Here is a 127002-nt window from a genome sequence, read left to right on the forward strand (position 1 = left end):
CGCCCGCCTTGTGACTGTTCTTTACTTGTTATGTGGTCAAGAAGTTCTTGAATAAAAATCCAGGCGAAATGAGCATTTCAAACGTGACATAAGATCTAGCATGGAGATGGGATGCATCCGCCGACTTCTTCTGGTACCTCCCCCACAAAGGTCAAAATTTGGATTAATTATATTTCTCATAGAATGCAAAATAATTATCCATTTATCTTCAAATTTTATATATCCTAATATTTTTACTAACGGAAGGGGACCCTTCTGGTACCTCTCCCACAACGGATCTAAAGTTTAAATAATTATATTTCTCGTAAAATTCGAAATAATCATCCGTTTCTCTTCAACTTTGACATATAACTTAAGCAAATTTGAAGCTAAACCATTAATTTTACTTACGCAAATTCTGATGTGAAAATTATAGAGATCGCCCAACCGCTTCCTATACCTCCTCCACAATGGGTCACAATTTTATAAACTGATATTGGTTGAGGGTTTACATCTGTTGGCAAAAACGACTGATAACTTTAAACTTTTTTTGACAGAAAATTAATGCCTCTACGACCTCTATCAAAAAAATTACGAAAACTTTTACATTCGACGTTTGGGTCAAAATGTACAGTCTCTGCGATGAAATGGTATTTGTGAGGGGAAGGTACCAGAAAAACTAAAAAAAAATCTAGAAATATTGTGATATGTGAAGGTTTAAGAAAGTCAGTTAGTATTACCGACCTTTTGGGAAAAAGGTACTACAAGAAGTGTGGAGTTTTTGCTCAATCTCGACCTTGATCTAAGTTTGTATACAATATAACAAAAATACCAAGTTTGGACCACATCAGAAAATCTGAAGTTGTTCTATAAAAATGCGATGCACGCACGTATTACTCGTACTTTACTCTGCAACTACGCACAAATCTGAATATTACAATCAAATAATTTCATCTAACACACCCATCAAATGGCACTTTAAAATTTCATCATAATCCACTTACACGTCGGCAGGTATCCATTGATGTAATTACAAGCTATTCATTTTGCAGTTCGCACAAATCATTTAAACCAAATTTTGCTCATTCAAGTGATGCGAGCGTCTAACTTCTACTCAAGACAAATATGATTCGCAATCATTTCCACTTCTTACTCTTCAATCGCTACACGCTTCATTGCCAGCCGATACGCCAGTTCGCTAATTGAATATTGAGTTGGTGGATTTCACACTTCCATCGACACGTTCTCAAAAATTACTTAAATATTTAAATAATATAATTCTTTCCTCTTAAATACTTTAATTTTCGATTAAATTAACCACACAGCAGCGATCCGTATAGCCTTAAAATGCCCCAAGGTGTGGTGGGGGGAGCAGATGTATTAGAATGACCTTTATGGTCTACTAAGTGTTAACTGGCTGAGAAAGTTTCGACGTTGTCTTTCGTGCAGACAAAAATGACAGCCTACCAAATGTACGTGATGCAAAGTTGAAGGATAATTCTTCAACTAATTAACGCAGAGTGCCAAGTTTGTAGAATAGTGCGGGGTCATTGGAAAATGGATATCTTGTTAGAATTTCAATATGAATTTATCATGGCTAAGCGTGGAGAACAATCAAACCAAACAAAAATATGGGATGTCATTTGGATTACATAGTAGGGATATTAGGGTATTATTTATATTAATTGTCAATCTGCCAAAAATTATAAAAATAATAATCTATACAGGGTGAGATATAAAAACTGCAACAAAGTCAAACGCCATGTAAAAAATATGGCGTTTGACTTTGTTGCAGTCATTTAATTTCATTGAAAAAAAGCAAAAAAGTCGGAAATAGCATCAAATTTTGGAATAAGTTTAGATTTATTCGAATTGGTCACCTTTGGCACGAATTATGGCCTTCAAGCGGCCAGGGTATTATGTCTTTGTGCATTTGTTTGTAACAGGCAAAAGGAAACGAGATAGACCCATAGTTCCTTTTGATGAATAGAATCACATTCTGAGTCGATTTATGCATGTCCGTCTGTCCATGTATTTTTGTAAACAAAGTACAGTTCGCATTTATTGCCCCATCCAGATGAAATTTTACATAAATCATTTGTTTGGCCCAAGGGCGAACCCTATTGAAATTGGAGATAATCGCTAAAAATTTAGATATTGCTCCCATATATATCTTCGTCCGATTTGCCTTTTATTGTGCACCAAAGGTGTAATATCAGTCCGAATAGTACGGAATTTTGCACGTACGACCTTAAAATAAGTATGCCAAATTTAATCGAAATCGGTTCAAATATAGCTATAGCTCCCATATACATTTTTAATCCGATTTGTTATTTTTGTCCTTCGTCTAATATTTACCCAAATGGGATGGAATTTGGCACTTACGACCAAATTGAGTCTAGAAGCTAGTATGTCAAATTTAGGGAAGATCGGTTCAGATATAGCTATAGCTCCCATATATACTGTTCATCCGATTTGTTATATTTGTTACCCACAGCCGTAATATGCACTCCGTAACAACGATATTCAGGGAAATATATCAAATACAGCTCAGAAATATCTTTGCAAAGTTTTACCGAGATCAGTTCCGATTTGGATTTAGCTCCCATATATATCTTTATCCGATTTCAAATTAATTGTGCACCAAATGGGCAATACAAGTCCGAATTTAAAAGATACAAATGCTTCGGCATATTTAGTCCTTTGAACTTAAAATTATAATTATAATCATAGCGTGTATCATTGAATTCTCCCATAAAAACTTTTAATTGTTATGCGGAGCTATTAGCAAAGTGGTGTAGGGTATCATAATGTCGGTCCCGACCGACTTTAAGACTTTCTTTACTGGTTTTATTATGAAATTCGTTGAAATATGTCATTTTACTAATATCCTCCTCGAAAAACTTCAAAATGAAAGATTTTAAAGACTTTTTGGTGTAAATGGAAAACATATTCCTATTATTCTTTCCGAAAAAGGAAAAACTTGAATAATATATAAAACCTTGAAAGTCTGAAAATTTAGTACGATAATGAAATTTGTATTATTAAGAACGTTTCCAAACGGAACAAATTGAGCACTTTGAGTACTAAAAAAATCCTAACGCGAACTCTAGGAACGTATCTAAAATTTTAAGGTAGACTTTAAGCTGACGCAGTAGCGGGCACCTCTTAGTACCAATTTACATTTCATTAAAATATTACTCTAACCTCAATCAAACATTTCTGACCAAATTACAATTGAATATCGATACAAACATTCTCATATCATTATGTTTATCATAACTAATAATGTTGACATTTACATAGCTCAGAACATTATTTAAAATTCCATTATTTGACATTAAATTATCAAGTGACTGCATTCAAGCCACGCTATGGCATTGATGCGAAATTGTATGAATCTTATTGTCTGGAGACTTAAATTGATCTGAAGTGGACATTGCATAAATACGAACCAATAAACACAGGGGGTTTATTACACGCACACATCCTCACACTTACCGAAAGGACAACAAATGTTGATAATTGAATATTAAAACTCGGCATAACTGCTAGTCCACAATGGACGTGCCATCGTTTAATTAATTAGGATTATTCTCGTGTTCGAGTTCAAAATTCCTTTTGTTCGATTTTGTTGTAACTATGGTTAAATACCGAACCTAATTCCGGTGGTGAGGATTTTCTATTAACAACAAATGGATTAAAATACAATAGATAGAATTTTTAAATAATTCCAGCCAAACTAAATTTAACCAATAGTTATGACAAAGTAACAGTGGACATATGTATGTATGTAATTCGGGACCATGAGTAAAAGTGAATCTCCACTATGTTAATAAAATTAAAGCATACTTTCAAGCTAAACCATTCAATTTCTATGTATGTCAAGTCTGGAATTTGTTTGGGTGTATGCGGTGGTGTGTGTGTGTCTCTGTGCGTATTTGTTACACTTCGTCCCTTTTATTGAGATTTAATTTTATAGTTTTTGTTACGTGTCGCCATTAATGCTGTCGCTACTGCTGCTGCTACGGCTATTGCCAAAGTGTTAATAATTCCCATGAAAATCAAGTTGTACTCTAATGGTCGACAACGGATGTTAGTTGTGATACTTAAATTTTGCGTTTGCTGCACTGTGGTTTTGTTACCAAACACCACTAAAATCTGACAGTTTTATCATCATATTTGAATTGATATATTCAGTATTTAAAGTTTAAAACTGAAAAAAATAACAAATTGTCTGATAAATTGAAGGTATCGACCCATGATAATAGTATGATATAGGTTTAAATATATGTTCAGTGGAGGAAAAATAAATAAGAACGATTCATTGCATATTATATGGGAGATAAATTATTCAAAATTTAGATCCATTGTGGTGGAAGTACCGTAAAGAGTGAACTGATTGGACCGAATAAAAATATCGGGATGTGTGAAATTTAAAGAGAATCGTGCGATTATATCTCATTTCGTGAGAGACAGAATTATTTAAAAATTCAATCTATTATGTGAGAGGTACCGGAACGAATGCTCTCACATATTTCATCTTCATAGCAGATTTTGTGTTGGTAAATTTATTGAAAAGAGCGAAACTTGAAGACAATCGGACTCTTATTTCACATTTTATAAGAGTTATAATTATTTCAAATTCAGTGGGGGAGGTACTTGATGGAGTGGGCCCATATTGTCCATTTTATCACCGCACTTAGCACTGATAACAAATATGAGGATTTGCCAAGTTTGAACAGCATTGAATGATCCATTTTTGGTCTATGAGGTACATTATTTTATGTGAAAGTTAAAATGAGTGTGAGTTAGAAGATAGAGTTGATTAAAGTATTCATTTTCATACTTCATCTAATACAGATAAAAATAGTGGTATGGGAAAAATTACAAGAAAATCGAACATTTATATCCAATTTTATGTGAAATCATAAATTCCATATTCATCTCAGGTTTCTGCTTGAGAAAATATGGCTTTTAACCTAAATATGGCAAGTTATAAGACATCGCTGTGTTGTTTCGCCAGTTTTAATAAATAAAAGTATTGAAATTGTTTGTGGGGGAAGTACCTGAAGGGGATATCTATCATCTTCACAACAGATCTTGTGTTAGCAAAAATGATTGAGATCTTGTGTTGATAGAAATTATAGGATGTGTGAAATTTGAGAACAATCGGACTCTTACATCACATTTTATAACAGTTGTAATTATTCAAAATTTTGACCCTTTGTGGGGGAGGTACTTGATGGAGTGGACCGATATTGTCCATTTTCCCACCTAACCTACAACTGACGCAAATATTAGATTTTGCAAAGTTGGAGCAAACCCGGATTATTGCTTCTCTTTCTGTGTAGAAAAAAAAATTGTTTTTTGAAAATCTCGACCATTTGTGGGGGAGGTACCAGAAGGAGTGGACCGATATATTCCAACTTATCACCAGACCTTGGGTTAATATAAATATTGGGATGTGTGAAATTTGAAGACAATCGGACTCTTACATCATATTTTACGAAAGTTGTAATTATTCAAAATTTTGATAATTTGTGGGGGAGGTATTTGATGGAGTGGACAGATATTGTCCTTTTTCACACCTGACCTAGAACTGACGCAAACATTAGAATTCGTAAAGTTGGAGCAAAATTGGATTATCGTTTCGCTTTCTATGCAGAATGTAAATTGTTTGTACCAGAAAGAGTGGACCGATATTACCCGTCTCCGAACTCGATCTAAGTTTGACAAAAATATTACGATGTACCAAGTTTGGATCAAATTGGATACTCCCTTCCAAACGGAGCACAGCCAGACGACGGGCGGACGAACATCGCCGGATCGACTCCAAATGTCCTGAAACGGATTTGGTCCAAAGAGACCTAGGGTCTTAACTGTTATTTCGATTAGGCACGTTTTGCCCGTATCAAATGATATATACCCTCTGTAGCCATATGGCTGAGGGTATAATGACCACCAGTGATTATTTAGAGATAATTCAAAATAAAATGTCGAAGAGGAAAATGCAATTTGTGCAGGACAATGATCCAAAACGCCTCACTCAATTCCAAATGTTGTTCTTTTTAGTACTTTTCATACAATTTAAGTACATATTTCCAAAACCACCGCCAAATCTCAAACACAGATACCAACCGAGACCCCAATATCAAATTTCAGAATTGTATCTTTATTCCTTCAACAAAGAACCAATTTGATACCATTTAGTACTTTTTTATAATTTGTATATACTCTTCCAACATAACTCCCTGTCTGTCAACGCTACACATAAACGTCTAACTATATTTGAAATAGTCAACTCTATCTGTTCGCCCAATAACAAATGGTAACAAATTTAGTACCATTTAGTAAACTTCGAACACATATTCAAAACCTAGAGCGGTGTATCACCACAGTGATTCCAATACAAAATTGCTAAATTCCAGATTCATCCATCCACCCTTAATTAAATTGTTTCAAATTCAGTACCGTTTAGTGCAGGTCTCACCCTTAGTACGCATTTCATAATTTAATTTAGCTGTATCCGTTCACATAATACCAAATGGTTCCATTTTAGAACTTTGAGAACTTTTTGAAACATTAAAGTTACTATGGTACTCTATCTGTGACTCTCATTCCAAATACATTCTTGTTCATTTCGGGTGTCCAATACAAAGTATTAAATTTTTAGTATATTTTTGTACTTTTCGCATCCTTTGGGTACTAGTTTCCAAAACCCCTGCCTAATCACATGTCCAATTCTTATTTTTTCCTCTCGGTAAGTACTTACTTCGTATGACATGTCCATGCTAAAATTTGTGATTAGTAGACGTTAAGTTAGTGCCACTGCCATTGGACTGTAGTTTTGAAGTGCGTTTGTCACGTCTCCTTTTCTTACACTTTAACGTGAGCGTGCAATCGTTATTCTTTCTTTGTGGCCACTGAGGTTCTCATAAATGTGTGTGTGCATACTCGTATGTTCGTATATATCTATGTATAATATGTGCGATATAATGACGTCTGTAGCTGACAGTTTGCGGCGTATTTGCGTGTTTCGTGAAATGTACAATTTAATGTCTTCGTTTAGTTTCAAACTTCATTTACAATTACCAAAATGTTTTATATGTTCATGGAAACGATCTCTATGGTAATGTCAGACTTATAGCTGGAAAATCATACCAACATTAACCTTTTCTAAAATTTAGAGCAGTCATCATTTGGAATCAGAGGAACCTAATATATAGGAGGTATATCCAACTCGAATCTACACCCATCACATTTGACGGTGGCATTTGTACATGGGTTCATGATATGACTTCGAGAAGGATTATATAAAAAATATACATTAAAGCTATACAGGGTGAGATGAAAAAACTGCATCCAACTTCAGACTGCTGTCATTTTCAAGCCACTCGTCCGACAGCTGTTAAAATTATTCCAATGACAGCTCATTACATTATTTACAAGCGTATAAAAGTATTTTGGTGAGAATTTTGCAGAAAAAAAGTTATTCGTAATGGAATTCAAGCGTGATAGTGTGATTTCTTAATATTTTAGCTGGAAAACCACAAGTGGCTATCGTTAGAGCACTCCAGCATTTGAATGTGAATAAATTTTTTGTGTCTCGTACCATCGCTCGTTATCGTGATGCTGGTAGCGGAGCCCGACCTCAAGGAATTGGACGGAAGAAAACAATATCAGCAGAAATGGTTCGAAAAGTAAAGAAGCGACATGATCGAAACCCGCGTCGCAGTGGCCAAATATGGCTCGTGAGCTGAACATATCGCAATATTCCATTCGGCAAATGTTGAAAAATGAGCTCGGGGTACAGCCATTGAAACTCCCAAAGTGCATGAACTTACACCGCAAACGGAAAGAAAATAGACTCAAAATAGCTAAAGAGTTGCTTCTCTTGGCCGAAAGTGGTGAACTGCCGAATTTGGTTTTCTCCGATGAGAAAACATTCGTTGTTCAGCAGTTTGTAAACTAAGCAGTTTGTAAACTAGCCAAAGAGGTCAACTGAAAATGTGCACCTTTGGTTGGCCACCAGAACTCAAGCGCCGGCCATGGTGATGGTGTGGGCTGCCATAACAGCCGATGGTCGCTCTCCGCTCGTATTAATCGACCGTGGCCTTAAAGCCTTGGGCAAGCAAAAATTTTGGCAGCAGACCTTGGACATTCCAACAGGACTCAGCACCATCGCACTCAACGCGCGCCACCCAAGAATGGTTACAAAATGAGGTTTCTCGCTTCATTTCCAGTGCACAATGGCCACCAAAATCTTCGGATACCAATCCGTTGGACTATTGTGTCTGGAGTATTTTGAAAGCAAGGTTGGCACTAAAAAATACCAAAGTGTCGATCGCCTCAAACAAGCGCTTCGCTGGGAATGGGCCAAAATACCGCAGAGCAACATTCGAGCAGCGTGTGACGGTTTCTTTGGCCGTTTGAAGGCCATAACTCGTGCCAAATGTGACCAATTCGAAAAAATCCAAACTTATTCTAAAATTTGATGTTATTTTGGACTTTTTAGCTTTCATTCGATGATATTTAAAAAATATATAAAAATTATAGCGTTTGACTTTGTTACAATTTTTTATTTCACCCTGTAGATGGACAATATCGATCCACTTCTTCTGGTACCTGCCCACGAAAGGTTAAAATTCCAATATTTCCATCAACGGAAAATCTGGTGTGAAGATGGAAGATATCGGACCTTTTGGCAACTCCCACACAACGGGCCAACATTTAGAATAATTAGATCTCCCATAAAATGCGAAATAAGCATCCGATTCTCTCCATTATCCACACAACCCAATATGTCTATCCACACAAAATTTGGTGAGAAAATGGTATATGTCGGTCCACTCTTTGTTGTATCTTCCCCACAAATTGGGTCAAAATTTTGAATAGCATAACGCTCTTAAAACCCCAAATTCGAACCATATGCTTTCCTTCAAACTCGGCACATGTCAATATTTTACCAGATCTGGTGTAAAGATGGAATATATCAGACTACGCCTATTAGTACCTCACCCAAAACAAGTCAAAAATTTTGTATAATTGTATCTCTCATAAAATCCGTGGATAAATCGGTTTTTTTTTTCAAATATCGTATATCTCAATATCTTTATCAATGAAAGATCTGTTGTAAATAAAGGATATGTCGGTCCTATCTTTCTGGTAACTCCCCAAAAAAGTTCAGGCTATTTCACATGTCTCATGTAAAGTGAAGGAAGTAGTAGATGCAATCAAAAGCTAACACGTCGCAGTACTTATATCAGACTTAGGTCAATGGAAGATATTAGCGCACGGCTTTGGTACATCCGCTATAAAGGTCAACATTTTGAATAATTATAACGCGTACCAAAATATATTGTAATAAACGAATATAGGCTGATGGCATACATCTGTCGGCAAAACCCACGGATATTTTTAAACTTATTTTTGTACCCTACAACACAAGGTGGTCAGGGTATTATGTCGTTGTGTCTTTTTGTTTGTAACAGGCAAAAGGAGACGAGATAGACTCATAGTTCCTGTTGATGATCTGCGTAGAATCACATTCTGAGTCGATTTATGCATGTCCGTCCGTCTTTTGATCCAATGACGAACCCTATTGAAATTGGAGATAATCGGTCAAAATTTAGATATAGTTCCCATGCACCGAATGTGTAATATCAGTCCTAATAGTGCATATACGACCAAATTATGCCTAGAAATAAGTATGCCAAATTTGATTGAAATCGGTTCGGATATAGCTATATATCTCTCCATAGTCCTCCGCAGCCGTAATATGCACCCTGTAACAACGATATTTGGAGAAATGTATATATCAAATTTAGCACAGAAATATCTTTCCCAAATTTTATCGTGATCGGTTCAGATTTGGATATAACTCCCATACATACCCTCGTCCGATTTGCCTTTTATTGTGTACCAAACGTGTAATATTAACCCAAATGGGATGGCATTCGGCACTTACGACAAAATTGATTGTAAAAACAATTATATCAAATTGGGTATAGCTGTAGCTCCCATATACTGTTCATCCGATTTGTTAATTATTTTTACTTTTTATTTGTTATATGAAGCCCTACTAAATATACAAAGGATGTAGGGTATCAAAAAGTCGGACCCGCCCGATTATAGATTTTCTTTACTGGTTTTAATTTTTGCTTTGTTAGATAGTCAGTCACTTCAACATTGTGAAGTGGTGAGATTTTTCGAAATTTAAACTTTCCATGAAGAATACTAAATGTAGATGCCTTTTAGAATCTGTGCAAATAAAAATAAATTTCTGAAAATCCCACACTTTACACCGATAATGTCCCACAGCATAAATATTTCAGGTCCTATGCTCAACTGTTTACCCTTGTCATTATAAGATATCGATATCGAATACGATATTGTTAATTAAATAACATTAATTCGATGTATTTATGAAAATCTCCTCCAACTGCTTACGGCCATGACAACAATTAAGACATCTTAGCCTCAAAGTAGTTGTGAAAATATCAACCAAGCCAGTGCAAGGATAATATTGAAATTACATCAACTTTACCGGCAGTCGAAGGGCGATTGCAGAGACATGTAGCAGAAATGAAAAAGATTAACAATGGGCTTAAGACAAATAAACACACACACAAACACATACACACACAGTCACACACCTCAAAATACCTGTAATGTTACCCGAAGTACAACCGCACACCACAAGGTGTTACAATTTTGTAAGGATGTGTGGGCCAAGAGCCAACACTGTGTACCACACAGACATGTGACATATGTGTGAGTACCAGGTGAGGAAGGTGTTAATAACCCTATAAAATACAAGTTAATCCCATTGATTAAAGCCATGCACAAACGATGTTAAAGCAAAGATCCGCTTTACATGGGGAAATGCCATTTTACAAAGGAGATGGAGAGCAAGAGAGCGAGAGCACGACACAAAACAGCAGGAATGAATTGACGACACACCTCCATGGCCATAACTCGTATAATTTTGCAGTTTAAATACATACAACCCACACATCCTTACATACATATGCTGCTTGTGTTTTGGTTATTAAACAATTTGTTATGGTTTTAGCATTAAAGTCGATGGTCTGATGCCGGCGGTCCTTGTTGCCGTCACTGTTTTATTATGTTGAGTTTTTAATTAATTAATACGAGTAAATGTATTTACATTTATGTATGTGTTTTTATTTTTTTTATAAGAGAACACATGCTGAGATATATACACGCAAGTCAACCAAGCCAGTCATGCCAACCAGACCAAGAAAACCAACCAGACAGATAGCTAGATAAGTAGACCGACAGACGTATTGTTTGTTCAGCATTAAATTTTATTATCCATATCAAAATACAATATATGACAGTTGTTGTTAGTTAATGTGTTGTGTCTGGCACGATGGAATGTGTCAAATCATTGAAGGCGTTATCGTGGACGTATGATTAACATTGATTACAACATGTTATACGCAGTCATACGCAAGGGGGTCCGAATTATTCAAGTGGGTGGAAAATCATTTACATTATTAATACAATATTAATTGGCTATGGTGTAGTAAAATTTTTGATTGAAATATTGAAGGAATATTATATAAATTATACTCACAGTCTTATGGTAAATGACTACCAAATTGTTTTTATACCCTACAACACTATGTGTTGGGGGTATTATAAGTTTGATTGGGCCAAAAATTATGTAACACCTCGAAATATTGGTTTCCCATATAGTATATATGGATCTTCCTAGCTCGCCGAGCTGAGTCGATCTAGCTATGTATGTCCGTCCGTCCGTCCGTCCGTCCGTCTGTCCATGTTAATTTGTAATCACTCTACAGGTCGCAATTATGGTCCGATCTTCACGAAATTTAGAATGGAGGTGGGGTTTGGGCCAGAATAGAACCCTATTTCTTTTAGAGATAATCTCATAATATTTAGGGGTTGAAATGGACCAAATACTAAAAAAATTCCTGATTTTGCAGTTGCTCAACAGGTCGCAGTCATAGACCAATCGAAGCGGAAGTTCGCATGTGGCTAGAACTTAAGGCTGGGCAGAAGTCTTCCAATTTTGATAGTAATCTGGCAATATTTAGTGGGTGAAAAGGCCATGACACTTCTGGTTAATAAAATCAAATTTTCCATTAAATCGCAAATATTTTTAATCCCGGCGAAATCACAAATGGACAAACAGGTCAATCCTGACCGTTACGTAGATGCCGATAGTAAATATATCGGATATATATAGCGAGCTATGTACAACACATATATACAAAGGAAGGGGATGTTAGCTAAAATGCTTATATCTCAAGAATGGCTGGACCGATTTAGACAAATTTTGTCAATTCAGAATGCCCTCTTGGCATATGAGAATAAATCTACAAAAATCGCATAAAAATGTGCCAATAATGATGTTAATATAGATTTTGTAGTATTTTTTGATTATTTTTTTCATTTTTTCATATTTTTTATCGCATGCGATCTTTTCAATTTGACTTATAATATTGAAGTATACATTTTGTAAAATTGTTTCACCTTACGACACAGGTTGGGGTTATTATATGCAGATTACAATTATCGTCCGATTCTCAAGAAAATTTTTACAAGCGTAGGGTTTGGCTCAGAAGAGCTAAGCCTATTTGTTTCAAAGATGTCCACAATATATTTAGGTGTTGAAATTGACCATCAACTAAAAAATTTCCTGATTTTGCAGCCGTTATAAAGGTCACAATTAGAAACCAAAGGACACGGAATCTCGCATGAAGTTAGAGTTTAGGACAGCAGGTAGAATGGACCTCTATTTTTGTGTAAAAAATACCAATAGGTCCATTCTACCGAATTGATATATTCATCAATACAGGCGATATCCAAAATACACAAAAGCCGAAGTTCTGGCTTTTTATGCTGATTTCGTTGACAGATATAGCCAAATATTGTAGACAAACAATACATATAGATGAGTTAAAATTTATAAATACAGACGGGCCTCTTGCTTTTGGAGATGATCGCAAAATATTTAGGAGTTCAAATGAACCAAAAACAAAAAATATTTCCTGATCACACAATTGAAGCCAATCGACACGCCTGAGAAAAGATTTAAGGACAGGGAAGAATTCTAGCATCTGTGTGACCATTGGATTATATTTAGCTGTAACAACAATAACTAAAGCAGAGTCCGTAAATATTGGGCAAATGTCTCTGGTCAAAATGCTAAGGGTAATATCTGGGCAGTGCTCCGTGATATAATTTCAAAAACAAAATCTTCAAAAATGGATTTGGACATAAAAGGGCTTCTAACATTTTGTAGTGTTGTGGGGTATTACATGATCGGCCCCGCATGACTATAGCCTTTGCTTACTTGTTTAAGTGTTATAATTATTAAAAATTTTGACTCTTTGTGGGGAGTGGAACGATATTGTCCACCTTACCTAGCACTGATGCAAATATTAGGATTTGCAAAGTTGAAGCAAAATCAGATTATCCTTTCTCTTTTTCTGTGCTGTAAAATATATTTTTTTCCTTCAAAATTTCTAGCTTTTGTGAGGGATGTACCAGAAAGAAAGGACCAATATCGCCCATCTCCAAACTCAATCTAAGTCTGGCAATAATATTACGATGTACCAAGTTTGGACCAAATCGGATACTCCCTTCGAGAATTATCGTGCGCATCAGCCAGACAGAGGGACGAACGAACAGACATCGCTAGAAGAACTCTAAATGTCCTGAAACGGATTTGGTCCAAGGTCCTAGGATCTAAAACCGTAATTTCGATGAGGCATATTTTGCCGTATCAAATGATAAACACCCCCTCTAGCCATATGTCTGAGGGTATAATTGGAGTCGGAAAGTTCTGGAAAATGTCTAAATTCAGATATCAACATTTTTTTGTAAATTTTGTAAAAAACATATTTTTGAAAAAATCACGATCTCCAAAATTCATGATTTATATGACCGAAATGTTATTTGTTAAAAACCCACACTTATAAACAGACAAGAAGTTGTTCAAATTTTTTAAATATTTAAATTTTTTAAAATATTTATTAAACAATCTCCTCGCATTATACCTGATTCAGACAATTATCATTAATTTTATTTGTTATTATTATTTTTTTTTTTTTTTTGAAAACTCGATATTTTTGAAAGCAATTAAAGAAAGTCCTAAAGTCGGGCGGGGCCGATTTTATGATACCCTACACCACTTTGCTAATTTAGTTGAGCTCCACATAACAAGTAAAAGTTTTTTTTCGGGCTTGTATTGCCCATTTGATGCAAAATTAATTCTAAATCAGATAAAGATATATATGGGAGCTAAATCCAAATCTGAACCGATCTCGATAAAATTTGGCAAAGATATTTCTGAGCTGTATTTGATATATTTCCCTAAATATCGTTGTTACGGAGTGCATATTACGGCTGTTGGTAACAAATACAACAAATCGGATGAACAATATATATGGGAGCAATAGCTATATCTGAACCGATTTCTATCAAATTTGGCATGCTTATTTTTAGGCCTAATTTGGTTGCATGTGCAAAATTCCATACTATTCGGGCTTCTATTACACGTTTGGTGCACAATAAAAGGCAAATCGGACGAAGATATATATGGGAGCTATATCTAAATTTTTACCGATTATCTCCAATTTTAATAGGGTTCGTCCTTGGGCCAAACAAATGTAGTTTGGAAAATTTCATCCCAATCGGATAATAAATGCGACCTGCATTTTGTTCACAGAAATACATGGACAGACGGACGGACAGACGGACTGACATGCATAAATCAACTCAGAAAGTGATTCTATGCAGATCATCAAAAGGAACTATGGGTCTATCTCGTTTCCTTTTGCCTGTTACAAACAAATGCACAAAGACATAATACCCTGACCACCTTGTGGTGTAGGGTATAATAAGGTTTGTATCTTATTTCGGTATAAATATAGAGATGTGCCAATTTTGCTGGTATTTTTTTTTTTTTTTTTTTTTTTTTTTTTTTTTTTTTTTTTTTGTCAAGGTGTTGTCTGTTTCAGTATGAGGTACCTAAAATATCGATCTCTTGTTAGTAAAAATCTTGGGATGGGCAAATGGTTCTTCATATTTTATGACAGCTTTTTATATTTTAAAATTTTAAACATTTGTATTACTTCCTATGATTTCTACGGGATATTTTATATTATTTTAAAATGTTATCCACTTGTGGATAATTTTCACGTTTTTTACGTTTGTCAAGATTTTTTTGGCAATACAAAAAAATACATAAATTCCTTACCATGAAGACGACACAAAGACGGATGGTTATTGTAGTTCGAATCTATTTTAACAGATATGGGTCCCTGATGAGTAATATTTTTGACATTTCCAAATTGATGACATCGAATAAATAAATGAATAACTACGTTAATAAAAGGTATGGAGGATTTTCATTATTATAATGGAACAAAACCACTTTTAATTATTTAAAATTAATTAAAATATTGGTAGAAATATAAAAGAAACTATTAAGTAAATATTTATATTCGGAATTTTATTTTTTATCCACATTTAATATCTAGGCCATTAAAACTCGCTGTGGCTTTGCCATAATTTTAATTCAACAGAATATAAATTCAATACCAATTTAATGAATATTTTATTTTAACAAAACTTATCGCATTAATGGATCATAGCCATAGAACTTTATTATCTGTTAAAAAGGTTATTGCATGCGAATTTATCATGATTAATCGAGATAATCTTGTAATTAACCTTGATGCTGAAAATAAATGCAATCATTTTAAATTAATTTCTTTTATTGGCATTAAATGCACAGCTTTGCACTGATGCAGATGGGCAACGATGTTCAATAGAAGAGAAATTGTTAAATATTTAATCTTGTTATGACAGCAAATTCAATTTATTTGATGTATGGAGGAAATTCATTGCAGACTGCATTATTTTCAACAGTATACTGGTCGATACATTGACCCAAAATGAAATAAAATATGTATCGAGTTTTAAATGCTTTGGTAAAATCTTAATTCTTCACATTAAATTTTCATTATCGATGCTTTATTGATTTAATACACGAGTGTGTAAACGTTCGAAATCATTCGAAGTCATAATTTTCCTCTCCTTCAATTTGAAGAGCATCAGCTGTCTATCATTTTTTGCAGACAATACGCTTGTCATTGACACTGACAAGGAAATGTGCGAATAATGATGTGGTAATTGTGAGAGAAGCGGTACTGGAAATTTTACGAAATTTTAAACAAGTTTTTACCCTTAGCTTAAGAACTTAAGGCTCTTTTGGGGAAAATGAAAAACGCATTATCAGGTACGAAAAAGTAAAAATTTCGCAAAATTATCTATTTATACAAAAGAGAAGTGAAATAGCTGACTGACTGACTCAAAAACAACGCCCAGACGAAACGGCTGAACCTAGAACATTGATTTTGGTGTGTAAGCGTGATTAAAAAGGTACGAAAAGTACTAAAATGTACTAAAAAAAATTGAATTTGCCGACTGATATATACCCTCAGCCAATGTTCGATTCTTTAAATATATTTTGACTTCTGTTATAATTATCCAAATTGTTGACCCTCTATGACGTAGGTTCCGAAGGAATGGGCCAATATCGACCAGTTCGTATTGGACCTAAATAAATATGATATAAATATTCCGATATGCCAGGATTGGACTATATCTACTACTTCCTTCACTTTATGTGAGATATGTGATAATTTTTAGAAAATATTAAAATGTCCATGAGGTACCACATATAGTCGACCGAACTATTCCATTTTGAAATACTGATAAAAATATTGAAATGGACAAACTTACTAGAAAATCGAATATTTATATCCAATTTAATGTGAAACCATAAATTCCATATTCATCTTAGGTTGCTGGTTGAGAGAAATATTTAGGTATGGCAAGTTGTAAAAAATCGCTGACTTCTTTCGCAAGCTACGACAGATATAAGTATTAACAAGTAAGCAAAGGCTACAGTCGAGCGGGGCCGACCGTTGAATACCCTACAACACTATAATAAACGATACAGTTTATATAGGCGAGAAACGGGAAAGAATTACACAAGATATTGTGACAAATAATAAAAGAAAACCATCAGGTTTCAAATAATAGCAACTTAAACTAATTTGCTCATTTCCAATTTATTGGTAGATTTTGCACGTAAATGGTCTTCCTAGATCTGAAACCAATATTTCCCAAAGACCTATAATCTCTCAGAAGTGGCAAAAGATTAACATTTGTTATTGGTTTTTGACTGAAACGCATCTATATGAGATACAGACATTTGACTATATTCTTCAACGAAATAGTCAGAAGTGCGTCTTTCCTGTATTTGTGCGTCTTTCCTGTATTGGCAAACTGTTTCACACATTGAATATTTTTGGATGGCCATCCAAAACTGCTTGGCTTTTGCAATGTCCGGTAACCCCCATTCAAATGTGCGTGAGGATCGGGCGATAATTACGACCTGTTGACAATTTTGCAGTTTTTTTGGTCCATTTCAACCCCTAAATATATGGCGATCATCTCCAAAAAGAGTAGGCTTCTATTCTGACCCTCATCTTATCCCCATGCAAAATTTCGTAAGAATCGGGCCATAAATGCGATCTGTATATGATATCCTAATTTCCTAACTACTTAGTTTTGTTAGCTGTGAAAATATTACCGAATGTTTAATTCAAAATGAAAATATGCCAAAAATATGACAAAATTGAAAAAAATATGAGAAAATTTTACAAAATCAATATTTTCATCTTTAGAGAGATATTTTTATGCGATTTTTTAGACGTTGTTTCTTTCCTGCCAAGAGGCCATTCTGAATTAAAGAGAACTGTCGAAATCAGCTCAGCCGTTCTCGACATGTAAGAGATCTTTCAAGCATATCTCCTTTGATAGACATATATATCGCACATATTTTGCTATATATCCGATTTGTTGGATGTTAACGTCAATGTAAAGGTCAGAAGTAACCTTGTCATGGCTTTGTGATTTCGCCGGGATTTAAAATAATCGCGGTTTAATGAAAAATTTAGAATTTTTTCAACACAAAAGATATGGTCTATTTTACCCGCTAAATAATATCCGATGACCACCCAAATTGGTAGGCTTCTTCCCCGCTCTAAACTCTACCTACATGCGAAGTTCCGCGTCGATTGGTCTATTATTGCGACCTGTATAGCTACTGCAAAATCCGACATTTTTTCAGTTTTTGGTCCATTTCGACCCCTAAATATTATGCGATCATCTCCAAAAGAAATAGGGTTCTATTCTGACCCTAGCCCCCCTGAAGATCGGGCCATAATTGCGACCTGTAGAGTGATTACAAATTAACATGGACAGACGGACAGACGGACGGACGGACATACATAGCTAGATCGACTCAACTTTCCTATGTGGGAAATCAATATTTCGTGGTGTTACATAATTTTTGGCCCAATCAAACTTATAATACCCCCAACACATAGTGTTGTAGGGTATAAAAACTGCGACAGTTTGTGGGTGAGGTAACAGAAAAGATTCACAGATATACAGGGTGAGATGAAAAAACTGCAACCAACTTTAGACTGCTTTCATTTCTAAGCCACTCTTCCGACAGTTGTTAAAATTATTCCAGTGACATCCCATTATATTGTTTACAAGCGTATAAAAGTATTTTGGTGAGAATTTTCCGGAAAAAAGTTTTATTCATGATGGAATTTAAGCGTAGTACTGTGATTTCTTTATATTTGGCTCTAAAGCCACAAGTGGCTATCGTTAGAGCCCTCCAGCATTTAAATGTGAATAAATCTTTTGTGTATCGTACCATCGCTCGTTACCGCTATGTTGGTAGCGTGGCCCGAAGTCATGGAAGTGGACAAAAGAAAACAGAAACATTAGCAGAAATGGTTCGAAAAGTAAAAAAGCGACTTGATCGAAACACGCCTCGCAGTGGCCGAAAAATGGCTCGGGAGCTGAACATATCGCAATCTTCCATTGGTCAAATATTGAAAAATGAACTCGGGGTAAAGCCATTAAAATTGCAAAAAGTTCAAGATCTTACAAGGCAACAGGAAGAAAATAGACTCAAAAGAGCTAAAGAGTTGCTTCGCTTGGCCGAATATGGTGAACTGCCGAATTTGGTTTTTTTCCGATGAGAAAACATTCGTTGTCCAGCAGTTTGTAAACAACAACAACAAAATGATCGTGTTTACTTACCAAAGAGGTCAGCTGAAAATGTGCACCTTCAGTTGGCCACCAGAACTCAAGAGTCGGCCATGGTGATGGTGTGGGCTTCTATAACAGCCGATGGTCGCTCTCCGCTCGTATTAGTCGACCGTGGCATCAGAATAAATGCCGAATATTATCGCGAAAATGTTCATTTTGGCCGCAGACCTTGGACATTCCAACAGAACTCAGCACCATAGCACTGAGCACGCGTTACCCAAGAATGGTTACAAAATGAGGTTCCTCGCTTCATTTCCAGCTCACAAGGGTTACCAAAATCTCCGGGTACCAATCCCTTGGTCTATTGTGTCTGGAGTATTTTGGAAACAAAGGTTGGCACTAAAAAATACCAAAGTGTCGATCACCTCAAGCAAGCGCTTCGCCGGGAATGAGCCAAAATACCGCAGAGCAACATTCGGGCAGCGTATGACGGTTTCATTGGCCGTTTGAATTCGTGCCATAGGTGACCAATTCGAACAAATCTATACTTATTCTAAACTTTGATGCTATTTCCGACATTTTTTGCTTTAAAAAATGTAAAAATTATGACCTTTGACTTTGTTGCAGTTATTTTATCTCACCCTGTACAAAGTATTCAATTTTTAGTACATTTTATTACTATTTGTATCCTTTAAGTAGGGATTTAAAAAACAGCCTAATCACACGCTTAATCTTGCAAATTTTTAAGATTCTAGCTTCAGTCGTTTCCTCTGAGAGTGGGATTCTCAGTCAGTCAGTTTGTACAAGTTCCAATACCGTCGTATGGACTTGTTGTGGTTCAAATTCTACTGAGTAGATTTTGAGCCGAAATTTATTGTTGCACAAAGACGAACAACAATATTATTTAGTAAACTACAAACAAACACAAAAGTATTCTGACGATACTTACGTTTGTTGTCTGCACAAAAGAAAAAGCACTTTAATTTTTATTTCAAAATAAAAAATGACTCAGTCGGTCAACTTTTTTTATTTATAAAAAATTTACAATTTTGCTCTGGCGATCCACTTTTCTAAACTTCAAGAAGAAGAGTGGTCTCATGCATAGTTTTAATTATCGAGATCGATAAGGCCCATATCGATATCATCGTCTATGGGGTTGGATCTATTCCCAACACAGTTATTTCACTATTCTTTTTTATATATAGGTGGTCAAGGATCTCCTGAACGAAGATTGTGTATTTTTTTAATTTTGTTCCAAAGACTTTGTGACCACAGGTGGCAAATTACTATAGTTAATATATTTTGTGGATTTTCAAAAAAATTAAGGACCTCTTGACTAAAACTTGTGATTTTTAAGGAATAATTTTTCTTTAATTGCCTGGACAAACATTGTGGACTATTTATAAGAAGTCCTTCCTTGTCCTTCTTTTGAGTATTTCCCTGGTAAATGTTATAGTTTTATTTAATTATATTTTTAAGGCCATAATCCCAGGATTATTTGTTTTAATAAAATATCTTCCTTATCCAAATTAGTGCACTTCTTAAGAATAACTTCAAGATTTCGCGAATTTTATCACAAATTTCCTGAAAAATAAAACTTGTATGGCAACGGGATATAATTTAGTTTTCCTAACGGTGTAGGGTTTGTAATGAACATATCTCATTTGTACTTGTTTAAATTACTACAATTGCCAAACATCTTTCCTGGAAAATAAAATCCATTTTGGTATGATTAAAGATCACAAAAATAAATAACAAGTAAATGCAATACACATTTTCTTATTAAAATATTTTCTAAAAATCATAATTAATTTTTATAATATTTTAATTTTGTTTTTGGGAAATATATGATTTTTCAATGTAATTTTCCAAATACATTTATTTTGTATTTGTAACATTTTGATGGGATGTGGATCCGATAGAATGTGTGAGTGTATGTTTTCAAACGCACTTGCCTGCGTGTATTCTTTTATAGTTTCCTTAATGGATATTTGCAACATTTTATGTTTGTGTGCTGGTATGTGATGTGAAGGAATATGTATATGTATGTATGTGTTGGGAACGTCTCTTACCATCTTTGTGAGTTGTGTTAGTATATATTTTATAAATCACTCACGTAATGTTTCCTACTTATGATTATCATTATTGCAATGCTTATGATTTTTAACGCTTTTATGTGAATGTTGTATGTAGTTGCCACTCACTCACTCACACACACATACATGCATACGTGGCATATATATGTCATCTCACAATATTGTGAAGTGTTATATTCGGAAGGAGTGAAGATTTGAAAAGGCTGTTAGATTACTTTTTTTCAGCACCTACCATGACATCGGTACACCCTAATGTACAGTTTCCTTTCCTCATAATAAACCCACTTAGCTACAAACATCTTACATTCATACACACGCACACGAATGTTCAACAACAATATTGTTTTCAGAAATTCCTCTTTTTTCCACATTTCCTTTCATGGAAAATCATATGAATACTAAGGAATCGTTGTGCACGGTGTTGTAAGTCATAACTTTGTGAGTACAATTGTAAGAAGTGAATATGTTTTCTCTTCGTTGCACACATTTGTTTATTTATTTATGTTGTTGTTATTATTGTTTTCTTTTTTTTTTTTTTTGCAAAGAAAAAAACTTTAAATGTAACAATTCGTATAAAATAACAAGAAATCTATGATGGATTACATGGTGGAAATAAGAAGCTAATTTCATACATTCAAGTTTTGAAATGTATCGGGAATTGTTGGGTTTGAATGCGTTGCTGTTGGAAACCAAGGAAATTGCATTCATATCTTAGATCGTGGGTTCTTACAGAATATTTTTTCCAAGTATTGTCAGAGCTTAAATTAAAAAAAAAGGATGGATTTCTAAAGAATGTTTCTTCAAAGCCCAACAGATCCACTAACGTGGGGTTTTAAAGAACATTTTTCCAAGAATCCGCAGAACCACAAACACATTTTTTATAGAATATTTTTCAGGAGACCATCAGAGCCACAAACGTGGATTCTTCAAGAATATTTTTCAAGGATCAACGGAAGCATAAATTTGGATTTTTAAGGATCATGGAAAGCATAAAAATGAATATTTGAAGGATATTTTTTCAAAGATCAACGAAAACACTAATTTGGATTCTTAAAGGATACTTTACAAGGATATTTTTCAAGGATCAATGAAAGCATAAACGTGGATTTTTAAAAAATATTTTTCAAGGACCATTAAAGCCACAAACATGGACTTTTAAAGAATATTTTTTCAATATATATTTTTTTCATAAGGCGCAAACGTGGATGTTTAGAGACCTTTTTTCAAGGGACTAACAGTGCAACAAATGTGAATTTTTAACGAATATTTTTTTTTTATATATTTTTATTTTCAAGGACCATCAGAGGCACAAACGTAGATTTTTAAAGAATACTTTGTTTTAATAAACCATCAGAGCTACAAACGTATATTTTTAAAGAATGTTTTAGCAAGGGCTAATGGTCCCTCAAACATATATTTTCAAAACATTTTTTAAAAGAATTATCAGCGCTACAAACATGGATTTTTAAAGATTTTTTCCCAAGGGATTAAGTAATGTCAGAGCTACAAATTTTAGCAAACTTTTTAAAAGCCACAAACATAGATATTTAAAGGATATTTTTCAAGGCTCGACAAACCCAGAACTAAATTTTTAATGAATATTTTTTCAAGGGACCATCAGAGTCACAAACGAGGATTTTTAAAGAATATGTTTTCAAGGGATCATCAGAGCCAAAAACGTGGATTTTTAAAGAATATTTTTTAAGGACTAATTTTTTAAAAAATATATTTCTGAGGAACATGAATTTTTAACGAATATTTTTTTAGGAGACCATCAGATCTACAATCGTGAATTTTTAAAAAATATATTTTCTGGGGAACGTGGTTTTTTAAAGAATAGATTTTCTGATAAACGTGGATTTTCAAAGCATAGATTTTCTGGGGAACGTGTATTTTTAAAGAATGGATTTTTTGAGGTACGTGGATTTTTAAAGAATGGATTTTCTGAGGAACGTGGATCTTTAAAGAATGGATTTTCTGAGGAACGTGAATTTTTAAAGAATAGATTTTCTAGGGAACGTGAATTTTTGAATAATAGATTTTCTGAGGAACGTGGATTGTTAAAGAATGGATTTTCTGAGGAACGTGGATCTTTAAAGAATGGATTTTCTGAGGAACGTGAATTTTTAAAGAATAGATTTTCTGGGGAACGTGGATTTTTTTAAGAATATATTTCTAGATTTTTTAAAGAATATTTTATCAAGGACCAACGGAGCAATAATCGAGGATGTTTAAATAATGTTTTATCAAGGACCAACAAAGCAATAACCGAGGATTTTTAAAGAATATTTTATAAAGTACCAACAGAGCAATATTCGAGAACTTTTAAAGAATATTTTTTTCGAGGATTAAGGAGTTCCTTTTTATAACATTCTGAGCCGATTTATGTATGTCCGTCCGTCTATCCATGTATTTTTTTTAACAAGACACAAGTCTCGTTCATTGCCCGATTGAGATGAAACGTCTCCAAATGTGTGTTTCGGCATATCCGAACATATTCAGGTTAGAAGCAAGGACTTCAAATTCGGTGAAAATCGGTTCAGATATAGCTTTATCTCCCATGCATATGCCTCATCCGATTTGCTGTTTAAGCCCTTCATTTTTGTAATATACACTCCTAAAAATTGTATTTGATACGAGATATTTCATACAGCTCAGAAATATGAAATATTTGGTACCAGATATCTCTTATAGCTTAGAAATGTTAAATTTTATCGAGATCGAAACAGATTTGAATATAGCTCCCAAATATATCTTTATTCGATTTCACGGTTATTGAGTTCCAAATATATAATATCAGAAGACGTTGGGGAAAGCTTTTGTTCATAGGAAACACTGAAATCTTTTATTGTCCATAGAATAACTTAAGGTCTTCGATTGCCAACAGAAGGACTTCAGTTGCCCTTGGAGACTTTGAGGTCTTCTGTTGCCCTCAGGAGACTTTGAGGACTTTTACTGCCCATAGGAGACTTTGAGGTCTCCTATTGCCTATTGAAGTAATTAAGGCTTTCTTTGTCCGTAGGATACTCCAAGGATTTTATATTGTCCACAGGAGGGCTTAGGGTTCTATTATCCATAAGTGACCTTAAGATCGTCTATTGTCCATTGGACACTCCAAGGTCTTCTATTGTCCATAGGGGACCTCATGGTTCTACAGTCCATAGGAGACCATGATATATTTTTTTTTAGTCATAGGAGACCTTGATATCTTCTATTGATGTCCTCCATTGGCCATGAGGTCTTCTATTGCTTATAGGAGACAATAAGGTCTTCTGTTGCCTATAGGAGAACTTATATTGTCCATAGAATACCTTGATATCTTCTATCGTCCATATTAGAGCTTCAGGTCTTATATTCCAAACTGGAGACCTCAAGGTGTTCTAATGTCCACAGAAGGCCTTAAGGTCTTTTATTGTCCATAAGTGACCTTAAGGCCAATAACAGACCTTGACATCTTCTATTGCCCATAGGAGACCTTGAGTTCTTCTATTGCCCAAACGAGACTTTGAGGTCATCTATTGCCCATAGGAGACCTTGATTTCTTCTATTACTTACGGGAACCTTGAGGTCTTCTATTGTCCATAAGAGACCTTACGGTCTTCTACTGTCCATAGTAGACCTTACGGCGTTCTATAGTCTTTAAGAGACCTTGAGGTCTTCTATTGTCTCTAGGAGAGGTTGAGATCTTAACGTGTTCTATTGTCGATAGGGGACCTTGAAGTCTTCTATTCCCTCTAGGAGACCCTCCCTTTCAACCTTTGGATTTCCTATTACTTCTTCTTAACCACCTGTCAATTTGCCCTTTTCTATCCTTTCCAATATGTATATTTAAGTCTTCAGGATAATAAAATTGCGAAGGAGGTCTCGCAATGGAATATCTAAATCTAAATTTGAATTTAAAATAAAAAGAAAAACCATGCTGTCTGCATGTTTTTTTCTGTCATATAATTATTTTTTTTTAATACAATCTCAAAAAAATGATGTAATTTAAATTTAAAAATTTTCCAATTAACCACAACAATAATAAACGAGAACAAGGACTATGTTGGGCAACAACTACAATGACATCGAATGTATTGGCCAATAAACAAGTTTCGGATATTGTTTAACATTGTGATAAAACGGAACGCATGTGTTTGTCTACCTAAGTACTTGAACAAATGTTATAAACCGATAAAAATGTAAAACACATACATACTTACATTGAGTTGCAAAAAAAATGCTTACACACACATAGAAATCTATTCCAAATAGTGTTCATCGATATGCGTTCATGTGTAACAGAATTTTATAAAATTTATTAAGCGGTTAAATAAACGGAACTATTCTAAAAATAATGAAAAAAACAACACTAAATATACAAATAAATATTTAGGAAAATAAAGTGGGTCATGGTAAGCTACAAAATACACTTATTTTCAAAATATACACAAGGAGGCACTAGCACATTGGGAGTACGAACAAATTCTCTTCGGCCATTTGAAAATATATTTTATAAAAATATCCAATTTCAATATTTTGTCCTTGTTATCTTGTTTGGCAATTACGGCTTCAAAAGTTATCGTTTTTTTGCCACTCAGGTATCGTCGTCCGATAATTTCCACTTCCACAATCCAATGCAAATGCATTTGGAAACCATTTGTTTTTAATGTTAATTTAAATAAATTACGAATAGTTTTCTATTTTTGTAAATTATATTTCCAAATTATGTGGAAATATTCGAGGGCGAGTGTGTTTGTGTGAACATGGCTAAATAATTCTATATTTTACCAACTAATTGAAATTTATGTTAATAGAATGTTGGTGTTTTTGTGCCATGACTATTTAATGTACATTTGTGGCGATGTGAGTTGGTAGGATAATTCTAGCACACCTTAGAAGGTTTTGAGGTACTCTATAGAGAAAAGAAGACCTTAGACCCAAAGGTCTATTGTCCGTAGAGACCTCAAGGTCTTCTTTTGTCCTTTAGAGACTTCAAGGTCTTCTATTGTCCATAGGAGACCTTAAAGTCCTATATTGTCCATGGGAGACCCTAATATCTTGTATTGCCTATAGGAGTCCTTAATGTATTTTATTGCCTATAGGAGACTTTGAGGTCTTCTTTAGTCCATAGGAGACCTTGAGGTCTTCTATAGTCCATAGGAGACCTTGAGGTCTTCTATAGTCCTTAGGAGACCTTGAGATTTTCTATTGCCCATAGGAGACCTTGAGGTCTTCTATTACCCATAGGAGACCTTCAGGTCTTCTATTACCCATAGGAGATCTTCAGGTCTTCTATTGCTCATAGGGGACCTCTAGGTCTTATATTGCCCATAGGAGGCCTTGAGGTCTTCTATTGCCCATAGGAGACCTTGTGGTCTTCTACTGCCTATAGGAGACCTTGAGGTCTTCTACTGCCTATAGGAGACCTTGAGGTCTTCTATTGCCCATAGGAGACTTTGAGGTCTTCTATTGCCCATAGGAGACCTTGAGGTCTTCTATTGCCCATAGGAGACTTTGAGGTCTTCTATTGCCTCTGAAGTCCTTGAGGCTATCTATTGTCTATAGGAGACCTTGATGTTTTCTATTGTCAATAGGAGACCTTGAGGTCTTCTATAGTCCATAGGAGACCTTGAGGTCTTCTATAGCCCATAGGAGACCTTGAGGTCTTCTATAGCCCATAGGAGACCTTGAGGTCTTCTATTGCCTATAGGGGACCTTGAGGTCTTCTATTACCTATAGGAGACCTTGAGGTCTGCTATTACCTATTGGAGACCTTGAGGTCTTCTATTGCCTATTGGAGACCTTGAGGTCTTCTATTGCCTCTGGAGACCTAGAGGTCTTCTATTACCTATTGGAGACCTTGAGGTATACTATTGTCTCTAGGAGAGCTTATGGTCTTCTATAGCCTCTAAAAGAGGTTGAGGTCTTCTATTGTCTCCAGGAAACCTTGAGGTCTTCCATTGCTTATAGGAGAGGTCTTCTATTGCTTACAGGAGACATTGAGGTCTTCTATAGCCCATAGGAGAGCTTGTGGTCTTCTATAGCCTCTAGGAGAGGTTGAGGTCTTCAATTGTCCATAGAAAACCCTGAGAACTTTTATCAACCGTGGGTGACCTTAAGGTCTTCTTTTGAATATGGACCTTGAGGTCTTCTCTTGCTCATAGGTCTTCTGAGGTCTTCTGTTACCTTTAGAAGACCATGAGGTCTTGTGTTGCCTCTAGAGAACCTTGAGGGCTTACATTTTCTGTATATGACTTTGAGGTGTTCTATTGTCTATAGAAGTCTGGTATTGTTCTTAGATGGCCTTCAGGTCTTTTATAGTATCCAGAAGAACTTGAGGTTTTCCATAGTTCATGGAAAAACTACTGTTACCTCTAGAAGACCCTGAGGACTTGTGTTGTGTTGGCTCTAGAAAACCTTGATGTCTTAAACTTTCTGTATATGACCTTGAGGTGTTCTATTGTCTATAGAAGTCTCGTATTGTTCTTAGATGCCCTTAAGGTCTTTTATAGTATCCAGAAAAACTTGAGGTTTTTTATTGTCAATAGAATATCCTTATAGCCCATAAAAATTCTAGAGGTCTTGATTGCCGTTATAATTCTGCAATTTTCGCTATTTACTATGGGAGACCTTGATCACTTAAATCGTGACTATTTTTCCACACACAACTGTGCGATAGCTGTTGATATAATAGAACTATTTACATTAATGATAATTTTACTATTTCATTTAATTCTGAAGCATTTGTGTAGTACAAACTCATTAAGGGTAGACCACATTACAATTGTGTAAAAATATACACAACATTGTTTTGGAACTTCCCCCCACACACATACAGACGCATTCATACACGCACCCACCAACTTTCGAATGTGTGTCCGTGTGTGAGAACTATACTATTTAAATTATATAAATTAACAAATAAATACAAGAATAATAATTGCAATGACAAAAACAACCGCAACTTCCGCCGTTGCCAAAACACACGCACGCTCACACACACTCTCACACCTCTACAACCGCCGACAAGGTAAACATCCGGGCCAAATCCTCCCAAAAAACAACAGCAACAACGAAAAAAAAAACAAAACAGAAAACCTGAACAAAACTAACAACACGCTCATAAATATGGGTCACTTTCGGAATTGGGTTCTGTGTGTCATGGATCGACGGTTGTTCTGGCATTCGATGTTTATTCGGGTTGTGTTGTCGTTGACGTGGCTAATGCGGTTGGCGGTGACGTTTGTTTGCAGTGTTCCGTGTTGTTGGTTCTTGTTCGTGTTGCTGCTGCTGGTGGTGTAGTTGTTGTTGTCGTTGTTGGTGTTTTCTGTGGTATCATTCCGCTACAGTTTTATTTGTTAGTTTTGTTAATTTGTTTGTTAGCGGATTTTGTTTATGTTCACACAAAGCCGAATCCACCTGAAGCACACACACACACTGAGATGTGAAGGACTCTATATATGAATATTTGTAGAGAGGCCCACAATTATGCCTGAAGAGTCCAAGAAAAATGAGTTCGGCTATTTTCGAGTCTGACTTTTTATAGATCTGACAATTTGGGTAAAGATCACCCCAAGCAAGCCAGGAATGGGTCAAAAAATCGCAGAGCAACATTCGGGCAGCGTGTGACGGTTTCATTGGCCGTTTGAAGACCAATTCGAACAAATCCGAACTTTTAATAACCTCCACCTTAGGGTAATGGAAACATTAGAACCAATTATGACCCACAAATAGCAATTTTTAGACATATTCGTGGGAAAATGTGGCAAAAATCATCAAAATACCGAATATCGGGAGGTACCGCTATATAGAGCTATACAAAAACTTGGACCTATACATACAATTTTTCGCCAACGGAGCTAGAACCTATTATGACCAATTCCAATTTTTTGACAAATCCGTGAAAAAATGTGACAAAAACCATCAAAATACCGAATATCGGGAGATACCATTATATGGGGGCTATACCAAAACGTGGACCAATACATGCAATGTTTCGCCACCGGAGCTAAAATCCATTATGATCTGCAAATACCACTTCTCAGATAAATGCGTGAAAAATGTGGCTATCATCAAAATACCGAATATCGGGGGTACCGTTATATGGGGTCCTATACATACGATGTTTCGCCACACGAACTAGGACCCATTATGACCTACAAATACCAATTTTCAGACAAATCCGTGAAAAAATGTGGCAAAAATCATCAAAATACAAAATGGACCGGTATATCTCTTTTTCAACACCAACCATCCTAGACACAATACAAATTATTCTGCTTAATGTTGGTGCTCTGCGTCAGATAATGTAGCCTGTATCGTGATTTTAACAGACAGATGGACAGACAGACGGACGTGGTTAATTCGACTTTAAATTTTATGCTGATTATGAATATATATACATTATGAGGTCTACGACGAATATTTAGGGATATTACCAACGGAATGACAAAGTTAATATAGCCTCCTTTCCAAGGTGGAGGGTATAACAAATGTAAAATTTATGACGTTTGACTTTGTTACAGTTTTTTTATCTCACCCTGTAAGTAGGGTTTTTTTGCAAATGTGTACTAAGTGCAACAACTGGTACGAAATTCGGCAAAATTTGGTTTTTGTTGAAAGGTTAAATCTGGAAAATAAAAAAAATGGTATTGGGGTCTCCTCTGGTAGAAATGAGTTCAGCAAGCGAACGAAAGGTATTAAATGGTACTAAATACTGCTTGAAATCTGAAATCTATGTAGGGTCGCGATTGGGAGGTGGTTTTGGAAATACGTACGTAAAAGTACTAAATGGTACTAAATTAGGTATTTTGATAAGGGATTGATTTGGAGCCCAAAATTTGGCATTCTTGGAAATGAGATTGATGTAAGGAGGTGGTTTTGGAAATGTGTACGAAGTCCGTTTTGGTTGAACGGAAAAAGCTGGTCATTGAAGATAAAGAGTTGGGGTTGGAAATTCGTTCAGCAAGCGTACGAAAGGGTTGCCCAGATTCGACGGACCCATCTGGCAAAGCCATAACTTTTGACAGAGATGTCACATCGCTTAATGACATTCCGCGGTTGAAGCGTCAGTCCAAGCAGATTTTTACCATGAACCAATACACGCCACGCGAGCGCTCTGAAACTTACATTCAACAGAAGAAGTCAATTGTGAAAACTCAACGTGCTTTTAAAACATTAAAAAATGTGAGAAGTGCGCCTTCCAAGAACCCCATTAAGCGTTTATACGAACAATTTTCGACTGTTAAGGCTCTTTCTAATCCGAAGAGGCCATATAAAAGTCGACCAAGGCGATCGACCGAGAATATCGCTGCCGTACGAGCCGGTGGCTCGGTCCACTTTACAACGGATTATTCGCATTGATTTGCATTTGTTCCCGTACAAAATTCAATTGACGCAAAGAAAGTTGCCTGCGGACAAGCCTCGTCGATTGGAATGGGCCCAAAGAGTCATGGGTCAGTCGAATATAGGCAACCCTGTAAATGGTACGGATATTGCTTGAAATCGGAAATTTGGTATTAGGGCCAACGTTAGTGCATAGGATTGAGAAATATATGGTTTTTTGGAAAGTGTACTACAAGTGCACGAAAAGTACTAAATAGTACTATATTAGGTACAATTTGGTATTGAGTGAACAGATAGTGCTCTAAATCTGAAATTTGGTATTAGGGTCCATGTTCACGTATATCCTGGTCTTATGGAGATGGTTTCGGAAATATGTACTATAATTGTACGAAAAGTACAGATTGCTTATATACAGGGTGACATGAAAAAACTGCAACCAACTTCAGACTGCTGTCATTTCTAAGCCAGTCATCCAAAAGCTGTTAAAAATATTCCAGTGACAGCTCATTACATTGTTTATAGGCGTACAAAAGCATTTTGGTGAGAATTTTCCAGAAAAAAAGTAATTCGTGATGGAATTCAAGCGTGATTTCTTTATATTTGGCTGAAAAACCACAAGTGGCTATCGTTAGAGCACTTCAGCATTTAAATGTGAATAAATCTTTTGTGTCTCGAAGCACCGCTCGTGACCATGATATTGGTGGTGTAGCTCGACGTCAAGGAAGTGGATGGAAGAAAACAGCAAAATCAGCAGAAATGGTTCGAAAAGTAAAGAAGCGACTTGATCAAAACCCACGTCGCAGTGGCCGAAAAATGGCTCGTGAGCTGAACATATCGCAGTATTCCATTCGGCGAGTATTGAAAAATAAGCTAGGGGTAAAGCCATTGAAATTCCAAAAAGTGCAACACAACAGAAAGAAAATAGACTCAAAAGAGCTAAAGAATTGCTTCACTTGGCCGAATGTGGTGAACTGCCGAATTTCGTTTTCTCCAATGCGAAAACATTCGTTGTCCAGTAGTTTGTAAACAAACAAAATTATCGTGTTTACTTGCCAAAGAGGTCAGCTGAAAATGTGCACCTTCGGTTGGCCACCAGAACTCAAGCGCGGGCCATGGTGATGGTGTGGGCCGCCATAACAGCCGATGGTTGCTCACCGCTCGTATTAATCGACCGTGGCATCAGAATAAATGCCCAATATTATCGCGAAAATATTCTGGAGGGTGTATTAAAGCCTCGGGCACGTAAACATTTTGGCCACAGGACTCAGCGTCATCGCACTCAGCACGCGGCGCCCAAGAATGGCTACAAAATGAGGTTCCTCGCTTCGATTCCAGCGCACAATGGCCTCCGAAATCTCCGGATACCAATCCGTTGGACTATTGTGTCTGGAGTGATTTGGAAAGCAAGGTTGGCACTAAAAAATACCAAAGTGTCGATCACCTCAAGCGAGCGCTTAGCCGGGAATGGGTCAAAATACCGCAGACCAACATTCGGACAGCGTGTGACGGTTTCGTAGGCCGTTTGAAGGCATTAATACGTGCCAAAGTTGACCAATTCAAACGAATCTAAAGTTATTCTAAAATTTGATGCTATTTCCGACATTTTTTGCTTTAATTTAATAAAAATTAAAAAAAATATGGCGTTTGACTTTGCTGTAGTTTTTTTTTATCTCACCATGTATAATATAAGCCGCTGTAAAACCATAAAGCACATTCAATGACTATCATCGTTCGCATACTTTACTTCTGGCAAATTCCCTATAGAAACTAACATATATTTGTTACAGGTATCTCTATGTATCCGTCATTGTGGCTGTCCATTTTAAATGGTAATCAAACAACAAAATTGCAATTATGGTTAGATCTCTGGTACAATAAGGAGGTAGAACAGCTTTGAAAAACCACAAAAATATAGGCAGATTCCAGAATGAAATGTCTGGATTTTCTTTTAAAAATATGATCTATACAGTTCGATCTTCTAATGCCATGGCAAAACTACTTTAATACGCGTCCCACAATTTAAGCTTCTTTTTTCCACACGTTGATTTTGAAAAATTTTTGGTTTTACACAAACAAAATTGACAGAAGTCGGGCACACTTAGAAAAAAATTGGAATCAGGTGGTTGCTTTACCTTCCCCTTTTTTGTACCATGGTCAGATCCCAGGAGATCGCAGAGCTTTACATTATTAACGGAGATCGTAAAATAGTTTGTGCATTGCCGTGGTAGGATTATATAATTTACCCCTGTCCGACTTTTATCCTTCCTGTTGTTTTTAAATACTTTATCTTTTCAATCCGAACACTTCAGTCAAAATCGTCCCACTCGACACACTCACGCCACAAACACCTCGACAGATTTAAAACATCATACCTTGGCATTTAAACATGACAATGTTTACCTTTTGGCAACCATTCGAATTCAAATGGCCACAGTTTGTTGTTCTGGTTCAAATGTTGTTTGTCGTTCTTTTCGTTCATTCGTTTGGAATTTGGTTTTTGGATTAAAAATATTATTTTTTTTCCAGGGGGCGGGGATAATAAATGGACGTCGAGCATAGCCTAATTTGCTCAACCACGCATTATTTTGCTATTTAAACACTTTATAATTTATTTGAGTATTTAAAAAATTTTATACACAAAACACATGCATTCCTATAACATGGATAAGGATTAAATTCCCTAAAATAAACCAAGCGTGGAAATTTGAAATATTTGCGAATTTTACCATTTAATAAATTATAATTTAATATTATTTGAAGTAGAAAATGTTTGTTAAGTTTAAATACTCAGCATTTTGCGTATGCGATTGATGGGTGTATATTGGATATATATATAAAGAAAAAGGTATGCATACCAAGTCGTTGGACCCCAAATATTATTTGACTTCTGGAAAATATAAAAACGATACATGACAGATATTCGAGTTAACAACCGCATACTTCTGTCATTAAAAAATATAATTTCGGAATTTAATGTTCTTTGGCTAATTAGATTTATATAAAAAGACAAACTTATCCCATAGACTCTCATTAACTTAGAGTTAACGGAAAAACGTCTTTTAGTTTTTTTTTCAAAATCTTTAACCTTTGTGGGGGAGGTACAATAATAAGTGTGCCAATTTTGTTATTTTTATATAACAAATTTAAAAGTATCAATCGTTTTTTACGGCAGATGTTACCCTCAGTCAATATCCGTTTATTTAAATATATTTTGACTAACGTTAAGATAATTGAAACTGTGGACCCTTTACGGGAAGGTTCCGAAAGAGTGGGCCAATATTGTCCCTTTTCCTATACGAAATAATTCTGATGTAAATATTATGTGTCAGATTTGGACTATATCGGCTACTACTGAGAATTAACGTCCAGACGAAACGGCTGAAGCTAGAATCTTTAAATCTGCACGTAGGCGTGCGATAAGGCTGGATTTTTAAAAATGCGTACTAAAATGGTACGACAAGTAGTAAAATGTATTAAAAATTAAATACGTTGTATTGGATACACAAAATGAGCTGGAATTCTGGAAATTTGAATGCGTCGCTGGTGGAGTGCAGGATAGATGTACCAAAGGGGTTATGGAATTAGGAACTGTGGTTACAAAATGGTTGCCTTAATCCCTTTATTGTTGTTTTTATAAAAACAACGTTTGTTTATTGGTGGAGAACGATGGTAATGTTTACCAGGGGGTAAGGCAGGGAATACCCAGATTTCGGAAAAAGCGACCAATCCTCATCAGTTCCCTTGTTTTTTTGTCTGGGATATTCTCCCCAGAAGTTATTTTAAAAATAACTTCTTTGAAAAAAAAAAACTTTTTTGTACCCAAGTGAAGAGATCATAAGCTTCTAAAATGGTACTGAATTTCTAAAATTTGATAGAGCTCAAAACTTCAAATTCTGTATGAGAATAAAGGTTGGAAAGTAAGTTTTATGTGTGAAGGTGATTTGGGAAATGTCTACTAAGTGTGCGAACTGTACTAAATGGTACAAACTTTGAAACAGTTTGATTTTGGATGAACGAATGAGGCTGGTATTTTGAAATTTTGTATTGGGGTCCCTATTGGTGATAGGTTTGTATTAAAGAAGTGGTTTTCGACATTTGTACTACGAGTGCAAGAAAAGTACTAAATATTACTATATTTGAATGAACAGATGGTGCTTGATATGTAAAATTTGGTAATAGGGTGGCTGTAAATCCCCAGCATGTGGAGGTGCTTTCGGAAATGTCTACTAGAGTTGTACGAAAGTAGTGAATGGTACTATATTTGGTATTGGGAGAAGGGGTAGAGAAAACATGCTGAAATTAGATACTTAGATTGTTTATGGCGTATTGGCGGTGGTTTGGAAAAAGCGTCCTATCTTTGTAAAAAAGTACTAAATGGTACTAAATTTCATATTGGGAGAAGGGATCCTCTAATTTGATATTGAGGCCTCTGTTGGTTTCTGGAATGGATATCTGGAAGTGGTTTGGAAATGTGTGCTACAATTGAACGAACAGACCTAAGTCGTACTAAATTTGCTATTGGTTGAATAAATAGAGCTGAAGTCCTGATATTTGATATAAATGTCACTGCTGATGTCTGTGGTTAAAATATGGAGGCCAATTTGAAAATGTGTAATATAATTGTTCGAAAAGTACTAAATGGTAAAAAATCCAGAAATTTGATATGGATGTCACTGTTTGCGTCTGTTGTTGAGAGAAGAATGTCGTTTTGAAAATGCGTACTAACAACGTACGAAAAGTGCAAAATGCCACAAAATGTGGCGTTGGTTGTTGGGATAGAGATGGAATTCTAAAATTTGGTATCGAGGTCGCTGTTGATGTCTGTAGTAGAGATAAGGAGTTGATCTTTGACATGTGCGGTATATCTTTACGAAATTTGGCATTGGGTTTTAGGGTAGAGTTGGAATCTGAAATTTAATAGTCTGAGGTTGAGATTTGGAGGTAGATTTGGAAATGTGTACTATAATTGTATGAAAAGTACTAAATAGTACTAAACTTGGTATTGGATGAAGTAATAGAGCTGAAATCCAGAAATTCGATTTAGATGTCGCTGTTGGTGTAAGGAGATAGTTTTGGAAATGTGTAATATAATTATTGAAATAACTCAGGTATGTGTTGGTATCTAGTGGTGGTTTTACAATTTTTCGAAAATATACCAATTTTTTTAGTCACTGTTGGTGTCTAGGATTGAGACATGTATATTGTTTTGGATATTCGTACTAAATGTTGATATTGAGAGAAGGGATAAATTTGATATTAAAACCGTTTGATTCTAGGGTTTACATATTGACACGTTGAAATAGTTTTGAACAGAAAAGTTGGATGTGGGTCCATTGTGCAATGGGTTTACTAGCATCCTCCTGGGTAAACTTTAAAATGAAAGAATTTGAAGACTTTTTCGAAAACATTTTTATATTATTCTTTCTGTAAAAGGAAAAAACATAATAATACGTGTATCACTTGGTCCTTGTGGCCCCTTGTGAGGGAGGTACAAGGAGGAGTAGACCGATTTATCCCATTTTAACACCAGATCTTGTGTAGAAATATTGGACTGTTCCTGTTCATATGAGACTTAGAGTCGGGACTCATCTTTCAGATTTTATAGGCATTGGGAAAATTCAAAATTTTACTACTCTTTCAAGTCCCTCCCTAAATACTTGAAGGAGCAGGCCGGTGTAGTCCATGTTCGCACCTGACCTAGCACTAATTAAAATATTAGGATTTGCAAAGTTTTAAAATATGCGGACGATCCTTTCTATTTCTATGAGATAAATTACTTTTGCTGAAAATATTTTTATGGGAGAGGTACCAGAAGGAGGAGACCGATATTACCCATCTCCAAACTCTATATAAGATTAATAATAATTTTGACAAAATCGGATACTTCATTCGAAAGTTATCGTGCGCACCAACCAGACGGACACCACTAGATCGATACCAAAAGCCCTGAAATAGAGTTTGTCCAAAGAGTCAGGAGACCCTCTGTAGCCATACGGCGGACGTTATAAACATTTAGATGTTCCAAGTTTATTGGGAGTATCACCATATCATAAAGATATATTCTATAGTATGATATCAAACAATATCATAAATATATAGACCATGTTCCCACATAGTACTTATAAAAGTATTAGGACTTTCAAAGGAAATTGAGTTACATTTTTTAAACATATTTATTTTTCCGGGTATGGTAGAAGAATGGGTAAACTGATTTGGTCTTAATTTAATACATTGGTGTACTAACTACTGAAAAAATAGGATATTTTATTTGAGAGTTATCATCCGCTCCAGCCAGCCAGACATACAGCCCAGAAACGGATTTGGACCAATGAGACTAACCGTTATTTCGATGGACCCCCATGTGGATGTATCGAATGATACATGCCCGCTGTATCCATTTGACTGAATGCATAAAAATTCTGATGTTCCAGTTGATCCGAACTCGATCCAAGTTTCCTAAAAATATTTTCCTATTTTGGACCAAATAGGATACAGGGGATCCGGATTTAGTTCAAAGAGACCAAGGTTTTAAAACAATGTGGCACATGTTGGTTCGAATCAAAAATGATAAATATTTCCTGTAGCCATAAGGCTGAGAGTATAAAAACTCATAAAAATTCTACTTTCCAACTTGTCTATTGCCATTTTCCCATGTAGTACTTTATGTTTCTAATAACGCCAGGAATGTGCGGGTGTATATCATAATAATAGCTTAAAGTTTTTCCCTCACATTTTCAAATTGTTGCATACACTTTGGTGTGCAACGGAAAAACTGAAAAGTATCTTCAGGAAAAAAAAGAAACTTTTTCCTAGAAGATAAAGATAAAGAACACAACAATAAAGCTATCAACAGGAGTTCTATATTAGCTGTGCAGTCATTCGCTCATGTATTTAAGTTTGGCTTTTGTGTGTGTGTGTGAGAGTGCGTGTGTGCAGCAATTTCCTTCTTAGCTGCATTGTTTTAAATAGATATATTTTCCAGGATATAAGCAGCTGCATCTCGTGGAAAATCTTCTGTGTCTACCTACAGTTATGCACATAATGCAGGGAAAAAAGTTGTGGAGTTTTAACGTTGTAAAGAAAAAAGTTTCTCTCCTTCTACATCATAGAACATTGAGCACAAGATAGGGGGAAGGTAGGAGATGTGCAGACAATGTGAATGAACAATTTTGCATTTATGGAATGGTATTCGACGATTAGGTGTTATATATGGAATAGAGAATTTCGTAGGCGATCCAGAAACTTAAAATAAAACAGTAAGAAAAGCTCAAAAGTGGGGCGGGCAGGGACTATATAGTACCCTACACTTCTATGCCTATTTAGTAGAGCTCACGTAATAAAAAAGTTCTCATTGGGAATTTATGTGAAGTAGATCATGAACCTTATTTGAATGCGTATCATGACCTTAAAATATTCATAATTTGGGAACTACATCAAACTCTGAATCGATTTTCAACAAATTTGAAGGAGGCTTTTGTACTTCTAGTACCAAATAATATTGCTGTATAAAGCATGACTTCGATAAGAATTATATTAAAAAATATTTATTGGACCGAGTTCCTCCAAATGGAAAAATTCGGTCAAATTTGAATAAAATCTATTCAATTTGGGTTGATATTACGTATACGGTGAACAATTACCTTAAAATCGGATGAAGTATACATCATCAAAGTATATAAATAAATAAACCGATCTCGATAAATATTGGCAGATCTATTTTCGAGCTGGAGCGCACTTGAGTACCGAATACCACTGTTATTAACAAATTCAACAATTTGACTGACTTCTAGACTGAATTTGGTCGGATGTGCCAAAATTCAGGTCATGTGGACTGATATTGGCCATTTAGTGCGCAATTAACCCGAAATCGTTTGAAGATGTATATGAGAACTATATCCAAATCTGAACCGATCTTGATATAATTTGGCAGAGGTATTTCTGGGCTGTATCTGATATCTGATACCAAACATCATTCTTGTGGGGAGCATATTACGAATGTGGGGGACCTATAGCTATATCTGAACCGATTTTACACCAAAATTTGAAGTACTTGTTTTAGACTGAATTACGTCAAAATTGCCAAAATTCAGTTCATTTGGGCTGATATAAGCCACTTGGTGCACTATAAACCTGAAATCGGATAAATATATACAGGATGAGATAAAAAAACAGCAACTAAGTAAATCGCCATATTTTTTACATTTTTAAAAAAATTTTATTGAATGAAAACAAAAAATGTCGGAAATAGCATCAAATTTTAGAATAAGTTTAGATTTGTTCGAAATGGGTACCTTTGGCTTAAATTATGACCTTCAAATGGCCAATGAAGCCGTCACACGCTGCCCGAATGTTGCTCTTCGGGATGATGCTGAGTCCTGTTGAAATGTCCGATGTCTGCGGCTAAAATATTTAAGTGCCCAAGGCTTTAATACACCCTCCAGAATATTTTCGCGATAATATTGGGCATTTTTTCTGATGCCACGGTCGATTAATACGAGCGGTGAGCAACCAACGGCTGTTATGGCGGCCCACACCATCACCATGGCCCGCGCTTGAGTTCTGGTGGCCAACCGAAGGTGCACATTTTCAGCTGACCTCTTTGGCAAGTAAACACGATCATTTTGTTTGTTAACAAACTGCTGGACAACGAATGTTTTCTCATCGGAGAAAACGAAATTCGGCAGTTCACCACTTTCGGCCAAGCGAAGCAACTCTTGAGTCTATTTTCTTTCTGTTACGGTATAAGTTCTTGTATTTCTGGAATTTCAATGGTTTTACTCCGACCTTATTTTTCAATATTTGCCGAATGGAATATTGAGATATGTTCAGCTTACGAGCCATTTTTCGGCCACTGCGACTCGGGTTCCAATCAAGTCGCTTCTTTACTTTTCGAACCAATTCTGCTGATGTTGCTGTTTTCTTCCGTCCACTTCCTTTACATCGGGTTACGCTACTAGTATCACGGCAACAAGCGATGGTACGAGACACAAAAGATTTATTCACATTTAAATGCTGGAGTGTTCTAACGATAACCACTTGTGGTTTTCCAGCCAAATATAAATAAATCACACCATCACGCTTGAATTCCACAACGAATAATTTTTTTTCTGGAAAATTCTCACCAAAATCCTTTTTTACGCTTGTAAACAATATAATGAGCTGTCACTGGAATAATTTTAACAGCTGTCGGATGAGTGGTTTTAAAATGACAGCAGTCTGAAGTTGGTTGCAGTTTTTTTCATTTCACCGTGTATATGGAAGCTAAAGCTATATCTGAACCGATGTTCACCAAATTTGACGTATTTGCTTATTTGCTTTGTGGGATGTACCTAAATTCAGGTAATTTGCACTGATATTGACTATTTGGTGCAAAACTAAACCGAAATCGGTTGAAGATATATACTTTAACAGATACTCACCAATTTCAATAGGGTTCGTCTTTGGGCCAAACAAATATTGTTTGGATGCATTCAAAACAATATTGACATTGCATTGTCAATCGGATAATAAATGCGACCTGCATTTTGTTCACAGATATACATGATCAGACGGATTGACATGCATAAATCGACTCAGAAACTGATTCTATGAAGATCCTCAAAAGTAACTATGGGTCTATTTCGCTTTCTTCTCCATGTATGTGTTGTAGGGTATAAAAAATACAATTTTTATCAAAACAATCTTAATTTTTTTAATGGTAAGCTTTAATTCTGACCGTAATCCTACCCTCATACAAAATATCGTGAGGATCGGACGATAATTGCGACATGCATATGTAGAGATATGATTTTAGATAAAATTCAAATAGATTTATTTATAAAAATTTAATGTTGGAATGTAAAAAATAAAGTGAAAATACAAATTCAAAGAATATTTATTTGAGAGATGCGCGCACACGACCGGCTGGTTTAAGAGGTAGATGAAGACTGACTCACACAATTGAGTATGCGTGCCTAGGTGTTTTTTCTCTCTCCCACAATTCGGCCTTCCTGCATTGGATTCGCCTCGAATCCGTCATCTTCTTCTTCTGGCCAGGGCTTGATAAACTCGGCGCAAGTGGTCGTCTGTTTAGGGCCTTCCCCTTTGCTTATTTTCACAACATCGTATGTATTATGTGGCTTCACTTTGGCTATACGGTAGGGACCAAAATACTTCGGTCTAAGCTTAAGTCCTCCTCCAAGTTGTGTCCTTTTAATAGCAACTATGTCGCCGATTTTGTATTGACATGCTGGCTTACGTCTCAGGTTGTATGTTTTCTTATTTTCTTCTTGTAGTTTAGAAATGCTTAGCTTAGCTTCTCGTCTAGCTTCGGTACGTTGATGATCAAATTTAGAAACAACTTCTTGCTCTAACAGCTCTTTGATGCGGATGTCTTCTTTGCTATGCATTTTAGTACCAATTAATACTTCAAACGGCGTAGAATTGATACTGCGGTTGAAAGTCGAGTTTAGGATTTGTTGGACCTTTCCAACATACTTGTACCATTTGGTCGGATCTTCCATACTCATGTTGGCTAATACTGGAACAATGATACTATTCATCCTCTCAATTTGACCATTAGCCCTTGGCAAACCTGTTGTTATCTTCAAATGTAGAATACCTTCGTCTTCACAGTATTTTTGGAAATCAGTCGAAGTAAATGCTGCTCCTCGGTCGGAAATAATTTGAGTAGGATTCCCAAATGTGATGCTTTGTAGGCTTAATTTGGTTATGGCGTCTTTTGCTGTTGTGGACTTAGTAGGGTACAACCAACAAAATTTAGTAAACGAGTCTATAACAGCAAATACGTGATTATAGTTTTTGTTAGTAGACTCCAGTGGTCCGAGGAAATCGATGTGATATGTCTTGAGGGGGGATTCTTCTTTTGGCAACGGATTAAGTTCACCTTCTTGCTTGCCTTTCTTTCTATCTATCACAATACAAGGAACGCAGTTGGAAATATGGAACTTGATCTTCTCTTCAAGATTAGGAATGTAATAATCACGACATATTAAATCTTTGGTCTTTTTGACAGCAAAGTGTCCATTCTCGTGGGCTTGTCGAATCACTTCTCTTTGAATACCTTGAGGCACCACCAAAAGTTCGTTGTCGTTCACAATTTTGTAAAGTATCTCACCTTTGAGAAAGTAGTCTTTATAGCTTTTTGTTGTTTTTAATATTTCCATTACGGTTAAAAGGTTTTCATCTTGCATTTGAGAACGTTTAATTTTTTCGACAATTCCATGTTCTTTCGAAATAATCATGACAGGATAACGGGAAAGTGCATCTACATGTCTCATTTGTTTTCCTGGTCGATGCTCCACGGTGTAGTTATATTCTTGAAGAAAAAGTATCCAACGCGCGACACGAGTACATAGGTCTCTTTTCTCTAGCGTCTTTGTAAATGCGTTGCAATCGCTTACGATTTTAAAATGTGTCCCAAGCAAGTACACTCTGAATTTCTTCAACGCTTCGATAACGGCAAGGATTTCTAACTCATAACTTGAATATTTTTTCTCTTGATCGGTCGTCTTTTTACTCATGTAGTATACTGGGTGAAGCTGGTCGTCATCAGGAGACTTTTGTAATAGGACTGCGCCGTACCCTTCCATTGATGCATCGGTATGAACTTCGGTTTCATAGTTTTGTTGATAAATTTTTAATACTGGTTGCTGACTCATAATGGATTTTAGCTGATTAACTGCGACAATCTGTGCATCCTTCATCTCAAATTTGCAGTTTTGTTTCTTGAGGTCGGTTAGCGGTTTAGCAACAATTGAAAAATTAGGTATGAACTTACGGAAATAACTCGCTAAACCCAGAAAGCTTTCCAGTTGCTTTAAATTCTTCGGGACAGGAAATTTTACCAGAGCCTCGATCTTATCAGGAGAGGGTGCAATCTGTTTATTTTCAATTACATACCCAAGGAACTGTATTTTCCTCTTTAAAAAATGGCACTTCCTCAAATTAATCTCCAAACCATATTCTTCGCAAAGTTTTAAAACAAGTTGTAAATTTCTGACTGCTTCATTTTCATCTCTAGCAGTGATTATTATGTCATCTATGTACGGTAATGCTATGCCTTTTCTAGTCAGGTCACGAAATATTGCGTTGACATGGCGCTGGAACACTCCGGGTGAGTTGCATAAACCAAATGGGACTTTCAAAAATTGATATTGCCCACTATGTGTTACAAAAGAGGTATATTTCCTGCTTGATGCCTCAACAGCCACGTGAAAAAATCCATTCTTGAGATCAATCGTAGAAAATATGTTGGCGTCTTGGAGTCGATCAAGTTGGTCTTCTATCAACGGTAATGGATACCTATCTTTCACCATCATCTTATTTATCTTGCGGAAATCAATACAGAGTCTCGGTTCACCATTTTGTTTTTTGACTAAAACCACTGGACTGCAGTATTCAGATTCGGATGGTTCAATTATACCGTCTTGTAACCATTTTTCCACTTGGAGGTCAACAATATTTCTTTCAGAAATTGGCAAACGTCTTGGTGCACTGTGGACTGGTGTTTCGTCCTTAAGAATAATCTTCATTTCGACATTTGTAGTTTTTGATTTAGCTGGTTGATAGCGTTCTATCAATTTCTGTACTTCCAGCTTAGCCTTATCACTAGCGCTCTCTTCAGTGTCGATTTTGCTCACGTTACCATCCTCTAATGTGTTCAAAAGCATAATTTTGTGGATTTCTTCGTCGGCTTCACCTAGTAATTTCCGTATTTTCAAACCATCGGGTGAAATACTTATTTCAGCAAAATCACAAAATGCATTGCCCAAAATTAGGTCTACGTCAATTAAATTGGGTGGAACAACATGTAGAGTCAAAGCATAATTGTCGTCGTTGATTTTAATGTTTTGCTCAACATTTCCAAGCGGCTTAATTTTATTTTGGTTACCAAAACCAACAAGGTAAAAATCAGATTTGGCAAGTTTCGGTTCATTCAGCTTCTTGTAAGTATCATAAGATATTATATTAAATTTACTTCCCGTATCGAACAATGTTCTTGCAGTAAACGGTTGTTGACTTAAAAATTGTACATCAAACTCCATGGGATTTCGTTTTATTGTTACTAGCTGGCGAACGTTTGCTATTTCTTGTTTAGCTGGACAGTCTTTAGATATGTGGCCAAATTTGTTGCAGCCAAAACATTTCACGCCTTTATCTTTGTCCTTACAGTTTCTAGACTCATGACCATTTTTGCCACAATTAAAACAAGGTTTCCCCTTAACGTCGTTCTTTGGTTTATTTGATGCAAATCCTGCATGTTTTTGCGTAGTCGTTTTCTTTACCATAGTCTCATAACACTTCAATTTCATTTTAAAATTGTCTAAATTTGTAGCGCCGTATAAAATGGATTTGTTTATAGTTAAATCATTTATGCCGTCGATAACATATTCCATCAGGGTACTTTCATCAATATTTCCACGTGAGGCTAATTTTTTCATATTAAAAAAATATTCATGAACAGATTCGCCTCTGTTCATTTTGCGCTCTATCATCATTTTATGCAATTGTGCACTATTCACAGTTGCGCCAAATTCGTTCCTCAACGCTCTCGTCAATTTTGCATACGATGTGATACCTCGCTCACTTGTTATGAATAATCTGGCTATCCCTTTTAACGACTTTTTAGCAAAAATAAACTTCTGAAATTCATCAAAACCCATGATAGTTGAAGTTTCATCAAACTCCTCTATCCATGATTCAATCGGCATATTACCATCGCCGTCAAACGAGGGAATAGATTCTTCAATGTCTCTGTAGTTTATTGCAAATCGTTGCATGCTCAAAGAATTTGCTTTTCCTTCTTTAACTAACTGTTGTTTAACGTTCCTATGTTCATAAGTATTGGTGCATTTTGAGTAACTCGTGGTTTTGTTTTTGTTTTGATTTCTTACTACTCTGTCTCTGCCGGCGTTAGAATTGTGTTTCTCCTTTGCAACGTCGTCACCTCTGAGAGTATTGTTTTCTACGTCTTTAAATACAATGGTTTCATCATTTTCGTCGTTAACATCATCATCGTCGTCGTCATCATCATCATTATCATAATTACCGTCGTTGCGCTTGTTATAATCTTCGCTGCACTCGTCATTATCGTCGTTCTCGGCATTGCTTTCAACATCATCGTCGTTCTCTTGACAACATAACAATTGTCCCTTCTTCAAGTTGATAAATATGTGTTGAAACAGATCGGCGTAGTTGTAACTCAAACCTAAAACATTACACACAGCAACCAAATCTCCGTCGTTTAGGTTCTCTTCGACGTATTTTCTTTTAAGTACATAAACGTCGTCGTCCACATCGAAGACAAACCCTTGGAACTGGCGTAGACGTTTTCGGTTATCGCGGTCTCCTTCTTCCTCAAAAACGAATTTGTGCAGTGCAGTAATCGTCGTTTTCTTTGCTCTCAAAATATTGTTCCTTACGTCCAGAAAATCACCTAAAGCACTCATATTTCTGTCTCTTGCTTTTACTCGCTGCTTTTCAAAATAGTTTTTGTTTTTCTCGATTGCTTTTTCTGAGAAGTCGGCGTATCTCTTTTCGACACGAAATTTACTTTTAAACGTGCTCTCTTTACTATGAAACGACTTTGAACATTGATTCACTGGGGTTGTTTTTCAATGAATAAGTTTCTCTTTTTTTTTCACAACACTTTCAAATAAATTATCCTTGGTTGAGCCCCCAATTTTGTAGAGATATGATTTTAGATAAAATTCAAATAGATTTATTTATAAAAATTTAATGTTGGAATGTAAAAAATAAAGTGAAAATACAAATTCAAAGAATATTTATTTGAGAGATGCGCGCACACGACCGGCTGGTTTAAGAGGTAGATGAAGACTGACTCACACAATTGAGTATGCGTGCCTAGGTGTTTTTTCTCTCTCCCACACATATAACACCCCAAAACGTAGTGTTGCAGGGTGTAAAAATTTAAAAAATTTACAATTCACAAGTCAAATTGAAAACATCGCATGTGTTAAAAAAAAATTGACAAAAATTGAAAAAAAAAAGGAACAAAAGATATTCACTTTTTTATTGCTATGTTTTTCCGCGATTTTCTTAGATTTTATCCTAGTCTGGCAAAAGACCTTTACGAATTGATGAGAATTTTGAAAATCGGCCAAGCGGTTCTTGTCTTATAAGCACAATAAATAAGATCTATTTCTCTTACACATATATATTGTTCCCATTTTGTTATATATTCAATTTCTTGGCTATCAGCATCACTTAAATGGTCAGAAGTGACCTTTTAATGTATTTTTGATTTGGCTGGGATTCAAAATATTCATGGTTTATTGCAAATTTTCACATTTCTTTGCATAAAAGTTAGGGTCTTTTTTATCCGCTAAGTATTGTCCGATGGCCGCCTAAATTGGTAGGCTTCTGCACAGTCCTAAACTCTAACTCGATGTAAATTTCCGCGTCAATTTGTTCATAATTGTGGCTTATAGAGCAACTGAAATATCAAGAAATTTTTCAGTTTTTGGTCCATTTCAACTCCTAAATATTGTGCAAAAATGTCTAAAAACAATGGGGTTCTATTTTAAATTTCGCGAGGATCGGGCCATGATTGTGACCTGTAGAGTGATTACCAATTAAAATGGACCGGCGGACAGGCGGATAGACGGATATACATAGCTAGATCGACTCAGCTCGGCGAGATAGGAAGATCCATATATACTTTCCTATGTGGGAAACCAATATTTCGAGGTGTTACATAATTTTTGGCCCAATTATTAAGTTTTAAATACAATTATGAAATTTTTGTAAGAGATTGTAACATTTTCATACATTTTTTTCACATTATATGTATATACAAAAAAACGGATATCAGAACGTGGCGCCCAACATAATCTATCATTTTTGAAACAATGTACATTGGCTTTTTGTCGTACTTCATAATTTCTTTCTACTTCATATCTACGTTGATCATTTATAAAAAACGAAGAATTTTAATGAATTTCAATCTACAAATAAATATTCCGCCACTAATCCAATTAATTATCCATGTTCAGTCTTCCATTAAATGAAATATAGCAACATCAACGGCAAACGCAAACAAAAACCTACCCCGACTAATTGGCCTATTTATTTTAGTTGTTAACACTTGTCTTTTATATTCCACAGACACCATTAGTCTGTTGGCTCTGTCAAATAAAAACAAATCCACAATGACATTTGTGTTAATTATGATAGTGGACATGGACATCCATTCCATGGAATGTCCGGATGCATTAACAATTCTAGAATCCATTCATTTTTTTATTATTTGGGAAAATATTTGTTATGCGAAATGGGGGGATGAAAGCGAATGCATATTTAATTGAAATGTTATCCATTTGAATTCAAATCTTTAAAATAAAAAATAAGTTCGAAATTACATTTCTTCCATATATTTCCGAAAATATATGTATTTTTCGTTTTAATCTATCTTCTCATACAACAAAAATGTTTTTATCTATTTTAATTTATTGCATAGATATTGCAATGCAAATTTTTCTTTATATTTATTTCCCCAAAATTGTAATAAACATAGATTTTCGTTTATACTTCTATTAACATTTTGCAATAACTAAATTGTCTCAACACTCCCACAATCCATATTGTAGACAGAGGAACATCAATCAATGTTAGTTGCTTTACACAACAACATCTTATATTTGTGTGTGTGTATGTGGTTAACAATTTACATAGCAGATCGTCTGAACGATACTCCAGCAACCACTCATCCATCCTTTCAAGAGATTTTAGTTAGAATTTTAATTACAAGTGTCGGATTAAATAAAGTAAATTTGTAAATATGACCAATTTGAATGTTTAATAGTCCAGTGCATGGAGAGATCACACAGACGATTACATGTGAAAATATTCAAGTAAATGTCGTCGTTATAATCTACTGTCAATGCTACAGGCCGGTGCAAACTTTGTGGCAGAAATATGGAGAAGTGAAAATGTGGTCAAGTAACGAAAAATTGTCATTCGTCCATCAAAGAGTTCAGATGGTATTGCAAAGCATGAGCCATAAAAACTTTGAAAAACATTCGCCAAACAGTGGGAGAATGACATAAAATATAATTATATGAATAAAAATTGAGCAGTATTAGAGGATGAGATGAAAAAAGTGCAACCAACTTCAGACTGCTCACATTTTTAAGTCACTCGTCCGACAGCATGTTGGTGAGAGTTTTCCAAAAATAAAGTAACTTTAAATTTGGCTGGAAAACCACGAGTGGCTATCGTTAGAGCACTCCAGCATTTAAATGTGAATAAATCTCTTGTGTCTCGTGATACTAGTAGCGTACGAAAACAGCAACATCAGCAGAAATGGTTCTAAAAGTAAAGAAGCGACTTGATCGAAACCCGCGTCGCAGGGGTCGAAAATGGCTCGTGAGCTGAACATATCGCAATATTCCATTCGGCAAAAATTGAAAAAAGAGCTCGAGGTAAAACCATTGAAATTCCAAAAAGTGCAAGAAATTACACCGCAACGGAAAGAAAATAGATTCAAAAGCCTGAAGAGTTGCTTCGTTTTGCCGAAAGTGGGGAACAGCCGTATTTGGTTTTCTCCGATGAAAAAACATTCGTTGTCCAGTAGCTTGTAAACAAAGAAATGGGCCGCATAGCAACATTCGGGCAGTGTGTGACGGTTTCAGTGACCGTTTGAAGGCCATAATTCGTGCCAAAGGTGACCAATTCGAACAAATCTAAACTTATTCTGGAATTTGATGCTATTTCCGACATTTTTTGCTTTCATTCAATAAAATTTCAAAAAATATATATAAAAATTATGGCGTTTGACTTTGTTGTAGTTTTTCTATCTCACCTTTATGTTCTATAATCGCACGAAAAGTACTGAATGGTTTTATATTTGGTATTAAGTGAAGGGGTAGAGATAAAATTCTGAACTTTGACATTTAAATTACAGATGGTATCTGTGTTTGATATTTAACGGTGGTTTGGATATGTGTCCTATATTTGCACAAAAAGTGCAAATTGGTACTAGATTTGGCATTGGGTGATGTGATGGGGTGGAATTTTCTAATTAGGTATTGCGGTCTGTGTTGGTATCTGGAATTGAGATATGGATATAGTTTTGGAAATGCGTACTATAATTGTACGAAAAATACTAAATAGTATTGGGTGAAGTAATGGAGTTGAAAGTCTGAAATTTGATTTAGATGTCACTGTTGGAGTGTATGGTTAAGATATGGAGGTGGTTTTGGAAATGTACCCTATGATTGTTCGAAAAATACTAATTGCTGCTAAATTAGGTAATGAGCGAAGGGATAGGTCTGGAATCCTATGGATATGGATGTATTGTTATTGATTTGAAAATGCGCACTTCAACTGTACGACAAGTACGAGATGGTACTAAATTAGGTATTGTTATTGAACTTGAATCCCAAAATTTGATATTGAGGTCTCTGTTGATATCTGGGATTGAGATATGGAGGTAGTTTCAGAAATGTGTACTATAATTGTACGAAAAGTTCTGAATGGTAATATAATGATATTGAAAGAAGGGATATAAAGTTCTGAAATTTATGATATAGACTAAAAAGTTGTCTCATCTGTTATCTTCGAAAAAAGTGCTCAATAGATGTCGTTCATGCTGTGAGAGAGCAAAATCTATTCACTGAATTCTCTTAAAATACAAAATATTGAATATTTTTATGATTAATTATTAGTTATCAATTGAAAACAAGGCACTGGCATTGTTTGCATCTACATTGCCCAACTATGCCGTGATATATAAAAATATACAACTTTAATAGCAGCAAAATGAATAAATTACTTTCGGAGTCCAGTGACTTTATTAGCCCTGAGTGACTTTAGTGTCCCAATGAATAACAGTGGTAGTCTCTGCGAAAAGGGTTAAACATTAAAACTTTTTAGCCTATACCTTTATTTGTCTATGGTATAGTTATGAATTGCCAAAATTTTCTCTCAGCTTAATTCTCCGCATGGAGCATGACCCCCATGCCGATATCAAAATTTCCAGATACTTGTTTTCACGGTTTCGCCTAGACGGGTCAGCCAATCTATCAATTCCCTTTCATTAATACCTAAACTTAAATAACTATAAACTAACTTACCTATGTTCAAACGCTTCATTTTCTTGAGAAGGAAACATTGAATTTCATATTAACAGCCCTTTATTTTATAGGCACACTATCACACATAACTATCAACACAAAACATTTTTTTGCAAACTATTTTTTTCCAAACAAAGCTATGCAAAACTCTTAACATCCATATTTGAATTTCCTGCTTCTCTCTTTTTAACAATATGGGCATACACATCTTCCTTCTTGCTCTCACAACAAAAGGCACACACACACACCGTTTCGTTTCTTCGCGTATTCTACACAACGATTCGCGTACCGGTAACTACCACAAAATACCTTAAAATAATTAATATATCAACATTTAACGAACGAAAATTATGAAAATATGAAAACATAAAAACGAAGCACACTATTCTATTTGTTATTTAATTACAAAAACACTTTAAAATAATTATTTTGTAAATTACTTTAAACCCGATTGACCACGCGACTTTACGATTTGACATTGACCGAGAAACTGAAAGATGAGAAAAAAGCTGTTATGAATATTAAAGGGAGAGCAAACATTAAATCGAGATGCACTAATTCAGAAAAACGCGGGAATTGCACTGCTTTGTATAAATCTGTTGCATGGAAATTAGCAGCAAGGTAAGAATGTGTGTATGTGTGAAACCCCTTCATTCATATTCTCAAAATTCTAATAAGACATTATTATCTTTTGAACAATTTACTTCCAATTTGGTTGGAGAAATATCATTTTAGGTACTCTTATTAATTACTAATACCATAGACAAATGAAGGTATAGACTAAAAAGTTTTAAAATTTACCCCTTCCGGCAGATGTCACTATGGTCGATCTTGGGCCAGTTAAGTCACTCAGGGCTAGTGAAATCACTCGACTTCGAAAACAATTTATTCATTTTTCTGCTATTTAAGTTCTACATTTTTATATTTCACGACATATTTGGATAATGCAAAAGTTAACAAAGTCACTGTTTCGTTTTTAATTGATAAATAATGATGAATCATAAAAATATTCAATATTTTGTATTTTGAGAGAATTGAGTGAGTCTACTGAACCTCTCTTCCAACATGAACGACATCTATTGAAGCACTTTTTTCGAAGATAACAGATGAGAAAACTTTTTAGTCTATACCTAATTTGTCTATGCTAATACCATAAAAATTATCATCCGATTCCATTCAGACTAAATATTTCCATAAAACGTACCTTATCGAAGAGATGGCAGGGATCGGACCATTTCTCCTGGTACCTCCCCCACATAGAGTTGAAGATTTGGAAAAACAAAACGCTCAAAAAAGCGAAATAAGCATCCAACTCTCTTCAAATTTTACGCATGCAAACATTTTTGCTAACACAAGATCTGTTATCAAGGTGAACCCCTCACCCAATTTCCAATACTTATGTATATCTGTCATAACTTGCGAAACAAGTCGGCGATTCTTTACAACTTGCTATATCTAAATATTTCTCTTAACCAGAAATCTGATATGAATATCCAACTGCTTCGGAAGGGTCAACAGTTTAAATAATCATTTTTCAAGCCTGTCGACAAAACCGACTGATACTATTTCACTTGTTTTTTAAATAAATATTAGTACTCAATAATATGAAATATTAACTTTACTTAATGAAAATACAAAATGTCATGAAAAATACAAAAAATACAAAATTTCTGTCCAATGTGGATGGTATAAATTTTTTTATTTTTCTATGAAAATATTCTACCATTAAAATATGAATTTCCAAAAGTTTCTCATTATTTTACAAATTTACACCAATTTACACCATGTAAAAAATTTAACATCCTAGCATTAGTCGTTTCGCTTAGTCTGGTCAGTGAGTCAATCAATTCCCACACTCATTTATTTATGTATGTAAATAACTCTCAACTATCTTACCTTTGTTAAAAAGCTTCATTTTCTTGCATTTTCACATTCACAGCCCTCTTTTTTATAAGCACACATTCAAACATAACTATCACATCACATTTTTCTATAAAGATTTCTTTTCTAACAAAGAAATGCAATATTCTCAACTTCAACATTTTTATTTTCTCATTTTTTTCTTTTTCTAACAATATTGACACATCTTCCTTCTTGCTCTCATAAGGCTCACCAGACACACACACACACTCTTTTCTTCGCGTTTTTTACACAACGATTCGCGTACCGCTACTAGCACAAATTTAACTTAAAATAATTAATAAATAAATCAACGTTTAAAAAAGGAAAATTATGACAATATGAAAACATAAAAACGAAGCACACTATTTTATTTCTTATTAATTTATAAAAAAAAACACTTTTAAACATTTTTTTCTGTAAACTACAATACAAACGATTGACGACGCGTCTTTACGATTTGACATTGACCGATAAACTGAAAGATGAGTAAAAAAGCAGTTATGCAAATCAAAGTGAGTGCAAAAATTGAGTTGAGAGGAAATATTTTAGTAAAAAAACGCGGGAATTGCACTCTTTTGTAAAAATCTGTTGCATGGCAATTAGTATGTGCAGCAAGGTAGGAATGTGTGTATGTGTGAAACCCTTTCATTGGTACTCTCAAAATTCTAATGAGACCAATAAATCGTTTTATATCTCCCTCTAACATAATTATCATTTTCTTAATTTACTCCCAATCTGGTTGAAGAAATATCATTTTAGGTGCTCTTATTAATTACAAATACATTATCCTCTCAGAGAAAAATAACTTCTCTTAGATTTTCAGGAGTTTGTTTAAGAGATTGAAATTGTTTAAGAGACAATTAAAATTTCTCTTTTTACATCAATTTTTCAATTTATTTTAACTTTTTTTATTATGAATGCTGTCTAAAATTATTATTAAAGCAGATCAACATCATATATTAATTTTGGCATCCCGCTTGCAACACCAAGATCTAGATGGAGAACGTAAGATACTTTAATGAAATTTGGCACTGGCGTGTGTAGTACACCTTGGAAGATTGGTATTGAAAATCCGTTCACGTTTAGGTATAGCCCTCATTTAACTGTAACTCCTGATTTTCAGTGTTTGAAGTTTTGACCAAATCATCGATTATTGGATATTTCGGGTTCTTACTGGGTAGAATATCTTCTTTCAAAAATCGTCGGTATAGTCCACTAAATATAACATTATCTCTCGATATACGGTATTCTGATGATATTAGCCACAATTTCCAACGGAACTGTTTAACATTTTATTTTTATAAATGTTATGTAGCCTTCATCTGGCATAACATTTTTCATATAGGTCCCCGTTTTATATAAAAAAACCTTCGGAAATTCATTATTTTGAAGATTTCAGTCAAATTTTCCAATCGATTTGTTAAATATTTGATGTTTGCAGCTCGCAAAGAGTTTCACCTCTTGTAGCAGAATATAGTTTGTATTGGTACACGTTTCCGTATAGCCTCCATACAATTGTATCCGGAGGTTTATATTTCTACAAGCAAACCGACTGTTCGGTTTTTAGGTAATTTTTTATTATATGTTTAATAATTGTTTATTTTTATGGCGGACAAGTTTCTTGCTAGTTTTTGCAAAGATTTCGTCTTTTTTTACTTTTCATAGTTTGTTTTCAAAAGAGAATAACACTACCTTACTTTCTCAGAAAGAAGTAGCTTCACAAGTCCTAAAGTAAAAATAACCAGACGGTCTTAATATTGAAGCAGCGCTGCTCAAAAACGAGACCTCGCTCACTAGTCCAAATTATCTTTGTTTTTTATACCCTACACAACATAGAGGTAAGGGTATTATGTCCTTGTGCATTTGTTTGTAACATGGAGAAGGAAACGAGATAGACCCATAGTTACTTTTAAATCGATCGAATTCAGTCTAGAAGCAAGTAAATCAAATTTGGTGAAAATAGGTTCAGATATAGCTATAGCTCCTATACATATGTTTTATCCGATTTGATGTTTAAATCCCTCACTTTCCTTATATGCACTCGACAACAATGGTGTTCGGTGCCAGGTGTCTAATAGAGCTCAGAAATACCTATGCCAAATTATATCGAGATCGGTACAGATTTGGATATAGATATAGCTGGCTATTGCCACGTTTGATGTGCACCAAAAGCTCAAAGGGATAGATTTTTGGGGAAATCGGTTAAGATACAAATTCAATCTAAGGTTAATCAAATCGAGAGACACAAATTCCTGTGTCAAATTTTGTGGATATCGATTTAGAGTGGGATGTAACATATACAAATGTAGATGTCATAAAGTCGGCCATGTCCGACTTTTGAACTTTCTTAACTGGTCTTATTTTAGTAAACTACAATTATTTTTCCTGCATTGTTTCTTTTTCCAAACTGTTTCATTTTGGCAATTCAGCTGGTTGCTTGCAAGTTTTGACAGGGATCTTTCTATTTTACTTTTTACAATATTCTATCTTTCAGAAAGAAATTACTGGACAATTCCTTAAGGGAAATAACCAGTTGGACTTAATGATAATGATAATTGAATATGACCACTACAAAATCAATTTTTATGGATTATTTATGTATGTATTCCCTTTAATAGTTTGCTTTGTTAACAATTCCAAACAACATTCGTGTTTTTAAACGTTGAAATAAATTGTAAGATACAATAAAAAATGTAATGTTAATTCTCTTAAATAATCTCTTTTTACGATTGCTCTGAACTCTGCTCTAAAAGCTCATCAAAATCTAATAGAAATTCAAGTTGGTATCTTTCTCTGAGAGGCTGATGCATGGGTAATAATTACCTCAAACAAAATTGATGATGCCTCAACCCAATTGGGAGGAAATTTGGTCTCCTTAGAATTTAAGAGCGCATACATACATGCTTGAATTGTTACTTAAATTTAGCTTAGCATACTAATTGCCATAAGGAAATATTAAACAAAGGCGTGCATTTCCCGCCTTTTTTTGAAATTGTTATGCTCATTTCCTCTCAATTTTGTACTCCCTTTGATATTCACTACATTTTTTTCTCATCTTTTGCAGTTTCTCGGTCAATGTCAAATCGTAAAGACGCGTGGACAATCGGTTCTGTTGTATTTTACAAAATAATTGTTTAAAAGTGTTTTTGCAATTAAATAACAAATAAAATAGTGTTCTACGTTTTTATGTTTTCATATTAACATAATTTTCATTGGTTAAATGTTGATTTATTAATTATTTTAAGCTAATTTTGTGGTAGTTAACGGTACGCGATTCGTTGTGTAAAATACGCGAGCAAACAACTTTGTGTGTGTTAGGTGCCTTTCGTTGTGTCAGCAAGAAAGAAGATGTATTAATATTGTTATGAAAGGAAATAAGAAATGGAAAGATTGATGTTGATTTTAAGAATATTGTATTTCTTTGTTGGAAAAAAGTATTTGCAGAAAAATGTTTTGTTTTGATAGTGATGTGTAAAAGTGTACCAATAAAAGGAGGGTCGTAAATTCAATGTTCTCTGATCAAGAAAATTAAGCTTTTGAACAAAGGTAAGTAAGTTGACAGTTATTTACATATATAAATAAAAGAGTAAAGTGATTGATTAACCAAGCCAAGGCGAAACTGTTGAAGTGGAAGCTCATATGGCTGGAGCCCAGTCCCTTTAAGTTGGTCACTTTTGTGAATTTTTTGTATATTTTGCATGGAATAGTTATTTTATATAAGAAATATTTATACACCAAATCTAGGGAATGAACCCCGAGTTAGACTCTGATCAATTAAGCCGATATCTATATTTATAAAGTAGTACTGAAATATCTGACTGACTGACCGAAAATCAACGCCAAGACGAAGCGGCTGAATCTAGAATCTTGAAATTTTGCACTAGGGTAAGTCTTGGTGCGTAGACGTGTGATACGGCTAGGTTTTTGGAAATACGTACTAAAGGGGTACGATATGTACTAAAATGTAATAAAAGTTTATTACTTTGTATTGGACAAACGGCATAAGGATAGAATATGGAATGAGAGTCACTGATGGATTGCAGGATAGTTGAAAGGACGAACTTTGACATTTTGTATTGGGGTCACTATTAGTGGTAGGTTTGCTATAAAGAGTTTATTTTGGAAATGTGTACTACAAGTGCGCAAAAAGTACTAAATAGCAATATATTTGGTACAATTTGGTATTGGCTAAACAAATAGTACTTGAAATGTGAAATTTGGTATTAGGGTCGCTGTTCATGGAACGCTTGGACATATGGAGGTGGATTTAGAAATGTGTACTATAATTGTACTAGTAGTACACCCCTTGGTGAAGATATAGAGATAAAATTCTGAATTTTGATATTTAAATTACTAATGGTATCTGTGTTAGAGATTTGACTGTGGCTTGGAAATGCGTCCTACATTTGGAAATGCGTCCTACATTTGTACAAAAAGACTAAATTTGTCATTGGATAAAATAATAGAGATAAAATTCCGAAATTTGATACTTAGATTATTGATGGTATGTGTGTTTAAGGTTTCACTTGGTTCGAACATGCGTCCTATATTTGTATAAACAGTACTAAATTTGGTATTTGGTGAAGTAATTGAGCTGAAATCCTGAAATTAGATATTGAAGTCACTAAGTCACTGACACAGTTTAGAAAAGGAGCTGATGTTGGATATGCGTGCTAAATATTTCTAAATTTGGTATTGGTTGAAGGTATAGAGTACATAGGGATAACTTAGCCCTCCCAAATAGGTCAAATTTCTGGCATTTTTTGCGCATCATTTAATTTTGTTCTTATCAAACAGCTCTTGGTTAGTAACCATTTTTCGATTTTTCTTGATGTCTGTATTTCTACTCTATTTCTAGAAAAGTATTTTTTTCTTGAGTGAATGGACCTGTTAGTCTGGCCCATCGAAAAAATTGATCACATAATAAGGTTTATTTTAGAAATCGGAGAATTTTTACTAACATAGGTGTCTTAAGACTATCTTACAAATATTGGTATTGAAGATGATCCACACTGATTCATACGTAGGTATAGCCCCCACATAACCGGACATATATACTTTCACATCAATAATCCTTCGTGTTTTATTATTGTTTCTACCTATGTCATTCTCAAACTTACAGCCGTCTGTTTGTAGCCGGACATACACACTCTGTGTAATTATGAAAGTAAGTTAGCCAGTTAAAGGTAAACTGGTGAAGTGCCATATTATATAACGTGGTGATAATTTTTACCCCTTTAATGGCTTATTCGTCTCATACAGCTTCCAAGTCTTTCCTGGGAATTATTGACAAAATATGGCAATTATGTCAGAAATTCTCAAAAGTTGCTGGAAATTACGTTTTTTTCGCTAAACATTACTTTATATTTTAACCAGTGAAACTTTCAAAATTTTACTACAATATATATTTCGATTCGAGTATTGTCGCATGTGCCAAATGTGCACCTTACCTGCAGATATGACAGTAGTTATTATGTTGTAATGCTTGGCGATGCTTACATTTTACCCTGAATTAGTTTTAGTTAACAATGATTGATGTCAAAATGTTGACAACACTTCAATGTAGACAAATGTATGAGCATTGAACGAACATTTTGGTTGAGGGATAGCAGCCGTCATTTTATGTAAGAACATCAATATTCATGTTTACAATTTCACACATAAAATATCTGGGAGAAAATTATGGTGTGGTCAGATCCAATTTTTAATCCTAAAACCAAGACATATAAACCGAAAAGGGCGATGTGTATTTTTTATTTTGGACTCCGACTTTTGACTGCCAAATTATAGAACTATTACCTTTTTTAATTCGCTACCTTCAAAAAATTCATGCAACGGCAATTTCTTCATTTCAACCTGGCCACTACAGATAAAAGACTATGTACAACATACAAATGTACATGCATTTTATATGTTTTCATCTACCATAAATATATTTATAGTATTATGTATTTTAGAGATACTCTCACATTTATTTATATGACTGGACATAATACTACTAAAATGTGAGTGGTATGACCACCAGAATGACACTTTTAAACTCACAGACAGAGGCGACAACAATATATACATATCAGTACATATGCATGTATATCTGTTGTATTGTATGTGCCGATGAGTAAAAGATAACTATTATATATTATATCGCCACCAACACAACTGCTGTAGCTATAATATCACAAGGATATACAAATTGAAGGGAGACAATTCTGAAACATGCCTTTATGAGGGCCTTCTCAAATCATCCATATAATTTCTCGTGCCCTGCTATTGCTATTTGCTATACTATATTGGCACCTCGTGAAATCCGCCATATTAAGATTTCAGCCACAATTGCCAACAAAATCAGCTATATTTTAACATTTTAGGTTCTTATTAGAAAAAACATTTTAGCTTAGGAAAACAAATTATCATATCAGTCTATGTTTTGGCATGAGCTTCATATAGCGGTACCAATAGTTTTAAGCGTTTTTAAGGTCCTGGGTAAATTTCTTAACCGAAGTGGGTGTATTTGAGTATTTTTTTATATCTCGGTGCATTGAAAACATTATCTCGAGAATTTGGAGAAAACTTCAAATAATGTTTGGCTGCAAATAGGTATTTTAACAATCTCAATGCTTAATGCCATATTTATTTCTTTTTTTAGATTATTTTAATTCTTCATATTATTGCAATTCTTCTGTATCAGGAAATGTTAGGGCACCCCCATAGGTTTACGTTTTTCTGTAAAAATTTTTCTGTCATGATGAACACGCTGATTTTTAATTTTTCTTTGAAAACCCTACCTTTAAGGCCTGCATAACTTTATTTGCCCTCTATACACCCTTTACGCATTGTGTTGATGAACTTGGATTAATAAATGAGTGACAGACTCGAATATACTACTCGGAAGGAATGTTATTTGCCACTCATACCCTGAAATGATTTTTAACTTAATTGGATTCATGTAAATTACTGCGGTAAAATGGTTATGGTCGGGGATTATAACAAATGTATGTGTACATTCAATTGCACACACACATTTCTTTTTATACCCTTCACCATAATATATATATATATGGAATCTATTGCTATAACTGAACTGATTTTTACCAATATTGATGGTTCGAAAAACTACCAAGAATTTTTTTAAGTCATTAAGTTGAGGATTGTTCATGTCGGATACAATACTCCCGTTCAGAGATTTTTAGTGTATATTCATTATTCAGCATAGTTCTTAATACGGATCCATGTTGACCATAAACAAGATACAACGTGCTTACGAACGCAGATCGAAATTTCCCACAAATGTTTGAATGTATTGTAGGCGGATAAAATTCCCACGCTCTGTGTTCTATCCACGTGCCCCTTTGAAAATTGATACTCTTAATTTGATTCCAGAACCCATTAATGTTATTGTGACAGCGGCATCTCTTTGACTTTGAAGATACATGTCGTACACACTACTCTCATCCACTGCTAATAAATGACAAGATAAGATATGTTCATTAGATACATTTCAAGCTAGACAAACAAGGTAACCCTATCGCGGCAGACGGTATCAACTTGATATGGCAAATAAATTGTTGTGATTTCAATTCGCCTTACATTTACACAGAGCGAAATTTTTGATGACAATTTAATTTTGAAGATAGTGTATCAAAACAGTTGGTGTTTAGTTCAAGGTGGGTAAAACATTGGAGATAACGGAAACTGGGAGATTCTAATATTTCGGAGATAAATAAAAATCCGAAAATTAATATATACATATTTTTAAGGGTTCTGCCCAAGGTGAATTCAGGCGAGAGCGAGTGAAGAGAGAAATTTTGACATTTGAACTACTAATAGTATGAAACTCTTACTGGGAAATTTTTACATATTTTACATATTCAGGTGAAAAATGTCGCTAAAATCATAAAAAATACCTAATATAGGCAGGTACGGTAATATGGAGGCTTTATGAATACCTGGACCTGCATAGGCAATTTTCTGTCACAGTCTCTAGTACCTATTACGAATTTCAAATACAAATTTTGAAACAATTTCGGTGAATTATGGACTTGTATTACTATCCGGTAAACAATGTCGCTAGAGTCATCAAAACACAGAATATAGTAAGGTACAGTCATATAGGGGCCACACCTAAACGTGGGCATATATAGCAAAATTTCAATACCAAAAATCCTGAAGAGCAAACATAAATTTGAGTAAAATTTTCGCCCGGAGGCCACAGACGGACGGTCATCGTTAAATCGACATAGAGTTTTTTGCTGATCAAGAATATATACAGGGTGAGATAAAAAAACTGCAACAGAGTCAAATGCCATAATTTTTACATTTTTTTAATTTGATTGAATGAAAGCAAAAAATTCCGGAAATAGCATTAAATTTTAGAATAAGTTTAGGTTTGTTCGAATTGGTCACCTTTGGCACTAATTATGGCCTTCAAACGGCCAATGAAATCGTCACACGCTGCCCGAATGTTGCTCTGCGGTATTTTGGCCCATTCCCGGCGAAGCGCTTGCTTGAGGTGTTCGACACTTTGGTATTTTTTAGTGCCAACCTTGCTTTCCAAAATACACCAGACACACTAGTCCAACGGTTTGATATCCGGAGATTTTGGTGGCCATTGTGCGCTGGAAATGAAGCGAGGAACCTCATTTTGTAAACATTCTTGGGTGGCGCTTGTTGAATGCGATGGTGCTGGGTCCTGTTGGAATGTGCAACGTCTGCGGTCAAAATGTTGGCGTGCCCAAGGCTTTAATTCACCATCCAGAATATTTTCGCGATAATATTCGGGATTTATTCTGATGCCACGGTCGTTTAATACGAGCGGAGAGCGACTATCGGCTGTTATGGCGGCCCGCACCATCATCATGGCCGGCGCTTGAGTTCTGGTGGCCAACTGAAGGTGCACATTTTCAATTGACCTCTACGGCAAGATCATTTCGTTTGTTTACAAACTGCTGTACAACGTCTGCTGTTTTCTCATCGGAGAAAACCAAATTCGTCAGTTCACCACTTTCGGCCAAGCGAAGCAACACTTTAGCCCTTTTGAATTAATTTTCTTTCGGTTGCGGTGTAAGTGCTTGCACTTTTTGGAATTTCAATGGCTTTACCCCGAGGCCATTTTTCAATATTTGCCGAATGGAATATTGTGATATGTTCAGCTCAAGAGCCATTTTTCGGCCACTGCGACGTGGATTTCGATCAAGTCGCTTCTTTACTTTTCGAACCATTTCTGCTGATGTTGCTGTTTTCTTCCGTCGACTTCCTTGACGTCGGGCTACGCTACCAGTATCACGGTAACGAGCGATGGTACAAGACACAAACGATTTATTCACATTTAAATGCTGGAGTGCTCTAACGATAGCCACTTGTGGGTATAAAAATAGTAATTTCGATTTTCCTACAATTTAAAAGTGTATTTGTACGCAAGAGAGAAATTTTTCTCAGTCACTCAGGGCTAGTGAAGTCACTCGAAAACAATTTATTCATTTCTCTGCTATTCAAGTTCTATATTTTTATACTTCACGACATAGTTGGGTAATGTAAATGTAAACAAAGTCACTGTTTTGTTTTCAATATATAAATAGTATTAAATCATAAAAATTTCAATATTTTGCATGTTGAGAGAATTGAGTGAATAGACTTATGCTCTCTCATAGCATAACGACATATATTGAAGCACTTTTTCGAAGACAACAGATGAGACAACTTTTCGGTCTATACCTTTATTAGTTAATGGTACAAGTTTTACACACATAATATTATCGACTTCAAATCGGACCCTTAATGGCAATTTGTCTCAAATGTCATATCTGAAGTAAATTTGTCTCGATTTCATTGCTGACATATCAACTTCGAACATAAGTTACTTTGTTGTAATTTTCGCCAATGATACTACCTTATCTCTCCAACACCATACTTCTTCTATAAATAAACTATTTCTAAATGAATGGGCGAATAGTTTGAAGTGTCTTTTGGAAATATGAAGACTACGTTCAACAACCAATTTCCAATTGTCTTGCTAATCTTATCCATTACCGGAAGTAATCGATTGACATCAGCGGCCAGATGGTATACTGCCCTCGATAAACGTCAGTATTATATAGAAGGTTCTACCAAGGTATTACGTATGTTTAGCTTTGAAGTTTCGTAGAGTGGCCAGATAAAAATTATTATCTTCACTTCAGTATAATTGGCTTCAGGCCATGGATGAATGTTCCCGACTTGGTCTACAACTTGTTGTCATTGACAATCCATCGAAGAATGAAGCTTTGGTGAAACTTCTCAGATCCATATTTAGTAAGTGAAATATCTCTAAAGAAAATAACAATTGCATTTAATGACTGGACAACTCAGGAAAATCTCCCGATTTATGGATTGGTCATCACGATGAATTCAATAGAGCCAAGAATAAAAATCGAGCCTGGTATGCTGCATCTTCTGGACGTGTAATAAATTTCGGATACTGGCGTAAGGGAGAAGAAAGAAGAAAAATGAACACTGTACACAAATCTATCGCAAAGCCGATTTCAAATGGAATGACGAAACCTGTGACAACCATTATTTTGGTTATATCTGTGAAGAGCATTATTTGAAAGACAAATGCAAACAGGATATGACGACGAAACAGAACACAATGAAGCAAAGGAACAATGAACTTTTGTCGGCATTTAATGAAACACAAAATAGAGTCCAAGAAAATTTGGACCTTGAGGCCAAAAAAGACATATCCACGTTAACAACGGAAGCACGGCGATCAATCGAAGAAATCCAATTGAATTGTGAGAAAGCTGTGAATACTGAGAATTCCAAATTTGCTAATAAAATCATGGATATAATAAAAAACTAATTTAATAATAAAATTTAAAATTATATAAAAAAGAAGTGAAATAAGTCTACGAACTGTACTAAATGTACTACAAGTAAACGAAAAGTATAAATAGTACTATATTTGGTACAATTTGGTATTAGATGAACAGTTAGAGCTAGAAATCTGAAATTATGTTTTAGGGTCGCCTTTCATGTGCAGCCTGAAAATATGGAGATGGTTTTGGAAATGTGTACTATAATTGAACTTAAAGTATTGAATGGTACTATATAGGGTGAGATGAAAAAACTGCAACCAATTTCAGACTACTGTCATTTCTAAGCCACTCGTCAGACAGCTGTAAAAATTATTCCAGTGAAAGCTCATTATATTGTTTGCAAGCGTACAAAAGCATTTTGGTGAGAATTTTCCAGAAAAAAAGTTATTCGTGATCGAATTCAAGCGGGATAATGTGATTTCTTTATATTTGGCTGTAAAACCACAAGTGGCTATCGCTAGAGAACTCCAGCACTTAAATGTGAATAAATCGTTTGTGTCTCGTACCATCGCTCGTTACCGCGCTACTGGTAGCGAAGCCCGACGTCAATGAAGTGGACAGAAGAAAACAGCAAAATCAGCAAAAATGGTTCGAAAAGTAAAGAAGCCACTTTATCGAAACTCGCGTTAAATGGCCGAAAAATTGCTTGTGAGCTGAACATATCGTCGCAATATTCCATTCGGGAAATATTGAAAAATGAGCTCGGGGTAAATCCATTATAATTCCAAAAAGTGCAAGATCTTACACCGCAACAGAAAGAAAATAGACTCAAAAGAGCTAAAGAGTTGCTTTGCTTGGCCGAGAGCGCTGAACTGCCGAATTTGGTTTTCTCCGATGAGAAAACATTCGTTGTCCAGCAGTTTGTAAACAAACAAAATGATCGTGTTTACTTGCCAAAGAGGTCAGCTGAAAATGTGCACCTTCGGTTGGCCACCAGAACTCAAGCGCCGGCCATGGTGAGGGTGCGGACTTCCATAACACCCGATAGTCGCTCTCCGCTTGTATTATTCGACCGTGGCAACAAAATAAATGCCGAATATTATCGCGAAAATATTGTGGAGGGTGTATTAAAGCCTTGGACACGCAAACATTTTGGCCGCAGACTTTGGACATTCCAACCGGACTCAGAACCATCGCACTCAGCATGCGCCACTCAAGAATGGTTACAAAATGAGGCTCCTCGCTTCATTTCCAGCGCACAAGGGCCACCAAATCTCCGGATACCAATCCGTTGGACTATTGTGCCACTGGAAAATTTTGGAAAGCAAGATTGGCACTTAAAAATACAAAAGTGTCGATCACCTCAAGCAAGCGCTTCGCTGGGAATGGACCAAAATACCGCAGAGCAACATTCGGGCAGCGTGTGACGGTTTCATTGGCCGTTTGAAGGCCATAATTCGTGCCAAAGGTGACCAATTCGAACAAATCTAAACTTTTTCTAAAATTTGAGGCTTTTTCCGACATTTTTTGCTTTCATTCAAAATATAAAAATTATGATTTTTTTATCTGACCCCGTGTATCATTTGATATGGCCAAAACGTGCCTCATCAAATTACCGTTTTAGGCCCTAGGTCTCTTTGGACTAAATCCGTTCCAGGATATTTGGAATCGATCAAGCGACATCCATCCGTCTGTCTGTCAGTCTGGCTGGTGCACACGATATCTCGAAAGGAAGTATCCGATTTGGTCCAAACTTGGTTCATCGTAATATTATTATCAAACTTAGATCGAGTTCGCAGATGGGCAATATCGGTCCACTCTTTCTGGTACCTCATCCACAAAAAGTTGAAATGTAAAAAAAATTTACTGCACAGGGAGAGAAAGGATTATCCGAATTTGCTCCAACTTTGCAAATCCTAATATTTTCATCAGTGCCATGTCGAAAATGGATAATATTGGTCCAGTCCATCAGTTACCTCCCCCACATAGGGTAAAAATTTAGAATAATTATAACACTTATAAAATTGGAACTTAGAGCCTGATTGTCTTTAAATCACAATATTTTTATTAACCCAAGGTCTGCTGTGAAGATGTGATGAAGAACACTAAAGTAACATCCAATTTCATTCAGACTTGGCAAATCTCAATATTTCCATCGACTTAAGACCTGTTAAAAAGATAGTTGAGATCGGACCATTTCTGGTAGCTATATATGTCTATACTTTGGAACTTTCCGAATGTTAAATTATGAAAAAGTAAGCAAAGTCTATGTCCATGTTCAATGTCTTGTCTTTATCTCCAAATCCATTTTGGAAGATTTCGTGTTTGAAATATTACCCTTAGCTTTCTGACCAGGGACATTTGCCCAATATTTACGCACTCCGTCTTGCTGTTGTGATCCATTTTACAGCTAAATATAATCCAATGGTCATCCAAAATGCTAGAATTCTTTTTTAGTTCATTTGAACCCCTAAATATTTTGCGATTATCTCCAAAAGCAAAGTAGTGGTCCATTCTACCCGCTGTCCTAAACTCTAACTTCATGCGAGATTTCGTGTCCTTTGGTTTTTATTTGTGACCTTTATAACTGCTGGAACATTTTTAGTTTTTGGTCCATTTCAACCCCTAAATATATTGCGGACATATTTGAAAACAATAAGCCTAGCCCTTCTGAGCCTAACCATACCCTTGTGAACATTTTCGTGGGGATCGGGCGGTAATTGCAATCTGCATATAATAACCCCAACCTGTAAATATTACAAAATTTTTTCTTCAATATTATAAGTCAAATTGAAAAAATCGCATGCGATAAAAAATATGAAAAAATAAAAATATGTAACAAAATACTACAAAATCTATATTAACATCATTATAGGTATCTTTTTAAGCGATTTTATTCTTTTATGCCAAGAGGGCATTCTGAATTGACAAAATTTGTCAAAATCGGTTCAGCCATTCTTGAGATATAAGCATTCTAGCTAACATCAATTTGCTTTGTATATACACATTGTATATATTGCGCTATATATATCCGATGTATTTACTAACGGCATCTACGTAACGGTCAGTATTGACATTTTCGTCCAGATTAAAATATTCGCGGTTTTATGGAAATTTTGCCTTTTATTTAACACAAATGTAATTGCCTATTTCACCCACTAAATATTACCCGATGACCATCAAAATTGGAAGGCTTCTGCCCATTTCTAAGCTTTATCCCCATGCCAACCTCCCTTTCAATTGGTCTTTAATTGCGACCTGTAGAGCAACTGCAAAATCAGGACATTTTTCAGTTTTGGTCCATTTCAAATATTATGTGATCATCTCCAAAAGCAATAGGCTTCTATTCTGGCTCTAGCCCCACCTCCATTCTAAATTTCGTGAAGATCGAGCCATAATTGCGACCTGTAGAGTGATTACAAATTAACATGGACAGACGAAAAGACGGACGGACGGACATACATAGCTAGATCGACTCAGCTCGGCGAGATAGGAAGATCCATATATACTTTCCTATGTGGAAAACCAATATTTCGAGGTGTTATATAATTTTTGGCCCAATCAAACTTATAATACCCCCAACAGATAGTGTTGTAGGGTGATTTCAAAATTTTCAAACACTACCGGTCAATATCTTTTTATTCAGAATTGGACCTATCTACAGATTTTAGGTATATTTTAAGGGACGTTTTTGCATTTTCTTTCCTATCATATAAATTTTTTGTTTATGAACTTTCCCTTGAGCTAGACAATCATATTTTTTATGACGAATTCAATGACTTCGAAATTTTTCTTTCAATAAATCATTTTAGTAGAATATTCTTCCATGAATCACCTGCTCAAAAGTCATGCCATAATCGGCAGATTCACCCCCTTCTAGTGACGATAGTCATTAATTACAATTTAACTACAAATAAATTATTAAAGATATGCCGGCCACAAAGACACCGAATTGTTATTTTCCTTTCAATTATAAACCAAATACAAATATTTGTGGTATTATCTATTTACCACCAAAAAAAAATAAAATAATAATGACGATATCTCATTATGATATGATATGATTGAAAAATATGAAGATATTATTCATTGAATGTTATATTTAGATTTTGAAAAAAAAAATATGAATATAAATATAACGATTTGCCGTTGTGCGTAAATAGTTTAGAGGAAAGCCTTAACTAAGCCAGATGGCTGGGAAATTTACGGTTGTTATTTTTCTAACTTTCTTATTTGGACTCTGCCAATTGGCTGCGGCGGCCGATTGGGATACGGCCAGTGATGGACGTCAGTATTTAATTGAGACATCCGTTGGGGTAAGGATTATTACAGCAGCTTTTTGTGGAGTAAAAGATCTAACAAAAGGACTCAAATTTTATTTTAGTACAACTGGCTGCAGGCCGTGGATCAGTGTTCTCGACGCGGCCTCCAATTGGTGGTCATCGATAATGAGGTGAAGAACAATGCCATCATTGATTTGATCAAATCCAAATTTGGTAAGTTGATAAAATTTAAATTTCAAAGAAAACAAATTTAATTGTCCTCCCTTTTTATTAAAGGATCAGCAAAGGACTTATGGATTGGCCACCACGACGAATATAATACGAAAAAGGATAAAAATCGTCCATGGTACTCCATTGCAACGGGACAAGAGATCACCTTTAGCAATTGGTATATAAGTGAACCGAACAATTACAAGTCCCAGGAACACTGTGCCGAAATGAAAAGCTCGGCGAAATTCCAATGGTATGATGAATCATGTACAGACTCGTATTACGGCTACATTTGTGAGGAACACTACAAGACCACACAGTGTCACAATGATGTACAGGCCAAACACTATTCGACGAATGAAAAGAATGCTCTCCTATCTTCCGATTTTACCGAAACACAAACGAATATTCAAAATCAACTCAATCAAACAAGGAATGAGACAAATGCGGCCTTATTAAATTGGAACAAATCATCTGAAGTGGTGTTTGAAAATTTCAAAAAATCTCTCGACGGATATTTGAAAAAGAAACCCTATTTACAGGCCGTTGTGGCCGATATTGGTGATGACATTAATGCCTTGGCCGTGGAGGCAAAGAATGAAATTCTCAATTTGAATCAACAGACCCAAGAATCTTTGGCCAATGTTCAATTGAATGCCGAACAATCGGTAAATAATGAAACATTAGCATTTGCTGAAAAAATTAAAATTCACAACAACGAAGTGGATAGCCTAATGAGCTATTAGCCGAATTTGTGTTATAATTCTTCTTGTATATATATATTAAAAGTTAATAGTTCTCATGTAAATAGATTTGTAAATATATAATCATACAGCTAAAATATGAAAGCATAAGCGCATATGTGTTTTTTAGCCAGGACTAAATGAACATACTCTGAGATTGAGAAATACAGGATGAGATAAAAAAATGCAACAAAGTCAAACGTCATAATTTTTAAATTTTTTAATTTTTATTGAATGAAAGCAAAAAATGTCGGAAATTAAATTTTCGAATGTGTTTAGATTTGTTCGAATTCGTCGCCTTTGACACGAATTATGACCTTCAAACGGTCAATGAAACCGTCACACGCAGCCCGAATGTTGCTCTGCGGTATTTTGGCCCATTCCCGGTGAAGCGCTTGCTTGAGGTGATCGACACTTTGGTATTTTTCGGTACAAACCTTGCTTTCCAAAAAATACTCCAGACACAATAGTGCAACGGATTGTTATCCGGAGATTTTAGTGGCTATTGTGCGCTGGAAATGAAGCAAGGAACCTCATTTTGTAACCATTCTAGGGTTGCGCGTGTTGAGTGCTATGGTGTGGAATCCTGTTGGAATGTCCAAGGTCTGCGGCCAAAATGTTTGCGTGCCCAAGGCTTTGAAACACCCTCCAGAATATTTTCGCGATAACATTCGTCATTTATTCTGATGCCACGGTCGATTAATACGGGCGGGGAGCGACCATCGCCTGTTATGGCGGCCCACACCATCACCATGACTGGCGCTTGAGTTCTGGTGACCAACCGAAGGTGCACATTTTCAGCTGATCTCTTTGGCATGTAAAAACGATCATTTTGTTTCTTAACAAACTGCTGGACAACGAATGTTTTCTCATCGGAGAAAACCAAATTCGGTAGTTCACCATTTTCGGCCAAGCGAAGTAACTCTTAAGTTTTTTTGAGTCTTTTTCTTTTTGTTGCGGTGTAACTTCTTGCACTTTTTGGAACTTCAATGGCTTTACCCCGAGCTCATTTTTTGTTAACGTGAGCTCTACTAAATATGCATAGTGGTGTAGGATATCATATAATCGGTCCCGCCCGACTTTTGATCTTTCCTAATTGCTTAGTACTCGAAATTCACAATTTAGAGACTTTCATGGTTTTAAATATTATTTAAGTGTTTCCTTTTCCGAAATTGATAATGCCTTTTAAACTATAATGTCTTCAAAATCTTTCTTTTTGACATTTATCGATGAGGATAATGGTAAAAAAAAATACCCAATGGACCAATATCCATTTTTTGTCCAAAACTATTTTAATATCTCTATATGTACACCCTAGAATACATCAGCGACCAAATACCAAATTTAGTACGTATATTCAGAACAATCTAAATCTCACCAACCAAAACACCAACAGTGACCCAAAATTATTACACTTTAGCACTTTTCGAACAATTATAGTACTCATTTTCAAAACCAACACCCGATCCCAACACCAGATACCGACAGTGACCTCAATATCAAATTTCGCAATTCCAGCTCTATACATTCAATACCAAATTAGTAACTTTTAGCTCTTTTCGTGTTATTTAAGTACTCCATATCTCAATCCATATTCCCACCAACTATTAACGCAATATAATATTTTACGGTTTCAGATCTGTCCCTTCACCCAATATCAATTTGGTACCGTTTAGTATGTTTCGTACAAATATAGTACACATTTCCAAAATCACCTCCGCATCTTAACCACAGACACCAGCTGTGACATCTATATAAAATTTCAGTGTTTCACCTCTCTTCCTTCACCCAATACCAAATATAGTTCAATTCACAACTTTCCGTACAATTATAACACACATTTTCGAAACCACATATGAACAGCGACCTTAATACCACATTTAAGATTTCCAGCACTATCTGCTCACCCAATACCAAATACAGTACTACTACTAAGTTAAATTTAAAGTGGAATATGCCACCAAACAAAATTCTAATAATGAAATATGTTTTTCATTTATCACCACAATTCCACAAAAAACGCTCTTGAAAAAGTTGGAAACAATCCAACGAAACGTTGAGCAGAACATGAAATAAATTCGTTTATTTTAATTTAATTATCTTGACCATAAAAGCCCAATAAACCTATATTGAATAATTTCAACATTGGTCAACAAAATACACTTCTCAAATAATACTTCTTAATACTTTTCGCGGCCTTCACAAAATTTAAAATTTTAAATTTTCTGCTTCATCCGTACTGTACTGTATGTTTGTAAGTGCAAGCAAAACACGAAGACGATTAGATAGCGATATTTGCCACTAAGCGAATATGTGACCTAGAATTCCTCGGAAAATATCTCCGTTCACTTATTTCGATTTTGCATCCTTCTACTCATTACAATTTCCCACCTGTTCGTTTCAAACGCTCGCTATATTTTTTGTAATAACTGTCTCACAAGTACGCATAACTTATCTGTTACTCGAGGACATAGTACTACTTAAGAATTAAGCTGCGACAACAAACACCATAATTTTTATGTGTGGCGCATTCATTATGTATTATTTTTTTAAGTCAATAAAAGTTCTTAACTATTAAATCTATAATCTATATTATGTATAATAATATTAATATGTATAATCATGAATAAAATTGCAAAATAAAAATCTTAAAAAAATCGTCAAAAAGCCTTAACAATTTCCTTGTATAATTGTCATGATAATAACATGAATTGTCAAATTAGTAACTAATCTCAAAACGATTTCAATCAAAATCATGTCATGTATATTCCTTTTTCAATCAAAATCATGCCATGTATATTCCTTAATATCTTGTAGCATCCTGGCTTTATGTGAATCTAAAATCCATCGAATGCTAACAATTTGTATGTGAGCTAAATGCTCGGTGGTAAAACGCTCATGCAACCATTCTAAAAATTCAGTTTTATGAAATTGCTGGAGATTTATAAAAATATACGATATTTTTGATAAAACTTCGTCGCGATTAAATTCCGTTTCTTCAATATTACGATCACATATAACATTTCCGGCATGCCATTGAAAATTAAGTTTAGCATGTATAGAATCGTGTTCAATGCTATAGAAATAACCGTTCTTATTGCGAAAGAAATTAATGTTCTTAATGGGATAAATAAGATTTTCCAGCTCATTTAAAGCTTCGTCATCTAGTTCAGGTACATTGTCAATAATCATGGCATCACATATACGCTTGAGTTGTTTGGAACGCACAAAGGTGGTATAATGGTCACCATATTCATCAAATACCTCGGCGAATTTTTCCTTAACCTCTGGTGTAATGCAAATAAAATCCAAAGGTGTTATATCTATGCGTTGTTTTTCACACGTTCGCAGTAACCAATCCAAACTGACAATATCATATTTTTTGGATTTACATAGGGCTTGAACACGTACCGAAATATCACCGGCAATTAAAATACAACTGGGATTATTGGGCAGAGGGTTTTCCACAATTGTGCCACCATTCTGGACCACCAACGTTTTCAGATATTGTGCGGTATAACGTCTGTTTAGCGCAGCACTTAATATGCAAACACTAAAGCCCTCAAAGAGTTGGGAAGTCTTTTCCACCTGAAATAAAGCAAAAAAAACATCTAAATTATTCTTTGTTCGTCCTCCGTTATTTGTCTACTTACATTATTAGGATCAAATTGCTTTTCATAGGATAACAAACCCAAATTCCGTTTTTCTGCCGGCGTTAGTTTTCTCCTCTTGCTTTGGCTGCCAATAAAATCATCCAAGCTAACGTTTCTCTTGACAATCTTCTTTATTCCACTTCCTTTGGAGTTTTGCTTCAACTGCTTATACTCCTCTAGCGAAAGACATTCATGCCATGCCTTATCATTGCGCCACATTTGTATACGTGGAAAATGCAAAGACATACTAAGTGCAAAAGCTCCGGATGGATTCAAATCGGCAGCCTTTATTTGTAGGATCACTGAATTCCTGGGTTCAATCCAAACATCAGGACGTCCCTCGGCATTTGTGTGGCGATAATGATACCACAGCGGTGGTTGTTCTTGTGACAACAAATGCCAATGACTGTTCAATGTGTTGTTGAGTAGAACGCGCTGTTGGGTACAATTGCTAACCTTGCCCACGGAGTAGACTTCAAATTGTTGGTGTGAAATGTATTTCAAGACACCAACCAAAAATGATTCTACAAAAGTTCTGGCACGATTGTAAAAGCCGCCAATGACTAGTAAATCGAATTCGGTTGTTAAGCCGTCAATGTGCTGTAAGAAAAGAAGTGAAGAAAAAATCAATAAATAATTGTTGAAATGTAAAATAAATAAATAAAGAAAATAATAAAAATAAATAAATAAATTAATTAATTAATAAATAAAAACGATAATCAGAATATCCCACCTACCAAATTGCCTATGTACTTTTTTGGATAACATGGGGCATCTGCATAGTAGGTGTAGGAGTTCCCTACATCTTCTTAGTTTTCACATAGTCTACAGAAGTCAGAACCACTGTTATCCCATCTTGAGGCCAGATTTCTAATACTAAAGTGGCCAGCAAGTATGCTTAAAGCGATTCTTAGATCAGACCTTCTAGGTGTTAGAAGGGAGCTTGTTCTTCTTCACAATATTACCGGCCAGATAGCCTTCTAGCTTCTTTGAAGAGATAGGATGCCTGTATAGTAGGAGTTCAATCGTCCCCAACTCTTCTTAATATTCACATAGTCTACAGTAATCAGGACCACTGTCTTGAGGTCAGATATCTGATATTGCAGTGGTCAGTCAGTACCTAACGCGATTCTTACATCAGACCTGCTAGGTGATAAATGGCAGCTTATTCTTCTTCTCGAGATTACCGGTCACATGGCCTTAGATACCTTGCAACGGGTGTTCAAGTGTCATCTTGAGGTCAGATATCTGATTTTGCAGTGGTCAGTCAGTAACTAACGCGATTCTTACATCAGACCTGCTAGGTGATAAATGGCAGCTTATTCTTCTTCTCGAGATTACCGGCCACATGGCCTTAGATATCTTGCAACGGGTGTTCAAGTGCCATCTTTTTCGAAGAGGCTGACTTGTGGATTGCAAGAATGAATCAGACTGAAAAAACGCTACAGTTCTTCTTGGAACCATCTGTGTAAATGACCAGACCGTCCAGATTAGGCCCAGACTTCCCTATGAGGTATAGTTACGCAAAGTAATTGAAGTCGATACAAAGCATATAACGATTTATTGGTATGTTCAGGATTCGTCCATGACCAAACCGTGAATAGTCTTCCTTCCCTATGACTTTCCTGCATGAATCACCAGAAGCCAAAGCAGAAGTGAGAGAATTTCTCCCTGCGGTGTAGCTCTGCTGACAGTTTTCCTAATTGAACTCCCCGCGAAGCTTGAATTTTAGCAATTTTAGCATTCTATCAATCCAGAGGCATAGAGAGCATTGAGAATCGAATACAGCTTCACATTGCTGAAAGCCTCATCTACATCGAGAAAAGCTGCGAATATGAAGAGGGAGTTTTTTCTATTTTTTTCTCAACGTATGCGACAACATTTTGTAAGGCTGACTCCACTGACTGGTCTTCGGCATAAGCATGCTGAATATACTTATTATATTTTTAAATAAATGTTCATGATTTTCCAGGTCTAGTAGTCTTTCCTTCGTTTTCATTGTTCTCTAATCTAATACCTACAAAATGAGTTCTCTTGTTACAATAAAAGCTTAAAGCTTAAAAGACTATGCGGATTCTTTATAAATTAGGCCCTTTTGAAACTGATTATATAAATATAACAAAAAATTCTACTTACATCTGCCTTCACCTTGTACCATCCACTGCCGTTGCGACATCCCGGCCGATAGATGGCATTTTGTTTCTTCAAAACAACACCTTCGGCATGCTGATCCAGGGCTTGTTGAAATTTCATGCGAAAATCTTCAACACTCAAGACTTTTTCACTTTTCATCAATTGCAAAACTCCCTCCTGTTCCCTTAACAAGCTACGCAACTTATACATTCTTTGTATATATGGAATACCCAACAAGTTCTGGCCATTCCAATACAGCAAATCATAGACCACAAAACAGGGCTGCCAGCTACGTTCCTCTTTCAAATGTTTTACATCTGTATTTTCACCCTTTTCCCGATATTTGTTATTCAAACTATCCCAAACCATCATTTCTCCATCCAAAATAATCGATTGCATATCGATGGGTAACAAATGTACCAATTTCATTGTCAATTTATTCTCCTCGTCATAGCTGGAGCCAAAGCTATTTGTATAATCGATGCCATTACGTGAAATATATTTAAAACAGCCATCTTTGTAGTGCAATTGAAAACGTTCACCATCCATTTTCGTTTCCATATAAAGGACATCTGAGGCCATAATTTGTTCCATATTTCCGGGAAAAACTTCACACAGCTGTGGACGTACATGTTCAAAGGGTGTAATGTCTGCCACCAATGGAGCCGGACCATTTCCTAGCTGTTGTGAACTGCTGTTAATCAGCGCGAATTTATTATCAGCCAAATGACAACAAAGTTTTGATAAATTAGCACAGGCTTGATACATTGCTTTGGCCTGATCATGTAGAAGATCAAAAATACGTTGTTCACCTATTGCCAAGTGCATCGTTTTGAGTAGCAGACGAACAAACCACATTTGTTCTTCGGCTGAGGCAATTTGTGAAAGTTTGGTTAAAACATTTTCCGTGTCTGTGAGAAATTAAAAGGTCAGATGGTAAAAAAATTATGGAAATATAAAATGGTCTCGTACTTTAAAACGATTTGAATGAAAATTTACGGAATTAAGTCGATTAAAGTTTTTGGTATTTTGTGAAGCAAAAATGTTTTCGCTGCGATAATATCTCTTTTCGAATCGTTTTAGAACAACAGGCCAAATTAAGAAAGGATCATGAACTTACTCAGTAAATTTTCACTTGCCACACTGTCCAACATATCATGAACTTCTTTCAGGGTTAAATCACTCGGACTATTTGAACATCTGGGTTTAAGAATCCGATAAACTCTCTCCGCATAGTCACCACGAATACTGCAAAAATTTCGTGCTTCCAATAGTTCAGCTTCCTTTGCTAAAAGTAAAATTATGAATATATATATGACGGCAAATAAAAATTAAAGAATTAAGCAAAATTTCAATTTAATTCAAATAAAAATAAGCAATTTATGCTGCTATAAAACTGAGGGCTTACAATTATTGATATCTTGTCAAATTGATATATATTAGCTGCAAGGCAGAGTTCTCATACAAAAGATTGAAGTTTATTTAACTATAAAGATCAATTAAGAAATCAAACTTCATCGCTTACTCACTGAACTGGCAACCATGCATATTCTTTCTAAAGCTGTAGCTGTTCGCATCTTTAAACCTAATATTATCTGTCTATCACCAAATCCGAAGCAGTAATTTTCGTTACCATAAATATCAAGTTTCAGGATTCCAGCTCTATTCCACACTTTTCCAAAACTACCTCCATATATTAACCAAAGACACCAACAGTTATCGCTATATAAAAATTCAGTATTCAGCTCTATTTATTCACCCAATACCAAATTTAGTACTAGTTAATAATTTTTAGTACAGATTGCCAAAACCAAATTTATATATCAATTCCTGATACCAACAGACACCTTATTAACAAATTTGAGGATTCCAGCCCAATCCCTTCATTCAATTCCAAATTTAGTACCATTTGGTACTTTTCGTAAAAAACCAACGCCATTAGTAATCTAAACATCAAATTTCAGAATTTTATTTCTAGCCATTAACCCAATACCAAATATAGTACCATTCAGTTTTTTTTTTTTTTTTTTTTTTTTTTGTACAATGTGCAGGTCTAATACCAAAATTTCAGATTTCAAGAGCTATCTGTTCACCCAGTACCAAATCGTACCAATTATAGTAAGATAGGACTTTTCGTGCACTTCCAAAACCACCTCTTTATCACAGACCTTCCACAAACAGGAACTCCAATACCATCATTTCAAATTAACAGCTTTTTCCGTTCAACGAAAACGGAATTGTGTAAAATTTAGAACCATTTAGTAGAGTTCTTACACTATCCGTACATCCGCACTCACGTACACATCACCAAGACCACCTTCAAATTTTAGTACTTCTCGTACTCTGTTAGTACCTTTTTATATAGATTCACCTCCACGACATCAGTATGCTCAAGTGTCAAAATACAATTTCAAGAGAATCCAGGAATATAAAAATATTTCCATATTTACTCAATCAAGGATTTTTTAACAGGCAATGAATCTATCCTTTCATCGGCGTAGCTAAAAACTACAGCCTTCTCCCAGGCTCGTAAGAGCAGATTATGATCACTGACGCAATGTCAGACACCATTCTAAGCTACAATGTGGCGAAAATAAATATCTTTATTTTCTACGTTTCCTGAATCCCCAACTGGAAATTTGATAGTTCCACTTCTATCTTCTTGAAGATGTCATTAAAAATGAGCTTTCTAATGGATATGAGTTTACTTCACTGGATGTAAAGTAGGTTTCACTTAAAATATTTACACCTATCGCCTTTCAGTGTCAATTCAAACGCAGATGGGTTAAATTATCTCATAAGAGAAATGCAGTATTTGCCGACTAAATAATTGTTTCCTGGAACATTATCTAACCCTTTGATGGAAAAGCCAGATCTATTGCCTTTGTAATAATTATAGAATATTCCTTGGTCACATTAAATGATTAAGTGTAGGAAGAAAATACGACCATCGCTTTCCACGATTCTGTTGGTGATTCCACGTTGAAAGCGAAGTGGGATCAGTCTATCTGGTTTGCAATATACACACCCCGTTAATTTTTCAGAAATTCTTGCTAAATAATTGGGCTTGTGTTCACAGCCCATAGTAAAGGACAGGAATTGTAGTGGACAGAGACAGAGACTTCCTCAATAATCTTCCTTTATGATCCGATGATATTATTTCCTTCGGTCGAGTTAAAAACAAATTTCTTTGTCGTTTCTTTTGAAGAACCACTATATAACTTCAACATTTCAAATTGTTTACTTGCAATGTGGTGTACCAATCATATATCGTGCATAGATTACCACTACAGCTGCAAATTGTAGAAATAAACAATCAATTCTCATCTCCTAGCAAATCCTTTTCGGTATTTTTCATTGTTACATCCAATACCTAATCTAGAACCAAAAACTGCTTCTCCACTCCAATAACTTACACTGTGCACTCAGTTGTAAAGCTTTGATGTAAACCCTTCCCAGTGTTGGCATTTGTAGACCATACGACTGGCGAGCCGTATCTGCTTTCGGTATAAGACAACGAAGTATACAATAGAAACTGCTGCGTCCATCCTTATAAAAAAAGGAAAACATTGAGAGTATAAAACTTTCTTAGTTTAAAAATCCAAATCACTTACCTCTGGCATATCAGGCTTCAACTTTTGCTCCTCTCGAAATCTCTCGCGATGTTTACAAAACGATGCATAGTACTGTTTAATAATACGACATTTCTTATCCTTATTATCGGTTTTCCGCACACGATTTAACAGAGAACAGATGTCACGGAATTTGATTGTTTCGGAAATGTCCATGTTTACGGAGTCAAACAAGAGGAAGATTGGACACAGATGTGGGATAGGAGACTGGACCAAACGATTCAAAACATGGTGAAATTATTTGTTTTTTAAATCAGCTGTTGTTTACAATTTGAGCAAGTGAAATCTGTCAACTACAGTTGGGTCTGTTTAGTTGCTTTTGGTGACAATTGTTTGTAAACGGACGTTTACAAAGGACAATTTGCATTAAATAAGATTAGTATTTCGTAATGTTTTCATAAAACGCGTCATTGAAAAGCTCATTTAGATAACAAGTTTCATGTCAAAAACATAATTGTTATTTCCAATTCAAAGAAAGCCAAATCATTGCATCATCATGCAATTTTTTTCGATATCATAAAGGGAAAATCGGCAATCGTAGTAAAAACTTTTAAATTCCTGTAGTTCTGGCACAAACCATTTGTTTTCAATTTTTTGTCAAATGCAGCAGGTGCGGAAGGACAAGGCTCTGCACATATTTTATCATTCCAAGAGTACCATCATGATAAAATTAAGGAGGTAAAGTCATTACAAATAACATTATCCATTTCTGCATTTTCTGTAATTTACTTTGTCAAATTTCACTGGATACAGAACAGGTTCCCATCTTTGATTTCTGTGTATACAATGGATTTATAAATATAAATTTTGGCAATAAGATGTTGTCAAATAAATAATTTTGAAAAAAAAATTAAACATATGATTGTTTTCTGGTGATATTTTTTCTACTCTTTTTTTATAAACTTGAATTCGCAGCAAATGTATGCATCCAAAACAAAGGTCAAAACATCATTGACAATGGTCAAAATCTATCGCCTAACACCGCTATAAAATTTATATTTTTATACCCTCCACCATAGTATGGAGGGTATATTAAGTTTGTCATTCCGTTTGTTACACCTCGAAATATACATTTTAGGCCCAAAAGGTATACATATTCTTGATCAGCATAAAATTCTAATTCGATTTAGCGATGTCCGTCCGTCTGTCTCTCTGTGGAAATCACTCTAGCTTCCGAACGAAATGAAGTAGGTTAATAAAATGGTACTCAAATGTATATTATGCCTGCAGGGCTTTTGGTATTGAAAATGGGCCATGTAGGTCCATGTTTTGGTATAGCCCTCATATAATAGTATCTCCCTATTTTCGGTATTTTGGTGATTTTGGCGACATTATTCACCGGAATTGTTTCAAATTTGGTATTTGAAGTTCGTAATGGATGCTACTGCCTAAAACAGAAAGTTGTCTGTGCAGGTCCACGTCTTCGTATAGCCCCATATAACGGTACCTCCCTATATTCGGTATTTTGATGATATTTGCGACTTTATTCACCGGAATTGTCTCAAATTTTGTATTTGAAGTTCGTAATGGATACTACATCCTATGACAGAAAATTGTCTGTGCAGGTACACGTCTTCGTATAGCCCCCATATAACGGTACCTTCCGATATTCGGTATTTTGATGATTTTAGCTACATTATTAACCGATTTTTTTCAAGTTTCGCAATTGGATATTGTAATGGCTTATGACAAAAGTTGTTGTCAAATTCATTCTAAATGGTGGAGGGTATTCAAAGAATTTACATCATTTTTACTTGTTTTTATATTATTTTTCCTCTGTGACTATCTTAATATTGTGACTATCCCCATATTATGGCCAGTTGATAGGTGTTTTCTTTCTTTAGCTTTCAAATTATTCTTATATCGACCATATCGGTTCAGTAGATCCAAGTCATAGAATGGGAAATTTTGAGATCAAATATCCGGGTCCGTTCAAGAAAAATTACTTTCCCGGAATCAGGATACAAATGCCTACCCATGGCAGAAGAATACATGTAGATGCATCGACACATCTGCTGGGACAATGAACTGTTAAACCGATTTTTTTTATCGAAAATCGTGAATGAAATATTATTGAAATTTGTAAAAATTGTTGAAAAATATATATCATTACAACCTCCGATTTGCGTCGTATAAGAAAGCATATAAAAGTCGACTAGTTTTCGACAAAGCACTTACAAAATTTTTTGACATATCAATGTTCCCAAGCGTTGATGCATATTCTTCTACCATGTGCCTACCTATGGAAAAATTCAAAAAAACCGAGAGTTTTTACTAAAGTTAAACCAAAACAAGTTAAAAAGTATCAGTCGGTATTGCCGACAGATATATACCCTCAGCCTATGTTCGATTAAATAATCGAAATATATTTGACGAGTGTTACAGTTATTAAAACGTTTGACACTCTATGGAGCCGGTTCCGAAGGAATGGGTCAATATTGTCCATTTTGTATCAGACCCAAAAATATGTCAAAATGTGCGTGGTGTACCATATAGAGTCTACAGGAATAATCCATTTTTATACTTCATCTGATACAAATAAAAAAATTGAGCGAAATATTGGGCTAAATTACAAGAAAATTTATGTCCAATTTTATGCGAAATCATAAATTTCGATAAATGTCATATTCATATCAGGCTTCTTATTGAGAGAAATATTTGAGCATAGCGAGTAGTAAAGAATTGTTAAATTGTTTCGAAAGTTATGACAGATAAAATTATTGAAAATTGGGACCCGTTGTGGGTGAGGTACCAGAAGGGGTTCGCAGATATATATCAACTTCATAACAGATTTTGTGTTAGCAAACAAATTTGTATGTGTGAAATTTGAAGAGATTTGGATGCTTATTTTGCTTCATTTGGGCGTTTTGTTTTTCAAAATCTTGAACCCTAAGTATGGGGGAGGTACCAGAAGAAATGGTTCGATCTATACCACCTTTATAACAGATCTTGTGTTGATAGAAATATTGGGATGTGCCAAGTCTAAATAGAATCGGATCTTAATGTGGCGTTTTATGAGCTTAATGGGTATTCAAAATTTCGACACTTTGTGGGGGAGGTACCAGAAGGAGTGGACCGATACATTCCATGTTAACAGCAGATCCTGGGTTTATAAAAATATTGGAATGTGTGAAATTTGAAGACGTTCGGATCCTTATATCACATTTTATAAGAGCTATAATTATTCAAAACGTTGACCCTTTTAGCACATGACCTAGCACTGACGCAAATATTAGGATTTGCAAAGTTAGAGCAAAATCGGGTAACCGTTTCTCTTTCTGTGCAAAAAATATATTTTATATATATTTTTTGAAAATTTCGACCTTTTGTGGGGGAGGTACCAAAAGGAGTGGACCGATGTATTCCCTCTTAACACCAGACCTTGGGTTAGTAAAAATATTGGGATATGTGAAATTTGAAGACAATCGGACTCTTACATCACATTTTATAAGAGTTGTAATTATTCAAAATTTTGACCCTTTGTGGGGAAGGTACTTGATAGAGTGGCCCGATATTGTCCATTTTCGCACTTGACCTAGAACTGATGCTAATATAAGGATTTGCAAAGTTTGAGCAAAATCGGATTATTGCTTCTCTTTATGTGCAGAAAAAAAATATTTTTTTGTTTTTGAAAATTTCGACCTTTTGTGAGGAAGTTACCCTAAGAAGTGGACCGATACATTCCATTTTCACACCAGACCTTGGGCTAATAAAATTATTGGGAGGTGTGAAATTTGAAGACAATCGGACTCTTATATCACATTTTATAGGAGTTGTAATTATTCAAAATTTTGACCCTTTGTGGGGGAGGTACTTGATGGAGTGGACCGATATTGTCCATTTTCGCACCTGACCTGGCACTGATGAAAATATTAGGATTCGCAAAGTTCGAGCAAAATCGAATTATCCTTTCTCTTTCTGTGCAATAAATGATTTTCTTTGAAAATTTTTACATTTTGTGTGGGAGGTACCAGAAGGAGTGGACCAATATTGCCCATCTCCGAACTCGATCTAAGTTTGACAAAAATATTACGATGTACCAAGTTTGGATCAAATCGGATACTCCCTTCGAGAGTTATCGTGCGCACCAGCCAGACAGACGGACGGACGGACATAGGTAGATCGACTCCAAATGTTCTGAAACGGATTTGGTCCAAAGAGACCTAGGGTCTAAAACCATTATTTCGACTAGGCACGTTTTGACCGTATCAAATGATATATACCCGTATATATGGCTGAGGGTATAAAAAGTTTTTAATAGTCACGTAATTCGTCGACATTTTAATTATTTTTTCTACAATTTTTCCAAAAGTGGTAATATCGTTGCTATATGAACAAGTTTCAATTAAATTTTGCAAAAATATTTCATGTATTAAATTCACAGCAGTTTTTTAAAAGATGTATAGTAAGTAACTTGTTTATTAAGCACATAAATAAATGTAAACATTATTTTAAAAGTCGCCAAACGCTTTCCGCCTTGATTACAGACGCCAGCCGCATTTTCAAAGCTTCAGCGGTGTAACAACGCCCCAAGGCACGTGTGGCTATTCTCTTTGGCATTCATAATATTTACATTCCATTTGATTCACCAAACAGAATCATTTCAATTTCAAATAGAATAATAGACGGATAAAAGAAAAAGAAGAAAATTAAATATAATATTGTGGCTGTTCGTAGTGATTGCGCACCTCAAGGGGAGGTGAAGGAGAGCAATCATTGATAACATCGAGGAAAACTAAAAAAAAAAACGAGGAAACATTCACCGAGGTGTGAAATATTAAAACAATTATACAATCGCCGCGCCATTCAACCGTTTTGCAGCACCACAAAACAACAATCCCTTTTAGTTCCACGATGCTTGTATATCTGCGAACAGCCTGGAGAACATTTACCAAAACTAATGCTGCTGTGCGGGTCATAAAGAAATTCCACCATAAAGCCTTTAGTGAAAAATATTTACTACTGACCAATGTGACAATCTCGCTGGGCTTAAGTAGTGCCGGCGATATATTGGAGCAACAATATGAAATCTATTGCGGTGAATTGGAGAAATGGGATCGTACGCGAACATCACATATGGCTGTTTCGGGCATGACTGTGGGTGTTATATGTCATTATTGGTATCAAATACTTGATTCACGTCTGCCAGGACGCTCCCTTCAAATGGTTATGAAGAAAATTGTGCTGGATCAGTTGATTTGTTCCCCCGTCTATATATCGGCGTTCTTTATTACGCTGGGAATCTTGGAGAGAAAATCCAAAGAAGAAGTATTTGAAGAAATGAAACAGAAGGCATGGAAGTTGTACGCAGCAGAATGGATGATATGGCCAGTGGCACAATTTGTGAATTTTTATTGGTTACCACTGAAATATCGAATCTTCTATGACAATATAATTAGTTTGGGTTATGATGTGTATACAAGCCAGGTCAAGCACACGGATTGACGTTGTTCTTGTTGGCTAATTGTTTGTTTACAAACATTGTAGGTTGTATATTTGTTTTTTTTTTTTTAATTTAAATGTGTTATGCTAAACGACAACAAGTACCTCATAAAGAAATTCTTCAAAAGAATTAAAAAAAGTATATTTAATTAGGGTAATTATTTATGATCTATGTAAAGAAATTGACGATACATAATTTGTACCTTAATACATATTAAGTAAATCAATAAAATAATTGAGGACCAAGTTCGGAAGTTTTGTTTGTATTCATGTAAATTTGAAGATAAATTTTAAAAATGTTGAAAAGTTTTGAATGAGTAAATCAACACTGAAATGAGCCTCCATTATTATGTTTGCATGATTGAATTGTAACGATGTGAGAAAATGTGGCCAATATTAGATTACAAATATTCCGTCATCGTATATTTAGCTACGTGCTTTTAATTAAATAATGAGAAGAATGTGTACCCTTTAATACATACAGGGTGAGATGAAAAAACTGTAACCAACTTCAGACTGCTATAATTTCCAAGGCACTCGTCCGACAGCTTTTAAAATTATTCCAGTGACATTTTGGTGAGAATTTTCTAAAAAAAGGTTGTTCGTGATGGAATTCAAGCGTGAGAGTTTGATTTCTTTATATTTTGGATGGAAAACCACAAGTGGCTATCGTTAGAGCACTACAGCATTTAAATGCGAATAATCTTTTGTGTCTCGTACCATCGCTCATTTCCGTGATACTGGTAACGTAGCCCGACGTCAAGGAAGTGGACGAAAAAAAACAGCAACATCAGCAGAAATTGTTCGAAAAGTAAAGAAGCACCTTGATCAAAATCCGCGTCGCAGTGCCCGAAAACTGGCTCGTGAGCTGAACATATCGCAATATCCCATTCGGCTAATATTGAACAATGAGATTGGGGTAAAGTCGTTGAAATTCCAAAAAGTGCAAGAACTTACACCGCAACAGAAAGAAAATGGACATAGAAGAGCTAAAGAGTTGCTTCGCTGGGCCGAAAGTGGTGAACTGCCGAATTTGGTTTTCTCCGGTGAGAAAACATTCGTTGTCCAGCAGTTTGTAAACAAACAAAATGATCGTGTTTACTTGCCAAACACAGATGAAAATGGGCACCTTCGGTTGGCCACCAGAACTCAAGCGTCGGCCATGGTGATTGTATGGGCCGCCATAACAGCCGATAGACGCTCTCAACTCGTATCAATCGACTGTGGCATCAGAATAAATGCCGAATATTATCGCGAAAATATTATGGAGGATGTATTAAAGCCTTGGGCACGCAAACATTTTGGCCACAGACCTTGGAAATTTCAACAGGGCTCAGCACCATCCAAGAATGGTTACAAAATGAGGTTCCTCGCTTCATTTCCAGCGCACAATGGCCACAAAAATCTCGGAATACCAATCCTTTGGACTATTGTGTCTGGAGTATTTTTGAAAGCAAAGTTGGCCCAAGAAATTACCAAAGTTTCGATCACCTCAAGCAAGCGCTTCGCCGGGAACGGGCAACATTCGGGCAGCGTGTGACCGTTTCATTGGCCGTTTGAAGGCTATAGTTCGTGCCAGAGGAGGATTCGAACAAATCTAAACTTCAATCAAATTTGAAAAGTATGTAAAAATTATGGCGTTTGACTTTGTTGCAGTTTTTTATCTCACTCTGCAATTATAAAAATGCTGTGGGTATTTGAATTTCTGTATAAAACATGAGATCCATGGAACATGAAACCATAACTTATTGACTGTTGGTCGAACATTTCCATCACATTTGAAAATATTTTGCCATCTTAAATGAAAAGTATGTAAAAATTATGGCGTTTGACTTTGTTGCAGTTTTTTATCTCACTCTGCAATTATAAAAATGCTGTGGGTATTTGAATTTCTGTATAAAACATGAGATCCATGGAACATGAAACCATAACTTATTGACTGTTGGTCGAACATTTCCATCACATTTGAAAATATTTTGCCATCTTAAATGAAAAGTATGTAAAAATTATGGCGTTTGACTTTGTTGCAGTTTTTTATCTCACTCTGCAATTATAAAAATGCTGTGGGTATTTGAATTTCTGTATAAAACATGAGATCCATGGAACATGAAACCATAACTTATTGACTGTTGGTCGAACATTTCCATCACATTTGAAAATATTTTGCCATCTTAAATTATAAGGCATCCTTTGCTATATAGTGCTGGGAATTGCTGGCTTTGGGTACTTCATCCACAACCCTGTCGTTATTAACAATACCGAATTTCAGTGTGAATTCATTTTATTCATTCATTAGAACTCCTGGATTTTTCATAATTTCAAACACATAATTAAATACCAGGAAACGCTAGCCAGCAACACTGCAAAGCTGTATACATCCAAATACTTTCCACATCTCTTTAGTTTTTACGATTACCCCGCCTACGCATTGATGCCGTACACTTGGGACAATACCATTTGCCCTTGGGTGGTTGTGTTATACCAACACAAGGATAATGAAACCATTCATAGGGACATGCATCATTGTCACAGGCCACCATATCGCCATATGACACTTGATTACATGTACAATAACGTGGTTCATTTGGATCGTAGGACCATTCGCCGTCTGGTGTTTGTTCCACAACCATGCCATTTTCATTGAGAGTAATATTAGAGCCCGGAGTAAGGGCTGTTGATGTGGACGATGAAGTGGAAGCAGAGGCAGTTGATGACGTCGAACTAAGTGCTTGTCGACTGCTGCCAGCTGCTGATGAACTTGATGCAGCAGCCAATGAATTGCTGGATGAGGCAGTAACATGTTGTCCTGCAGGTATCAGTGATGGAACATTTAAATTTGTGGGCGCCGATGCTGCCAACATATCCACAGAATCTACACTAAGAGATGAAGAGGATGAAGCCAAACTAAGGGCCCCAGCACTGGCTGCTGTTGTTGTATTTGGAGTGCTTATGTTGTGCGATAAGTTTGAATTTAATTTCCTACAACAAATAAAAAGTTTTATTAGTAAGCCATCATTATTAAATATATTTGAAAATTATACTTCGACGTATATTTCTTCTTTGACTTTTCAGTTGAGTTACTGGCCAGCCCTAGAGCGGAGGCAGTAGCAGTGGGATTTGAAATGTCGCGGCTAATCCAAAACTCTGTAGGACCACCACCGGCACCATGTATGGCCTCATAACTGGCTTTCATGCTGGCCGATCTACGCCCTTGCTGCATTTGCTGTGTTGCCACAATAGCTTGTGTAGCAGCCGCAGCTATTGCCGTTGTAGCTGAACCACCAATCTGCTGGAGATTATATGTGACCGGAGAAGGTGTTCCCACTGATCCAGCTGCAGCATTAAGCACTGCACCAATACTCGGAGTTATAGGTCTGACCACAGCAACGGGAGGTGTTCCAGCAGGTGTGAGGCTATTACCCAAATTAGCTCTCTTTTCCGGAACGGCATTCTGTAGAGTTGATGTGGAGTCACGTCGCTTTTCGGGCTTTGGTGTACGATAACGATTATCCTTTGTTGCTCCTGTGGGTGTTGCTGGCACCGTTATGCCACCCATGCCCAAGCCGGCACCGCCCATAACTGCATTGTGGCTACTGCTGCTAGATGGAGCAACAGCGGCCCCCAAACCGCCATAGTATCTGTTCTCTTTTTGATTTAGACCTGTAACACTGAGCAGTGCTGTGGCAGCACTACTGCCGCCATCCATTTCTAAGGAACGTTTTTCCAAAATCTCTGTGATACCATTATTGTCAGCCTCAAGTTCACATTTAAACTTGAACAGTTCACTGTCCAAGCGTCGCAGATACCTTTCAACCAGTTCATGGATTTGTGTAGCTATGGTGACTTTCTCATCGGCATCCTCCAGGACTTTATAGTACTCCTTTCGCAGATTCTGGTACTCACTGTCGGCAGCTTCATCTTGCAGCTCACCACGTTTGCATTGCATAAAGAAGGCGCGGGTTTTCTTCTCCAGGGAATCCATGTTATCTGCAGACAAAAGTGAATTGTTAAAAAGAACATCAAAATGAGTTATGCCGTCAACTTACTTTGCACGGTTAAATCCAGTTCTCTCATTTCGGTAAAACGATCTCGCAGCTCCTGAGGCAAATGCTCAATCACTAAAATATCCAAAAATAAGACGTATAAGAATATTTCCGTAAAATATGTAAATAAAAAACAAACAATTTGCCGTGACCCAAAAAGAACAACTCTTTTGTTTACATTTTTTGAGACACCCAGACTAGCAGAAAAGGGTGTCTCATGACTGGCGTTTTATTGTTTGCTTTCAATTTGCAATTCACACTTACTTTCCAAATAATCCTCTAAATACAACATCTTTTTCAAGCTTGTCTGAAGCAGGAAATTTTACAAATAAAATCTACGAATTTATTTATCTTTGTTATTGTTTATAAACAAAATGTTTAATATATTTTCCACCAGAAAAAGAGTACCTTCAGCCCAAATGTCAATTCTGTTCTGTTCAAAGAACACAAAGTTCAGCATACTGGAGACTTGACGCCGTCATAATTTTCCACTCAACTCAACGTCGGCGTAAAGCGTATGTTTATGTACAAATGTTGCGGTTTACGCAATAACGCGAAAATGTTGCTCAACACAAATGTTGCCTGAGTTTGCACCGTAAGGAAAGAACCATTTAAAAGTTTACATTTTTAACAATGACTATTTGAGCTTAAGCAACATGACAAGATATTTATAATTCTAATTTTTTTAATAAAATAATATCTGAGATTTCCCCCCATTTTAATGGACTTTTTGGTAAAGAAAGAACTTCCAGTTACACTTTCTAATAATTGTTAAAAAATATAGAGAAAATGCATATTTTTTGATTGGTAAGATATACATTAGGTGTTGATAACTAATAACTACTAACAATTTTTATATTCTACACCACATAGTGGTAAGGGCATTATGTGCATTTGTTTGTAACAGGAAAAGAATGCGAGATAGACCAATAGTTACTTTTGAGGATATTCATAGAACCACATTCTGAGGCGATTTATGCATGTCAGTCCGTCTGTCCATGTTCCTTGTGAACAAAAAGCAGGTCGCATTTATTATCTGATTAAGATGCAATTTTCAAAACAATATTTGTTTGGCCTAAGGACGAGCACTATTGAAATTGGTGAGAATAGGTTCAAATTTAGATTAGGTACCTCACATGCGTAATATGTACTCCACAAGATTGATATTTGGTACCGGATATCAGATAATGCTTGAAAATACCTCTGTAAAATTTTATCGAGATCGGTTCATATTAGGATGTAGATCCCATATATATCTTTATCCGATATCAAGTTTATGGCTAATATCAGTCCAAATTACCTGAATTTTGCCAATTACGAATGGAATCATCCTAGAAACCAGTAATTCAAATTTGTTGTAAATCGGTTCAGATATATCTAAAGCATCCATATTTATGTTTTATCCTCAAAAACGTAATATGCATTCCACAACAAAGATCTTTGGCACCAGATATCAGATACAGCCCAGAAATACCTCTGCCTAATTTTATCAATATCGGTTCAGATTTGGATATAGTTCCCATTTATATCTTCAACCGATTTCGGGTTAACAGTGCGCCAAATGGCGAATATAAGTCCAAAAGCCCTGACTTTTGGTACATCCGACCTAATTCAGTCCAGAAGCAAGTACATCGAATTCGGAGAAAATCGGTTCAGATATAGCTATAGCTCCCATATATATGAATCATCCGATTTGGTGTTTAAGTCCCTCACATTCGTAATATCCGTTCGACAACAATGATATTTGGTACCAGCTTTCTTGAAATACTTTTGCCAAATTGTATCAAGATCGGATCAGATTTGGATATAGCTCCCATATATATCTTCAATCTATTTCGTGTTTATTGTGCACCAAATCGCCAATATCAGCCTAAAGTCCTGAATTTTGGTACATCCGACCGAATTTAGTCTAAGATCATGTACATCGGATTTAGAAAAAATCGGTTCGGATCGCATTTTGATTTCAACTGAATTTGAATATTTTTCAATGAAAATATAATTGAAAAGCACACACACATGCACAAATTAATTTGACATAAAAAACCGAATGGTAGCAGTGCCCTACCTATGTGTACAATACGTTTACGCTACTTTGCCAACTAACTATGACATACAAACAAAATGTCATTTTCAAAACCAAATGCATAATTTAAAAGTATCGCAGCATAATACCTTGAGGAACTGGAACTCAAATATCAATTCCTGGGTCTGGAAAATCCTAAAGGAAAAGAAAAACCCCCAACTGTAATTGCCGATTGCAAATAGCTTGCAAGAAATCGATTGTGCAAACAAGTCGATTAATCGACCTACGTATCCCTATTAGAGAGAGCCAAACAAATTGGTCGTGTATTATCCTTACAATAGCAATTCGTCATTCGTGTCGGCCAGTTGGAATGAAAAAAATAACAAAATAATACAGGAAGAACATAGGAGGAATACCATCATAACAAACCAAGTACAAACAAACCTGTCCGCAATAATATTTTTTAAGTGCAAACCAAAAATTAAAAGAGAATAAATAATTGCCGAGCCAAATAAAAGATGTCCTTGCTTTTTTTTTTTTGTAAAAAGATGAATATAATTACGTCCTGCAGACAAACAACAAAATAATTGTTTTAAAATCATTAAAGTGTGTACATAGATGTGCGGGTGTGTGTCAACAAAAAAAAAAGGAAAATTTAACCAAATATTTAAAGTGTAGCAATGTTTGTGGGCCTGAGCATGCCAATGAGAGTAAAGAAATATAAAACAAAGTTAAAAAATTTAATATTGAGTTGACGTTTAGAGAAATTAAAGAAAATTGAAAATATTTCTAAAATTTATTTATTAATAACCTGGCCAAAGAAATTGGATTATGCCTAAAGTTTTAGTGCCACAGGACTTTCAGCCGCAAACTAGCAATAAATTAATAATGTCCTCACACAACAAATTGCCGAAGGAAAATCGTATAATGCCAGAATGCCACAATAGTGCCACCACACCCATGGATCATCAGCATCACTTCTCCGCCACTGATTCAACAGCCAATACGAATTCGGTGCCACAATCGCCGACACAGCTGCTCGATTTTGATGATTTTACTGCGACCAGTAGTATTATGGAATTCCTGAGACAAGAACAGAAATGCGGTGCCGGTGGTGATCTGTTAACGAACGGTCATGATTCCGAAATTGATGCTGAGAGTATTTTTCAAGAAGTTAGCCGTTTGGCAGATAATTCAGATACCCGCAGTGTGGATGAGCTATTGCGTGAAGCTGAATTATTGCTGCAACATCAAAACTTTATGGAAAATATACAGGATAATAAGAATAAAATGTGTAAGGCCAAAACGAAAAGTCCTCGTTCGATGAAGAGCCGCTTGAATAATGGAACAAACACAACAACAACAACATCTGCTGTGCAGACCCCAACTACCACAATACAAATGAATAGCAAATATACGAAAAGTATTGAGAATGTCCCTCCAAAGGAAGCAATGATAAAGCTGTGCAATGGTTATATACCTGCCACAACACCCTTGGATGAGTGTAGTCCTCCGCCCATGACCCCCGAAACTCCAACTGTTACTTATTCTCTGTCAGATATTGGTATTAATGGAAGTGGCGGCGGTGGGCCGGGTTCTGCCATGGCTACTAGTGTTAGTTCTGGAATTGGTAATACATTTACGAATTTTGCCAAAAATATGCCCACAGAATCGGCGATTTCAGAGGAAAGTCCCCTCGTGGAAATGCCCGACGAAAATACGGCAACAATTAATCAATGTTCATCAAATGATAATACCACAAAGGATATAACAACCAAAAATATGTATGGCGATGATGATACCGATGATGGAACTGATACGGTAAGTGTTGGATTACAAATTGTAGCATACTTTGGGGATGTTAACAAAAATAGTATGTGTCTGATTGGCAATTCCTATTTGAAAGGGTGCTGAATAAACAAAATTTATGAAAAAAAAAATTATTATAAATCCAGTACCGATCATATGATACGCTACACAATCTTTAGTTTTTGAAAAGGAAAGTTCAACATTTAATTGGAAAGAATCGTGTAAAGGGTTTCCAATAAGGACTGTTAATTTTACATTCAAAGTAAAATGTTTTTATAGAGATAAGTGATTAGGGTAGGTTTGGCAGGACAATTAAAGATGTGCAGGTCTATATCAAACGCCGGGCAGACGTTACATCTTCGTCAATTCGGGCCTTAGACAAGTTGAGACGACCGCACAATCCTGAACGTAATTGGGTTAAAATTAACCTGGTTTCTCTAGGAAGCCGATGTTCTCCAGCTTCAATGGATGGCGGTGGCACCAACGACGGCATTCATACGGAAGTTGTTGATGTCATCAGTATGAATGCCACTCATACCTGTCTGATAGGCTGCTTGATCTAGAGGCTCCCTCTTGTAGCGTAGAACCTCCTTCTCTAGATCATGTATTTACTTCCTGGCACGCCTAGTTGGGGGAGATTTATCCACCATAATATAGTTCGGATAACTACCACGATAACAACCAGCATGTACTGCAACGAAAGCATATGGTTGTGCTGACGTACGGCAAGGACCTTCGCCACCTCATGTAGATGGTCCAATTGTGTCATAAGGAGGCACGCTGTCGCAGTTCTCAGGGTAGAATGTTTCCAGGTCTGTATATTCTTCCTCTGCATGGCACTTGTATTCGAAGACCATAATGGGGCAGCATACCAGACCACAGACCTCCCTTATCGCGATAAAAGAGATCAACAAGGTTGTCCGCAACCTAGGAGCTGCTTGTTCCTTCTTTTTATTTCGTCGCTGATAGCTGTGGCTTGCGCGAATGACCTGAACATGCTTTCGAATGGGACCCCTAGGATCTTGGAGTAGTTTGTGATCGGAATTATTTTTCCCTCAACCAGTACATTCAGCTCTGTTCTATTATCCGCAGACCATGTGGTAAAAAGTTTGGCCGTTTATTTGGTTTCCTTGTCCCTACACTAAGTGCTGCCTGTTATTTCATTTTGTCGCAGATAGTTGTGGCTTGCGTGACCTGTGACTTGAACACCCTGCCGAAAGGGAAATCTAGAATATAGGGCTGTTAAGTGATCGGAATTATGTTTCTCTCGATCTCTGTTCTCATCTCCGCAGACAATGTGGTAAATAGTGTGACTGTTGATTTAGTGGTGGATATTTTCACATTCCTTGCGTGGAAGTAATCGGCTCCGCGAGATGAAATTCAACCTTACACATATATCGTCAAGACCGGGGCCCGGCGCTAATCATCTGCATACGTTACGATCTCTATGCCGTCTGGAAGGAGAGGAATTCCGGAAAGGTACAGGTCAAACAGTTCTGGAGATATCACGCCACCTTGGGAACTTCCTACCGCATACGTTGCGATTTCTATGACTTCTAAAAAGTTCCGGTGACATCGCCTCACCTTGGGGAACTACCTGTTTCACTCTAGGGGATTTGGACTTATTGTTGCTGTACGACTGGCGTCCACATATATAGTTGATTATTCAACGTTTCAGGCCTGGACTGAGGGTAGTTCTCTCTACATCATCAACTAGTGTGGCGTGGTTGACTGTATCAAATGCCTTTGGTTGGTCAAGTGCTATCAACACTGACCTATGGAACCTTGTTTGTGTGGCACGTAACACCGTCTTGTTGAAAGTAAATCTTCTCTCGATTACGATTGGCTGAGGAAAGGTATTTTGAACGGATCAAAAAAACATTTGTGAAGAAAGGAAAATATTCTTAACTTTCAATATTTAAAACAAATTTTTTTGTCATTTAATATAGTTAAATTATGTATTTTAATATGGTTTTTTATGATTTAATCATAGTCACATTTTATGTTTCGTACTTTTAGTCCCTGCAAAAAAGCCTTCTTAAATAATTCAATAAATAAATAGGCAATATATAAATAAACTAATAAATAAATAAATAGATCAAGAAATAATTAGTTTAATAAATAAATAGCTAGAAAAATAAATAAATTCATAAATAAGTAAATAAATAAGTACATTCAAAATGTGCATAAATAAGTAAAACCTAAAATAAGTTCCCTTCAGATAAATGCTCATAAATTCGACAAAAAAAAAAAAAATAGCAAATCATTTGCCACGCTACTTGACAATATCTTTGGCCACCTCCAAGGCCAGTGTATAACCTTCCAGAGCGGTAGCAGCAATTTGTCTGGGTGGCAGTACAAATCCAAAACGACCACGATCTCTCAATTCCACTGTGTAAACATATTTAGTATCCAATTTGCCAGCGGCCCAATCATCTGTACCGCCTCCAGACGGTGGCAATGTCTTATAGGTAACACCTACTTTATATTCTTGCCCCGTTGTATTCCTAATAATATCAGCCGCCTGATGACCCACCCGCTCCAATGTCTTATAGTGTTTCGATTTCAATGGACGATATGCATAGGGATATACAAATGCCTGGCCATAGCTGTGATACGTTAACAAAGCCTCCAATTTTGGTTGTATACTTTTTAGAAATTTTGCAATTGCTCTCGTTTCATTTTCCGAATGTGGCCGCGGTCCTTGATACGTATAGTGGCAGGGATTTCGCGAAGCACCCACTGTATTCCAGCCAACATTGAAATTACGATTAATATCGACACCACGACACCGGGGATTTTTAGTGTACGAACGATTCTTACGCCATAGACGATCTTTGCGACGACTATAAACATAACCATCAGGATTAACCATTGGCATAAAGTACCATGTTATATTTTTTATATAATCCGGCTGAGTTGTCCACTTTGACATTAGGCGATTCATTATGAAGGTGACAGTGGCTGGGGATATCCATTCACGGGCATGAGTTCCACCATCAATCCAAATGCGTTTGTTTTCCGTTATGTTTGTTGTGACTCTGAAAAAATATAAGAGAGGGAGGGGAGGAGGGGGTATGAATGAATTAGTTTTTCGGAACAAAATTTGGATGTGAGACCAATGAAACTACATGATATTCGTGGGAACTGAGTGGATGATGATTCTTGCGTTGGATATGATGACGCCTTGGCTACAGGGTGGGACTAAATTTTTAGGAATACCTTTTTTAAGGATATAGCATGCTATATTTGATTTTTTAAAACTTTTCCAGGACCTGGATTTATGGATTTTTATGATAAATTTTTTTATTACAAAAAATGCTTCGCTCCTTGATTTTTAAGAAAATTTCTTTCAAGGCAGATATAATTTGAAGGATCAATCGAGAATTTTTACAAATATTTTTTAAGGACCAATGCAGCTATAATCGTTCATTTTATACAATTTTTTTTAACGATCAATCGTGGATTCTTAAGATTATTATTTCTTTTTTTTTGAGAACCAATCGTGGATTTTTAGGAATATTTTTTTCAGGGACCGAGACATAATATTTTGGAATATCTATCGTGGATTTTTAAGAATTTTTTTTTGAAAAAACAAGAAAGTATATTTTGAAGAGCCAATTGTGGATTTTTAACAATATTTTTTTTGAAGGAACATTGTGGTTAAAAATTTTCAAGTTTGTAAGAATATTTTTTAAGGACTAAGATTTTAATCGTGATTTTTCGAAGATTAAAACTGATTTAATGGTGGATGTTGAAAAACATTTTGAAGGACCGATGGTGGATTCTTATTACTTATTTTTTTGAGAACCAATAGTGGATTTTTAAGTATATTTTTTTCAGGGACCGAAACAGAATATTTTGGAATACCTATCGTGGATTTTTAAGATTTTTTTGAAAGACCAAGAAAGAATATTTTGAAGGGCCAAGTGTGGATTTTTGACAATATTTTTTTTTTGAAGGAACATCGTGGTTATAAAAAAAGTTCCAAGTTTTTAAGAATATTTTTAAGGGCCAATATTTTAATCGTGATTTTTCGAATATAAAAAACCGATTTAATCGTGGATTTTGAAAAATATTTTGAAGGACCAATCAAGCATTTTTACAAATATTTTTTAAGGACCAATACAGCTTAAAACTAGCATTTTATTCAATTTGTTTTAAAGATCAATCGTGAGATTCTTACGATTTTTGGTATAAAGAACCAATCGTGGATTTTTAAGAATATTTTTTTCAGGAACCGAGACGGAATATTTTATAATACCAATCTTGGATTTTTAAGAATATTTTCTTCAGGAACCGAGACGGAATATTTTGTAATACCAATCGTGGATTTTTAAGAATATTTTTTTAGGAACCGAGGCGGAATATTTTGTAATACCAATCGTGGATTTATAAGAATATTTTTTTCAGGAACCGAGACGGAATATTTTGTAATGGTTTCTTAGGCCAAATGTTTTTAAGGCCCTTATATGTATATTTTTCCCAAATGCAAAGGGACCCCTATGGTTTGAGATATATTTCGCAATATTTAGGATAGATCTTTGAAATTTGATAGGGAACTTTGGATTGTACATTGGTGCAGAAAATAGGTCATACCTTTTTGTAATAGCCGCCTTGTAAGAATAACCCCGATTTCAATAATTTCTTCACGTTTTTTTTTTCATGTTTTCCAATTCATTTTGCCAAATTTTGAAATCTTAATTTTTTTAAATAATAACCCTAAAATTTTAAAAAACTTTTATATATCCCTCGCCACCGCATCCACCACTGCATAACCCTCCAAAGCTGTTGGTATAATTTGCGCCGATGGCAGTACAAATCCATACCTTCCACGATCTCTCAACTCAATGGTATAGACATATCTGGCGCCCAACGTTGAACAAGCCCAATCATCGGCACCGCCGCCAGCAGGATACAATAGTTTATGCCTTGAACCAACTTGATATTTCTTTCCCATCGTCTTTCTAATATAACGGGCCACCTCATCACCGACTCTCTGTAACATCGATGCATCTTTATATTTCGCCGCCGTATGACCATATGGATACAGCAGCATTTGCCCGTAACTATGAAATGTCAAAAATGCCAACAAATTGTGTTTTCTTTCGTGAAGAAATTTTCCAATTGCTTGAGTTTCCATTTCGGAAAATGGTTGACGGCCATGGTAGGTGTCGCGACACGGATTTGCCGATGATCCCTGGGTATTCCAGCCGATATTAAAATTGCGATTCAAGTCCACACCCTTGCAACGGGTATGCTGATTTGGTGTGCGATTTTTACGCCAAAGGCGATCTTTTTTGCGGCTATGCTCATAGCCATCGGGATTAACGATGGGCATAAAATACCAGGTTTTGTTGCGTATGTAATTTGGCTGATCCTGCCATGCATCCATGAAACGATTCAATATGAATGTAACCGTTGACGTTGTTATCCATTCACGAGCATGGGTACCACTATCTATCCAGATTTTAGTATACTCTTCGGGGTTTTCTGTTATTCTGTAAAATGGTTTAAAAATCGGATGAATTTAATGTATTCATTGAATATATTATATTTAGTTGTTCGTCCATGTGCATCCGGATTGTTGGGTTGTTGCAGTGTAAGGTTCCTTGTGTTGGGTTGCTTGGGAGTGATGCAGGACCGGACCTACCGTGCTTTGTGATATGTGGCGGCGTCAGAGTTGTGTGTCAGAGTTGCGTTCAATACAATGTGGGTTAAGATAAATGGTAATATTTTTGGGAGAGTTAAACTTTAATGCTATTAACAGAGCTCTGTTAATAAGTTAACAGTATTGGGAAAATGAAATGGAAATATACCCTAGTCATATGTCTAGAGGTGTATATATCGGAGTGTATATCTATTGATACGGCCAAAAGGTGCCTCGTCGAAATAAAGGTTTTAGACCCTAGTTATCTTTGGACCAAACCCATTTCAGGACATTTGGAGTCCATCTAGCGATGTCCGTCCGTCTATCTGGTGCGCTCAATAAATCTCGAAGGGAGTATCCGATTTGATCCAAACTTGGTACATCGGAATTTAATATCGGCCCGCTCCTTCTTCTGGCACCTCCCTCACAAAAGGTCGTCATTTTCAAAGGAAATATTGTACTGCACAGAAAGAGAAATAATAATCCGATTTAGCTCCAAATTTGTGCGAAAATGGACAAATAACTCTTGTGAACAATGTTGCTGAATTCGTCAAAATATCGAATATAGGGAGGTATCGTTATATGAGGGATATATGACCTATATAGACAATACTCTTTCAGGGGGTAAAGTACTCAGATAAATAAAATACCGAATATCGGGGATACCGTTATAGCCCGTCATCGCGCTTGAACTGCCTGCAGACAAAAGATCTGTGATCTGGGCAGAATTTTAGCTTCCTATATTTATTCGTTTTGACTCTAGCGTGATTGCAACAGACGGGAGGACAGGGCTAAATCGTCTTAGTCTTACGCTAATCAAGAATATATATACAGGGTGAGATGAAAAAACTGCAACCAACTTCAGACTGCTGTCATTTCTAAGCCACTCGTTCGACAGCTATTAAAATTATTCCAGTGATAGCTTATTATATTGTTTACAAGCGTACAAAAGCATTTTGGAATTTTCCAGAAAAACAGTTATTCGTTATGGAATTCAAGCGTGATAGTGTGATTTCTTTATATTTTGCTGGAAAACCACAAGTGGCTATCGTTAGAGCACTCCAGCATTTAAATGTGAATAAATTATTTGTATGTCGTACCATCGCTAGCTACCGTAGCCCAACGTCAAGGAATTGGACGGAAGAAAAAAGCAACATCAGCAGAAATGGTTCAAAAAGTAAAGAAGCAACTTGATCGAAACCCGCGTCGCAGTGCCCGAATAATGGCTCTTGAGCTGAACATATCGCAATATTCCATTCGGCAAATATTGAAAAATGAGCCATTGAAATTCCAAAGAGTGCAAGAACTTACATCGCGAGAGAAAGAAAATAGACTCAAAAGAGCTAAAGAGTTGTGCAACTTCGGTTGGCCACCAGAACTCAAGTGCCGGCCATGGTGATGGTGTGGGCCACCATAACAGCCGATGGTCGCTCTCCTCATATTAATGGACGGTGACATCAGAATAAATGCCGAGGGTGTATGAAAGCCTTGGACACGCAAACATTTTGGCCGCAAACCTTTGACATTCCAACAGGACTCAGCACCATCGCACTCAGCACGCGCCACCCAAGAATGGTTACAAAATGAGGTTCGCCGCTTTATTTACGGGACACAATGGCCATTAAAATCTCCGCATACCAATCCGTTGGAATATTGTGTCTGGAGTATTTTGGAAAGCAAGGTTGGAACTAAAAAATACCAAAGTGTCGATCACCTCAAGCAAGCGCTTCGCCGGGAATGGGTCAAAATACCACAGAGCAACATTCGGGCAGCGTGTGACGGTTTCATTGGCCGTTTGAAGGCCATAATTTGTGCCAAAGGTGACAAATTCGAATAAATCTAAACATATTCTAAAATTTGATACAATTTTCCGAATTTTTTGCTTTTATTAAAAAAAAGGAAAAATTATAACGTTTGACTTTGTTGCAGTTTTTTTTATCTCACCCTGTACTTTGTTATGTCTAAAATTATTATTTTGATGAGTTACAAAAAATTTAAATTTTAACAGTGCGAAACTACGATATTTGGGGATAAGTTAATACACCCCAATGAAAGGTCCCCTGGGGGCTCCAAAATATAAAAAATCCATATTCAAAATCAATTTGCGATAACGAAAAATTTTCGAATATTTGCGGGGAAAATACGACAACTGGGGATAAGCTAATACCCCCATTCCCTAGGGGCTTTCAAAAATAAAATGTCCGCATTCAAAATCAATTTTCGATAAGGAAAATTGTTTCTTATTAACATAGCTCTGTTAATAACATTACGATTTAACTCTCCCTAAAAAACTACAATTTAACTCTCCCACATTTCAATGCAAAGAGATTGATCTAGGAGGCTTCAAACACCCTCAATCATTACCAAGAAATACTCAATTTTATTTTTTTGTTATAATAAATTAAAATTTAGTTTATTAAAGATTGTTTTTAATTTAAATATATATTTAATAGTTTGTATACATAAAATAACTTATGATTTAATAAAAGAAACCTTCTTTTCTCGGTTTTTATTTCCTTTTCTTTTGCTGAAACGCAAAATTGTATTTATCGCCCTGCAGGACAGGAGCTAAACGATGGGGAGGTGGTTTTTAAAAGTACACTGGCATTTAATTAAATGTAATGTTTTATATAAATATATTTATTCTATAGTTATAGTTAGAACATAAATCATTATTGAATAGCCTGGGCCACAGTGTCCACAACGGTGTAACCTTCAATGGCCGTCTCCAAAATCTGTGAAGGTGGTAACACAAAACCAAATTGTCCGCGATCTCTCAATTCAATGGTGTAAACATATTTGGTACCCAGCGCAGCACGACTCCAATCATCCGAACCACCACCGGCAATACCCAACACCTCATGTGTCACCGAGGCACGATAAATTTGTCCAGTTTTCTTTTCAATCCTTTGCACCGCCGTATTGGCAACACGCTGCAAGACGCCTGCATCTTTCACCTTTACCGCTTTATAGGCCCATGGATAGACAACCATTTGACCATAGCTATGGAATGTCAGATATGATTCCAAATTATATTTTCGTTTACTCAAAAATTTGACAACAGCATCGGTTTCCAACTCAGAATTGGGAGATTCACCGCGATACGTGTCACTGCAGGGATTTGTCGACGAGCCATAACCACTCCAGCCAATATCAAAGTTACGATTCAAATCCACACCCAAACATTGGGAACGTTTTGCGGGGGCACGATTTTTACGCCACAACCGATTCACTTTACGGCTATAGACATAACCATCGGGATTCATAACGGGCATGACATACCAAGTCTTTTGGCGTATATATTCTGGATGATCCTGCCATTTGGACATCAGCTGATAGAGAATAAATGTCACAGTGGCCGGGCTAATCCATTCGCGGGCATGAATGCCACCATCAATCCATATTTTCTTGTATTCTTTGGGATTTTCAGATATTCTGTAAAAACAAAGGCAAAAAAGTTGATATCATGTGACGGGAGACGAAGTGGACATATATTTAATGGGGGGTTATGACATTTTAGTTTGAATATTATTTCGTTATTTTTTTTCTGGGGGCTTTGTGTTAAGATGCAAAAACTAATTACTTCATTTTTTTAATTTTTGTTTTTAGTAGACAACAACACACTACAATGATTATTGTTCACACATACCAACACACATTTTGATTTGTTACTATTTGATGGGTGGACGGACAACACATTTGTTAAAACCAGAATTGTTAGTGCTAGTTTTTTCTGTTTTTTTTTGCCAAAAATTAATTAGTCTAAATGTTAATTACAATGTTTGTTACTTTTTTTGACACTTTTAGTATTTTGTTAACATTTAGAATATTTTTAATAACAGACAAACACAAACACACAGACATGATACAGATGTAATTAAGATTAAATTTAATTTAATTTTTAGTATAGAGGTAGGGAAATTCTATTTTGATTGCAAACAAGTTTTATTACTCCACCATAAAATGGATGATATATTTTGTTATATATTTTCAACTCAAACTGGGGGGTATATTAAATTTGTCATTCCGTTTGTAGCTCAGCGAAATATTCTGTGAAAACTTCTAAGTCAATTTAGACATGTCCGTACATCTATTGTTAAAGCGTTGAAATCCAAATGAATTGAGATAGGAAGCTAAGATTTCGATCAGGACTGACTTCAAGATATCTAACACCACTTTGCATATTTAGCATAGCTTCCGTTTAAAAATGTACGTTCACATTGGGTATCAAGCGAGTCAGCAAAGAGGTCATTTTGGTCCATTTTTTTTAAATATGATTAAAAAATCGCTATAAACATGATCGTAGTAAGTCAAAATGTTTAACAAAATTATTTGTCATAAAATTCTACTATTTGCCCTAGAAGACATCAAGAGTCTAAATCTTACCTAAACGCCAGGAATAAGTATTTATGCAAAAAAAAAAAAAAAACGAAAATACTTTTAGTCCTAAATATTTTTGATAAATATTTGTCTGACTTTTTTCAAATTGATGACTGAAGATAACATAAAATTTTGAGTTTGAGTGTTTTAGCTTTTTGACCTCTGTTTCCATATAAAAATTAAAACACAATTTTGAGCGAAAGATGTCAAAAGAATAAATATTCTACACAAAATTCCACCATAAATATCAGAATACACCATGTATCTCGACACAATAGTTTTTATGAAAATTACATTCAAAATTTATATAATAAAAGTAAAAAATTATATCCTTGTCAAAATCTTCCCTTATACATACTTATTTTTTTTTTTTTTTTTGGAAGAGTATCTAAGTAAGAATTATTCTATAACAAAATAAATTGCGGATCTCTGAACAAAATAAATTTGTGTACTTAATATGTACCAAAAAAAACCTTCTTTATTTATAAAAAAATAGCAATGACTTCAATATCAAATTGCACGATTTTTTGTAGGTAGCACGGGCCGAACTTTAAATATCCTTATCCATTTAGAAAAAAATTTGAAAAAAAAAAATTATTAAAAATTCTGGTTAAATCTTAAAAAACCGAATATAGTCGTGAATATTGTAGCTTAAATCATCAAAATACCGAATATACAGGGTTGCCCATATTCGACGGACCCATCTGGCAATGCCATAACTTTTGACAGAGATGTCACATCGCTTAATGACATACCGCGTTTGAAGCGTCAGTCCAAGCAGATTTTTACCATGAACCAATACACGCCACGCGAGCGCTCTCAAATAGTTGAAATTTACATTCAACAGAAGAAGTCAATTGTGAAAACTCAACGTGCTTTTAAAACATTAAAAAATGTGAGAAGTGCGCCTTCTTAGAAGGCCATCATTTTCGACTGGTAAGGCTCTTTCTAATACGAAGAGGCCATATAAAAGTCGACCAAGGCGATCGGCGGAGAATATCGCTGCCGTACGAGCCAGTGTTGAGAGGTTCCCAAGAACATCCCAAAAACGCCGTTCTCAGCAGTTGGGCAAGGCTCGGTCCACTTTACAACGGATTATTCGCATTGATTTGCATTTGTTCCCGTACAAAATTCAATTGACGCAAAGAATGTTGCCTGCGGACAAGCCTCATCGATTGGAATGGGCCCAAAGCTCCGTCGAATATGGGCAACCCTGTAAGTAGGTACCGTTATATCGCGGCTATACGAGGACCTGGACCTGTATAGACTATTTTCTGTCACAGGCTGTAGTAGCTATTAGGAACTTCAAATACGAAATTTCAAACAATTTCGTCGAATATTGTACAGAAAATCGTCAAAATACCGAATATTGGGAGGTACTGATATATGGGACCTTTACCAAAACCTGGACATACATAGATAATTTTCTGGCATGGATTGTAGATCTCATTACAACTTCTAAATATGAAAATTGAAACAACTAAGGTGAATAATGTGGGAGGTAACGTTATACCCATTACGAATTCTAAATACGAAATTTGAAACAAATCTGGTCAAAAATAGTCAAAATATCGAATATCGGGATGTACCGTTGTGTGTCTCTTTCAGGTGTGGTAGAGTGCTTAGAAAGAAGTTCTAGTGGATTTTTAGACAATTTAATTGAAAATATAGGCAAAATCATCAAAATACCAAATATAAGAAGGTACCGTTATATACGATATCGTGGACCTATATAGACAATACTCTTCCAGGGGGTAAAGCACTCAGAAGCAAGTCCTTTTGTGGATTCTCAGACAATTTCATTGACAAATTTTGCCTGCAATCATCGAAATACCGGGGGATATACGATACGACGTGGACCGATATAGCTCATCTTCGAACTTGACCTGTCTGCAGGAAAAGACTGATCAGGGGGTAAAGCACTCAGAAGGAACTCTTTTTGTGGATTCTCAGACAATTTCATTAACAAGTTTTGCCTGCAATCATCAAAATACCGAATATAAGGAGGTACCGTTATATGGGGGATATACGATACGACGTGGACCGATATAGCCCATCTTCGAACTTGATCTGTCTGCAGGATCGCTGCAAAATTTTAGCTTTCTATCTTTATTCGTTTTGACTCTTTTGCAATAGACAGGACAGGACTAAATCCTCTTACTTTGTTATGTCTAAAATTATTATTTCGATGAGTTACAAACTAACAGTCACCTGAATATCACAATTCAAAACTTCAGCCCTGCCGCTTCATCTAGTACCAAATTTAGTACTATTTAATATGTTTCGTGCAATTATAGTACTCATTTCCAAAACCACCTCCATACCTCAATAACAGATACCAACAGAGACATCAATAGCAAATTTTAGGATTCTAGCTCTATCCCTTGTAGTACACATTTCCAAAACCACCTCTTTATCACAAATCTACCACAATCAGGGACCTCATTCGTTCACCATAAATCAAACTGTTCCAAAATTAATATCATTTAGTACATTTCTCACACTTAGTACACATTCCCAAAATCCCCTTCATATATCAAATTTACTTTCCAACCTTGATTCTCGTACCAAATTTTAGCTTTATCCGATCACATAATACCAAATGACACCATTTCAGAACTTTTCGTAACCGTAACATTCGATCGATATGCCTTTGCCAAAATATGGGGTAATAACTCGATGTTGCCATCGCAGAGTATCGAACTCAAAGGAACAATATGTGCCATAGTTACTCATTACTTGGTAGTGAGGCAAATTATGTCTTTTGTGTTATTTCCCAAACTCAAAAGGTACTTTGTTTACAAATGGCACATGTGGGCACAACTGCCCCAAAAAAAATTTTTTTAGACTAAAATAGATCATTTCAAACTATTTGCTTTGCCCACTAAATACTTGCAAATTGAATGGCATTGCAATTTTTCATAATAATATGACAAAATTCTATTTGTTTATTAATTAACATATCTTAACACTGACTTTGCCAATACCCATTTTGGTATGTGACAAATGTCAACAGCAAAAGACGATTACAAAATAAATAATAAGCCACTGGAAATAATAACAACAAAGGCAAGCACATAAATACGGGCTTAACTTTAAATGAACAATTTTCTGAAACAAACACCAGCATTTGAAGATCGATAAAACCAAACTATTATTCAATATTTGTTCTTTGAATTTGATCTTGAACTCATTGCGGGGAATACAAAACAATGATGGCATTGAGAAAGGTCAGTTATACAGACGAACGAACGAATGAACGAGCGAACGAACGAACCTGCAATCGGCAAATTGAAATATGTAATTACAAAATGAACAACAAACAGCCAGACAAAGAGACTCTTACAGTTGTTGCTTCGATTAATTTACAATTCAATGGAAAATATTCTGAGCGAAATTTTGCAATAACAAATTGAAGAGATAAAAGCCACATTTATTTTCCGTGGAATGAAAGATAAGGCAATAGGGGTTAACTAACATTAAACTTTTTAGAAAATTATTTTATTTCATTAAGAAATTGAATATTTGCTGCAGCTCTTTGTCCGTTTAAAAATTATTTTGATTTAAATGTATTTCGTTACTTGTGCTACATTGCTTTATCTATCTCGTCTCTTTGCATTACGTTTCAATTGAAATCTCCTCATCGAATTTCAATTTCTACAAAAACATAGAACCCGTGAAGCTTTGCGAAATACAGAAAAAAAAAAATTAAAATCAAGGTTTGAGCCCGATGAACTGAAATAGAATTCATAATTATTTTTTTTTTAGTTTTTGCAAAAAAAAAAACAAAAAAATAGCAACACGAACATCATCATCGTCATTGTACAGAAAACGTGTAGCAGACAACAATTGAAACTTTTAGCAAAGAAATTGATAATACTGAAATATCAATGAGTGATAGTGGATTCATGTACATACTCGTTTGCAAAAACAAAATTCGAAAACTAAACAAATTTTGATAAGAGATGAACGAACTTTGTTAAATCAAATTTAAATAATAATAAATGAAAAAAAGTACCGAGGGAAATAATAATTCTTGCAACTTTCCGAGAAGAAAAGAAATGTATTTAGAATTGTTAACATTTCCAAATACTATTTTATTGAATACTAGCAAGTACCCGCTACTTCGTCAGCGAAGATTCCACCTCAAAATTTAAGATTTGTTTCAACAGTTCGTGTAAGACCTTTTTATACCCTCCAACATTCAATGGAGGGTATATTAGCTTTGTCATTCCTCGAAATATTCATGATAGACTCTACAAAGCATATACAGTGTGAGATAAAAAAACTGCAACAAAGTTTAATTCCATAATTTTTACATTTTTTTTTTAAATTTTATTGAATGAAAGCAAAAAAAAAAATATCGGAAATAGCATCCAATTTTAGAATAAATTTAGATTCGTTGGAATTGGTCACCTTTGGCACGAATTATGGCCTTCAATTGGCCAATGAAACACGCTGCCCAAATGTTGCTTTGCGGTATTTTGATCCATTCCTGGCGAAGCACTTGCTTGAGGTGATCGACACTTTGGTATTTTTTAGTGCCAACCTTGCTTGGGAAAATACTCCAGACACAATAGTCCAACGGATTAGTATCCGGAGATTTCGGTGGCCATTGTGCGCTGGAAATGAAGCGAGGAACCTCATTTTATAATTCTTGGGTGGTGCGTGCTGAGTGCGATGATGCTGAATCCAGTTGGAATGTCCAAGGTCTGCGGCCAAAATGTGTGCGTGCCCAAAGCTTTAAAACACCTTCCAGAATTTGTTTCGCGATAGTATTCGTCATTTATTCTAATGCTACGGTCGATAAATACGAGCGGAGAGCGTCCATCGGCTGTTGTCGTGGCTCACACCATCACCACGGCCGGCGCTTGAGTTCTGGTGGTCAACCGAAGGTGCACATTTACAGCTGACCTGTTTGGCAAGTAAACACGATCATTTTTTTTTACAAACTGCTGGACAACGAATGTTGTCTATATAACGGTACCTCTGGAGGTCGTATTAAAGCCTTGGGGCGCAAACATTTTGGCCGCAGACCTTGGACACTCCAACAGGATTCAGCACGCGCCACCCAGGAATAGTTACAAAATGAGGGCCCTCGCTTCATTTCCAGCGCACAATGGCCACCAAAATCTCCGAATACCGGATACTTCGTTGGACTATTGTGTCTGGAATATTTTGGAAAGCAAGGTTGGCACTAAAAAATGCCAAAGTGTCGATCACCTTAAACAAGCGTTTCGCCGGGATTGGGCCAAAATATCGCAGAACAACATTCGGGCACCGTGTGACGGTTTCATTGGCCGTTTGAAGGCCATAATTCGTGCCAAAGGTGACCAATTGGAACAAATCTAAACTTATTCAAAAATTTAATGCTATTTCCGACGTTTTTTGCTTTTATTTAAAAAAAATGTAAAAATGATGGCGTTTGACTTTGTTGCAGTTTTTTTATCTCACCCCTATATCTACTTTCATGTGTAGATGGCGTTCTTTATATGACATAGTACAATATCAACGACCGTTTTTTACATTGGGCTAAATTTGAGACTGCTGTTCCGAATGTCGCAATTATGTATCCCTTATGTAAAATGCCAATATTTTAAGTCCAGTTAATTATCTCGACCATAAAAGCTCAAGCAGGCTGTCAAATACTTTATCATATAGATAACAGTTCACGATGGTTGCATTTAAATAGCTTATGAAACTTAAGCCTTTTATGCCGCTATATTTCGCAGAAACCATCATCATTATCACATCTAGATGGCATTTGTGTTCAACAATAATTGTTTGCACATTTTCCTGATTAAAGTGAAACTAATACCATTATTCACATAAACCATCATATAAACTAAAATAATATTTTCCTATCATGTCCGCAAGTTGTTTTTTTAAATTATCTAACACGAAAATTATTGGTTCGATGTTTTAGTTCCAACCTACTACAACGTGTTAATTATTTAAGCGCTCAAAAGTATGCACCAAAACATCACCTAGAAAATATATCTACTTTGATGTATAGATGGCGTTCTTTATAAGACATAGTACAATATCGAAGACTATTTTTCCAATATTGTATTATTATGGCATACATTTAAGACCTCTGTTATATATGTCGCAACTGTGTCCCCTTCATACAATATATCGAAATTCCTTCTAATACAATATATCAAATGGGTTGTTTATCTCGACCATAAAAGCTCAAACAGCTTTTCACAAACTCTCTCATATATAGATAACAGTTCACGTTCATTGCATCTGAAAAGCTTAGCAAATTTAAGCCTTTAATGCCGCCATAGTTCACAGAAACCATCATCATTAATTATCACATCTAGATGGCATTTGTTTTCAACAATAATTGTTTGCACATTTTCCTGATTAAAGTGAAACTAAAACCATTATTCATATAATCCATTTGAAATTTAATTACAGATTGAATTCCGCAAGTTGGTTTTAAAAATTAGCTTGCACGAAAATTATTGGTTTCATATTTTAGTTCCACTTGGTTGTATTATGTATAGCGCTCAAAAGTATGCACCAAAACGTCACCTAGAAAATATATCTACTTTGATGTATAGATGGCGTTCTTTATAAGACATAGTACAATATCAAAGGCTGTTTTCTTAATCTTATATTAATTTGGGCTAAATTTAAGACCACTGTTCCGAAAGTCACAACTATGTCCCTCTCATGCAATATATCAACGTTTTAACTTTGGTTGTTTATCTTGGGCATAAATGCTCAAACAGGCTGTTAAATACTCTCTCACATATTCATAGATAACAGTTCACGATTGTTGCATTTAAATAGCTTATGAAACTTAAGCCTTTTATGCCGCCATATTTCACAGAAACCATCATCATTATCACATCTACTAGTAGATGGCATTTGTGTTCAACAATAATTGTTTGCACATTTTCCTGATTAAAGTGAAACTAAAACCATTATCCATATAATCCATCTGGAATGCAATTGAAAACTAAAATAATATTTTCCTGTTATATCCGCAAGTTTTCTGTTTTTGTTTTTGGTTTTAACTAGGAAATGTTTTGATGATAACTTACACGAAAGTGTACAGCAAAAAAAACAAAAAAAAACATTGTACGAATGTTTATTGTAATTTTTCCAAACTATGATATTTGACGATAGCCGTCGTTTGACTGCCGGCACTCTCCAGGCACCACCCACCGCCCAGGCACGCTGTTAAGCCGGGCTGATGGAACAGAATGTGGTTGTAACCAAAATGCAAACAGTATTTTTTTTTGTTTTCCCTGTAAAGACTGACGAGTGTGTGTTTTATCATCATCAACGCCGTCATCGTCATGAGTGGAATATCAACACGCCATAAGTGGTGTCTGGAACAGTGGCGTAGTTGCGCAAGTTGTGGGTTGACAATGTCAAGAGGTGTTTTCTATGGTTCAAAACATCTCAAATTAAAATGACAACTTTCAGGGCTATGGGAGTAGGGAAGTATATTTCCATAACAATAATAAGGATACACCCACCTGACGTCGATATCACAACCCAAGGCATATTTTGCATGCGCTTTTCAATGAATTCTTCTCATGCTTTTAAGTTTGAGGCTGACATTTTCAATCTACTGCCTCCGCTCATAGACAAACAGTTCATGTTTTTTTTTAATATTAAAACACACATTCAATGTTAAAATGACAATTAATTAATATCTCAATTAGATGATAATGTTAGATGTTTTGTTGTTTTTTCCGCTTGCTCCTTAGGTTTTTATATTTTGGGGGTGAGGGAAATGGTGGGTGGCCAGAATGTTTTGTTATCTCAAATTTCGGTGCATTTCATTTAAAGTGCCAATAATGTGTTACACATATATATATGTACGGTTGGACGAATGAATGAATGTAGGTATGTGAAATGAACATGCTTTTTAAGTGAATTGAATGAAGTTGTTTCTTTCTTTTTTTTCGACTGACTCACCTCAAAACCTTCAAATCTCTGCCTTCGGCTGTCTTGCCAATTGTATAGAGACGACAAATATTGGGAAACTTTCCACGTATTTCACGCATGAATGCATAAATGGTATCCAAATCATGATAGTCCTTCCAGTGAATGCCACTGCGAGCGGATTTTTCTGAAAACAAATTGAAATAGAATATTGATTTGTTAAACTTTGCTAAACGAAATTTGGACTACAAAATGTTAGAGTTAAAATAAATGTTTCATTAAATTAGGTCGCATGAATTTCCAGGAAGGCAAACAACATACTGCCATTTTTTCGTGGACAACGCAAGTTGAGATATTTTAGAAGGCATTAATAACTCAAACTATTTCCAACAAAGGTTTTAGTGTGTTGACTTTAAGACAAGTAAATAATGGTTTATATATAATATCCTGCCTCCAGACTTAACTTATGTCTTCTTTGAAATCTATATATAAAAGAGAAGTAATGGTCAGTCTTGGTGCGTAGGCGAGTGGTAAGGCTAGTTTTATTTGGATATTCGTACTAGGATGGTATTAAAAGGTAATAATAAAACTAAATATGGTACCCTTTGTATTTCACGAACCAGTACAACCAGATCACTGATGGAGTATATGATGGATGTACTTAAGGGTTTTTGGAAATTCGCACTATCAGTGTACGATAATACTAAAATGTACTAAATTTGATACTTCATTTCGTATCAGTGTGTACTCATGTATACGAAAATTACTAAATGTACTAAATTTGGTACAATTTGAATTTGGACTAATGGATGGAGCTGGAATGCTTAAATTTAAAAATAGCATTAATGGCTGGGTGTAGGATTTGGATATGAAGGTTGTTTTCGAAATCTGTTCTTATGTGCACCGAAAGCACTAAATTGGGAACAATTTCGATTTGGGTGAACCGACTATAACATCGTGGGACTGAGTTATGTACTAAATGGTACTAAATTTGGCACAATTAAAATTTTGGGAGAACCGATAGAGTTGGAATCCCGAAATTTGGAATTAAGATTACTGTTGGAGTGTAGGGTTGGGGTATGTAGCAGGTTCTGGAAATTCGCAATTATGTGTGCTAAATTGTAATAAATCTCGTACAATTTGCATTTGAGGAACCGATAGAGTTGGAACCCTCAAATTTGGTATTAAGATTACTGTTGGAGTGTGGGGTTTGGGTATGTAGCAGGTTTTAGAAATTCTTATTCATGTGTACGAAGTAGTACTGAATTTGTTACAATTTTTATATTGGGGGGGATTGTTGCGATATGGGTGGAATCTTGAAATTTGGAATTGGGATTATTGTTGGAGTGTAGGATAGGGGTATGTAGCAAGTTTTGGAAATTCATACTTTTGTGTGCTAAATGGTACTAAATTTGGTACAATTTGCATTTTGGGGGACCGATAGGGGTGGAAGTCTGAAATTCGGATTTAAGATTGCTGTTGGAGTGTAGGATTGGAGTATGTGGCAGGTTTTGGAAATTCGTATTCATGTGTATGAAATAGTACTGAATTTGGTACAATTTGTATTTGGGGAACCGATAGGGGCGGAATCCTGAAATATGGAATTAAGATTACTGTTGGAGTGTAGGGTTGGGGTATGTAGCAGGTTCTGGAAATTCGCAATTATGTGTGCTAAATTGTACTAAATCTCGTACAATTTGCATTTGAGGAACCGATAGAGTTGGAATCCTCAAATTTGATATTAAGATTACTGTTGGAGTGTGGGGTTGGGGTATGTAGCAGGTTTAAGAAATTCGTATTTATGTGTACGAAATAGTACTGAATTTGGTACAATTTTTATATTGGGGGGGATTGTTGAGATATGGGTGGAATCTTGAAATTTGGAATTGGGATTATTGTTGGAGTGTAGGATGTGTAGTTTTGGAAATTCATACTTATGTGTGCTAAATGGTACTAAATTTGGTACAATTTGCATTTTGGGGGACCGATAGGGGTGGAAGTCTGAAATTCGGATTTAAGATTGCTGTTGGAGTGTAGGATTGGAGTATGTGGCAGGTTTTGGAAATTCGTATTCATGTGTACGAAATAGTACTAAATATGGTACAATTTGTATTTGGGGAACCGATAGGGACGGAATCCTGAAATATGAAATTAAGATTACTGTTGCAGTATAGGAAGTTTTGAATATTGGTACATATGTGTACTAATTGTACTAAATTTGGATTTGGGTTAACCGATTGCATTGAATCTTGAAATTGGGGAATACGATTTCTATTGAATTGTATTGAAATGTGTACTAAATGACACTAAATTTGGTACAAATTTGAATTGTGGTGAACCAATAGAGCTGGAATTGTGAAATTTGGAAATAAGAATTCTATAGGATTGTATGATTGTGGTATAGAGGTAGTTTAGGCAATTTGGAGTGTAGAATCGGAGTATGTAAGAAATTTGGGAAAGTCGTACTTATGTGTACTAAGATTGATACAATTTGGATTTGTGTGAATCAAATGGTTGTAAATTTGGTATAATTTGGATAAGGATGATGGGGTTGTAATCCTAAAATTTGAAATAAAGATTACTCTTGGAGTATATAATTGGGTTATGTAGTACGGTACAAGTTCAATTTTCGATTTGGTTGAACCAAAAGAGCTAGAGTCCAGATATTGGATTTATTTTTCAGATATAAGAGTACAAATGGTACACAATTTAGTATTGATTCTAGGGATGGAGCTTGACTCCTGAATTTTGATGTTGGGGTCAGAATTGGGGTGTAGTGTTGAGATGTGGAGGGGGTTTTGAAAATACGTACCGTTGATATAATAAAGGTGTGTAGGGTTAAGATATGAAGTGGTTTTGGAAATAAATAATTACATGAACGAAATGTACCAAGTGTACTCTATTTGGTATTATAATTCTATATATAAAAGACTAGCGAATATTATCGCGAAAATATTCTGGAGGGTGTATAAAGCCGTGGGCACGCAAAACATTTTGGTCGCAGACCTCGGACATTCCAACAGGACTCAGCGCCATCGCACTCAGCACGCGCCACCCAAGAATGGTTACAAAATAAGGTTCCTCGCTTCATTATCAGCGCACAATGGCCACCAAAATCTCCAGATACCAATCCGTTGGACTATTGTGTCTGGAGTGTTTTGGAAAGCAAGGTTGGCACTAAAAAATACCAAAGTTTCGATAACCTCAAGCAAGCGCTTCACCGGGAATGGGCCAATATACCTCAGAGCAATATTCGGGCAGCGTGTGACGGTTTCATTGGTCGTTTGAAGGCCATAATTCGTGCCAAAGATGACCAATTCAAACAAATCTAAACTTATTCTAAAATTTGATGCTATTTCCGGCATTTATGCTTTCATTCAATAAAATAAAAAAAAAAATAATTAAAAATTATGGTGTTTGACTTTGGTGCAGTTTTTTTATCTCGCCCTATGGATGTGAATTTTACGACTCTTCGGTATGCTCTTTCTAAATTGTGGGTCTGTTTTCTAATATTTGTCATAATTTTTGAGATGTCAAGGTCAAAGATCACAATGTTTTTAAATTTTGTTTGAAGTGTGAACATAAAATAATTAGAATAAATTAGGGTCTAAAAATCAGTCTGTAACTTCTTTACTCCAAGAGTTCATGCTTAAGAGTACCAAACAATTTTAACATAATTTCCAGTTCTAAATGAGCTAGAAACTTTCAAATGCGTTTTCCACAATACAGTAAAACGTCGACAATACGTTGGCCATTACTTAGTGTTTTAATAACCCTGATATTGGTTAGTAAATTATAAAAAAGTATTTGATCTCTTAAGGTATGTTTGAAATAAAGGTATGCTTCTTAATGCCTTCTTAAATATACCTAATTTACGATTTTTCCAATATCATTACTTTTCTTTTTGTTACTTTTTGCAATTAAAAAAAAAAAAAATAAAAAGTAAAAAAATCGGTAAAAATGACAAAAGTAATATTTTCACTCACTTGTCCGTTGGCCCATTTCACTCTGTGTCATATTAACACCAATGGCAGATTCTTGGTCAATCAACTCCTGGATATTACTATTCAATACTTCTGACATAAGATTTTGATTTTCCAAAAATGCACGAGCTGCCTTAATGTGATTCTTCTCTATGGAGACATCTAAGAATTTTGAGTTTTCCTTCCATACGGTGCCACCTAAAATCAGCAGAAAAAAGACGGAAAAAAAAATACGAAATAAAATCAATTTCCATTTCATTACAATTCTTAAAGGAAAAAAATGCAGCCCAACACCTTTTTCCCATCAACCTACCATATTTGCTCTCCAGAATATCTGCCAATGGCATCATATTGCGACGACGACTCATCGATTCGGATATATTATAGATACGCCATAACTGGGCCTCATCATAGCGGACCGGTAACTCGTTCACATCCAGAACACCATCATCTTCGGTCGCTGTAGTATCGTCGCCCTGTCGTCCCTGTTCTCGCATGTTCTCCTCATGTTTATCCTTTGCAGTTATTTCCCTTTCAATGAGCATTTTATTTCCGGTTCGTATATTTCTATCGGCAACCGGTACCATGCCTCTCACATCGAAAGTTGATGCATCGGATGGAGGTGTTGAAATTACGAGCAATGCCGTTGCAGCGAACAGCAATATCAGCCGGGAATTCCATCGTGTGTCTTTAATCATTTTTGTGGTGTGCCTAAATTGAGTTTACTTTGGGCTTTTTGTGGGAATGAGAGAGAGAGTGAGAGTGCAAGGAAAGGAGACACGCCAAATATGAAAAAATATGCCAAAGGAAAATTATGTTTGCTCGGGATGGTGGTAAGCTGTAATAAATTGCAAGAAAAGTAAAGATTGGAAGATTAGGAAATTTTGTGGCATTTGGTATTTTTACTAAAAAAATATTTCTTGGAAAAAATTATATCTTGCCAAGGATGTGTGTTTTCATTTAGCTTTCCACCTAAATGATGTGTTTAACACATCAACCTTCACAATATCGCATCCCTTTGTGCTAAATATGTAACGTTTTTTTCGACAATATTTATCGGCATAAAATGTAAATCACTTTTATTTATGGATCCTGTGTGCTCTGCTGAATAATGCCTGAGTGCGAGCAGGCATTGGTGGTAATCTAATTATAAATTTTAGCCATATATTTTGTACGCTGTTCACAATGCCTGTCACACCACAGCTAACGTGTGAAACTAATTGAAACGCAGTATGTGTTTGTAAAGACGATGTAGGCGACTTAGGTGAAGTTATTCGGGAGCAATTATTGTTTAAAAATAAAAAAAAAAAAAATAAGAAAAATAGTATCAGTTGATTTTGCCGACAGATTTATGCCTCCAGCCTTGAGTAATGATTATTCAATTTGTTGATCCTTTATGGGGGAGGTTCCGAAGCAGTTGACCTAAGACTGCTGTAAATATTACAACGTGCCAGATTTGGACCATATCGACTACTTGCTATACTTTATATGAAATATGTCCAACTTTTTGGAAAATGTGGAAACATACGTGATCTAATACAGATTAAAATATTGGTATCTGCAAAATTTAAAGGAAATCGAGCATTTATATCCAATTTTATGCGAAATCAAAAATTTCGATAAAACACATATTCATATCAGATTTCTGGTTAAGAAAAAAAATTAGATATAGCAAGTTGTAAAGAATGACAGATATAAGTATTGGAAATTGTGAACCTTTGTGGGTGAGGTTCCAGAAGGGGTTGGAAGAAATATCATTCATATATCATCATCATATCATATTCACAGCAGATCTTTCGTTAGAAAAAAAATTGGATGTGTGGAAATTGAGAGAGTTTTATGCTTATCTCGCTTTCTTTTAGTGTTTTGTTTTTCAAAAACCTTAAACAATATGTGGAGGAGGTACCAGAAGAAATGGTCCGATCCCTACCACCGATCCCTACCATATTAACAGCCGATTCCACAAAATCTGTTATAAATTGATTTTGAGGAATCGGCTGTTAATATCGCGTTTTATGAGCTCCATGGATACTCAAAATGTTGACCCTATGTGGGGGAGGTACCAGAAGAAGTTAATCGATATGTCCCATCTACACACCAGACCTTGGGTTAATAACAATTTTGTGATGTGTGTAATTTGAAGAGAACCGGATGCTTATTTCAGATTTTATGATCGTTTTGGTTATTCAAAACTTTGACACTTTGTGGGGGAGGTACCAGAAGGAATGGTCCGATCTGTAGCATCTTTATAACAGATGGAAAAAATATTAAGATGTACCAAATCTGAATGGAATCGGAAAATAATTTCGTGTTTTATGAGCTTCATGAATACAGAGTGATATGTAAAAACTGCAACCAACTTCAGACTTCTGTCACTCGTCGGACAGCTATTAAAATTATTCCAGTGACAGCTCATTATATTGTTTACAAGCCTATAAAAGCATTTTGGTGAGAATTTTCCAGAAAAAAAGTTATTCGTTATGATGAGCTCGGGGTAAAACCATTTAAATTCCAAAATGTGCAAGAACTTACACCGCAACAGAAAGAAAATAGACTCAAAAGAGCTAAAGAATTTGGTTTTCTCTGATGAGAAAACATTCGTTGTCCAGCATTTTGTAAACAAACAAAATGATAGTGTTTACTTGCCAAAGAGGTCAGCTGAAAATGCACACCTTCGCTTGGCCACCAGAACTCAAGCGCCGGCCATGGTGATGGTGTAGGCCGTCATAATAGCCGATGGTCGCTCTCCGCTCGTATTAATGGACGGTGGCATCAGAATAACTGCCGAATAGCAGCATCATCGCACTCATTGGTTACAAAATGAGGTTCCGCGCTTTATTTCCAACGCACAATGGCCACCAAAATCTCCGTACACCAATCCGATGGACTATTTTGTCTGGAGTATTTTGGAAAGCAAGGTTGGCACTAATAAACGCCAAAGTGTCGATCACCTCAAACAAGCGCTTCGCCGGGAATGGGCCAAAATACCGCAGAGCAACATTCGGTCAGCGTGTAACGGTTTCATTTTCAGACCATAATTCGTGACAAAGGTGACCAATTCGAAGAAATCTAAAAATACTCTAAAATTTGATGCTACTTCCGACAATTTTTGCTTTCATTTAATAAATTAAAAAAAATGTAAAAATCATGGTGTTTGATTTTGTTGAAATTTTTTTTATCTCACCCTGTAATTTGGAAAATAAATTTTTCAGACAAATTCTATCACACATTCCTAATTTCATTGAAATTTGACGTACACAGCGTGTTTGATGCATCAAAAATATGAAATCGGACGAAAATATATATATATATATGAGAGCTATTTCAATATAATTTGGCAAATTGATTTTTCTTCTAAATTCCGTTACACTGTATCTGTAATTGATCAATAGATATGTGCTTAAAAAAATATTTTTTTGAGGTATCTCCGATTTTGATGCTATATCTCCTGTTCCAAGTGGAATTTCAAAAATTAATATAGCCTATATTACTTTCAGGCAATGTTGTCGTATATATGGACATTTTCAGGAAAATCTGTTCAGCAGTTTTAGAGTCCATAAATTACAAACATTTTCCTCTCTTATAGATTTTGTAGTTAATAGTCTGACAAGTAGATGTCAGTTAGAAATACTGTCATTTTGGGAACATGGAAATAATATGTCTGTAATTAATTGTTGCTAATTCATTAATGTTTTCTTTCTTAATGTTTCTTGTGCTAATTGTATTATATAAAATGTTTCTTTTATGGGTAAGAACGATTTTTTTAATTAAAATTGAAAACAAACAAATTTATTGATTAATACAAGCAAGCAAATTATTTTAAAATTTTGCAATGAAAAATAAATTCCCACTTATAAAACTCATTACGGAATTCTGGGAACAGTTTGCTCCATTCGCATCCATTTTACGCTTGTTTACCGAACACAAAACAACAAATAACTTAAAAATTGATGAACAAATAAAATATGACTCACAGATAATTCCTTAAAAGCTGTGGTTAATTTCGTTATGAAAACAAAAAGAAAATACCCAGATTATAGTAATTTTGTGCATCATTATCAGCAGGCGGGGCAGTGTCACGTCTTAAAGCAATGTATCTACATGTGTTTTTGAAATCATGTTGTATTGTATAATTGCAGACTCAATGGAATTAAAAAAAAAAAATACCGAATTCAAATGCTTCAGTGGACATGTGTTTAACGCTGCCTAACTATTTTTATTAAAATCAAAGAGAATTTATATGGTCAAGATTACAATGTATACCCCTAAAAACTATTTCAATGAATCCTTACCATAATCAAGAAAATAAATTCTCAGTATTTCAAGCTTTAAGGCTGGATAACAAGTTGAAATCTCTGACTTTTTTATTGAGGCACATCCCACTGAATCTATTCATCCCAAAATGATGGGTTAAGAAACTCATAAATAGTTTGTACACTTTAAACATTTAACGACAATTTCAAATGTATATTTATAATTTTGTAATTTTTTTGTATCCACATGGCTGTTAAACGCATGACTTCTTTTCTATTGAAAAGCAGACAACGGCAAACTAGTGCAAAGCGGACAAAAACAAAAACCAAAAGTTTTCAAATAAAAATGAAATTGTGTTGAGACGTGTTACAAATTCATTAACACTTTGATCTTTACCTCTAACGTTTTATGTTTGAACAGGCATAATTGGACGTTTGTACATACTTCAAACAAGTTGGAAGTTTGATATTTTTTTCTAATTTGTTTGATATTTGCATCGCGAAAACAAATGTTTAATGTAAAATCAGGTTTTTTTTTTATATATATAAAAAAAACCGAACTTTTAATACCCTCAACCTTACTGTAAAAGAAAATTTTTTATAAAAAGTATCTGAATTCACGCTTGTTAAACTTCATATATCAGTAAGACCGTTTGGATAATGCAGTTAAGCTTATCAAAAAAAAAAAAAAAAAAACAAACTGAGTGAGGCCGTTATATGGGGCCATACCAAAAGGTGAACCTCTATGGACATTTTTATACTTCAAGGATTGTCACCTATCAAATCTTCTAAAAAAATAAATTTTAAACAACCGAATATCGGTGGGTATTGTTATAAGTGCGCTATAGGAAAACGTGGAACTTAATATTCAATGTTCTGCCACCGGGCTAGAACCCGTTATGAACTGCAAATACCAATTTTTACACAAACCAGTGAAAAAAAATGGCAGAAATCATCAACATATCGAATATCGGCAGGTAGCGTTATATAGGGGCTATACCAAACCGTGGACCTATACATACAATGTTTAACCCATTACGAGCTACAAATACCGATTTCTGGACAAATCCGTGAAAAAATGTGGCAAAAATGGTCAAAACCCCGAATTCCGCGAGGTACCGCTAAATGGGGCTATACCAAAAACTTGGACCAATGCATACAATGTTTCGCCATACGAGCTAGAAACCATTATGACCTACAAAGACTAATTTTTAGGCAAATCCGTGAAAAATGTGGCAAAAAATCAACAAAATTCGTCATTTCGGGAGGTACTGTTATATGGGAACTATGTCTAAACGTGGATCTATACATACAATGTTTCGCCACACAAGCTAGAAACCATAATGACCTACAAATACCAATCTTTAGACAAATCCGTAGGAAAATGTGGCAAAAATCATCAAAATATGGAATATCGGCAGGTACCGTTATATGGGGCCTATACCAAAAACGTGGACCTATGCATGACAAACTTAATATACCCTCCATTCCAAAGTAGATGGTATAGAAATTTCACTGTTGGATGTAGAATTCTGCTGATCTGGTATAGTTCCTTCTAACAAAGTTAAAGTATTTAGGAATATATCATTTAATACCGTCAAAACGTGCCTCATCGAGTTAACAGTTGTAAACCCTATATCTCTTTGGACCAAATCCGTTTCAGGACATTTGGAGTCGATCTAGCGATGTCCGTCCGTCCGTCTGTCTGTCTGGTTGACTGGTGCGCACGAAAACTCCTTCTTTCTGGAACTTCCCCAACAAAGGTCGAAAATATCAAAAAATATTTTACTACACAGAAAGAGGAAGGATATTCTGATTTTGCTCCAACTTTGCAAATCGTACCAGTGCTAGATCAGGTGCCAAAATGGACAATATCGGTTCACTCCATCAAGTACCTTCCCCACAAGGGGTCACAATTTTTAATAATTATATATCTTATAAAATGTGATATAAGAGTCCGATTGTCTTCAAATTTCACACATCTCAATATTTCCATAAACACAAGGTCTGTTTAAAAGATGGTAAAGATCGGACCATTTCTTCTGGTACCTCCCCCATAAAGGGTTGAAGTTTTAAATAACCAAAACTATCATAAAACCCGAAATAAGCATCTGGTTTTCTTCGTATTTCACATATCCCATTATTTCCACCAACAAAATATATTCTGTGAAGATGAAATATATCGGTCCACTCCTTCTGGTACCTCCCCCACAAAGGGTCAAAATTTCGAATAACCAAAGCGATTATTAAATTCGAAACAAGTATCCGGTTCATTTCATACTTCACATATCCTATTATTTCTACTAACACAAGATTTGCTGCGAAGATGGTATATATCGGTCCCCTCCTTCTGATACCACCTCCACAAGGGTTCAAAATTTTGAATATACGTAAAGCTCATAATAAATTAACATCCGATTCCATTCAAAATTGCTGCATCTCAATATTTCCATCAACACAAGATCTGTAATAGAGATGCTAGAGATCGGACCGTTTCTTCTGGTAGCTCCCCACATAGGGTTCAAGATTTTGAAAAATAAAACGCTCAAAGAAAGCGAAATAAGCATCCAACTCTCTTCAAGTTTCACACATACAAACATTATTGCTAACACAAGATGATATATATCTGCCAACCCGCTCCGGTACCTTACCCACAAAGGGTCACAATTTTCAATACTTTTATATTTTATAACTTGAGAAACAAGTCGCCTATTCTTTACAACTTACTATATCTAAATATTCCGCTCAACCAGAAACCTGAGATGAATATGGAATTTATGATTTCGCATAAAATTGAATCTGAATGTTCGATTTCCTTGTAATTTTGCCCAAACCACAATTTTTATCTGTATTAGATGAAGTATGAAAATTGAATACCTCGGTTGTTTATATCTGTTAACTGACGCTCATTTTAACATTTTCTAAAAAATATCACATATCTCCAAACCTGGCACGTCTCAATATTTAAATCATTCCATAGAGGGCCAACAATTCAAATAATCATAACAGAAGTGCAAATATATATTTAAGTAGCTGAGGGTATACATCCGTTGGCAGAACCGACTGATACTTTTTAAGTTGTTATCCGTATTATATGAAGTATGAACATATAATACTTCGGTCGACTATATCTGGTACCTCACGCACATTTTAACATTTTTTAAAAATTATCACATATCTTTTAAGGAAGTAAGTCTTAATATTTATATCATATTTAGATAGGACCGATACGAAATGGACAATATTGGTCCATTTCTTCGGAGCCTACCCCATATAGGGTCAACAATTTGAATAATTTTAACAGAAGTCAAAATATATTTAAATTTTCGAACATTGGCTAAGGGTATACATCTGTCGGCAAAACCGACTGACACCTTTTTACTTGTTTTAATTAAATTCGATCTTTTTCGCATTTTCCTGTGCTGTTCTGCCCTGTTGACTCAAACTCAAACTCCAATTCAAACCCTGAACTTAATATTTTTATGATTCACCATAATTAAAATAGGTACGGTCAGCAACTGTCCTACCACTAATATTATTCATATCTTTCTACGAAAAGTTTACAATAATTTTAATCAAAAACACATTCATTTTTCATGAAACTGCTGAAATAATTCATTCATCATTCCTTTGTCGAGATTTTGATGCATTTTTGGTTGAAGTGGCTCAAGGGGTCATTGGGGCATAATTTATCTTACATTAATTACAGTATATAAACGAAAAAAAAAAACAACAACCGAAAAAAATCCAATACTGGAACCGGTGACTTGCAGTTAACCCTGGCTATGGAGGCGTAGATGCCTGCGTGTGTTGGCCTACAACAAATGACTTACAGCTGGGAAATTTTGCTCTATGTAAAGAAAGCTAATAATAATGCCGAAACGAGTTTTGTTTTTTTCTTGTTTTTTTTTTTAGTGGGATTTCCATTTCAGCTTCTTATTACATTTTTTCTTAGGCCTTTTGTGTCATTTCGTGTTAATCTTTCACTAGAAACATTTTTTGTTTTATTTTTTATGTGTATTTTTTCGTGGGGTTTCGTGTAGACTTTTTTCCCCGAAATTAAAACGAGTTTTTCTTTGTCAATTGTTGTCATGTTATTAATTCACACACTTCTCACATTTACAGATTTTGAGGAAAAATATCTTTTTAAATTAATAATTTATTTTTTTTTTAATTTGCTTACATTTTCGTTAACAGGACGAAATTTTGTTGAGTTGAAATTTAGAATTTAAATTTTTGTTGAAAAATTTTATATTTGAAAAAAAAATTGTTAAGCCAGTCTATGCAACGAGCACATTGTTGTCGTCTCACGTTGTAACCACACTCCACATAAAACACATGCGCGCACATGCAATCACACTCTTTCGTCCGCTTAAATAGTTGATTATCACGATCACGATCCGTCTACTAACCACGAACTGCGACGACCACTTTCTTTCTCCTTTAACGTGAATATTATTAAATAACGCTTTTGAGCTCTCCCCACTTCACAAACACAAACCACAGACCAGACAATGCCGCGCGCTGATATCGCGACGGGCACTTCAGTTACAAGACTAAGCGTCGGAAATGAAATGTTGTCAATTTTATATTGAAATAGAAAAATACGGACGAGCCGAAACACCAAAACCAAACAAAACAAAAACACAGCACAACAAAACAATAATGACAATCGCGAGAGCCCCCCCCGAAAAGCAAAACAAACATTCGAATAAAAATACGACGAATCGCCATACATTGAAGCTAACAAACAGTCAGAAAAAAATCGAGAGCCGATCGCTCACAAAAGGCACGCTTATCATGCTGACGAACAGTGGTGTGGTTTGATTAATTTAAGTCATTTCGTTTGCGTTGTTATGGGCCCCAATTTAGCCTTACCGCCTGATATTCAGAATTTCCAAAAATTCGTACATTTCAGTTTAATTTCCAACAGATGTGGATGTGGATCTCTTCCAATCAAAATGGAAGCTACGACATTTTTTCAATATCGGTTTTCCGGCCAAACATTGTGCAGAAACCTGGCTCTAGTTTTAACCAGTAAAGAATGTCTTAAAGTCGGGCGGGGCCGACTTTATGATACCCAACACCACTTTGCTAATTTAGTAGAGCTCCACATAACAATTAAAAGTTTTCATGGGAGAATTCAATAATGCACGCTATGATTATAATTACAATTTAAAGTTCAAAAGACTAAATATGTCGAAGCATTTGTATCTTTTAAATTCGGACTTGTCTTGCCCATTTGATATATATGGCAGCTATATCCAAATCTGAACCGATCTTGATAAAATTTGGCAAAGATATTTCTGAGCTGTATTTCATATATTTCCCTAAATATCGATGTTACGGAGTGCATATTACGGCTGTGGGTAACAAATATAACAAATCGGATGAACAATATATATGGGAGCTATAGCTATATCTGAACCATTCTTCACCAAAATTCACATACTAGCTTCTAGACTCAATTCGGTCGTATGTGCCAAATTCCATCCCATTTGGGCAAATATTACACGTTTGGTGCACAAAAAAAGGTAAATCGGACGAAGTTATATATGGGAGCTATATCCAAATCTGAACCGATCTCGATAAAATTTTGCAAAGGTATTTTTGAGCTGCATTTGATATATTTCCCCAAATATTTTTGTTACAGAGTGCATGTTACGGCAGCGGAGGACAAACATAACAAATCGGATAACCAATATATATGGGTGCTATACCTATATCTGAACCGATTTCGATCAAATTTGGCATACTTATTTTCAGGCCTAATCTGGTAGTATGTGCAAAATTCCATACTATTCGGGCTGATATTACACGTTTGGTGGCTAATTAAAGGCAAATCGGACGAAGATGTATATGGGAGCTATATCTAAATTTTGACCGATTATCTCCAATTTCAATAGGGTTCGTCCTTGGGCCAAACAAATGATTTGTACAAAATTTCATCTGGATAGGGCAATAAATGCGAACTGTACTTTGTTTACAAAAATACATGGACAGACGTACGGACGGACATGCATAAATCGACTCAGAATGTGATTCTATGCAGATCATCCAAAGAAACTATGGGTCTATCTCGTTTCCTTTTGCCTGTTACAAACAAATGCACAAAGACATAATACCCTTACCACTATGTGGTGTAGGGTATAGTCATAATTAAGCTTCTTGTCGTAATTCGAACTTTATCCGAGGTTTTTATGCACCACAGTGCAAAGGGGAGCCTTAAGTAAACAACATCACCAAACACAACAATATTCGTCATCGCATGCGATAAAAACCGAAACGAAAAGTGAGAAGAAAAAACAAACAATCTGCTTGCTGGCTGGTCCTCATTTGACTCCGCATTTGACTCAATCTACAAACGCTGCGAGCAAAAAAAAGAAAAAACTTCAACTTTTGTTGTGGGATCGCCATTGGCGTTGCATGTCACCCAGTGCGTTGGTTATTCATATGCTGCCGTTGCTGCAGCTTTCTTATCTGTCAGATACTGATGAGTTCGTGTGAGTGTCTATGTGTCTTTAATTTTGTCGTTCATTCGGTCATTCGCACGCTCTCGTCCACTCGTTCGCTCATTTGTTTACTCATTCAGCTAAAAAATTAGCCGGCGATAATTAAATGCTAATTTTGCGATTTATTTTTAAATGAAATTGGCGTTTTTCACGGTTCGTTTTTTTCTTTGTTAAATGTTTTAACGATTTTTATGATACATAAATCACCAAATGTTTATGGAATTTCAATGGCATTCAAATTGCCGATGGAAGGTTCAAATTTCGTATTGATGGGCGTAGAATGATACATAAAAATGCGGGATGCATTTTTAATGAGAATATTGTCGAAGAATTTGATAATAAGAAATTAAATAGAAGACAGTGGGCCCAAAAAAGTCGGAAATTTACTTGGGCCAATTGTATCTTAAAATGCAAGATTAGAGTTCGGATGTCCTTCAACAAACAAATCTTTCATAATCCTCAATTCTCCACAATCCTCAAAAAACAATTTTCAACTTTGATGGTCCTTCAAAAATGGCTCGTAAAAATTTCTATTTTATGACAGATAGTCTTTCTAAAGTATTCCTTAAATTTTCCGTTTTTTCTCTGGCATCCCCTGAACAATGGTCGTCAAAAACCTCCAATCTTACATTCGAGAATAGTGGTTAAAATCTCAAATTTTACCCTGATAGTGCTTCAAAATCCTTAATGGTCGTCGACAAAATATTACCTCGGACGTCCTTAAAAATGTTCCTAAAGAAACTATAATAATTTTACCTCTGATAGTCCCTCCAAAAAAGTTCATAAATCTTAATTTTTACCGGCGAAAGCCATTACTAAAGGGCTCTTTAAAATTACCTAGACTTTTTTTTACAAAAAATTGTATCTAAGAATCCCTATTATAAGCTCTGATACTATAATCCTTCAAAAATGTCCTTGAAATCCCCTGCAAATATGGTCCTTAAAAATCCCCCACTCAACCTCTTGTAGTCCTTCAAATCCTCTCCAAAAATTGTCCTTAAAATTCCTTAATTTTACATAGGATAATCGTTCATACTTCATAGCACTTCAGGAATAGCCCTCACCTTTTGAAAATTATCCCAAAATATCCCTATTTTTTTTCTCATGTATTCCATAAAATATAGGCCTAAAATATCCCAAATTTTACCTTTGGTAGCAATTCAAAAATCATCTTTAAATATCCACAATTTTGATCCTCGAAAAATATTCTTTAAAATTCGAAGATTTTATTTATCCCTTCAAAAAATTGTCCTTAAAAATCCAAGTTTGTGAATCTGTTGATCATTGAAAAAATTGTCCTTCAAAATCCATATTTGTGATCTATTGGTCCTTGAAAAAAATGTCCTCCAAAATCCATGTTTGTGACTCCATTGATCCTTAAAAACATATTCTTTAAAAACTCGCGTTTGTGGATCTGTTGATCCTCGAAGAAATGCTATTTAAAAATCCATGTGGCTCTGTTGATTCTTCAAAAAATTGTCCTAAAAAATCAACGTTTGTGTCTGTGTTGATTCTTGAAAAAATAGTCTTTAAAAATCTACGATTGTGACTTTGTTAATCCTTGAAAAAATTGTCCTTAAAAATCCAAGTTTTTGTCTCTGCTGATGGTTGAAGAAATGCTATTTAAAAATCCATGATTATGGCTCTGTTGATCCTTGAAAAAATAGTCTTTAAAAACCCAAATTTGTGACTGTGTTAATCCTTGAAAAAATGTCTTTAAAACCCATGTTTGTGGCTATATTCGTCCTTGAAAAAATATTCTTCAAAAGTCCACGTTTGTGGCTTGGTAGGTCCCTGAAAAAATATTCTTTAAAAATTCACGTTTGTGGTTTGGTAGGTCCTTGACAAAAAAATCTTTAAAAATCAACGTTTGTGGTTTGGTAGGTCCTTGATAAACAAACAAATCTTTAAAAATCTAGGTTTGTGGTTTGGTAGGTCCTTGACAAAAAAAAAAAAAAAAATAAAAATAAAAATCCACGTTTGCGGTATGGTAGGTCCTTGACAAAATAAAATCTTTAAAAATCGACGTTTGTGGTTTCATAGGTCCTTGACAAAAAAAAATCTTTAAAAATCCACGTTTGTGGCTTGGTAGGTCCCCGCATAAATATTCTTTAAAAATCCACGTTTGTGGTTTGGTAGGTCCCCGAATAAATATTCTTTAAAAAACCACGTTTGTGTTTTGATAGGTCCTTGAAAAAATGTTCTTTAAAAATCCACGTTTGTGGTTTGGTAGGTCCTTGAAAAATAATATTTAAAAATCGTCGTTTGTGGTTTGGTAGGTGATTGAAAAATATTCTTGAAAAATCCACGTTTGTGGTTTGGTAGATCCTTGACAAAAAAACTTTAAAAATCTACGTTCGTGGTTTGGTAGGTCCTTGATAAACAAAAAATCTTTAAAAATCAACGTTTGTGGTTTGGTAGGTCCTTGAGAAACAAACAAATCTTTAAAAATCTAGGTTTGTGGTTTGGTAGGTCCTTGACAAAAAAAAAAAAAAAAATAAAAAATCCACGTTTGCGGTATGGTAGGTATTTGACAAAATAAAATCTTTAAAAATCCACGTTTGTGGTTTCATAGGTCCTTGACAAAAAAAAAAAATTAAAAATCCACGTTTGCGGTATGGTAGGTCCCTGAAGAAATATTCTTTAAAATTCACGTTTGTGACTGTTAATCCATGAAAAAATGTCCTTAAACCCAATATTTTGGCTCTATTTGTCCTTGAAAAAATATTTTTTAAAAATACACGTTTGTGGTTTGGTTGGTCCTTGAAAAAAATTCCTTAAAAATCCCCGTTTGTGGTCTGGTCGGTCGTTGAAAAAATATTCTTTAAAAATCCAAGTTTGTAGCTCTGCTGGTTCTTTAAAAAAAATCGTTAAAAACCCATGTTTGTGACTCTCTAAATCCTTGAAAAAATGTTCTTACAAACCATGTTTGTGGCTCTATTCCTCCTTTAAAAAATATTCTTTAAAAATCCACGTTTGCAGCTCTGCTGATCCTTTTAAAATATTCTTTAAAAATCCACGTTTGCAGCTCTGCTGATCCTTTTAAAATATTCTTTAAAAATCCACGTTTGTGACTTTGTTCGTCCTTGAAAAAATATTTTTTAAAAATCCGGGTTTGTGGCCTTGTTGATTCTTGAAAAAATATTCTTTGCAAATCCACGTTTGTGGCTTTAGTAGCCCTTGGATGTGCTTTAAAAATATTCAAATTTCAAAAATTAAAAAAAAACGCTATTAAAATTGTTTGGTGTTGGCAACACTGCCACTGGATGTAGCTAAATACATATTCATGTGAGTCGTGTCAGTGATTTACGATTTGTTTTGTTTATTTTATGCGTTTTTTAAGAAGGGGCCCATTCGTACCCCTCTTCTGGTATAATGATGCAGTTTTGTTTAAATTTTTGCTCTGTCATTGTTGTTGTTATTGGGTTTATTGCTTAACTACGTAACGAACGACAGCAGCTTTTACGAATAGTCTGCGCAGTGATCTGAATTGTGTACCAGTTTTGTGACTGACTCCTTCCAAAACTCCTTTCACCACACGTCTGTCGTTCGGTTATTTGACACTGAATAGCGGTCACCGACAAAAGCTGTCGCACTATTACGACTCGTTTTATTACAGAAATCATGTAAACGTAACAAATGGGTGCGTAAATGGTGAGGCATGTCGTCTACACACGTTTTTTTGTAATAGCCATCTATTGTTGTTGAATAGCATTTTTGTTGTATTTGCCTTTAAAAATCGTGCATCTGATTTAAAAGTCATTCATCTGTGAGTGGAGCACATTTTTGATATTTTTATGATTTTCATTTTTTTCTTAGGAAACCCAATGAAATCCTTTGTTGACTTGAAGACATAAAACTTACAAAATCCTCAGGGGGAGACTTAACATTTTTCCCTTATAAAATCGTCCATTTAAATTTCCATGATATTTTCCCCCTCCATCTGACTTTTCCTGAATATTTTTTTATTACTTCAGGAATAGGTTAACATTACATTTGTTCCGT

General features: G+C 35.4%; 7 protein-coding genes across 8 annotated transcripts; 2 read left to right on the top strand and 5 right to left on the bottom strand.

The window, feature by feature from the left end:
- Nucleotides 1-61348: 61348 nt before the first annotated feature.
- On the top strand, nt 61349-67694 carry LOC101901097 (lectin subunit alpha). Its single transcript, XM_005186698.4, has 6 exons — nt 61349-61652; nt 61720-61831; nt 61889-62054; nt 66524-66653; nt 66722-66833; nt 66897-67694. Exons 1-6 carry the CDS (start codon nt 61515-61517, stop codon nt 67574-67576), a joined length of 1338 nt encoding a protein of 445 aa, XP_005186755.2. The 5' UTR covers nt 61349-61514; the 3' UTR covers nt 67577-67694.
- A 2481-nt stretch (nt 67695-70175) lies between these two features.
- On the bottom strand, nt 70176-77267 carry LOC101898839 (DNA ligase 4). Its single transcript, XM_059122176.1, has 6 exons — nt 76974-77267; nt 76776-76908; nt 74480-74647; nt 73363-74270; nt 71227-71826; nt 70176-71161 (listed from the first exon to the last, which is right to left on the bottom strand). The coding sequence occupies exons 1-6, from the start codon at nt 77145-77147 to the stop codon at nt 70349-70351; spliced, it is 2796 nt and encodes a 931-aa protein (XP_058978159.1). The 5' UTR covers nt 77148-77267; the 3' UTR covers nt 70176-70348.
- A 4257-nt stretch (nt 77268-81524) lies between these two features.
- LOC101898674 (mpv17-like protein 2) lies at nt 81525-82682 on the top strand. The gene has a single exon (XM_005186684.4). The coding sequence runs from the start codon at nt 81846-81848 to the stop codon at nt 82434-82436; it is 591 nt and encodes a 196-aa protein (XP_005186741.1). The 5' UTR covers nt 81525-81845; the 3' UTR covers nt 82437-82682.
- Nucleotides 82683-84696: 2014 nt separating this feature from the next.
- On the bottom strand, nt 84697-86919 carry LOC101898505 (inhibitor of growth protein 3). The gene is made up of 4 exons (XM_005186683.4): nt 86741-86919; nt 86480-86551; nt 85475-86420; nt 84697-85412 (listed from the first exon to the last, which is right to left on the bottom strand). The coding sequence occupies exons 1-4, from the start codon at nt 86766-86768 to the stop codon at nt 84833-84835; spliced, it is 1626 nt and encodes a 541-aa protein (XP_005186740.1). The 5' UTR covers nt 86769-86919; the 3' UTR covers nt 84697-84832.
- A 5347-nt stretch (nt 86920-92266) lies between these two features.
- LOC131802216 (carboxypeptidase B-like) lies at nt 92267-94453 on the bottom strand. Its single transcript, XM_059121957.1, has 2 exons — nt 94448-94453; nt 92267-93435 (listed from the first exon to the last, which is right to left on the bottom strand). Exons 1-2 carry the CDS (start codon nt 94451-94453, stop codon nt 92584-92586), a joined length of 858 nt encoding a protein of 285 aa, XP_058977940.1. The 3' UTR covers nt 92267-92583.
- A 584-nt stretch (nt 94454-95037) lies between these two features.
- LOC101900742 (zinc carboxypeptidase-like) lies at nt 95038-98131 on the bottom strand. Its single transcript, XM_059121970.1, has 2 exons — nt 98103-98131; nt 95038-95809 (listed from the first exon to the last, which is right to left on the bottom strand). Exons 1-2 carry the CDS (start codon nt 98129-98131, stop codon nt 95050-95052), a joined length of 789 nt encoding a protein of 262 aa, XP_058977953.1. The 3' UTR covers nt 95038-95049.
- A 331-nt stretch (nt 98132-98462) lies between these two features.
- LOC101898153 (carboxypeptidase B) lies at nt 98463-121057 on the bottom strand. 2 transcript variants are annotated; one of them, XM_059122177.1, is made up of 5 exons: nt 120669-121057; nt 112546-113070; nt 112236-112430; nt 108283-108436; nt 98463-99393 (listed from the first exon to the last, which is right to left on the bottom strand). In XM_059122177.1, exons 2-5 carry the CDS (start codon nt 112928-112930, stop codon nt 98631-98633), a joined length of 1497 nt encoding a protein of 498 aa, XP_058978160.1. In that variant the 5' UTR covers nt 112931-113070; nt 120669-121057; the 3' UTR covers nt 98463-98630. The 2 variants fall into 2 exon arrangements, with proteins under 2 accessions (XP_058978160.1, XP_058978161.1); XM_059122178.1 differs by having other exon boundaries at nt 120898-121052.
- Between the last annotated feature and the right edge of the window lie 5945 nt (nt 121058-127002).

Source organism: Musca domestica, unplaced genomic scaffold, assembly GCF_030504385.1.
Source record: "Musca domestica strain aabys unplaced genomic scaffold, Musca_domestica.polishedcontigs.V.1.1 2, whole genome shotgun sequence".
Classification (NCBI taxonomy): domain Eukaryota; kingdom Metazoa; phylum Arthropoda; class Insecta; order Diptera; family Muscidae; genus Musca; species Musca domestica.

Bases quoted from the DNA above. Each gene is read 5' to 3' on its own strand.
- LOC101898674 (XM_005186684.4), top strand. From the start codon at position 81,846: ATGCTTGTATATCTGCGAACAGCCTGGAGAACATTTACCAAAACTAAT.
- LOC101900742 (XM_059121970.1), bottom strand. From the start codon at position 98,131: ATGGGGGTATTAGCTTATCCCCAGTTGTC. The intron at 95,810-98,102 runs GTATTTTCCCCG...ACCATTTTACAG, and splicing joins TTAGCTTATCCCCAGTTGTC to AATAACAGAAAACCCCGAAG.
- LOC101898153 (XM_059122177.1), bottom strand. From the start codon at position 112,930: ATGATTAAAGACACACGATGGAATTCCCGGCTGATATTGCTGTTCGCT. The intron at 112,431-112,545 runs GTAGGTTGATGG...TGCTGATTTTAG, and splicing joins TATTCTGGAGAGCAAATATG to GTGGCACCGTATGGAAGGAA. The intron at 99,394-108,282 runs GTGAGTCAGTCG...TTGTTTTTACAG, and splicing joins AGAGATTTGAAGGTTTTGAG to AATATCTGAAAATCCCAAAG.
- LOC101898839 (XM_059122176.1), bottom strand. From the start codon at position 77,147: ATGGACATTTCCGAAACAATCAAATTCCGTGACATCTGTTCTCTGTTA. The intron at 76,909-76,973 runs GTAAGTGATTTG...TTTTTTTATAAG, and splicing joins TGAAGCCTGATATGCCAGAG to GATGGACGCAGCAGTTTCTA. The intron at 74,648-76,775 runs GTAAGTTATTGG...TTTTACTTTTAG, and splicing joins TTTACAACTGAGTGCACAGT to CAAAGGAAGCTGAACTATTG.
- LOC101898505 (XM_005186683.4), bottom strand. From the start codon at position 86,768: ATGTTGTATTTAGAGGATTATTTGGAAA. The intron at 86,421-86,479 runs GTAAGTTGACGG...TTTTGTCTGCAG, and splicing joins ACTGGATTTAACCGTGCAAA to ATAACATGGATTCCCTGGAG. The intron at 85,413-85,474 runs GTATAATTTTCA...TATTTGTTGTAG, and splicing joins AAGAAGAAATATACGTCGAA to GAAATTAAATTCAAACTTAT.
- LOC101901097 (XM_005186698.4), top strand. From the start codon at position 61,515: ATGAAGACTACGTTCAACAACCAATTTCCAATTGTCTTGCTAATCTTA. The intron at 61,832-61,888 runs GTAAGTGAAATA...TGGACAACTCAG, and splicing joins ACTTCTCAGATCCATATTTA to GAAAATCTCCCGATTTATGG. The intron at 62,055-66,523 runs GCCGATTTCAAA...GCCTTAACTAAG, and splicing joins GTACACAAATCTATCGCAAA to CCAGATGGCTGGGAAATTTA.